The following is a 144,179-nucleotide window of genomic DNA, read 5'->3' as shown; positions in this document are numbered from 1 at the left end:
GAATGCAGTTAGTATTAATATGTTGGCTAGGTGGAGGGTCAGGGAGGGAGGGAGGGAGTAATTGAGAGGATTGTTTTATGAATTATATATTCTAACCAATGTACTGTATACTTGAAATTAATTAAAATAATTTTTTTAAAAAATAGACAATGTAAAGGAAAACAAGATTTTATTCATATTAACAATAAAATCATCAAATGCATAGGAGTAGATAAACCCAGCAAGAAATGTATAAGACCCATATGATAAAAACTATAAATGCTTACTAAAGGATATTTAAAAATACATAATTAAAATGGATATTAGAAACTTTTCAAAAGCCTTACCAGATTTCAAAATAGACTATAAAGCCACAATAGTTAAAACAGTGTGGTGGTGTTGCTGAAAAAAGAGACTCCAGAAATAAACCCATGTATGTACATAAGTATTTACCATGTGAAAAAGGCAGAGTACAGTAAGGATGGACTATTTAATAAATGGTATTCAAACAATGGGCTGTTTCAGTTGAAAAAAATACCATTAGAGTCCTATCTCACATTATAAATGAAATATATACTTTAGGTGTATTAAAAATGTAAATATTCATGTTATGCAAAATAAGCCAGGCAGAAAAAGTTGAAAATCACATGGTATCACTTATATGTGGGATATAAACCTAAAAGCAACAAATGAAGAGGACAGACTCATAGTCATGGATAATAGACTAGTGGTTACCAGAGGGAAGTGAGGAGGGGTGGGGAGAGGGGAGAGGTAGACAGGGTAAAGGGGGTCAAATATGTGGAGACAGAAAAAAATCTAACTATGGGAGGTGAACACACAGTGTAAACATATATACACGCCTTACTGTTAAAGTGTACAGCTGAAACTTATTGGATTTCATAAACAAATGCCACCATAAAAAATAATAAATAAATACACATGATTTTGGAAAAAAAAGAAACATTCAGAATACATTCTAAAGAAAACTGGAAAATGATAAAAGGGAAATATTAGCCACAAATATAACCAATAAAGAATTCATATCACTTATATAAAACTCCTACAAATCAATAAAAGACAAACAACCTCACCAAAAAATGGGCAAGGGCTACAAACAGGCAATTAAGAAATGAAAAGGGCTAATAAACATGATCAGTGAAATAAAAAGTATGATTTGATTTTTTATCTATCAAATTGGTGCAAGTTAAAGATTTTAAATGTCTAATGCTAGTGGAAGTGTGTGGAAAAGAGAATTCTTATCCACTGTGGGATTATAATTTGGTACGAATCTTTTAGAAGATAATTTGACAGGACCTGCCATTTTTTTTAATTTTAAAAAATTATTTTATTTTTTAAGCATTTAAAAAATATTTTTAAAAATTTCAGTTATAGTTGGCATACAATATTATATTAGTTTCAGGTGTAGAACATAGTGATTAGACATCTATATAATTCACAAAGTGATCATCCTGATATATTTAGTGCCCCTCTGACACAGTACATAGTTATTACAATATTATTGGCTATATTCTTTAACCCATACCTTCTATTTCTATGCCTATTTTGTAACTACCAATTTGTACCTCTTAATCCTGTCCCCTTTTTTTCACTGGTCCCCCAAGTCCCCTCCCATCTGGTAAAATGTCCTCTGTATCTATGCGTTTCTGTTTTTTGTTTGTTTTATTCTTTAGATTCCACACATACGTGCAATCACATGGCACTTGTCTTCCTCTATCTGACTTACTCCACTCAGCACACTACCCTCTAAGTCCACCATGATATATCTTTTTCCATCCCTTTACTTTCAGTCTGTGTGTGTCTTTCGACCTGAAGTGAGTTTCTTGTAAGGTAGCATTTGGAAGAGTCTTGTTTTCTTATCCACTTAGTCATCAGTCACCCTATCTTTTGATTGGAGCATTGCATTCTTTTTCATTTGAAGTACTTGTTGACAGATATGTAGTTATTGCCATTCTTCACTTAGACTTCTGATACATTTTTTTTTTCTTTTTGTTAAAGAAGTCCCTCCAACATTTCCTGTAATACTGGCTTGGTGGTGATGAACTCCCTTAGCTTTTTCTTGTCTGAGAAGTTCTTTATCTGTCCTTCAATTCTAAATGATAGCTTTACTGGGCAATCTTGGTTGTAGGTACTGGGTTTTCATCACGTTGAATATCTTGTGTCAAGCCTATGGACACTCCCTTGTATATAACTAATTGCTTTTCTCTTGCTGCTTTTAAGATTCTCTCTTTGTCTTTAACCTTTGGCATTTTCATGATGATGTGTCTTGATGTGAGCCTCTTTGGGTTCATCTTGTTTGGGACTCTCTGCGCTTCCTGGATTTGTAGGTCTATTTTCTTCACCAAGTTAGGGAAGCTTTCCATCATTTCTTCAAACAGGTTTTCTTTCAATACCTTGCTCTATCTCTTCCCCTTCTGGTACCCCCATGATACAAATGTTGTTACACCTTAAGTTGTTCTAGAGGCTTCTTAAACTTTCTTCGTTTTTTTGGCTTCTTTTTTCTTGCTGCTTTGCTGATTTTCTGTATGTCACTGATTTGATCATTTATTTCATCCACTCTGTTGATTCCCTCTAATATGCTCTTCATCTCAGATTTGTATTCTTCATTTCTGACTGGCTCCCTATTATTTTTTCCATCTCCATTTTTTTATCTCTTTGTTAAAGTCCTCACTGAGTTCATCTACCCTTCCCCTAAGTTCCTTGATCATTCTTATAACCAGTGGTTTGAACTCTGTATCTGGTATATGCCTTGTTTCCATTTTGGTGAATTCTTTTTTCTGGGGCTTTGTTCTTTCATGTGGGACATACTTCTTCCCATTTGTCTCCCCATTTTGGCTGCCTTCCTATACCTGTTTCTATGTATTAGGTAGAGCTCCTAAGTCTTCTGGTCTCAGTAGAGTGTGTTTATGTAGTATGTGTGCTCTGGGGCCCAGTGGCACAACCCTGGGAGGGGTCCAGCTGCAGGCCAAGTTTAGCCATAGCCTGTACATTCCCAAAGTCACCAGAGAAGAGTCACCAAGCAATCCACAGATGGCTGCCACCCATACTGGGCTTGCTTATAGGTGCCTTGAGTGGCCAAGTCAGAAATCAAGGCTGGCTGTCACTAGTGAAGGGCTTGGGGCTGCTCAACAAGAGATGCAGGGTGTGCCGAGGCCAGATACTGCTGCTTTGGGTTTTGTGAGCCTTTGAGAGAGTTTATGAAAGTTCGCAGCAGGAGCCAAGACAGCCCGTTTGTACGGAATAAATTTGTGGAAGTGGCTTGGGTGAGTAAACAAGTTGGTAGAAGCGGAGTTTCAGGGAATCCCCTGGGTGGAGCGACCTCTGTTATCCAGGTTAAGACCACCTATGTCTACAGGCTTGGAGAGGGGAGGGCTCAGCAAAGGAACAATGGCTTTTGCCAGAACCTCTGTCCTGGAGAAAGCCACCCTTCCAGCCCTTGCCCTGAAGCCCAACAACTCAGTTCCTCCCTGTGTCCCTGGCACCCCTCAGGCAGCCGCCCCAGCACTGGAGCTCAGAGCAAATAAGTCCATCAGTGAGTAAGCCTGGGCATGGGCCCTTTAAGAGGAATGTCTGCAACTCCTGCAGTCTTCTGTCTCCCTCAGCTACAACCTCCACTAGTTTTCACAGCCAGAGGTTGTGGAGACTTCTCTTCCTGGCACTGGAACCCTCAGCTAGGGAGCCCAGTGTGCAGCTGGGACCCCTCACTCTTCAGGTGGAGGAAGGGCCTCTGCAGCCAAGATAGCCCTCTTGATTCTAGATCACCACATGTGGTTGTGGAACTGGGCCATTTTGCCCCCCCTACCATTTTGAGGTAATCTGTTATTTGAGGTGACCTAGGTGTGGGGCTTCTGTTCAGGCAGACCTCAGGAGACTCTGTACTGGTTGCTCTGTAGTTTCATTGACATTTTGGTGTGGTCACTAAAGGAGGTGTGCACAGCCTCTACCTTCTACACCAACTTGTGAAGAGTCCCAGGACCTATCATTTTTAAATGGGCAAACCCTTTGACCCAGCTTGCACTTCTAGGAATCCACCTTACAGAAGTACTCTTACAAATGTGTACAAATAAATAGGCAAGGATGTTTGGATAAGGTATTACTTATAAAAGCCAAAAAATAATACTAAATGTATATCTACAAGGAATAATTAAATAAAGCATAGCATATCTATACTATGGTATACTCTTCAGTACATTAAGGAAACTGGGGTAGATCTGTATGTACTGATATGTAATGACCATGATATATTTTTGAGTGAAAAAAGTAAGGTGCAGAACAAAGTGGCTGGTATGATCTCATTTAAAAAAAAAAACTACATTTACACGCCCCCCCCCATAAACATTTATGTCTATAGATATACAGAAAAAAGATCTATAAGTATATATTCCAAGTCATTTTAATGCTGGTTCTGGGGTAGGGAACCTTTACTATTTTACATTTCTGGAATGTTTGAATAATTTATAATGAGCATGTATTACTTCAGTATTATTTTAAAAGTTTAAAACTAAAACAAGAGGAGCTCTATGCTAATTATGTCATAGTAACTTCGCTGATCTAATTGAAATCCAAACATGGAATCTTCAGAAATGTTCATCTTCTCAGAGTTGTACCTCCAAGGACTTGGCCTTTAAAAAGTAGATTTACAGAAACAATACATGCAAATTATGAATACTCAAACAGCACAGAAGGATATATACAGCAAAGTAAAATTCTCTCTCTTCTGGTTAGCAATTTATTAATCCCATTCACCATAGGGAACCAATATTAACAGTTCTAATGTAGTCACCCAAATATTAAAAAGGAGACACTACCCTGAACAAGCCCAATCCCATCTGATCTTGAAAGCTAAGCAAGGTCAGGCCTGGTTAGTACTTGGATAGGAGACCACCTAGGAAGATGAGGTGCTATAGGTGTAAGAAATAAAAATAGAAAATAAAATAAAATAAAATAAAAAGGAGACACTAAAAACAGTTTTATGGCTTTTTCGCTTTATCTTAGATACCCCAGGATAGTAAGATGTATTAGCAGCTTTGACTATTATGTAGGTCAGCTGTTCTTAATGACAAATCACATCATAAATATGCTATGCTTAAATGTCTACATCATAGCCATCACTATTGAAGGTCAAGTAACACAAAACATGTTGGAGAATCCAGCATGATTTAATTAGAATAAAATAAATTATTTCCTCTCAAAAATTTATAGTAAGCTAAGCTACGGCAAAAATCTAGCTCAAAAGTTTAGTTATTTTTATTTTCTTTACAAAGAATAATTTTTTTAAGGGAAGCTGAAAAAAATATTATACCAATTAGTTTTTCCCCTTTGGGTGGATACTCACCACATTCTGCTTTGTTGTTTCCTCTAAGGTCTGTATCACATACAATCTACTTCGACAGCGCATGCTATGTATATCTTCACAATGAATACTACCATATTTCTGCAAGAAATATGATTTCAGTAGATACTCATGCATAATAAATATTTACTTCTCTTACAAGTGATTTTCATGAGACTCAATTCTCAGAGGCCTTGGTTCTACTTCTAGCTATTTTCTTAACTTGTTCAGTGATTATGCAAAATTTTACCTTCCACATTTTAGTTTTTCTAGATAGTCACTGAAGAGAATGCCATTTACTATGTGTCTAGACTATGCACAAGAACATTGGTAAAATTATTAGACTCCAAGAAGAGAATAATTTCACTTTTTATACAGTGATATTTAAATGTGGTCATTATTTGTGAAAATAAGTGAATATAGTTTTTTTTTAATGGAAGCAGAGGAAGCTATATAACTTAGAAATAGTTCACAGCACTCGTTTTTAAAGTGAAGTCATATTTTAAATTACATCTGTATTTGTATTATTATCTGACTCTTAATATACTACTAAAGATATAACTATATATAGTGATCATTTTAAATGCTATGTAATTATATTTATGGTATTAAAAAACTTACCTCATTTGACTCTCTAATTAAATCTGTAATATCCACTCTAATATGACTGCTTTCTTCATCACTCACATTTGAACCCTGCTGAAGAGTTGAAGGCAATGGGCTATCCTTATTAGTGACACTGTCAAAGAACCTGCCCGAAAGTGATAGTAATACAAGAATTAGTGGAAGTAAAATATGAGAAAATGACAGCTAATTTCTCCCTAATTAGAGGTTAATTTCAACTGAGAGGACAAGGGATAGTATTACAAAGAAGTGGAATTCAAAGATGGCATTGAATTAGGAAAATACAGAAGTGGGGAATGAGATGGTGAAGAAATTATTTGAGCCAGAGAAGAGAGTGTGATAGAAGCAAATGCAAACACACTCAGAGAGTACTCAGCAAATACCAGATAGCCCAGTCAAGATGGAATACAGGGTATGTTAGAGGCATGTAAGGAGAAATAAGTTAAAAATAGGTACATTGAGGCCTTCACACAATGAATTCTAGATGTTAGAGTGAGATATTCATATTTTACTCTGTACATAATGGAATCTGATGCACCCTTTACAACACTCATTCATTTAACATATACATACATAGTGTGTATACACACAGATACACCACAGGTGCTCCAATACAAAGCAGCATTCAAGGAAAATAAAGCTCAGCCTACCTGATTGAAAATGCTTGGAAACCAGAACAATTTCCCCCACTGGATATTTAACATTATCAATTACCTTTATCCCTTCAAATTACTTTCATACAGCGACACTTTATAGCTCAAACTGGGGCTATGAAAGTTCCAGCATAATGAATCAACAATATTAGCGGCTTACTTCAAAGTGATTTACTTTGTTATATTCTATTTGAAAACAGAGGAGTGGACTTTAGACCTAGCTTTTTCATTCAACTAGTTTTGTGACCGTAAGTCAATTGTTTCAAGTTTCTAGGGCCTAGTTTCCTCATCTGGAGAATAAGGGGACTGAACAACATAACTCCAAGGGGCTTTCCAGGTTTAAATATTGTGGTTCTTATAGTACCTGTTTAAAGCTGTTACAGCTTCGGCGTCATCTTTACATGCCAGCAGTTTGTCTAAATTATAGTCAAGTATTGCCAATCCCAGTTGTAAAATGGCCTTTATTCCATCATAGAAAAAACAGTCTACTACATTCACTGCACTTTCAATAGGCAGCACACTAATAAAAAGTGTAAGGAACCAGGAAAGAGAAACTGAGGAAAAGAATGTCATATCGGTCATGTGTTCTGTCAGCAGGGGAAGGTGATCCCTGATAAGTTCTTCAAAGACGGCCTGATCCACCAAGGCACCTGGAGAACATAAAAAGAAGTTTAAAAATGGACACCTTTCAAAAGGACTTGTTTCTGATATTTCCCACTTCTATTAGCATACTGATATATCTAATTTCTCTTCCTTAAATTATAAACTTCTTCAGTGCTTTTTCTGTATTTCACATATCTCCTTATCTGCTAGAAGCACTTGAAAAACTCAATTCAAATTCGTTTGAACAATTATTTATTGAATTATTATATGCAGAAACCTGTAATAGGTGATATAAGAGATATACCAATTAATAATGAAATGGTCTCATCTTCAAAAACCATAATATCTAGTAGAACTTAAAATAAATACACAGATAACTACAATGAAAGACAATAGAATCAATGACCTAACCGTGATACCGAAGGCTTATGGGGGTACAAAGAGATCACCTATGGTTTTAAGGTAGGGGACTATAGTGTACGCATTTTATGACTAAAGAAAATATTACACAATTAAGAAACCAAGAACTTGATCCTTCTTTCAAACCTTGAAAATATCTATATAATTCATAGACATGTGAATTTATATAATCATTTAAGCTGATTAAAATAACTCGCTCAAGAAATTATTAAAAATTTTCCAGTAGCTCACAATGCTTCAGATTACCATTGTTTTAGCAATATGAAGATAGTAAACTTCTATTTTATTAAGAGACAGAGCAGGTACTTTATTTTTTAAAAAAGCAACATATTAAATAATCTTCACAATCACTGCCCAGTATAAAAAGTTCTCCTTTGAGTAAGTCCGTGAATGTGACATTTTGATATTGCGTGCATTTTGTATATTTTAAAACCTAACTGATAAGTTCTTCGATTTGATAGGTATATCAACAGGCACACGCATTATTTGGAAAAGAAATATGTGTTTGTACATGTTTGTGTGTTGTTGTTTTTACCAATAATTCGATGATTAAAATAATCAGGCAACATTCGTTCACACACAGCAACCAGAAGCCAAAAAGCTTCTTCCTCTTTTGCATACAGAAGCAACACTGAAGTCAAAATGTTCATTGCCTAAAATTCACAGAAAAATACAAAAACAAATATTGTAATTTATTTTTCCATTCACTTAAACTGCTTTTCAAAAAAAAGTTCCACATTGATAAGTTTCAATGGATAAATAGGATTGATATTTAATCCTTATGGGGCTCTACTCATTATAAATTAATCTGTGGCAGAAAGTGCTAGCTAGTCATCATAATCCATCTCCCCTTCTTCCATAATATCTGGACATATGTTTGCTCAGCCACACAACATTTTGCAGACTTCTGTGTGAATAAATATCCATGAGACAAAGACCCTCCGATAGCATGCAGCTGAAATGATGTGTGTGCCTTCTAGGGCTAGCTGATAAAATCTCCCACAGCTGTTTCTCCATGCTCTCTCTTCCTTCCTCTTAGTAATGGCAATGAAAGAGCACCTGTTTTGAAGCCATGTTTTGAAGATGGCAGAGCCTGCTGTCAGCCTAAGTCCCTGAATAAACTCATGAAGGACAGCTGCCTACTGGCTGATTCTCCTGTTTATTCCTTGAAGTAAACTTTCATGTTTTGAGCTACTACTTCTTTGAGATTATTACCGTTAGCAGTCTAGTGTACCTAATTAATATAATATGTTCCTGAAGAATTTTTTCCAATGATTCCACCACTGCCTACAAAATAAAATTCAAACTCTTGACCTATCCTCGTCTATTTTATTGATTTCTTTTCTCCAACTACTTTACTTCATTTACCATACACTTCTACCAAACAGAACATAGTACTCTATACATTTTACATTTACCTCTATCTGTGTTTGGTTACATTGATCCCTTTGCCTGGAATGTTCTTTCATTCCATCTCCACGCACAAAATTCACCAATTTCCAAGACCTACAAATGCTACCTCTTCCATGAAGCCTTCTCTGATTCCTCTAGATGAAAATAATTTATCCCTATTAAAAATCCTGATGGGATTTTATAACTGTCTAATAACCTGTCTCATGTGCCAATAAATATGTTTTAATACTTATTAGTCTAGACACTTTTAAAGGCAAGATCCTTATCTGATTCATCTTTATGCAGTCTTCAGCAACTAGCACAATGTCTTTTACAGAGCAGGAATTTATTAGATATAAAAGACTTGTTATATATAAAAGTGAATTAATGAAATATCAGTTCTAAGTATTTCTACCACTATTCTGCTTAGATTAGTAACATCCACTATCAATCACCACTCAATCTCTGTCCTTATTATCACAATTTTCAAATGAGTAGAGTTGGATTTGATGGGATTTTATTACTTGGAACATGTATACAGTTTGGCTCATAAATGAAGTCATACCTGGCAGTATCCAATTTTGGGATTCCTATATGCATACGCAGTGAGTACCCGCCTCAGAGCAGATATGCCAGTGTCACTCTGAAAGGCAGGGTGCTCAGGCAGGGAGCGACGCAAATCACGTTCAATTTCTTCAGTGGCCAAGTTATAGGTCCCTAGGGACTGTTCAACCACTTCAGCGTAATAGCCAGGATTAACAGCCATGTCATTAACAGCACCTGTAAAGATGGTTAACATACAAAAGAAATATAATAAAGCTACTATTTGTGTATATACATGAAGAACTGTGATATCTTTAAATTTAGCTTTATGCTCAAGTGGTATCTGAGAATAAACAAAATAAAAAGCCAACAGAGTAACATTTTCATCAACTGTTTTTTCTCCTTAACTTTCTTTTGACACTAGGGATAGAGACTCCCCACCCCCACCCCGACTTAGCTATATCTTGTCTAACAGCTAATCTGCCTGGACGGATGTGTGAATATATAGGTAATCACAAATAACCACTGTACCTCTTTGATTAGTCTGGACTCATGATGAATAAGACTTTGTCCTGGTCACCTTTGTAATTATTTTTATTTAGTTTGGTACATAATGCCTAGAAGTGGCATAATTAATGTCTGTTAAACAAAGTGAATAAATGTAATACCTGAAAAAAGCATCCAGAGCTCTCCTCTTAAAGTCTCTGGAATCCCTCTTATAACCAGATCTCGAGACCTTTTGGTCCGAAACATGCTAACACCACGCCCGCATTCTGAAAATAGGATATTCCATGACTGTTCCTTCATCTTTTCTTTCAGCTATAATGACAAAACAAAAATCAAAGCAACTAAACATAATAAGAAATTAACTTCTTTCAAATAACTAATAACTCTCTTTACCATGAAACAATACAAATGGAAATCAAGAACATAAAAACTCAAAATCAGTATTCGCAGAGGGGCCAAACACTGGACCACTGTCATCACAAAAAGCTTTTAAATCCATGTGAGTATAATAGTTTTAATTTACTATTTTAATTCTTAGCTAAACTCATATACAAACAAAAAAGCCTTACACTTTGGAGGTAAAGCTTTGAACAAACATTCTCCCATAAATCAACTCAATTAAGATTAGAAAGTTATGTAAATAAAACCCAATGTTCAACTTTCATCTTTTATCTTAACTCATGATAATATTCCTTTTGTGTAATGGAACTGAACAAGTCATACAGTAGTACCTGATGGAAAACTTTTTCAAGTCCAAAAAGAAGAATGTTCGATATGGTACCTTCTAGTCTGCTCTAAGATTTTTATTTTTGATCAACTGTTATAGTCCATAGATTTAAATATTTTGTTTCCCTACCATTTTAGAATTAAGAATCTCCAAATTCTGAGGGTGAAATACTGTCATTAAGGCTTCAGTGTTCAGAGTTTTACTGCATTCTTTCTGACATGTCAAATATCGTTCCTGAATGTTATCAGATGGGTCTGAGGAATCAGAACTAATAGGAATCTGAAAAAGAAAGAAAATAATTGTCCCAAATTAATGCTTAAAGGTTTCTGCAAGAAGAAATAAAGTGCTAATGTTTTTTTCTATCATTTATAAACCACAGTCTATATGCACAGTAAATATTAAATCAATGTCTCAGGGAGACATTGTTTTTCTATCAAAATTAGAGATGTAACCACCAAATGTCTGCAACAGGAAACTCAGGACCTCAGTGAACCCACTTTGCTCCAAAGGCAACAAAATACTGGAAAAATATTTTAAAAAGAAAAACAGTGCATTACATGAGAAATTAACCAAAGGCACAGAACTGAAAATCATCAATTCAAGCAAAACTAATGAACCTCCATAAGAACACTAGTGTCTGTGAAGTTTCACTTTGAGGCTATTCCCATCTGCCACTGTCCCAAGCCAGCATTATCACAGCCAAGAAACGTTTGGAGCTTCATTAAAAGCCCCATTCCCAGGACACAGTCAATATTTTGACCAAACAGCATTCTCATTCTCCATTCCCAGGATGTCATTATCATTTTATTGGATTCAGAGCTCAGCTCTGTGAAAAAAAGCCCCTTCCTCATGGCATTCGAGAAAATGGTAACAATCTGCTGGTAACATCACAGCTGTCTAAGGCTATTTCAGTATGGGGTACACTAGATAGAGCTTGACTAAAAATGTAAAAGAAAGACCTGTATAACCAGATGACCATAAGGAATTTTGAAGGTTCCAACATATTCTTGGGGATCTAAATATATGCATGGATGTGCAGGGCTATGAACCTACTCAGGAAAGAAATGGGAGAGGAGAAAGCCTCAGTCACTCAGCTCTGGCTGACTTGAGAAGTAAAAAATGAAAACTAAGACTGATTTATAAATTGCTAGAAGTTTGGGGTATATCTTCACACAAAGACCCCCTTGGCAAGGTGAAAACTTAATGGTTCAAAGCATTTAAGTAAATCTGACTCACAAACGGCTGACCACTAATTTCTACTGACTCAGTGGGTGATCAAGGGCTTAAAAATAAAAAGAAGTATAAACACAAAAGCAACCAACGAAAAATGTCCTTGAGGAGGCCTGGTTCTTTGATTTTACAAACTAAAACTGTAAAGCAGCTATTATAAATATATTCCAAGAATTAAATAAACTACACTTAAAAAAAGAGCAAGTTAAAAAGTAGGAAAAGATCTACTTAGAGACCTCATTAAGATATAAAATGACAATAATAATAAAAGATGCTCAACATGATATATCCGTAGGAGATTGCAAATTAAGATAGCATTGCACATCAATTAAAATGGATAAAATCTAAAACAATGTAAACAGCAAGTGCTACTGACGAAGTGGAACAAGAACTCTCATTCATTGCTAGTGGGAAGACAAAAACGGTATAGCCACTTTGGAAGATGGTTTGGCAGTTTCTCACAAAGCTAAATATAGTCTTACCACACGATTCAGGGATTGTGCTCCCAGGTATGTTACCAAATGAGTTAAAAAGTTATGTCCACACAAAAACATGCACACAAATGTGTATAGCAGCTTCATTCATAATTGCCCCAAACTGAAAGGAACCAAGGTATCCTTCAACAGGTAAATGGATAAACATTGAGGTATATCCAGAACATGGAATACTTTTCACGAATAAAAACAAATGAGCAACCAACAAAACTAAGAGGTTTTTTTTTTTTTTTAATTTGTGAACGTTTGGCTAGATTTACCAAGAAAAAAAAATGAGAGAGGATTCAAATAAATTAGAAATAAAAGAGAAGACACTAAAACTGACAACAGAGAAATACAAAGATTCTAAATAGGCTACTATGGTCTCATTTGTACTACAAAAATTTTTAAATTTGATGTAGTCTAATTTGCCTATTTTTTTCTTTTGTCATGTGTTTTTGGTGTCACAGCTAAGAAAAAAATCACCCAATCCAAGGTCATGAAGATTTTCTCTTATGTTTTCTCTAAGAGTTTTATAGTTTCCCCTCTTGTTTATGCCTTTGATCTATTCTAAGTTAATTTTTTTGTATGGTCCAACTTCTAGAGAAATTAGCAAGACTGATCAGATTTTACTTCTGTCCTCACATTGAACTAAGGGATAGTCTGAGTATATACGTGAAGAGAATGAAAGATTAGAAAGTTGGGACTCTTGATGGCCAAAAAGAAGGATCTGTGTTCACAACTGAGATGCACATATATTTTTAAAGTACATGTTTTCATTGTGCTTTTCTAATATCAAAAGAAAAGTTAGTCTTACTGCTTTATAAGGATCTTTGGAAACATGGCAGAGTGAGAGATGTCCCCAGATCTCTCCCCTTGAAACAACAATAAGCTGAACATCTAAAATTCAACAAAAAACACCCAAACTGCATACTAGCACATCTGTACGTTAGCACATAAGAGCTAACACAGCCAGAAAACCTAGGCCGGACAGTGGACCAGAAGAAATAAAGAGGCTATTTCTCGCAGCCGCCACAGCTTCCTATAGGAGAAGGGGGAGGGGAGAAGGTGTAGCGATTTCCCTGAACAGCCCTTCTTGGGAGAGCTGTAATCTCCATGCAGCTGGCTGGCTGCAGGGCCCAGTCATCAGGGCAAAAAGCAGAGAAGCAGGGTGGGACCAGAGAGGACCAACAGCGGAATTTATGCCAGCTGTGTAACCAAGGCTGAGCCACAGCGTACAACCCCCAACCCGGAGGGCCCCTCCCCCCATACCCTCCAAGACCAAACACCACGGACCTCCAGCGGAATCTGAGCAAATGCAACTGAAAATGCTGCTAACAAGAACAAGGACTCAAACTGAGGATGGCGATCGTGATTAAATATCCACAAGAAAATTTAAGAAGTGTTATTAAGACTTTATATAATGCAGGGGTACAAGAGGTTTAGACGCCACCTACTGGAAACCAAAAGTGCCTTCTTTGCAACAGGCTAAAGACAGACCTTTATATAATAAATCTTCTTTCTTGAAAAACAGCAGAATACAATTCATTAACACCCACCCAGGCAGAGCAACAGTCCATTAAACACCATGAACAAGCAAGGTGACAAGGCATCTCAGAAAGAAAGAGAAAAATCTCCAGAAAATAAGCTTACAGACATAGAAATATGCAACTTAAATGACAGAAAATTCAAGATGGTACTTCTGAAAAAACTCAAAACTCAAAATGAGTCATATCAACAATTTCAGGAACTGAAAAAACAACTAGAAGAGCAGAGCAAGGAGATTGAAACCCTCAAACAGAATCAAATGCAACTTCTGAAGATGAAGAACACACCGCAAGAGTTGAAAAATGAAAGAGCAAGCTTTAGAAACAGAGTCGACCGAATGGAGGAAAGGATCAGTGATATCAAAGATGGAAATATAGAAATAAATCAGAAGGAAGTAGAGAGAAAATGAAAAATGAAAAATGATGAAAGAGAAATACAAGAACTAGCTGATACCATCAGGAGAGGAAACATAAGAATAATGGGCATCATCGAAGGTCCCCCCCACCAGAGTTTATAAAGAATTTTCAGACAAACAGTTGACGAGAATTTCTCAAATCTAAAGAATGAGCTGGAGCTTAGAACGGAAGAAGTCAACGAAACACCCAATTATCCCAACCCCAAAAGGCTTTCGACAAGACACATGGTATTAAAATTATCAAAAATCAACGATGAAGACAGAATTCTCAGGGCAGCCAGGGAGAAAAGAACGGTAATTTACAGAGGTAAACCCATTAGATTATCCTCAAACTTCTCAGTGCAAACCTTACAAGCCAGAAAGGAATGGAATCAAATATTTAAACTATTAAGTGAAAGGAACTACCAGCCTAGAATAACGTAACCTAATAAGCTCTCCTTTAGATATGAAGGAGAAATTAAGACCTATCCAGACATACAACATTTGAGGGAATTCTCTACTTCAGAGCCTGCACTACAGGAAATACTGAAAGGGGTCAGTTCACCCAAAACAAAATGACAAAAAAAATACATAATTAGGAGTAAAGTGACTATTGGGCAAATGGAAGTAGAAGAGTGAAACTATTACTAAGAACAGTGCATTATAAACTTAATAAGAGAATTGCTATAGCAAGATAGCAATGGACTTTCGGCATATATAGGAACAAATTGAGATAGCTGAAAAGAGGGGATTCAAAGATCCAAATTCACAAAGGGGAACGGACATAAGGCACACGCACAAGAAAAAGGATACACACACACACACACATACACATACACACACACTATCCTTTACATATTTGTAACCACACGCCAAAGATTCAGAACCATTGCATATAACATAAAACAAGAAGGACCAGCAGGAAAACCCACAAAAGCCAAACAAAAGGAAGAAAACAGAAACACAAGGACAAGGAAGCAATGGAAACACTGAGCTACCAGAAAGCAAAAGATAAAATGGCTATGACAAGACCTCATATTACAATAATCACCCTAAATATAAATGGATTGAACTCACCAATAAAAAGGCACAGAGTTTCAGAATGGGCGAAAAACAAAACCTATACATAAGCTGCCTTCAGGAAATACATCTCAGCTCCAAAGACAAATATAGACTCAAAGTGAAAGGGTGGAAAGTATTTCAAGCAAATGGCATTCAGAAAAAAGTGGAGTAGCGGTACTAATATGGATGAAATAGACTTCAAAATAAAAAAGGGAAAGAAAGATACTGAGGGACACTTCATAATGATAAAGGGAACCATGCATCAAGAAGACATAAAACTTATAATATCTATGCTCCCAATCAGGGAGCCCCAAAATATGTAAAGCAATTACTAACAGAACTAAAGGGAGAAACAGACCAAAACATTATCGTAGTAAGAGACTTCAATACCCCACTCTTGGAAATGGACAGATTATCCAAAAAGAAAATCAATATGGAAATAATATCTTTAAATGACACATTAGACCAACTGGACATAATTGACATAGACAGAGCCTTCCATCTCAAAACAGCTTCTTATACATTCTTCTCTAGTACACATGGAACATTCTCAAGAAACAACCACATACTGTGACACAGAGATAGCACCAACAAATGTAAGAGGGTAGGAATTGTACCAACCATATTTCCTGATCATAATGCTTTGAAACTAGAGATCAACTATACAAAGAAAATAGAAAGAACCACAAATACATGGAGATTAAACAACATGCTACTGAAGAATAACTGGGTCAGAGAAGAAATAAAAAGAGAGATCAAGAGATACATAGAAATAAATGATAATGATAGTACAACATATCAAACTTTTGGGACACAGCAAAAGTGGTCATAAGAGGAAAGTTCATATCATTACAGGCCTATATCCAAAAAACAAGAATGAGCCCAAATAAACAACCTAATACTTCATCGTAAAAAACTAGAAAAGGAAAAATAGGTGAAGCCTAACATCAGCAGAAGGAAAGAAATAATCAAAATTAGAGCAGAAATAAATAAAATTGAAAACAAAACAAAAGAAAATATAAATACAACAAGGAGCTGGTTTTTTGAGAACATTAATAAAGTTGACAACTCCCTGGCTAAACTCACTAAAAAGAGAGAGAGAGAGAGAGAGAGAGAGAGAGAGAGAGAGAGAGAGAGAGGACACAAATAAACAAAATCAGGGATAAGAGAGGGAAAACTACTACTGACATTGCAGAAATACAAAAATTCATAAAAGAATACTATGAAAAAGTATATAACACCAATTTAATAACCTACAAGGAATGGACCAGTACTTAGAAAAATACAACCTTCCTAGACTGAATCAAGAAGAACTGCAAAATCTAAATAGACCGATCAGCAGTACGGCAATTGAAACAATCATCAAAAACCTACCAAAAAGTAAAAGTCTAGGACCAGATGGTTTCACCAGTGAATTCTATCAAACACTCAACAAAGACTTAATACCTATTGTCCTCAAACTCTTTCAAAAAACTGAAGAGCAGGCAAGACCTCCCAACTCATTTTAGAGGCAAATAGTACCAAAACTTGGTAAAGATAACTCAAAAAAAAGAAAACTACAGACTAATAGCTGTCATGAGCACAGATCAAAAATCCTAAATAAGACAGTGAACCGAACACAGCAACATATTCAAAAGATCATATGCCATGATCAAGTGGGCTTCATCCCAGAGGCACTGGGATGGTTCAACATATGCAAATCGATTAATGTGATACACCATGTAAAATAATTAAAAAATAAGAGCCATATGATCATATCAATAGATGCAGAAAAAGCCTCGACAAGATACAACATCCATTTATGTTCAAAACACTTCACAAAATTGGTATAGAAAGAAAGTACCTGAACATAATAAAAGCCATACATGACAAACCCTCAGCCAACATTATACTTAATGGTGAAAAAGTAAACCTTCCCTCTAAGATCAGGAACAAGGCAAGGCTGCCCACTATGGCCACTCTTATTCAATATAACACTGGAAGTCCTGGGGAGTGCAATCAGGCAAGAGAAAGATATAAAAGGCATCCAAATAGGAAACAAAGAAGTCAAAATGTCACTATTTGCGAATGACGTGATTCTCTATATAGAAAACCCTAAAGAACCCACACAAACACTACTAGAAACAATAAGCAAATACAGTAGTCTTTGGATACTAAATCAACGTTCAAAAATCCGTAACGTTCCTAATAATGAATCATCAGAAAAAGAAGTGAAAACATAATTCCTTTTGCAATTGTAACAAAAAGAATAAAATACCTGGGAATAAATTTAACAAAACAAGTAAAGGACTTATATAATGAAAACTATAAGATCCTATTAAAAAAATTGAGGAAGATACAAAGAAATTGAAAGATATTCTGTGTTCTTGGATTGGAAAAGTCAACATAGTTAAAATGACCACATTACCTAAAGCATTATACATATTTAATGCAATCCCCATCAAAATTTCATCGGCATTTTTTTAAAAATAGAACAAAAATTCATCAGATTTGTATGGAAGCACAAAAGACTCCGAATTGCCAGAGCCATTCTGAGATATAAAGAGCAAGGCTGGAGGTATCACTCTGCCCGATTTCAAATTATACCAGAGAGACAGTAATCAAATCAGCATGGTATTGGCAGCAAAACAAACACATGGACCAGTGGAACAGAATAGAGAGTCCAGAAGTAAACCCATATTTTTATGGGCAAATAATTTTCAACAAAGAAGCCCAAAACCTACAGTGGAGAAAAGAAAGCCTATTCAGTAACTGGTGCTGGGAAAACTGTACAGCCACCTGCAAAAGGATGAAACTAGACTGTTCTCTATCACCACACACCAAAAGTAACTCAACATGGATTAAGGACCTAATATAAGACCTGAAACAATAAAATGCATAGAAGAAAACATAGGAATGAAACTCAAGGACCTTGGACTTAAAGAGGATATTATAAATTTGAACTCAAAAGCAAGGGAAGTAAAAGCAAAAATAAATGAATGGGACTACATCAAACTTAAAAGCTTCTCACAGCAAAAGATATCGTCAACAAGGTAAAAAGAGAACCAGCTGAATGGGAAAATGTATTTGCAAGCAACACCTCTGATAAGGGCCTCATATCCGAAATATACAAAGAACTCATACAACTCAATAACAACAAAACAACAAACTATCCAATCAAAAAAATGATCAGAAGACCTGAACAGACACTTCTCCCTAGAGGACATTCAAATGGCCAACAAATATATGAAAAGATGCTCAACATCGCTAGCTATTAGGGAAATGCAAATTGAAACCATAATGAGATACCATCTCACACCTGTTAGGATAGCTATAATCAACAGGACAATAACAAATGTTGGAGAGGATGCAGAGAAAAAAGGAACCCTTATACACTGCTGGTGGGCCTGTAAACTGGTACAGCCACTATGGAAAACTGTATAGAGGTTCCTCAAAAAACGTAGAATTGATCTACCATATGATCCAGCAATCCCTCTACTGGGCATTTACCCCCCGAAGACTTGAAAACCCATATCCGAAAAGATATTTGCACACCGATGTTCATAGCAGCATTATTCACAGTGGCCAGGACATGGAAACAACCAAATGTCCTATGACAGATGATTGGTTAAAGAAGCTGTGGTACAGATATACAATGGAATATTAGCCATAAGAAGAGATGAAATACTGCCATTTGCGACAACATGGATGGTCCTCAAGATAATGATGCTAAGCGAAATAAACCAGACAAAGTTGAAAATTACATGATATCACTTATATGTGGGATATAAACCTAAAATCAACAAATGAGCAGGACAAACAGAGACTCATGGACTTGGACTAGTTGTTACCAGAGGATTATAGGCTAGTGGTTACTAGTGGGGTGCGGGAGGAGTGGGGAGGTAGACGGGATAAAGGGGGTCAAATATAGGGTTTAGGGGGAGGGTGAAGTGGGTAAAGGGGATCAAATATGTGGTAGCTGAAGGAAACTGGACTTCGGATGGTAAATACACAATAGAGCATACAGATGTCAAATGATAATGTACACCTGAAAATTATATTATCGTATTAACCAATGTTACCCTAATAAACTTAAGTAAAAATAAAAAACAAAATACTGCATTATCACTGACTTAGAGTAATATTTTTGGTCTCTATTCTGGAGAGAAAGGTAAAAGCCTCTATAGTCCAATTCAAATAAAAAAAAATATAGCTAATAAAGCCAATGTTGATTTTTCTTTGAATTTTTAGTTAAATATACTTATAATGTGATGTTTTGTCAATCTATTAAAACATGAGGTTCCTAGGCACTGAAAAAGACAATCAATTTGAAACCATTTACATTTCCATGAAAGGCACACTAAACGTCAAAATCAGACTCTTAACCACCTTTGCCAACAATATTTGCCTTCTCTACTATTTTACTAGTAAATAAACATGCTACTATTTTACTTTGGGCTAGATTATATAAATAAGCCTGACCCACTTAATATTAAATAAAGGATATTCAGACTGGTTTAAAATTGTTCTCTCTCTAGAGCAATAAGAGGAGAGTCCTTTCCCTAGACCTTGCTGACTTCTCAAATATAGTTTGAGTTGTTACAAGACATGTCATATGAAAGTATGAGGTGTGTACTTTTGATAAACGACAAATATAGTCAAGAAAGATCAAATGATAAGTTTTTTATAAAGGAAGAGTTTTTTTTGTAATTTTATTTTATTAGTTTCAAGTATGCAATACATTGATTAGACATTTATATAGTTTATAAAGCAATCTTCCTATTTGCTCCTTCTCTTGTTTTCCACCTACCCAATATTAATGCTAACTGCGTTCCCTATTCTGTGGTCCCCATCCCCATGACCATCTATCAACTGCTAATTTGTATTTCTTTAACCCTTCACACCATTCTCCCAGCCCCCCAAACCCCCTCCTTTCTGTTCATCACCAAATTGTCCTCTATATTTGTGATTCTCTTTTGATTAGTTTGTTCTTTTTGTTCCTTAGATTCTGCATATAAGTGAACAGATACTTCTTCAATGAGGAAATACAGATGGAAATAGACATATGAAAAGATGCTCAAGGTCACTCATCATCAGAGAAATGCAAATTAAAACGACGATGAGATATCACCTCACACCTGTCAGAATGGCTATCATCAATAAATCAAAAAACAGCAAGTGTTGGCGAGGATGCGGAGAAAAGGGAACCCTCATACATTGTTGGTGGGATTGCAAATTGGTATAGCTGCTATGGAAAACAGTCTGGAGGTTCCTTCAAAAATTAAAAATGGATATACCTTTTGACCTAGCAATTGCACTTATGGGTATTTATCCAAAGAATACCAAAACACTAATTTGTAAAGATCTATGCACACCAATATTCATGGCAACACAATTTACAATATCCAAGATATGGAAGCAACCTAAATACCCATCAACAGATGATTGGATAAAGAACTTATGGTTTATATATACAATGGAATATTACTCAGCCATTAAAAAAATGAAATCCTACCATTTGCAACAACATGGACGGACCTAAAGGTTATTATGCTGAGTGAAATAAGTCAGAGAAAGTGCCATATGATTTCACTTATATGTGGAATCTAAAGTATGAGTTCTTAAAAATGGATAGTCTTTAATTCTCACTTTCACTTTATGATAACTTATAGAATATATATATTTTTTGGTTTTAGCCTTTAAAAAAATAAACTTAAGTATTAATAGGAAAGGTACTATGAATTCTGTTTGAAACAATGAACCACATAAAATACAAGCCTTTTTTTTCAAAATGATCTGGTTGCTATATAATTACCTCTGTGCTAATATCATGATATTGAGTTGAAGTTGCCCCGCACTTGAGCCTGAGTTTTGCCACCAGTTGTTCAAAGTCTTTAACGTCACTGAAGCGAAAAGCTGTTTTTCCTTTGATGCTAATGATGACAGATTTGCTAGAATCATTTGTCTTATCTATAGCTAAGACCTGAGGGGCAAAAACATATAAATGAATCACATTTTCCCTTGTTGCTGACACCTTCAGGCAAAATGTGTTTAGCTTACTCTTTCGTAAATAAAAGTTTAGGTATGTGGTATAACTAATGAAGAAAGAGACTTTGGGTTCCAGTTGTATCACTGATACAATTAACCTCAGTGCAAGTTACTCCACTTCTCAAGGAAAAGGTCTGACTAACATGTAGCCTTTAAAATTGACAATACAAATGTAAAAATTCAGTGCTACTACGCTGACAATTTATTTCTCTTATACAAAAGCTATCAATTCTATTCTTTTTGACAGTGTATATTGTCTAAATTTTGGTATGCATGTCATAAATGTGATAGTCTAAGTTTTGTTATTCATGTCATAAATGTCTTGAGAGATCACATTCCATTTTGAGTCATACTAAACCCTCATCTTGTTTCGAGATTTTTTATTTTTTCTATTTTTACTTTCAACAAGAGCTATAAGGCTCTTATCTTAATATTCATATACTGAAAAATGGTACTCTTATTCTTAAGAATGATGCTGAACTTAAAAAAAAAAGACCATTTAAAAATTGATAAAAGGTTATTGAGTTTTCAATAATTTACAGAATTAAAGGACATTTTACTCTGTAACATTTTCAAACAAAAAAAAATTGATATGTAACCAAATTTACATTACCTCTCGAAATGGAATGATTACACTACATAGATTGCAATCCTGGCTAGCAAAGCAGATATAGTTTTCTGAAATGCACATTTTTCCAAGGGCATTGAAGCGGCTGAATGGTACCCATAAGGAACATTCATGTACTTCTTTCAAAGTTTCTTCTTTTGGCAGCCTAAAAAATGCATTAAACTGCTCACTGTGGGCTCGATCTTCCAGACCTCTGTATAAAAGAAAAAAAATGGGGTGGCTTAAATAATGCCTTCTAAAGTATATACATGCCTATGTTGATTAATCTAAATGCACTGTAAAGCAAAAGATTAAACACTACATGCTATGTTCTTCTACAAATTATGAAATGGAAGGAACACACTTATTCCTCACAAATTCATTTTGTTTATTCTCTTTTCCAATTTTGTTTTAATAGTGGGTTACAATGCACAAAAGTGAGAGATGACGTAGGTCTTCAAACCATCTGTTAAGGGGTGATTTGCTGGAAGATTATATTATTATATAGTCATAATATGTGAATATGGCTAAAACCAATCTTGGCAGGCAATAATTATATATCTGGTTATCAGAAAATCAAGAAAGTTAATCAGTTCAAACAAAATAAAATAATGAAAATTTATAGCATCGCAATTGTATAGGAATAATAGTGCATAAAATCATATTAAAACTAAGTGAAGCAAAATTTAAACCTTAAAAAAAAATCCAAAGTAGAGGCAAGATAAAATAACATTGATTGCATGAGCACAGGATAGGTGTCAATAAACACAGATGATCTGTTAAGTGACACATAAATATATAAATAAAAAATCAAATGTTTAAAATAGTACGATTTTTCTGGAGGCACCAAACACTTGAGCTAAGCAACAATGCCATCTGGGGTAGTAAGTAAATTATGCATGTTTGAATTCAAAGCCAACGAAGTTAAAACTAAATTCATCCTTCAGTATATACTATTTATGAGGCACATTATGTCTTTCAAAATAATTCTGATAAATGTGAACAAAAAATCACATTAATTTTTATCCCGCTTAAATTGTAATGTGGTAGGTTATTTTACTTCATTATTATTTAAAGGCTGAATTCTACGTCAATGAAAAGATGTCCATAGTATGTTATTTTAAGTGGGAAAAAAAGCAAATTGTAGAAGATGTTTAGTTTAGTTTAATTTATGTTTTTTGCAATTATTTTTTAATTCGTGCATTAAAAAGCCTGGAAGGAGATACACTGAATTTAACTATTGTTATTATGTTTTTATATTGTTTAAGTTATAGAAATAATATTTGTAAAAACGATAAGCTGAAGCAATAAAGAGATTTCATTTTAGGAAAAAGTTATCTGGAGACTAAGTCTAAATAAGCTATTATTCTTTTTAACTTACTAGAAAAATGGTTTTAGAAATATATGATTTTCAATAAGCTTTCTTAAAAATACAGACAAAAATTAATTTCCTATATCTAATTTAAATACAGACTTGGTAATGAATAATTCATTGCTAGATGACCTTTTAAGGGAGGATATTTTAAAAGAAATAAAATAACTAAAAGATTTGTTTATGGTTCTGATTCAATTGGATAAAGAAGTTATGATTCATATATTCAATGAAATATTATTCAGCCATTAAAAAATGAAATCCTACCATTTGCAATGACATGGATGGACCTAGAGGTTATTATGCTGAGTGAAATAAGTCAGACAGAGAAAGATAAATACCATATGATTTGACTTACATGCGGAGCCTAAGGAACAAAAAGAACAAACTAATCAAAAACAGACTCACATATATAGAGGACAATCTGGTGATTGTCAAAGGGGAGGGGCAATGGAGGGCTGGAAGAATGGGGTGAAGGGTTAAAGAAGTACAAATGAGCAGTTGATAGATGGTCATGGAGATGGGGAATAAGGCATAGGGAATGCAGTCAGCATTAATGTATTGGCTAGGTGGAGAGCCAGAGGAGAGAAAGAGCAATAAACTATATAGATATCTAACCAATGTACTGCATACTTGAAACTAATTTAAAAAAAACTACGAGAACAAATGCCCAATTATAACATAAACAGGATAGAGTTCTATTTATAAATCTTGTACACTGAGATCTAATATTGACTATAAAGTGTAAAAAATTCACCTTGTTGATCTATTTTCCAGAAAAGCAGAAAGCTTACAAAGGAATCCTTATGGATATAGAATTTGAGAATGGTTTAGGAATAGGCAAGAGAAATGATTGTACCCAGTTAGAACTATATAGTAATCACACAACCTTCCAGATCACTTGTTCTGGTCTATACATAGGACTATGACTTAGGTTCTTCTTACACTTTCCCATATAGTCTCTACCTTCATCTTTGTCAGAAGCTGCTTTCACTAGCTATTTCTGGATCCTCCCTTAGGCATGCTCATTGCAGTCAACTGTTTTGAGTGTTGAGCAGAATAAAAGGGCACTTGCTAGTCAGTTTCAGTAAACCAAGTATAGTGGCAAATAGCTATCAAATACTTCTGATGCAGGCACTAATAATGACTAACATTTATCTACGGCTTTATATTTTACAGTGTGCTTTCACACATTATATTGCTCATTCCTTACAAGTGATCACTAAGATAGAAGTGACAGATGAGAAAACAGAGGTCCTGAGAGATTATGACTTGTCCAAGGATTGTTCTACTCTCATTCTAAAGTCCATGGTTCCACTGACTCCACTAACTTACCTCTTACAAACAATAACAACAACAAAAACGATGCTCTTTATAAGCTATGTTTGAAAATAATACATTTAACAATTTCAGACCCGAAACTATCTTCACTACTCAGAGAAATTTATAGTTAGATTAACCAGGCACACATAAATCTCTACATTTGTAAAAGCGCTCTAGGGCAAACTCTACAGGGATCTCAGGAAATAATTTTCAAACCTAACTTCTACTGTTTCTTAGAATTAAATTTCATAGAGAGGATACTATTTTTAAAATGCATATGAATAAACTAAAACACACACATTAATAACTAATTCTAAAGAAAAAATATAATATAGAACAGTTAACTTTTAATTCTCATCAATGCTACTGTTCCTTGGTCAAACAATTCTTTAAAAAGTGAATATTAACTAAGCTTTGAATACCTTTTGGTGATTTGTAGAGGATCATCAAGGACTGGGTCATCATCAAATGTTTCCTTGTCAAAAAGTCTCTTTATAGCATAGTTTGCCAGCTGTTCCATAAGAAGGTATGTTTCGTCAATATGCAGAAACATTGAAAAGTAATGACTCTCCCCTTGGGAACACACATGAATACTCTCTGTCAGTATGACATTTGAAGTCTTTTCAAGGTTTGAGACTTCATCCCAGGAGATAATGAGTTTTACTGCAAATAAGAGTTACAAGCAGATATGGTTACATTTCTTAATATTGATTAATGTTTATCAATCGGGTCCTTCAAAAACAATAGCTAACTACCTGAAAAACTCTATGAACAACTAAAATACTTCAGTTCAAGTATTTTGAATTATAATTTTGAATCATAATCATGAACATACAATAATTGTAATTCCTGGAACAGTTATAAAAATTTTAAAAAATTCTGATTTGATATTTAAATCTGTTACTTAACATAATTACATAATCACTGATGTAAAAGCTATATGTGTGCTATAACAGTACTGTTTGATTCTTCTTTGTAACTGTGGGATATTAAGTACTATGGCTACTATATTTCTATTATGTTTAAAACAAGGATTAAAGAAGGTAGATAGTTTAGAACAAGGGGAAAATGGAATTATACTCTACACATTGCCATCATCGTTTAATAGTCATTTGCTTCCCACAATATGCAAGCCATTCTAACATACTTCTAATGATTCCTATGTTAAGTAACCAGCCTTGAAAGGATTATTTCTCCAGATGAAGTAAAATCTTAATGTATAATTTAATTACCCTTAATATCAATCCTATTACTAACGGCACCACAGAGTTGATAGGTCAGTCAGCAAGTTCAAAGTCATGGTAAGCAATAGAAACCACTTACTTTCTGATCCCAACAAAAAAGAATAGAAGCTCAGAAAGTTGGTGCTAAGATAGAGCCAACCCTGACAAGGAACCCGTCCTTTCCAATAACTGCATGAGTAATAGGTCACTAACTTCTCCTGCTTTGGTAAACCAAAACATTTTTCAAATTTCAAAAGGGCTTCACGAAATTTCTCAGGATCATCTTCTTTTGCAAAAGAATGTTTCCCCTCTTCAGCAATTAATCCCTAAGGAAGACAAAATATTTTCTGAAAATTAATCATTATCTACCAACAAAAAAAAATTCACATATTTAAACAGTTCATTCAATACAACTGTGTTTATCTACACAGGTACATGTATCATAGGTATATATGTGTGCATATTATTCACTTAGGGCAGAGGTAAGTATATGTTCTTTAATTTTGTCATTAGGCTTTTTCTAATGCCTCACAAAGAGCTACCATAAACACACATGCTAAATATTGTTTTGATTGAGTTACAGGTTTCTCAAACTCCAAACTCAAGAGATTAAAATGAAGATATACTTAAGAAATTCACAAGGGCACCAAAGACTAACCACTGACTTTACAATTTACTTTAGCACTGACACTGACATTCATATGTATGCTTTGGCCAATCCCAAAAGGTGCCAATAAAACAATGACCTTTCAAGTAGACTTTGATCCTCAAATAAGGGAGAAAAAAATGAGTGCTCCATCTACAAATTATATCCATGCCACTTACTCTTATTTTTCCTTGTACAAAATTAGTAATATCTTCATTTGAATCAAACACAGGTAAGGTCTTCATAATATTTTGTTCCAACCAATCCCAATGTTTCATTATTTCTTCTCTGTTGGCTCCTGATTAATAATGAAAGAGAATAAAAGACTCAAGAAAAACTCCACAATAAAACTGCTTAGTTTAAAAGGAAATACAATTATATATGCTCCTTTTCAAAAATGATGACCATAAAAAATAAAGGTATTATATTTATTCTCTACTTCATCCCTATTTGTGGGCATGAGCACTATTTTTCATTATAAATAAGAATATAATATTTAATAAAAGGGGAGAAAACTAAATACAATTCATGAGAAATACAAAATTCTGAAAACAAGATGCCAGTACCTGGTGCTTACAATAAACAGTACCTTTTAAGAAAATATATGGAGTACCAGAATATAAATACAACATAATTTAATCCTAGGTCTTCAAATAACAGTACTGTGGGACTAAAAATAATCTGTGTGAATGAAAACAGCATGCCTGTGACAAACCTATGCGCATTGTATAAACATGGATATCAACTGTGGACATTCATTCTACTTATGTCAGAAGGTATGAAGCCTTTGCTAAGAGTCACCCTTAAATTAAAAGGCCTAGTCTCTTAAAAGAAATATCACGAAAGACGTTAGAAACCCTATAGCAAGGTTAAATCCATGTTACCTGCTGAATCAGGATTAGGTAGTTTACTGAGGATCAGATTAAATAAATTAGCTCTAGGTTGCTTTGGCTTGCACATTTCAATATCTATCAATCTCCCCATATAATTCACATACCTTTAAGATCTCCCAAGAAATAGAAATAACACAAATCTCGATCAAAAGAAATATCTTGATTTCTTAGTATGTTTTATGACATATGGAGACACATCAAAACATTTACTGTAACTGCAAACTTGCCTATTTCCTACGAATTCAGTTAGAATAATATTCATGTTATTAAAGTCACAATACCAAGTATAATAACTTTCTTTAATAAACCACAAATGAAAGCCAGGGGAGGGGACACAGGGATTGGGTTTAGTGCCTGCAGACCACGGGGTGCCCATGGCAGAGTGCAGTTGGGGAGGGGCACACTGCCAGTGGGGCTCTGCCTACCTCCCTGGCTTGGCTCTCTATGCCACGGGTACCCTGAAAGCCCAGCCTGGGAATGCAGCATCAGCAGCAATGGTCGCCTGGAACACTGGCGGGAATGCTATCACAGTGGCGGGCTTTCCAATGGACACCGCAACCTCTGGGTGTCCGGGATGAAGCCTGGACCAGCCTTGCCAGGGGACACCAGGGCACAGCGCTTGCTGCTCCAACACCCAGCCGGGATGCCTGCTTTCACCCCTGAGAGAGCAAACTGGATGGCCTGTGCCCCCACATCCCAGCATCATCATCAAGGCTGGCACAAAACAGAAAAGAGAATGGAAAAAAACAGTCTCATTCAGTAGCATGCCAACAGAGATCAGCAGCACAAGTGATTGTATCAATTCAATGGACAAGAAAGGGTTCAGAACTAAAAATGTTTGCTCCAACTCTAGAATTTACCATAGGAATTTTTAAAATAAATTAATTTATTTTTAAGGTGATGTTGGTTAACAAAATCCAATACGTTTGAGCTGTATGCTTTAACAGTAAGGAATATATGTATATTTACACTGTGTGCTCACCTCCCATAGCATAGATGCTTTTTATCAGATGATGACATGTAGGACCTGACATGGGAACCATCTAGGAAGTATTCTGAGAAAACCAAGATTGATATTAAATCCATCAAGGAATTGAGAACAGGAAAAAATACATATTCCATGGCAATGGCATTTCCAACCAGATATCTGAAGATTGTGAGTTTTAGGTCATATATGGAATTATTAGTCACTTGATTTGGTTGCCAAATCTGCAGATGTTGGGAACATCTGGGTCATGAGACTGTGATACCTAATTTTTTTTTTTTTTACAGAAAGCATACACTTGATATGTTAGAAAGTAGCCAAGACAATATGAGGACTTCTTGGGTTTCGCAAATTTTTAGTGAAATTGATAGGTACATAACCTTGGACATGTAACTCCATGTAATACAATGCAGTGCATCAAAAACCTCAATCCTGGTTTAAAAACTAGCAAAATTAAATTTAAGTTCAAAGAATGGCACAAATCCAAGGACAAAGCTGATCCTGAAGTCACAAAGAATCTGTTGAGGTTTTTTTTTTTAGAGCTTTGTACTATACCTGAAATCTATTTCCTTTTAGTTCAGTTTTCAAGCAATAAAGAATTCCTTGATACCAAGGACCTTATAATGTTTCTTGAGGCAGAGCAGGATGTGGCACATGTAAATGAGGAAATAAGCCTTGAAATGATTCATAAATATGAGCCATCCAAAAAGGGCCTGGAAAAGGGCTGGCTCTCCACAGATGGGTTCACTAATTACCTATGTCATCTGACTGTTATGTATCAGATCTAGAATATAAGGTCTGTCATGAATATAAAGCAAACTTCATCTCATTAACTTTATAAACTCATTTCATAACATATACTTAATAGAGGATCAATTCGGAGGTACCGCTGATATCACAGGATACATTCTTTTTTTTAATATTCGAGTCATTAAAATAGATTTCTGGAGTGTTGAATCAGATGTATAGAATGGACCAGACAATGAACATGTCATTTACATGGGCCACACCATGACCTCTCAGATAGTTTCCACAATATCATCGATAATGCTAACAAGTATGCATTCTTTGCTTCTGAGTTTCCACTTATCTTGTGTTTAGAAAACTGAGGTTCTATTAAACAATGGAAGATAATAGTTCAACACATGAAGAAAATTTTAGGAGACAATCTCTATACAACATTACCCAATGCTGAAGAATCTTATCTACCATCCCCAGATGTCATAAAAGGGAAGATACTAATTAAAGCAAACAAGTGGTCCTCAAATTGCTCTGGAGTAGAAGGAGATGCTACTGATCAAGATGAAGGAGCAGAAATTTCTCAGAAGATGGGAAAAGAGAACATGGAGCAACTCAACAATGTACCTGTGAAGCAATTTCAGCTCCACAAAGAACTGTCTGAACTGGTAAGCATCTGTAAGTCAATTAAGTTCAAAGAATTCCAGGTGTCCTTTCGGGTTAAGAAGTACGGAGGAATTGCTGGAAAAACATGGCAAGTGTGAGACTTCCTCAAATCTCTCCCCTTGAAACAACAATAAGCTAAATATCTAAAACTCAACAAAAAACACCCAAACTACACACCAGTACATCTGAACGTGGAGTCTGTGCATAAGAGCCACCACAGGTCAGAACCCCGGGTTTCAGGTGGTGGACTGGAGGAAATAAAGAAGTTGCTTCTTACAGCCTCAGGAGCTCCCTGTAGAAGGAGGGCGAGGGGAAAAGATGCAGTGACTTCCCTGAACAGCCTTGGCTGGAAGTGCTGCAAGTTCCACACAGCCTGCGGCAGGGCCCAGTCATCAGGACAGAAAGCAGAGAAACGGGACGGGACAGCAGAGTAACAACAGTTGATTTATACCGGCCGAGGATGCAAAACTGAGGCTGAGGTGCAGCACTCAACTGCCAGCCCAGAGGACTCATGTGTCATACGATAGATGATTAGCTAAAGAAGCTGTGGTACTTATATACAATGGAATATTACTCAGCCATAAGAAGAGATGAAATACTGCCATTTGTGACAATGTAGACAGACCTCTAGATAATCATGCTAAACAAAATAAGCCAGACAGAAAAAAGTTGAACATCACATGATATCACTTACATGTGGGATATAAACCTAAAAGCAACAAATGAACAGGACAAATAGAGACTTAGGGACATGGACAATGGACTACTGGTTACCAGAGGGTAGGGGGTGGGGAAGGAAGGAAGTGGTAGACAAAGCATAGGGAGTCAAATATAGGGGGTTTGAGGGAGGGTGAAGTGGATAAAGGGGATCAAATATATGGTAGCTGAAGGTAACTGGACTCTGGGTGGCAAACACACAATAGAATATACATATGTCAAATGACAATCCACACCTGAAAATTACATAATCGTATTAACCATTTATACCCCAAGAAGCTTAACTAAAAATTAATAAAGAAAAAGGGAAATATATATATATATATAGTATGTGTATGTATGTGTATATATATATACACATACATACACATATATATATGTGTGTGTGTGTGTGTGTGTATGTGTATATATATATGTGTGTGTGTGTGTGTGTGTATATATATATATATATATATATAGTACTGGGAAGCCTGTTCATTTAATGAAGTGCTCCCCAACAAATATGCCAGTGCAAATCCAGGGAACTTTGTAAATTACAACAAATGTTTCTTGCTAGGGTTTTCCCAAGCTCAATAATCACCGAATCTAGTAAAATGAACCCTCGAGATTTTTGGGAATGTGGCTGTGGGATCACAGATCATAGCAATAAACTTTCAGATACCAGGCCTGATGATGGTTTAGGCAGAATGGCAACTATGGCTATGTCCCTCGGCTAGCTACCATGAGGGAAGAAGTCTCCTTCAGTGCCAGTATAGACTCTGTCCCAGAAATCTCACCTCAGCTTCTTCACATTAAAATCATCAGTCAGCAGAACTTTCCTAAACTTAAAGGATTAAGTGTTAAAGGAGACTTGGTGGATCCTTATGTCTATGTGGAAATTCATGGAATCTCTGACGACTTTGCAGAACAAAGGACAAAAACCATAAACCAGAATGGAGATGTTCCCATTTTTTATGAAAGCTTTGAATTTCAAATCAACCTACCAGAACTGGCGATGGTGCCCTTTATAGTACTAAATGATGACTACATTGGGCATGAATTTGTTGGTCAGTAGACTATACCCTTTGAATACAGACAGGCTACCACCTTGTCACCCTGCAGTCATTGACTGGAGAGGCCCTAGCATATGCCTCTTTGTCCATACGGCTATTACCACCCAAAGAGGAGAAGGGAAACCTCATAAGAGGCCTTTCTGTGAGAAAAGGGAAGAAATCCAGGGAATATGCATCTTTGAGAACATTGTGGATTAAAATTGTAGATGAGGTGTTCAAGAACGCCTCATGTGGGATGCCACAGATCTGAGAGATAACATGTAGAATGCAGTGGTATCATTCAAGGAGCTCAGTGGCCTCTCCTCTGTGGTCAATCTCATGCAGTGCATGTTGGCGGTGTCCACCTCCAAACCTATTAGGCTTTCCGGGTCCTAATAACACACCCCTGGTGGTCCTGAATCTTAGTGAGCAGTATCCCATGATGGAGTTGCAGGGAATTGTGCCCGACGTTCTAAAGAAGATTGTAACAACTTATGACATGATGATCAAAATCTTCAAGGCCTTGGTTTAAAATGCAGATGCTATGCATGAAAAGACTATATTGTCAGAAGGCAGCCATGGGATTCCATGAACACTTGCACAGCATAGGCACCAAGGAAGGTGTGAAAGGATGAACACTACAAAAAGCAGTGAAGAGAACTTTACCTGGAATATTGTCATCTTAAAGAGACAAACATATCTTCTGAAATATGCTAAGAATGAAGACTTTGGAAAACCTGAAACAAATCCATTATGCTACTGTTTCATGTGGACTAAATAAACCAGGCACAGAAAATGCCAATGTTCAGAAATCATGTCGGAGCCTGGAAGTCATACCTGAAAAAGCAAATGATGAAAAACTAAAGAATGAAGAACTTACTAAAAAATATTATGGAGTTTATAACTCTAAGACTAATTGTAGTCAAATGGAACATTTGCTTTGCACTCACTAATGAAAATAATATTTAGAATTTTAAAGCACAACTGCAACAGCCAATTACAGGTGTATTAAAACTGTGAATGTATGTAGCAATTCGGCGTGTAAAGGCAACTAAGCTCTTTAAGAAAAAAGTTATATTCCTGGCCAAAGTATGCTATATTTGGATACAGAGACATCATAACTCAGTTGCAGTGTGAACGACAGACTATTTACTCTAGTTCCACTGAGGAAATAAAATGCTTTCCTAATTCCAAACAAATGCTTAAGATGGAAATAGATCGCACTGGCAAATTAGTATTTACTGGAGAAAAATCTAGTCTACGCATTATACATATACGTGATTGCCAGAGTCTCTGGGTTATAGACAATTTTGGTGGCACGCCTACTGAGCCATAATTACTAAGGAGAAGGTAAGTGGACATTTTCCCTGAACCCCCCAGGGACTTTGGAGAGCCATTAAATATAATGAGAATGTGCAATTAGACTGAAGCATCTGGCTAAAGACACATGCAGTGTATATATAGGATGTAAAAGCAACGAATCTAGAAGCAACACATTGTAAATAGTTTTTCATTGTATAAAGTAATGTTCACATTTCAAATGTTTTATGATATTTGTAAACATTTTAAAAAGCCAAGGGAAAATTTTAAGGCCTTTATTTTAGTCCTTTATGTATAAGGAAGCTTCACTAGTAGGTAACTATTATATTTCTACATCAGGTCAATTTGGGGGAATAAGTTATATAATTATTTTTTAAAAAAAGTAGAAGGGACATTTTTCTCCTAAATTTCTACCAACTGGATTTAAAGTTGAGGTTATAGATGTCTCATGATGTCAGCAGGTATAATGTCTTCTTTTTGTTTAAATGATATTCAATTTAAGAGAGGCAGATGAAAACACTCACCAGCAACACTGAAAGAAATTCAGAAGGAGATGCAAAAAACAAGCCACACATCTTTAAAAATTAATTGTATGCTATAGCTGTATGTTCACAGATATGAATTACCCAAAAGTCATTTGATTTTTTAAAAAGTGTATCTACTTGAGAAGAAAGGGAAGACAAAAGGAGAAAAAGGCAGTTTTTCAACATTAAAAGGTCAAAAATCTTGGATTCTAATCTAGGCCAGCATTATAATGGCATCATAAAAAAGTAAACTGTGATTTTTTTTAAACTTTGAGTTGCTTTATTAGGAAGAATTATCCTAATTCCTTTTCTACCCACAATATAAATATGTGGAAGGATCTGAACCGCCCTAGCAGGAATGAATATGTAGCATTACCTGAAGATATTCCTTTATATTTCAAGTATTTCGATATGTTACCTTTTGTGAGAAAGTAGGTATGTAACCAAAAAAGATTCAATTTTTCAGGTTCATACTTTCTTAGGGGATGACTTTTAAGTTTGGGGCTTGAATCTTCTCATTTGGGTTACTACAGATGAAATAAATATTTCATAGGCAAGTTCTCATTGTCCCTACAGTTGGGTGAAGCAGGAGAAGTAAGTTAGAGAAAAGTCACAGAGCAGTAGCAATGAACAAAATTGCTCAGAATCAACACTGCTGGAACACATGTTTCAGGTTCCCCACATGAATCATATTTTTAAAAACTGACTAGTACACTTATTTGTTTGAATTATATGTTTTAAAAATCATACTCACCACATGCAATTGACAGGTAAACTTGAGAATCTGGTGTCTGGTGTAGAATGCGAAATGGAGCTACTTTAGCAGTTGAGTCTAAGACTGAGTCAAGAGTCCCAACCAGAAGCCCTGTTATAATAAAGAGATTGTTGAAAGAAAGATTCCACAAGAGATAATATCGATAGCACTTCATGTGACAAAAAACAATGGATTTACTTTTTAAAATTTCTAGCCCAAAGTTTCCTTATAGAGACTTTTCTTAAAAAATATATTCTGGATGAAGATATTACAGTGTTCTGATATGAGCAGTACTTAAAAAAACGATCTTTCAATAAAATAATAAGTCAGTTTCAATTGTCCAAATCTCACGATATACTTGTAGCACTTACATACCTCCTATACAAGGTTGTGTACATAGCAGATAAGAATGTAGATTCTGGTATCAGAGCCTACCTGGATTTCAATCCTGGATCTGTCACATATGTCAACTCGAACCAGCTATACCTAATCTTTTCTTCATCCTCATTTGCAAAATAAAGGTGTTAAAATAAAACCTACTACAAAGTGTTGTTGTAAAAAATGAATTAGTATACATAAAACACTTAGAATGATGCTTAGCACATAGTAAAACATTCGATGTTAGCTAATATTATTATACAAAAAAAACCCCTTAGGTACTGAAGCATAACAAAACCACGATTAATTAAAATGATTAGCTAAAGGGATTTTCTTTTTAACAATTTGTAATTTGAAATTAAGGCTTTTGATCTAATAGTTCCAATTTAATGATCTAATTATATTTCCTAATACTTCCTAGAAAAAAGTTTACTGTTTTTTTAACCAACTAATTTCTCCCTTAAGGTCTTTGCTAATTCACTTTTCACCTAGAAATGCTAACACATATATTCTAGCCCTGTCCAGCTAATCCAAATTCTACATTTTCTTCAAGATCCACTTCCTCAAGAAATCTTTACTGGCAACCCCAAGCAATAATGCCTTCCTTTTTCTCTGACTACTTGTAGGACTTAAAGTGTATATGACACGACCTATCATTTTGATTATTAGGCTAATTATTACAACTATTTGCTAAGTACTTCAGGTATATTAATCTTGACTCCTTACATAGATTATAAATTCTCCGAGAATAACCACCACATCTTCTACCACTGGGTCTGTATCCTTAACTTTCAACATAGTGCTGAGTGCAACAGGAGCAAAATTTGTTGATATCAACTCTATCAATGGGATGGCTGAAATATATAAATCTACCTTCCTTTTCTGGGAACTTTAACTGGTTGGCTGTTGGTTTTGCTTTATGAGGCATTTCTCTATGATTTAGCATTCAGATTTATGAGGAAAAATTAAGTTGCTTATAAAGCAGGCTTTTGGCTATTTTCCTACCTTTATCCACTTAAAAGGAGTTAAGATTGCAAGTAAGCTTTGAACGAGAATATAGGTAGGTTGGCAGATGTGAGGTAGGGAGTTATTATAAGCATAGAGGGAGGTAAATTAGAAGAGTAGGAGATAGAACAGAGATAAAGAGATATTCGGCTCAGCTAAAAGAATAGGGTGGGAGAGTGGATGTAGGAACTGGTAAAAAGTAAAAATAGGAGTCACAAAAGCAGCATAATATCAATTAGCTACCTGACAGAGGGTTTTGATAATGGGGGTAAAGTATCAAAAAATAAAAATAAAAAAAGATTTTGGCAATAGCAACATGTGATAATAAAGATAATAAAGAAAAGAAGTGATCTGATATGAAAAAAGTTACTATATGAATTAACTTTGTTTCAGAAAAAGAAATAAGAAAATTCAGACAAATATTATGAAAGGGGAGGGACCAGGAAGAGAGAATGGGAATAAAGAAGAGAGACAAAGGAAGTGATTATATGAGAGGAGAGATGAAGGGAATTACTGGAGGGTTTGGAGATAAAAGGAAAAATTATTCTATCATTTTCAAAGAAAAAAATAATTCTTTCATTTTCAACGTGAAGAAGTAACTGCAAAGTTGGAGATTTGGCTAAGAGATCAAGGATTAAGAAAGAAAAGTCAGAGTTGGTCAAATATAAAGAAAGAATAGTGGGAGTTAAACATGCAGATAACCTCCTCAGAGTAATGTGACTGAAATTATTCAGGAAATGGAAAAAAGGAGAATGTTGTCAGTTTGAAGAAAGTCAAAATACTCAAAGGAAAGATAAAAGAGTGGTAGTAAAAGACAACCAAAGAAGTAACTTTCTTTAGGTTGAAAATGGGATCAACTGTATGACTGTCTGTGTATATAAATACACATATAATAACCTGACAAAATTATCAAAATAAAGGAATTATAACTTCAAATAAAATCACTTATCAAACTCAGCACTGTTCTAGCTGCTAGATTCGCTCTCCTAGAATTCAAATTCGAAAAAAATTCCAAAATGTATTTTCAAATTTGCGAGAAAAATCATTTATTTCACCTTTACCACATTTTAAATTAAACTAGGTCAAATCCAATTTCCTTATTTATATATAGTAGAAACAAAAGTAGTATTAGAAGAACAAGAGAAAGAACACAGAGGTAAAAAAAAAGTTTGACTCTGAAATATAGCAGTGGGAGTGTGGACATGTCAGGAGGGAGAGAGGAAAGGAGAAGCTACAGAGAATCATTCTTGAGTAACATAACAATTAGTTCTCTGATAGAAAGTTTTGAGACTGGGGACAAAGTGCTCAAATCACCAGCAGGAAGGGTAATTTCTTTTTGTAGCAGAAGTGTTTGCAAGATAAGTGCTTCACACTATGTAGACAGGTAACTGTTCAGTTTTTTCAGTGTATTAAATCAGGCAATTAGTATAAAACTATGCAACAAATAATTTCGAAGCCAATTCTAAAATACATTTCTAGTCACTTGGAGAACTCTTCCAGCTCATTAAGCTATCTATAATCATAAAATCCCTACAAGTCATTCAAGAATTAATATGTGCCAATATCTGGGTTCTAAATTTATAAGAAAACAAGCTGATAACCTTGGGTCGCTTTTCCATATACACAGGTTTATCACCTGACAGCCTGAGTATCCAAGGTCATGAATCACATGGGAATTTCTATAGCTATAGTAAATTGAGAATAGAATAGACACTGTCTCTCAGCTACATGACAAAACATGAGATTTTAAAGTATAAAGAAATATCAAGAAATTTAAATCATCCTTTGAATGTCTATAATTGAGCCAAATACCAGCGTTCTAGACCCTGGTAAAAATCTAGGGTTTTTGTAGCACCCTGCCAATACAAGGTAATCAAAACTCTTAAGGAAATTCACCACTATAATTGACATGAAATTCTTTTTATTAAATGGCATAGCAAGATGACAAAAAGTAAGGTTCTATGATTTTTTTAAAAAAATAGGCAATTTGAATTATTGTTCTTAAACCAAAATTCTTTTTGGCTGGATAGAAATATAGCACCACCGACTTTAGAGATGAAAAATATCCTAGCAGGTCATAGAGCCCAACCTCTAGCATATTCATCCAGCCTATAGTATCCCTGAAAGAAAGCCTAGCTTTGTCCTTTATGACTCCAAAGTTTACTTCTCCCAAGGCGGTCTATTGCATTGGTGGACATCCTATTAATTAAAAGTTCTTTCTAAAATATGAAAGGATATATATATACACACACACATGCACACGCATGCACACACACACACAAATGTTATAGTCAGGGCTGGCTTTATGGGCTTGTGACCTCTCTATAGGGTCTCATGCTCAGAAGGGCCCTGTACTTGATTAAATGCTCTGCTGTCACTGTCTTGAAATTCTTAATTTTTAAACAAAGAGCCTTGCTTGTTAATTTTACACTGGGACCCACAAATTAGGTAGACAATTCTGGTTATAGTGGTTATCTCTGGGCAATAGAATAATGGGTAATCATTATTTTCTTCTTTATACTTACACATATTTTCTGAAATTCTTACAATAAATACTTTTTAACCTTTAAGATAGAAAAATAAAGCTATTTCTTACCCATTCAAAAAAAGGAAGGTTTTTCTTAGGATAAATAAAATGCTATGTCTTTGCAATTTGCAGGCTATACAAAACATAATATACTCTATTAGACATGATGGATCTTCAATATTATTATAGTTATCTTGTTTCTCCTTGCTTATTCTTCTCTTAGCTTAAAATATGCCTAGTTCTTTCAAATGTGTGTTGAAATTGTCTGGGCCTCTTATTAGTTCTTCTACCATTCATTCTCTTAACATATCTATTTGTCAAAGTCTCATAAAATATGTTATTCAAACTTGAATACCAGAAATGGTCTGAACAAGTGCAGGTTTTTTATATTGTGGCCCTCATGGTTCTATTAATGCAGTCTAAAATCGTACTAGCTTTTTAAGCTACTACATATTATCATATTAAGCTTGTGGTCAACTAACCTACTTTGATCTTGTTAACAAATATAAGCACCAACCTCAGTATTCTCTCCTACACAGATGATATTTTAAAAAACCTAAAAGCAGTGTACATTTACCCATGTTAAATTTGATCTCATTGATTTCAATTGAATATTCTAACTTGTCCAGATCTTTCTGAATCTTGACCTTATCTTCTACAATAGTGATTATCAACCCAAACTCAAAATTTGAATCATTTGGAGTTTTTGCAACTACTCAAGCTCAAGTTTTCAAACTACTAAAGGCCAGATTCTAATTTAATTCATCTGAAGTCAGGCCTGGGTACCCTATTTTCCTTTAAATTTGTATTATAAAATTTTTTGAACATATAAAAGAACAGAATATATTGAAAATTCTATATGCCCATCACCTAACTTCAATAATTATCAATATTTTGTCAGCCTTCTGTCATTTACCTCTCCTAGAATACTTCAAAGTAAATTCTAGATATCATATAATTTTACCCATAAGTACTCTAGTATCATTTAGTTTGTTTTTGAAGGTTCTCAGTTGAATCTAATATGCAGCCAGTGCTCAGAAAACTGATCTATGGTATTAATTGTCCCTTTCAATTTTCAGACTCGCAAATTTGGTTAATATTTCTTTATTTCTTTCTTGCTTTCTTTTTTTTTTTGCATTTTGTCAATGATAATGATATTCCAGCCGGACTAAGGCCTGAGTGTTGTTGGAGGAGATAATAGTACACTTTTAGTTTGACAAGTGGCTCTTTCTGTTTGTAAACTAGATTGAGGGCACTGTGCAAGGCAACACTACTTTAGCTGCAGGAGAGTCATTTAAATGAACATCCTAATTATAAAGATTTATTTTCATTCTAAGTAAAATGTTTGATTATAAATTCTGGCCATAGAAATGATTGCTGGAACTTTATAGTGGACTCTGTATCTTGTCATAAATTGCCATGTTTACAAAGTTAAACAAGTACACCATTAGTGGATTTTTTATAATTGCAACTTCATTATTAAATGTTAATGAACAAACTAATTAGTAAACTGCCGCCACACTTGGCAGGAAATACATTCAAATAGGTGAAAGTAGTGTTCTCAGTAGAGGTTATGAGTTTTTCAAAATCTATTGCTTTTGCTACCAGATCTAAGTCCTTAAAACAGGACTGTGAATGCTGATTTTTGAATATTCAAATAGCCACATTTGGCAAAGCTGCCAACTCATACCAAGAGCTTTGGAAAACAGTTAATAATAATTCTTCTTTTTTCTGTTTCTCTCTCCTCACATTCTTTTAAGACATTTACTTGAAAACTGGAAATATATAAGCACTCATTTCCTTCCCTAATTAAAATATTTGCTCATTAAAGGATTAAAAAAAATCTTTTTAGGGAAGTAACTGATGCCACAAACAGCAGATTACAATGGCATGTGGAGGAAAAAAAATACATGATTTATCAATCAAACCCGAATACATTTCTAAAGATTAAAACATAGGGAACTATGAGAATTATTACCATCTCTATTTACAGCACCTTCTTACACTTTAAGACTTATGCATCAGAATACAAAAGGAGTAGCCCACAGAAAATTAAAGAAAATACAACACCTGAATTCTTACGTGCGAAGCAACAAGCAAGTGTGGCAGCAAGTGAATAAATTCATACACAGTATTGTACTTTAAAAACATTTAGAAGAACTACAGCTACCAATTATTTTGGTTAGTTTAAAACAAGAGGACAACTAATATAATGATAAAAATCAAATATAATTATTCCTTGTTTTAAAACTTTACTTCTTTATACTGGAGTGAGGGAGGAAAAAAAAAGACCACCTAAGCTAGAGCTAAAGGAGCAGTGGAAACAAAAAAAATAACAAAGGTTTAATTCTCAGGGCCCCTTCATTCTCTCTCAGGTTTTCATCTTCCATAGATGAGGTCATTGCTCTTCAATCTTTTCTAGTTGCTAAGGGTGCTACCTGTTGAGTCTTATATTTTCAACCACAAGTAAATGAATCTGGAATACCTGTTAAGCCCCCGACAACTGTCTTTTTTTTTTGCTTTTACACTATCATATTATTTCTCCCACATAAAATGTCCTCTCCACCCCATCCCAGATACTGTTAGTGTGCATAGATGGCTGATCTAATAAAAAACAATCCAAACTGGCTTTTGGCAAATTTTGCCAGATGTCACACTGGAATTCTGCCAGCAGAATTCCACCTATTGTTATTAATCACTGCTTCTAGGAAATCTTTGTATCATTTAACAGGACATCTGATAAGCATACTTTAACACCAGAGCTGGAAATTTGCTTTGGGGGTTTCAAATACCCCTTTATTCATGACTATTTGGAAGTCACTGAAACCAGGCTGATACTATTATCCCTGTAATTATATATCTGTTTGGCTGTTTATTATCTGTCTGTCCTACTAGAAGACAAACTCTGTAAGTATGGGACTATCTCTGTTTTATTCTCCACAGCATACCCAACATCCAGCACAGTAACCAGCTACCACACCATTTCCCTGCTTCCCTTCACAGCAAAATACCTAGAAAGAATTATGTATATTTATTCTGACCCCAAATATCTGCTTGGCTCATATACTCTAGACTCTCTGATCTCTGCTAATATGTTACCTTAAAGAGGCCTTCCCACTCAAAATGTATTAAGACTTAAATGCAAAACCCAAAACCATAAAACTCCTAGAAGAAAACATAGGCAGTAAATTCTCTGATATTACTAACAGTAATTTCTTTTTGGGTATAATTCCCCAGGCAAGGGAAACAAAAGAAAAAATAAACAAATGGGACTACATCAAACTAAAAAGTTTTTGTACAGCAAAGGAAACCATCAACAAAACAAAAAGACAACCGACTGTTTAGGAGAAGATATTCACTAATGATACATCTGATAAGGGGTTAATATCCAAAATATATAAAGAACTTATACAACTCAACAACACAAAACAAACAATCCATTAAAAAATGGGAAGAACTAAACAGATACTTCTCCAAAGAGAAAATACAGATGGCCAATAGACATATGAAAAGATGCTCAAGGTGGCTAATCATCAGAGAAATGCAAATTAAAACCTCAATGAGATATCACCTCACATGTCTCAGAATGGCTATCATCAAAACTCAAACCACAAATGTTAGCAAGGATGCGGAGAAAAGGGAACCCTTATACATTGTTGTTGGGAATGCAAATTGGTACAGTCACTATGGAAAACAGAATGTAGGTTTCTCAAAAAATTAAAAATGGATATACCTTTTGACCCAGCCATTGCACTTCTGAGTATTTACCCAAAGAAAACCAACACACTAATTCATAAAGATCTATGCACCCCAGTATTCATGGCAGCATAATTTACAATAGCCAAGATATGGAAGCAACCAAAATACCCATCAACAGATGACTGGATAAAGACGTTATGGTTCATATATAAAATGGAATATTACTCAGCCATTAAAAAAATGAAATTCTACCATTTGCAATGGCATGGATGAACCTAGAAGTTATTATGCTGAGTGAAATAAGTCAGACAGAGAAAGATAAATACCATGTGATTTCGTTTATATATGGAATCTAAGGAACAAAAAGGACAAACTAATCAAAAACAGACTCACAAATATAGTGGACAATTTGGTGATGAACAGAGGGGAGGGGGGTTGGAGGGCTGGGATAATTGGGTTAAGGGTTAAAGAAGTACAAATTAGTAGTTGATAGCTGGGCACAAGAATGGGGAGCACGACACAGGGAATGCAGTTAGCATTAATATGATGGCTAAAGTGGAGGCCAGCGGAGGGAGGGAGCAATTAGGGGGAAACTAATTTAAATAAATAAATTTAAAAAAAGAAATAGAAGCCATTATGCTTCTCCTAATGTGAACATTCAAAAAAAGAAATTGTATCTAAAATACCAACCTCCTCCTCTCTCTAACATTATACCTTCCTTCATTTTTCTTCATGTCACCACCAGCCATATATTCTTTGTTTGTCTCCCTCAACTAAAATATTAGCCCCACAAGAACAGGGATATAATTTTGTTCAGCTATTATCTCCAGCATCAAAAACAGTGCTTGGTTTTTAGAAAGCACTTGAAATTATCTGTTGAATGAATATATTTTGTACCATCACATTTCCTTTTGTACTTATATAGCAGCAGCAAAAGGTAAAAAATGGGAAATTTTCTAACATAAAGGTAATATAAAATCCATGTCATAGCTGTATAACATGGAAAACATTATAGTGCCCTTCATGATTAATTTTTAGCACACATTACATTGATAGTCATTCTACAACTCTCTACCACAAGCATGGACTTTCACCAGCTGAATCATTCATTATTTCCTCTTCAAGTGTTGTTTTGAAAAATATAACTAAGATAACTAAAGTTGTATGTACTCTTCAATACCACTCAGTAAGATGACAAGTGATACTTATGTAGAAGCTTTGTTTGAGAACTTCTCGGTTTTGGGCAATCGCAGATCAAAAAGAAATGCTGCCATGATATTTTATTCTAATTCTTGTACATTACTCTATTATAAACCAAAAATACACAATCACTATCATATGAAAATTCTTGAATGATTAAATATCAGCGGTTTGCTTTTGCAATGATATCATTGCATATTGGGCATACTCAATGTTACTACTCCAAATTAATTTCTATATATTTGCATGGGAAAAGTAATTACTAGGGAAAATAATACAACTATAGATCTTCGTTTGGCCTTCAGGTGCAGAAAATGGCACTTAACATATTACTACTTCTTTAATAGATAGATGAATATCAAATGTTTATATAGTTGCTCACAGGTTTCAAAACTTATTTGATGCACATAACAATACCATGAGGTAGGGAAGATGAGTTTTATTCTCATTTTACAGATAAGGAAAGTCTTTATAAAACAATTAAAACTAATAAAAATATTAAAGAACCAGGGAAGATGAAGGAAGCAGGGTTAACAGGATTAAGTAAAATCACTGGACTCAATGTATTCATGTATTTGCAGATGCTGGCTTATTAAAAAGAAAATCCCATAGGATAACCCCTGGTAATGGCAAATCACACTATGGTCCTGACTGGCAGATCTTTCTAAATCCTATACACTGGAATACTTCATAGAATGTAGTCCCATAATTCCACTCATGTAGTAGCTCCCATTTGCCAAGCAGAGCAAATTGATTTGTGCTTAATAAGCCATATATGCATAAATTATTTTAATCACATAAAACCTGATGCTAAATTTAGATGCCATGAGAAGTAATTACCCTTAATCAGGCAAGGGGAAAAAGGAATAATGTAAGGTAACTGCAAAAATGCAGAATGGTGAATTATGTCTCTAAACAAAAGAAAATCGCTTTATCTGTACAATAATCTTATGTATAACAAAAATTTCCACAAGATATTCCATCCTGCTGCGAATCAGGACAACTGAGGAAGATAAAGTTAGGCAATCGGTAATCAATCTACCACATATCTCCCAGAAGTGTTTCAGAATTTAGAAAAGGACTTCAGAATTCTAACTTCCAAACCAGTCTTCCACTATAAGTATACTAGGGTTCTCTATTACTCCATTTCCATGATTAGGAAAAAAAAGAGAGTCACCTAGTCCACTTCAAAAGTCATTACATAGCTGGTGGTTATTGCCAATTATCACATGGCAAAGAAATGAAAACTTAAAGTTAGAACTATTAGCATTTCTAGATATCTTTACCTTCATTCAACAAAATATATAAAAGAATCTTTTAAAAGAGTAGCACATAACACTGGATTTTAGCAAACAAAATAGACAGAAGCAAGCTTATGCTGGCACACAGTCAGACTCCTGTGAGAGCTAATCCAAATGTGGATTTATGGTAAAGCACAGCAAAGCTCTTGGCGTCAAAATTTTAAGTAAGAATATAGTATTTGAGCAGCCACGAAAATCAGCAAACACTTTAGCTATAGATTAAAAAAAACTTTGAAAACATTTGTACTCCTTTCTTATCCATTGTTTAATTTACATGAAATACAGTGACAGCTCTCACATGGTAAGTTCAAGCATCTTGACAACACCACAGGTAAAACAATCATGCAGAAATATAAATTGACCACACAAATGGAGCTATGGCTATTCTCAACGTACACGTGTGGTAGAAATCTTGGTTTACTTCTTCAGGCAAATCTCTGATTCTAGAGAAAAGGAGAAGAGTAAATGGGAGTTGGTGGGATAGAGATAAGAAACTGGTGCAATTGATTCATGCTTTAAAAAAGCATATCAAATAAAAACCAAACATAGAAAACAAGGAGTGATTATTTAAAGGAAATGTACAACAAGTTAAAAACCATTTAATGCATTACAGTGATTTGGTTCTCAAGAATCTGATTTGCCTATTATTTTTCAGGAAATACACTTGTACAAAGAGAAATTAACTTCTTAATGTGGACAAATATGGGTAAACGTGGACAAATGCACCAAAAAGTTTGGTCAAGTAAAATTATGGAGAACCAGACTATTATGCTATCATAGGCCGGCTATAAAATCTATTTTAAATATATTCCGACCTGTTCTCAATGGACTCAAGAGGCTAAATTACATTATTGGGTAATTATAAACATTGATTCTCAAATTTTAATCTGGAAAATATATGCATTTATTAAATGGAAAGATTCCTCTGCCATATTTTCAAGAAGTACTTTTTAGAAGCTGGATAAGATAAATACATCTTTCAAGATTAAAAAAAAATAACGTCCTGTAGAATCTCAGAATTCTCTCCATGCTGGGTGTGGCTTGAAAAAAAGAAAATAACAGCACAAGTTTACAAAAACATCTTAAATACATTGGTTTGGCACCTATTGTCTGTCACTTTATTTTCTCGACTCTGTGAGGTAGACACCATTTTACAGGAAAAGCAATGTCATCTACATGAATTTTTACTCAACCCTTCATGTATTTGGTTCTAGTTATAATTTACCTGGTTTACTAGTTACTGGTGATAATTCTAATTTGCCTGATTTACTGGTTAATTTCCCCTAAACTCACCCTCTCCCTCTTATGAGCATTTCAAGGCAGGGAACTGAATCTTAATTGTCTTTGTACCCTAACATTCCAAGCGGCACACAGTAGGCCCTTAAGGTTGAATAAATGAAATAATTTGTCAAGTGCATTCAACGAGTGATGAGAATGGGACTAAAATGCATGGATTCGGATTCTTTCCTCTTCCTGCTACATCACATTGCCTAAATTAAGCCTGGTGCAGCATTCCAACGCCTCCATACCAAACTAGAAATTGCCACGAAAGAGAGCTGTGCCCAAAAGTTTGAATGCCCCTGCCTGAGACGAGTGGACTCAAAATAATTAATTATTTGATGGCTTTAAATACTTGACCAAGAAACAGTTCTTGATCTGTAATCAAAGAATTTGAGGCAGGACGGATTAAGCGGGGAGAGTTAAACTTCTGTTTAATTGGTTTGCTTACAATCATCGCTTTGAAAGAAAGGGCAGCACCAAACACTCAAGACTGAAATGAATTACGACAGTGACTTTGAGAGGGAATCCCAAGGATTGAAAACGTGGAGACAAAGTAAAATATGCTAAATTGGGTCAGCGTCCTCCCCCACGCAACGCCCCCCTCATTTGAAGCCTATCCCTCAGAATGTGATTGGGGCTCCTCCCTTTCTCACCACCTTCCCCGCTTACCCCGCCCACCCCCAAACACACACATTCTTCGGGGTGGTTATTATCAATACAGGGTTTTGTGAAAAAAGTTAAGTCTACGACTGCGAATTGGAACCTGTCACCAGCCTAAACGCTACCAATCGAAGTCTAACATTCGTCACCAGCCTCCGCCCCCATGAGAAGCGACAGGGCTGGTACTTTGCCTTAAAAAGAACATCTCTCCCTTTCCCTGTCCCACCCAAAGAGCAACTGCTGGTCCAGTGAGGCATTCTTAGGACTTGGGCAGTGCAATGCAAAGGTAGCAGTGGGAGAACCCCTGTCCCTCCACCCAGAGTTTGGGATCGGGTAGCGGGTGGCGAGTAACTGTCCTCACCACCTTTTAAGCATCAGTGACCACGGCCGCGAGGCGGATGGAGGCGGCCACAGCTTACCTGTGAGACCCCCTCCGCCTTCCTCCCCGTAGCCCCGACGCCGTTGCAGCACGAAGTAGTCGTTGGACCTTTCCATCAGCCACAGCTTCAGCGCATTTTTCAGAAGCACTTCCTCAGGCTTCAGCCACATCGCCAAGAACTTTGTGCTGCCCGTGAGCAGCTCCCCAGATGTTCTCCTCACCTCACCCTCCACCCGTCTTTTCCTCTCTACTTCTCCCACTAAATCTTCAGGCAGCAGCGGCTCAGGTTCAGGTTTTCCACACTTCCCCCAACTCTCCCTTCTCTCCCACGTAGGCAGCAAGATTGCCAATTCCCTCCCACCGCGCTACCGCCCGACTGGAAAATAGTCCCGCTTCTTCACCTCCTGGGAATTGTAGTTTCCTACCTGCTTCCATGTACTGAAGCTAGTGGAGGACGGGACTACATTTCCCACAATCCACTGGAGTGAGAACTGGATGGGGGTGCTTTCAAAGTGGGTCCCGCAACCAGTTAAGTTTATTTTGCCTATCTAAAGTTTAAAGCGATTTTGTTCAAATAAGCGAGCTCTAGGTATAAAAGTGTTGCTTCTTCTCATCCTTTTACAGCTGAGGGTCTTAAACTGTAGCAAACAAAGTTTCTGGAATTTTGGAGTGACGAATGGCCCGTTCTGAGACACGGCAATAGCACCAAATAACATTTAATGAGTTCTTTGTACTAAGATTTCGTGTATATTATCTCACGCAATCCTTACAGAAGTCTTATGAAGTAGATCCTATCCGCTATTTTGCACATGAACAAAAGCACAGACGGGTGAGTTGACTAAGCCAAGGTCAGAAGTGGAGTCTGATACGATTTCTTGTCTAATTCAAAACCTTCCTTAGATTAAGCTCTTTCTGGCCTTACAGGAAGAATATAAAATCTCCAGAAGGCACATAAATTTTTTCCCTATCTTTTCCCCCACCGCTGCACCAATCTGTTCAACTACTGTAATCAGCCACAGAATGTTTTGTCTGACTTTCCTTTTTAGTATCTAAACAGTTTATGAACATTTTTTTTTCTTAATCTCTTATAAGAAAAAAGAATCCCTTTAAGGGTAGCCTTCACCTCTTTGTACCTTAGCAGTGATACACAGCTGCTTAAACAGTAAGGTGAATGAGGTCAGCGATTTGCATGACACTGCAGTAAGGAATTATTTGAGAGATGTTTTTATTGATTGTGATAACTAAACCCATCAAAATTAAAGAGTGCACAAAAAGCTGAAACAGGTTTATAATGGAGGAATTGGGAGTCAATGTCCTCTGCCTCCAGTGCCTTTAGAATAGGCTTCCAGAGATTTCTATTCCCAGTAGGCAGGGATAACAGCCCTATCTCAACTTTGAAGAAGTTACAGAAGACAGACCTTCATCCCTCAACATCTCTTTAAGAATAAGGGATTAAAATCTCTGATGGGGGGCAATAATGTAGGGAGGAGGCAAAAGGATTAAAATGTTAATAAAGCCACAATCAGAGACTGCAATATGCTGATCAGCCTGCAGCCAGGCCAGGACACCTGCAGAACAAAGGACGATTTCTGCTGGGATTGCTAACAGTCCATTTCCCACACCAGTTTAGGGGAAACAGGAACTAAGAGTCATTTCCTATGGCTAAAACCGTGGGGAAACCTGTGGATTAAAGGCTAGAAACTGCCAGCAGGTCTTTCACTCTACATATTCTTACCTTTTCACAGCTACATACCCTTCCCTTTCCTCACCGTATGTCCATATCAAAAGAAATGGGTTAACAACGTCTTTTAAACTATAACTCACAGGTTCTAAAGAATGATATATAAGCTAATTCCCCACTCAGCCCCCTACTCACTGCCTTTCCACCTCCCTCTCAGTACCTTTACTCTGTCTCTCTCACTGTCCCTCTCACTCTCTGCCTCTGAGAGACCACAGTTTGTCTGTGGAGTATTACCTCTTTTTTAGTAAACTTTCCTTTTGACTTTAACTTTGGCATGTGTGTTGACTTCTTTCTACATTCCCTGCCAAAGGACCCTCTTCTCTTTGCACAGGGCTTGGTCTCTCCACCACTCAGGGAAATTTCCCTGTCCTGAATCAATTGTGATAACTAAACACATCAAAATTTAAGAGCGCACCAAAAGTGAAAACAAGGAAGGAATTAGTAGTCAATGTACAGTAAAAAAGGGTCTCTTGGCAAGCCATTTTGAAAATGAAGCCTCAAGGCCATTTAGCTAAAAAAAAAAAAAAGGTGGGGCACACCCAAATGCCAAGTCCTGGAGCCAAAGAATTCTGCCTTGGAGCAGCGTTTCTGACTTAAATCTCTCAAGATGTGGGCCATCTCAAGGCAGGAGACATGTGTTAAAGGCAGAGAATTTTCCTGGGGGTGAAGAAAAGGTCAATTTGTGATTTTAAAAGGTAGTAAGTAGCCCCAAGGAGGCTTTCTGGAGAGGATAGGAAGAGACAATCTTCCCAGAGCCCAAACTGCAAAGTATACCTGGGAAAAATCTTCCCAATTTAGATATGTATTAAGGAAGGTAATTTTTTTTTTGCTGGTGAAAGATCAGTAAATGTAGCAAATGTAGAGAGATGTAAGGTGTCATTTCTTTTTCACCTTTCTTTCTCTTTTTTATTTCCTTCCTCATCAAACCACATTCTTTTCCAATGTCCTTAAAGGTTAGAGCTGTGGCAAGGCTCTGCAGAACTGGATGGTTCCCCTGCCTCTTTACTGGCAGCTCCACCTACATGCCCACATGCTCCCTGTTGTAGAATCAGATCCACTTTTGGCTTAGCAGGGTCATTTAGAGACCTTCCTCTTTTAGTAAACATTCCACCGATTATGTAAAGAAATGTTTTTTGAAATTAAATTACTCTTATAATATAAATTTTGGCTTGATCATAAACTATATTTTAAATCTTTGCCAATAAAATTATTTTTCTGAAAGTGCCTTAAAAACAGAGCATTGCCACTCTATTCAATATTCCATTATGTTATGTTAATGTAAATTATTTTTAGAGAAGGACTGGAATTACAAACTGCTTTGAATATCATTGCTGGTACTGTACTGGAGATATGTATATATATACATACATACATATATATGGAGGGAGGGAAGAGGGATAATCAATTCTCATTAATAAGCTTATACATCCTAACTTTACAGATGAAGAACATGAGGCTCAAAGAAGTTAAGTAACTTGCCTAAAATCACATAGCTAAATAAATAGCAGATCTGGGATTTGAACCTAGGTTTGTTTGACTACCAACTATGACACTACACTACTTAGGCATATGGTTTGTTAATACCTCGAATACAACATATTCAAATATTTATTTCCTCAGTATCCCCTCTGCCCAAGGTTGTTTCTCCTACTATGTTCTCATAGTGCACTGTTTACCAAGATGCTCAAGCTAAGAACCTTGGAATAATCTTAAACTTCCTACTCTTACCACCTCTACTGCCATACACACCTCTCTAATTCTTTTTCAAAAGTCCATCCCATTCTCCTATTATCACTTCAGATTAGCCACACTTAATTTTCCTGCTATACTATTATATTAGCTTCCCAACTCATCAGTCTGCTTCCATTCTTTTTTTCTGATTTATCTAATTCACATATGTATGGACACAATGTTATACCATGCAGAGATGAATACGAATGCATTTATTCAGAGGTCAGTCTTTCAGCTGACGCAGGCCTCTAAATCATAATAACCTAACACCTATGTTAAAAGGTAATAGAAAACCCCAAATAGCAATTCCAAATTCTGTGCCATTGAAAAGCTGAAGATGTCTCTCAAGATTTTACTGGCTTCTTATTTGAAATGAATTTCACAAGCTTAGCTGATGATTTACCGTCTACAGGTTTAGAAGCAGAAAGATTCAAAACAGGAGGAGCACTGCTAGAGGAGAGCCATTTAAGGCTTTGCTACTCAAAACATGGACCCTAGACCAGCAATACCTGCATCACCCAGGAGCTTGGTAGAAATTCAGAATCTCAGACCCCATACTAGGCCTGCTGAATCAGAGTGTGCATTTTAACAAGATATCAGGTAATATGTGTGCACATTAAAATTTTAGATGCACTAATTTAAAGCAAATTAGGTATTGGAAAATCAAACTGTACAGCAAATTGGAGGTGGTTAATCATGTTTCCATTAAGACCTACACAGGCATCTTTTAAAAATAAGTTCTGTTAATGAATTTCAGGTGTCTGAATTACTTTTTTAAAAAGTTTATATCAGAATATATCCATTAAAATTTTTAAGGCAGTTGTTGAGAACTGAAATGTCAGTTGGAGGAGAAATTGCCACTATCTCTGCTAAACCCTATTTAAATATACTACTCTCTAAACATTAGAATGTAGGTATGTTCACAAGTGTCTCACATTCATGATATCATATGTTTCTGTAGACAAAAAGTTAAGAACTAGTGGGTACTTTTTTTCAAATTTTCCACTGAATTGGCTCTAAGGTAGAGGACGATGAACATTTATCTCTGGAGGGCAAAAGGCCCACCATAATCATGAATTTAAGTCTCATGTAGTATGTAAACCTAAATTTCACATTATGTTTGGAAATATCTTAAATCTCCACTCCAAACAGAAGAGGTGATGAGTAAGGTAAATAACTCAAAATTTGTTAAAGTCTAAGGTAATAAAATTCTTCCAGATCTTACAGAACTTAAAATATTTAGTAAATGAACGAAAAGTAGATATAGAGGGGTTGGGGAGGAATGTTCTTAGCATTACAATTGTGTCTTTAAACATATTTTTACTGATTTACCTGGGAACCATGTATGTTCCTACTTATAAGATATTACAACCTGACTTCTGCTTAACTTACAAATGAACTCTCAGAAAACTCCTCTTTCTTAAGTTAGAGACTCCCTATATATACAAATACACCTACTGCCACTTAAGGGAATCAGCTTGTATTTGATTATTGTGTGAGAATAATAGAGTCTGTTGTTCAAACTATTTTATTATCAAAAATAGCTGGAAGAAATTTCACAAGTCACATGGAATTCCTCTCCTTTGCATATGATATACCCAAGAGAATCGAAAACATATACAAAGACTCACGTGTGAATGTGAAAAGCACCATTATCCATAAAGGCCAAAAAGTGGAAACGGCCTAAGTGTTCATTAAGTGATGAATAGATATCCAAGCGTAGAATATCCATACAATGGGATATATTACTGAGCAATGAAAAGGAACAAAGTACTGATGCACACTTCAACATGGATGAATCTTCAAAATATTATGCTAAGTGAAAGAGGTCAGTCAGAAAAGACCACATATTGTATAATTCTGTTTATATAAAATGCCCAGTATTGGCAAATCTACAGAGCCAGAAAGCAGATTAGTGGTTGCCTAGGGCTGGGAATAAAAGCAAAAATTGACTGCAAGTGGATTATGAGAGAACTTTTTTGGGTGATAAAATGTTCTAAAACTGGATTGTAGTGAAGTTGCACAACATTTGCTAAACATCACAGAACTGTACATTTACTTTTTAAAAAATTATTGGGGTGATATTGGTTAATAAAATCATGACCAAAAAAAACTGTACATTTGCAATGGGTAGATTTTGGGTATGTAAATTATACTTCAATAGTGTTAAAATTCAAAAATTATAAAGTCCCCCCCCCAAAAGAACCCCCATAAAAGTTGAAATAAGTAACCCTCTAAGAATATAGGTCAAGTTTACTGTATGGCATCATACACACATATACCTGGCACATTGCCACATAAGACATATGTGTACCTCGGTTTGATAATCATAGTTCTGAGGTGTTCCAAGTATCCGTTTACTCTTAACATGTTTGACAAAAGAAAAAGATGCACTTAACTTATTAACAGCTTCTCAATAATCATACTGCCAAAGAGAAGGCAGAAAGAAAAGAAAACTTTAATAAAATGACCTTAAGTCTTGAGTAGTATAAAGATAGACTGGCATCAAGGTCTTTTTCTAACCTTATATTATCAGTGGTCAACCTTATTATTTACCTTGCTGAACTTTTAAAATAATTCATGGTAGATGTAGTTATATTACAATGGTAACAGTTTCTATGTAATGAAATATGTAAATGTACACCATACTAAAGTTTTAGTTTTTATTGATCAGATATATCAATTACCATTTATAGCCAACCGTTTTTTCCTCCCAAATCTAAGCATATATGAAAAGTTAGTATATGATTACTAAACATCAGACACAAACTTTTATTGGAATATTTTATTTACATTTTATACTTAAAGAGAATCAATACAAATCAGGGCATATTTACAGCATTTCAAATCAGTATACAAGAATGTAATGGTTTCATCCAGTCTACATTTAGCAAACAAAAATACATGTCTCTTCTGCTTTGGCCTAACTTCTGCTAGAATTTGCACTGGAAACAAAAGTCAAACCAAAAGTGAGCCACATAGAATACAAATAAAGTGCATTTTTAAATAGCTCTATTTAACTTTGGTGAATGAAGCTTCAAACTTTATATTAAGGCACCTGGAATTCTCTCCCTCCCTATTCTTTTTCAAACACATAAAAGAATGCATTCACAAAATTTATAGCTACATGGACAGAATTTTAGTTTACCTAATGTCATTTTAGCCCATTTAGGTAAAATGTAAACTCAATTTTCAAAGTCAACATTATTTAGAAAATATTTTCTACAGAATAATTTCTGTAAACTAATTCATACACAAAAATCAATTACCAATTTTTGTATAACTTATCATTTTCAAGTAGTATGATAATTTATATACTCTGCTTTTGAAAATCTCATAAAGTTTGAGAAATAGTTATAAAGTTTTTTTGTAAGGAAACTTTTTGTGTGTAATCTTGTGTCAAATTGGTGTCACTAATATATCAATTAATCCAGTCCAGTCCATATTCTCTGACAAACTATGCTTGACACTTACATGAAGTACATTTAGCCTAATTTTAAAACAAGAAGTAATTAAAATGAGTATTTTGCTTTAATCTTATTTTATCAACTTAATGTAGCTTAAATAGACATTTCATGGAGTAGTAACCTAAGTTTGCATTGCTTTTTACAATACAATTCCAGATCAATATAAGCACCTGGAGAAAAACCCTGACACATATAGCCCAAGCTAAAGTAGTAGTATTTTTAATTAAGATATTATCATAAAATAGTGATTACGGCTACTTCACATTTTAAAAGCAGTATGTTTTTATAAGAAAATTGTTATAAATGAAAAACATGACTACTTGAAGACAGTTTTAAATGTTTAAAAATCTTGCTATCACTATTAAGGGGAAACTTGCCTATGAAAAACATTGTAATGAGTTCGTGGAAAAAAGTTAATAGGTTAAATATTTTAAGCCATTTAACTATAGCATAATATTAGTCATCTCAGAAGCACTTTATCATTCTAACTTTATTAAGCTCATCCAGTTCATTAATAGTAAACTAGGCCCTGATTGGTAGTCTGTTATTACTAAATGTTCAAGTTTTCTATTAACATAGATTTTATTATTTAATTTCTCGAACAGTAGTCTCTTGATTAGGAGTTTCATCTTCTTCAAAGGTTGGGTTGTCAACATGAGGAACAACATCCACTGCTACGGAACTTGCTTCATGGTTTACCAGCTGCAGATTTTCATCTTTAGAAAGAAATAGCAATTTTAGGGTGATTTTATCCTTCTCTTCTTTCAGATAATATTTGACACTCATGTCTAAGGAGCATTTCTTGTTTAATTCCATCATACTCTAATTATTACATTCATTCCCTGATCCTTGAATAATTATATGGTTTATGCTATGTCTTACATAAAGCACATATTGCATTATATTGATTTACAATTAGTTTTCTTCACTAACATGTGTACTTAATTCTACCTAGATTACAGTCTCCTTAAAACCAAAGTTATGTCTCTCCTTCTCTATCCTCAATACAAATTCTTAAACCTAGCTTTGTATTTCAATCAATTAAAAAATTATTTATGCTTTTTCAAATGCATAGACAGACAAAACAAACAAACAAACAAACAAACATAAAACAACCAGGAATTTGGGGAGAGTGCCTACAATGGAATAAAAATGGTAACAAATGAACATAATTATATTATAGATGACATATATATAACCATCCTTAAGAGAGTGGCAAAGAAAAGAACTAACTTAAGTAACTTTGGAAAACAATATTTTGGCTATATCCCATAAGGCTAAGAAAAAAAGAACTGTACACTAGTTACTGAAATTGTTTTTCACAGGGCTGTGAGTTAGCAATGTTTAAATTATTTTATGTATGTTTTAGGATTGAACAAATAAGTAAATATATTGTAGAAAATGAGAGCCAGGTTTTTCACTGTAAGAGAAAGAAATTACAAATAAAGAAAGGGGAAGGCTAGAATAAACTCTGTGGTATTAGATTGGAATTGGATGTATCAGTACAAACTCACTGTTTTTCAGATGATAAATAGACAGACAGACAGACAGACACCTCAATAGCAATGAGCACACCTAGTGCCCAGATCTTAGATTTGAAATACTGTTCTACAATAAAAGCTCCTTTGAAGAAATGTTTGATTCTAGGGCTAGGGCAAGGAGAGTACAAGATTAACCTATATTCTAGCCTAAGGATAAGCAACTACAGCCTGCAAGCAAAACCCATAGCCAAGGGTGCCTTCTATATTTTTAAAAAGTTGTAAGACAAACAAACAAATGAAATGCAATAGAGACTTATGACCTTCAGAGCCTAAACTATTTACTATCCAGCCCTTTACAGAAAATGTTTGCCAATCCCTGGCCTAGAACATCTTGTGGTGCCAGAAAGTAAGGAAGGGTTCAAAAAAAAAAAAAAAGAAAAAAGAAAAAAGAAAGAAAAAAACGATGGGACCTATTGAAAGAAAATGGAAACTGACTTGAGAGAATTCTCAATAATCAAAACTAGGACAATCTAAGCAATTACTAAATCATGAGAGTTATATTATAGAATAAAATAATGATCTATAAGTCCATATTATCATAAATAAATAATTGAATAAATAAATGGGGAAAAAGGATAGTTCTTCCTTAAAATAAAAGCTTAGTTAATATAGAAAGAAGGATGGGAATAAAAAAATAATCATTGGCACACACTTCATAATAATTATTGCAACAAAGAAGCACCAATAATTGCTAAAATTGGTGGTAAAGGTATGATGAGAACCAGGATATTAGCATAGTCTCTTAGTGTCTCTCTATAAGGTATTAATAATTATAACAGTAAAAGTAGTAACTTTAAAAGGAGAATCTTAGCAGATACCATCTTAACCAAATGAGCAAAGCTAAAATCATCAATAATAAGACATGGACATCATGTGTCTCATTGCATGATATGAGGTAGAGAAGGGCACATCATTTCCATAGTATTTTTTTTGCCTAAAATAGAAAAGGACAATGAATTTAATTATTGGGAAACAGCAGACAAGCCAAATAGAAGGGCATTCTACAAAATAACTGACCAGTAGTCTTCAAAAGTGTCAAGGTCATGAAAGACAAAGACTAAAGAATAGTCAAAGATTGGAAACTAAGAAGATATTACAATTAAATACATTGTGGACCTCTCAACAAATTGGGTACAGAAGGAACACAACCAAACATAATAAGGGCCACATATGACTTATCCACAGCTAATATCTTGCTCAGTGATGAAAAGCTGCAAGCGTTTCCTCTAAAATCTAAAACAAGGCAAGGGTACTCACTCTCACCATTCCTATGCAACATACTATTAGAAGTCATAGCCAGAGGAATTAGTCAAGAAAAACAAATAAAAGCCCTCAAAATCAAAAAAAAAAGAAGTAAAAGTGTCTCTGTATTCAGATGACATGACCTTGTATAGAGAAAATGCTAAAGACTCCACCAAAAGACTATTAGAACTAATAAATGAATTCAGTTAAGTTGCAGGATACAAAATCAGCATACAAAAATCAGTTTCATTTCTATACACTAACAATGAAATACCTAAAAGAGATATAAAATTCCATTTACAATAGTATCAAAAATAACAAAATACTTATAATTTTAAAAGTAGATGACAAACCTGTACAATAAAAACTGATGAACATTATTGGAGACACAAATAAATGGAAAGATCCCATGTTCATGGAACGAAACAATTATTATTAAAATGTCCATACTACCCGATGCCGTCTATAGATTTAACACAATCCCTACCAAAATTCCAATGTCATTTTTCAGAAAAGTAGAAAAAAAACACCAATCCTAAAATTCATATGGAACAATAAAAGACCCCAGATAGCCAAAGCAATCTCAAGAAAAAGAATGAGGTGGAAGGTATCATACTTCCTAATTTCAAACTATACTATAAAGCAATAGTAATCAAAATAGTATGGTACTGACATAAAAAGACACATAAATCCATGGAACAGAATCAAGAGATCAGACATAAACCCATGCATATGCAGTGAACTATTTGACAAGGGAACCAAGGACACTCGATGGGGAAAAGATAGTCTTTTCAATAAATGATATTGAGTAAACTGGATATTCACATGCAATAGAATGAAACTGGATCCCTACTTTACAGCACTCACAAAAATGAACTCGAAATGGATTAAGGACTTGAACATAAAAACTGAAACCATTAAATTCCTAGAAGAAAACAGGGAAAAAGCTCATTGACAATGGTCTTGGCAACATTTTGGGGGGAGAGGGATATGACACCAAAAGCACCAGCAACAAAACCAAAAATCAACAAGTGGTACTATATCAAACTAGAAAGCTTCTGCACAGCAAAAGAAACAATCAACAGAATGAAGAGGCAACTTACAGAATGGGAGAAAATATTTGCAAACCATTTATTAGATAAGGGGTTGATATCCAAAAAATATAAGGAACTCATACAACTCAATAGCAACAAAACAAGACAAAATGAAAAAAAAAACACCTAATTTTTAAAAGGGCAGAGGAAATGGATATTTTTCCAAAGAATATGTACAAATGGCTAACAGTTACATGAAAAGATGCTTAACATCACTAATCATCAGAAAAATGAAAACCAAAACCAAAATAAGATATCACCTCACACTTGTTAGAATAGCTATTATCAAAAAGAGGTGAGTGTTGGCAAGGATATAGTATAAAGAAAAACTAAGGGACTGTTGATAGGAATGTAAACTGAGATTGCCACTATGGAAAACAGTATGGAGATTCTTCAAAATATTAAAAAATAGAACTACCATACAATCCAGGAATCCCACTTCTGGGTATATATCTGAAGGAAGTTAAATCACTATTTTGAAGAGCTATCTGTATCTCCATGATCACTGCAGCATTATTCTCAATAGCCAAGACATGGAAACAACCTAAATGTTCACTGACAGAGGAATGGGTAAAGAAAATGTGATTACATATACACAGAGTATTATTCAGTCATGAGAAATAAGAATATCTTGTCATTTGCAACAACATGGATGGACCCTGAAGACACTCTGCTAAGTGAAATAGGTTGGAGAAAGATAAATACAATACAATCTCACTTATGTGTCAAATCTAAAATAAAAGATATAGCCAAACTCATAGAAACAGAGAGTAAGATGTTGGTTGCCAGGGGATAAGAAGTAGGGGAAATGGGGAAATGTTGGTCAAAAGGTACAAACTCCCAGTTATAAGATGAATAAGTGCTGGAGATCTGATGTACAGCATGGAGACTATAGTTAACATTGTATTATATACTTGAAATTTGCTAAGAGAGTGGATATTAAATATTTATAATTATATGAGATGGTTTTATTAACATTAATGTGGTAATAATTTTGCAATATATATATCAAATTATCATGTTGTACACCTTAAACTTACACAATGTTATATGTCAAGTATGTGTATCTCAATAAAGCTGGGGGGAAAAAAGAAAAAGGTGCAGAAAAAGGACATTAGTGGATCGATTGGTGAAATTTGAGTAACATCTGTAGTTTAGTTAATATTTTATCAATTTCCTGTTTTTTTATAATTTATTTATTTTTATGGTGACATTGGTTAAGAAAATCCAATAAGTTTCAGCTGTACACTTTAACAATAGGGCATATATATGTTTATACTGTGTGTTCATCTCCCAAAGTTAGATTTCTCTCTGTCGCCACAATTTCCTGGTTTTGATCATTGTATAGAGTTATATAAGATGTTAATATTTGGAAAAGTTGGGTGACAGGCATTGTTTGTATTATTTTTGAAACTTTTTTCAGTCGGCCTGAATTTTTTTGAAATTAAATAAAATTAATAAAATTTTAAAAACCTGTTCTTGGTCCCTACACCTCACAGATTCTGATTTAACCATTCTGAAGTAGAACCCAGGCATCAGTAATGTTTAAAGTTTTATTGGGTGATTCTAATGTGCAGCCAGAGTTAAGAAATAAGGCCCTTATTCAGTGGTTCTCAAAGTGTGGCCCCTGAACCAGCAGCATCAGTATCTCCTGGGAACTTATTAGAAATGCGGATTCCCAGGTTCCAGCCCAGACAGAAACTGGTGGTAGCCCCACTGTTTTAACAAGCCCCCCCAGGTGACTCGATGTATGATTAAGTTTGAAAAAAACAGTGCTCTAATACAATTTATCAGTGATAGGACACACTGATATGAACTAATCAACTATATTTACAAAGTTATTTAAATCAACTATCGCCATAATAATCAATGTTTAATGGCCAAGATGCCCAAACTAGTAATACATAATCACAGATAAATCTATTCTAGGTGGTCATTCATTCAACGCTGATTTGAATGTCTATTATGTGGCAGGCTGTATTAGTTGCTGGATACACAATAGTGAGTAATAAGATACTACTCTTACCCAAAGAAACTTTTAAAAGTTTTAATACAATTCAGTGCAACAAGTACAATGACAGAAGTTCTAGGGAAGCAGACAGTAGGGCCACACATGCAAGTCAAGAGAGGCTTCACAAAGTGGGTCAAGTTTTAAAGAAAGAATAGGAGTTAGACAGGGCTTCCCTATTTTCTTGGGGGGAAGAAGAGTGGAAGGAATGGGCAGAGAGAAGACAGTGGCTCAAATAATGACCATGGAATTATAAGTTGGAAATTAGAGGGTAGATTAGAGATAAAGGATATTGAATCAATAGGAAAGGGGAGAGGGAAGAATCAAAAATCTCCCTAGTTTCTGGTTTGAGGTACTTGTGCGCATATTAGTACTATTCATCCAGATAAAGAATACAGGAGGAGGAACATAGGTCATCATTTCATTTCCTTCTCAAATTCTCTGCCAAAACTGTTCAACTTACCACTCTTTCCCACAAAGAAGAACAAAAATAGTAGGTTGGAACTTTTTCTTAATAAGCCTAGCAATAAACTGAATTATCTTGTACACTCTCCTTTATCTTCACCGAATTCTATTACCACACAGTTATGGGAACAAAATCTCATCTGGGGCAAACAGACAATAACTCTCTATTATAGGTAGAATAATTCAGAGATGACTTAGATTCTTATGATGACTTTATACCCTACAATATGTCTGAAGATTAGATTACTTGCAATATGAGGGTTGCAGTTGCATTATAGTATTCCTCATGACATCTTAAGAAATGGTATTACATGGCACTGATAAGCCTACAGAGGACAAAGGTTTATGTCATAGGAAGCTGATATTTGACATTTTGCAAGTCATCTTGACATTTAGTTTTTCTTCTACTTGTATGTCAGAATTAGGTTATCTCAAAATGAGGACTGAGAAAAAAATGTTCAAACCATCAAACGCCATGAAAAAGATGAAAATTAAAGAAAGGAAACATAATTTGTTATAGGAGTTTTCTCTTTCTAAGAACAAAAGTAAACAGAATTCGCTAAAATTTCTTCATTGACATAATATTACTAAGCTGTATAACTGATTCACATGAATTCTGAAAATAATATATAGTAGTCCTCCCTTAACTGCAGGGTATACGCTCCAAGACCCCCAGTGGATGCCTGAAATTGCGGATACTACTGAACCCTACATACATTCTGTTTTTTTCCTATACATACATATCCATGATAAAGTTTCATTAATAAATTAGGCATAGTAGAGATTAACAACAACTAAGAATAAGACTTCATAAAAATATACTGTAATAAAAGTCAGGTAAATGTGATCTCTCAAAATATCTACTGTACTGTACTCACCCTTCTTGTAATGATGTGAGATATGATCAGATGAAGTGAGGTGAACTATATAGGCATTGTGACATAGCATTAGGCTACTATAAGGGTTACTTAACATAAGCACTCTGTAATACCATGACAATCATCTGATAACCGAGGTGGCTACTAAGTGACCAATGGGTGGGGAACATGTGCAGCATGAGATTTCATCATGCTACTCAGAACAGCACACAGTTTAAAACTTATGAATTGTTTATTTCTGGAATTTTCCATTTAATATTTTCACATGGTGGCAACTGAAACCACGGAAAGTGAAACCGAGGATAAGGGGGCACTACTATATTCAATTTTAGTTTGCAAGTTTTGTTCATTTCATGGTAAATAATCAACAGATGGCAGCACACACCATTCTTAAAGTTTTGATCTGTGCAAAAGATGGGTTCCTAAGTTGTGTATAAGTCTAGCTTTCGTAAATCAAATTCTATCTTATCATTTCAGAACTCCTTTATCTTAATTTCTGATTGATCTGCAAAATACAATGGCTTCTAAAGTTTAAAGTTACTCCTTAGACTCTGTAAGTTAATAAGCCAGAAATTAAATGCATCAGAGAGAAACTTTCCAATAAATCGTTTCCTTCTGTGAATAATCCCCACTCCTGATGCTTGTCATCTATTTCAGGTGCATTTGAATACATGTATATTAAGTTAAGGTAAGGGTACATCCTGTATTGCATTGCTCTTCATAGAAAAAAATCTGAAATATGTTAATGCGTGAATGGAACAAATGCTAAAAAGCAGAAGCATGATCCACGATGGATCATTTGTGGGACACTTGAACCTCAGCATGGTGCTTACTTGCTGACTGCATGTGTTCCTCCAAAGGTGGTTCATCTGCTCCCTGAACTGAAGCATATCCAGAAGATGCAGTCTCACTGCGATTATCCTCTTCATGAGGTGAGGCACTATTGGATGTTTCATTGGATACAGGGATTTGTATAGACACTGATCCATCTTCAACATTCACCTTTGGAATGCATTTGAACAAATTAAAAGATTCTCAGGGTACATGCTTTTCCTTGACATGGGATTACATAGTTTCTTCATAGGTGACTTATTACAGTAATGCTTTTAACCTTTTAAACCTATAATCACAAAAATCTCTTGTTGGTCCAACCAGAGCAATTAAAGAAACTAGGTCCATGAGTTGGACAAAAGATGTTACAAGCAGACTGTCATTATATCTGACATGTTCATCTGGATGATGCCAGCACTTCATAATATAATGCCTGGTACAAGGTAGGTAATCAAAAAAAATCTCATGCTGTTCCCTAAGGGAATTGAAAACCACTGTCTTCTACATTTCTCCTCAAATCAGGAAGATTTTGTTGAGCTTAACTTTCTGTTGCACGCATTGTGAAAGATAGTTTTTTTCATTTACCAAATATAATTTTTTACTTTTTACTTTTTGATTAGAGTTGACATTCGATATTATTTTATATTAGTTTCAGGTGTAAAATATAGTGGTTGTTTATTATACTTTCTGAAATTATACATGTTATTTAACTACAAATTTGGTTGCTATGCCATAGTAAGAGAGTAATAACCAACCAGGATGGTGTATCAGAAGCCGGTTGGTAGGTTATATGGTCATTACTTCAAATTATGACCCCAAAAAAGTATATTTGAGGAAAGAGAGGAAGCAGGAAAATGGAAGTGGTCCAACATGGCACCTCACTGTCACTATGATGTAAATACGTCCACTTTGTGGTATAAACTGCAAGTCTAACACATTGCATAGCTAAAAAATAAAGTTTTTATTTTCCCAAAGGCCCAGGTACATAAATAACACACTGCTTGAGCTCCTTTCATATAAATAATTTTGCAATATTTACCTCAATTCCTAAAGCTTTGAGAATGTCACATTTGCACATGGGGCAAGTCCTATGTTCTAACAGCCATGGGTCAACACATGTCTTATGGAAAATATGGCTAATGAAGGAAAAAAACACACAATTTAGTTATCAACTGTGAAGTAACAACAACACTTTGCCTAATACACTAACAGGTTACCCTATAATTTCACTTAGTCTTTTAACGGATGCTTTTTTCCTTTTATATATACTATTACAGCATAAATACTAAGAAGGAGACACAGAAGCAAAATTTAGAAATTTCATAATATGGTATTTTTAAATATAAAAGTCTTATTTACTCTACCTTCAAAAGAAATAGTCTCAGTACCAATTACTTGAAAAATGGCTAAGATGCTACCTGACCTAAGACTTTTTTCAGTATTTCAGATCTTAATTATCTCATCATTTCCTAACTGTAAAATGCCAGAGTTACTCATTTGCAATAGCATAGTATAATATAGTATTAAGTAAAACATAGTGCTCGATACATTCCAAGAGTACCACTATTTCATAGCTAAAAGAAAGAATGAATGTTAAGAACAAATTTCAGGAGAAACATAATAAAAAAAGAGAAAAGAATGAAGACTTCCAAATCGGTGAAAATAAGTTGATTTTTTTTCTTAATAAGATTGTTAGAAAAAATTGAAATTAAACAACCCGGTATGTATATAATATATAAATTATATATATGTAAAACTGGGGTGCTGATTAGGTTCTCAGTTTTATATGGAACTAGTTTCCAAATCGTACCACATTATGGAAACTTTATAATTAGCCTCATACCAATTTTAATGATATTAAAAAATAAAGTATCTTCCTCTATTTAAATGCAAATAAAAAATACTTTATTTACATCAATTTAGAAACATTCAAAATAGTTTCCCCATTACAATAATTTTTGTAAATCAGCTATTTTATTGATGATATAAAAGAAAATCAAACTTACTTGCAGGTTAAGATGCGCACCAAATCATTTGGTTTATACAGTTCAATACACACAGCACAACTATCTCCATCTGGGCCAATTTCCTATGAGCAAATAGTTATTGTTACTCTGATGGATAAGAAAAAATACATTAAACTACAGAGCAAGGTCAGAATATGCATGTATTTAAATTACATAAATTCCTATAGAAGGAAGACCATCATATAACTAAATGACCATGTTTCAATAAGCAATTTAAAATTATTTAGACTTAATTGGAACCTGAAAAAAAGTCAAACTTATAAAAACAGAGTAGAAAAGTGGTTGCCAGGTGCTGTGGGTGGAGGAAATAGGAATAAGTTGGTAAAAGGGCATAAACTTTCAGCTATAAGATGAATAAGGTCTAAGGATCTACTGTAAAACATGGTGACTAAAGTTGATAACACTGTATTATGTAAACTGAAATTTAAATTAAATTAGACTTAAAAAAAGGTAAAACAATAAAGTCAACCAAAAGGGGCACAGCACAAAGAGAAACATGGAATATTGATTTAAACTGTTTTTTCTGGTTTTTAAAATGTACAAAATGCCATTTGTATGCTACATTCTATAGCTATATTTTCCCATTTAAAGAAAATTAAGATATAATTCACATACAGTAAAATTCACTCTTTTCAGTATACAGTTTTGCAAGTTTAGACAAACATTCAGTCACTTAATATCCACCACAATCAAGATACAGTTCTATTACTCGCTCTAATAAATTCCTCTGCACCACTTTATAGTTAAGCCCTACTTTCACTACCACTCTCTAGCAACTACTGTTCTTTTCTCAATTCCTACAGTTTTGGCTTTTCCAGAATATCATATAAATGGAACGGTGCATTACCTACCCTTTGAGTCTGGCTTAACATAATGCATTTGAGATTCATTCATGTTGTGAGTTCTCAATCTCCTTTATATTGCTAAACAGAATTCCATGATATAAATGTACCACAGTTGTTTATCCATTCATCAATTGAAGGACATTTGTGTTCTTGCTAGTTTTTCGTAATTATGAATAAAACTGAACAATTGTATACAAGTTTTTATGTGAACATTTGTGTTTTTTTTTCCCCTCTAGGGTAACTATCTAGTAGTGAGATTGCTGGGTCCTTTGGAAAGTGTATGTTTGACTTCATAAAGAACTGCTAACCTGTCTTCCAGACTTGCTGTATATTGTATTCTTACCAGTAAATGCATAAGAATTCCAGGTGTTCCACATCTTGGCCAGCTCTTGATATGTCAGTTGTATCAGCTTTAGGCATTCTAAGGAATGTGCTGTGGTATCTCACTGTGGTTTTTATTTGCATTTCCCCCAATGACTAATGGTGTTGAGCATCATTTTATGTGTTTTGCCATCTATATATATTCTTTGGTGAAATGTCTGTTTTTCCCATTTTTCACTAGGTTACTTTACAACTGTTGAGTTTTAAGGGTTTGTTGAGTTTTAAGGGTTCTCTATGTGTTCTGGATACAGCTCTCTATCAGATATGGGGTTTGAAAATATATTCTCTCAATAAGTCACTTGTCTTTCCATTCTCTTAACAGTGTCTTTCAAAGAGCAAAAATTCTTAATTTTAACAAAGTTAAATGCCTCATTTTTTTCTTTAATGGATATATTTTCTATGTCATATCTAAGTAACTTTTGCCTAACTCAAGTCATGGAGATATTTTTCTCCAAATTTTTCTACTAAAATCTTTATAATTCTAGGTTTTATATTTAGGCTTGTGATGAATTTTAATTTTTGTTTTTTACAAATTGTATAAAGTATGAACTGTGGTTCATTTCTTTTGCATGTAGCTCTCCAATTATTGCACATTAACTGTCAACAATTGGCTATACTTTCTTCACTGAATTGCCTTTATATTTTTTAAAATTTATATTTTTTATTTTTATTTAGTTTCAAGTGTACATTACATTGTTTATACATCTATATAGTTCATAAAACGATCCCCCCATTGCACCCACCCTCCCCTGACCCTCCACCTAGCCAATGTATTAATGCTAACTGCATTTTCTATGCCATGCTCCTCATTCTCGTGACCATCTATCAGCTACTAATTTGTACTTCTTTAGCCCTTTACCCTATTCTTCCAGCCCCTCAAACCAATCCCAAATTGTCCACTATATTTGTGAGTCTGTTTTTGATTAGTTTGTTCTTTTTATTCCTTAGATTCTGCATATAAGTGAAATCATATAGTGTTTATCTTTCTCTGCCTGACTTAAATATCTTCTAGGTCCATCAAAGCAATATCTCTTTCCATCCCCCCCTTCCTTTTCATATGTAGGGATCTTGTTTTCTTATCCTTTCAGCCATACTATCTTTTGGTTGGAGCACTTAATTCTTTTCTATTTAAGGTATTTATTGATAGGAATGTAGTTGCTACCATTCTTTGTTTTTGATACATGTTTTTTTCTTCTTAAAGAAGTCCCTCCAACATTTCCTGCAATACTGGCTTGGTGGTGATAAATTCCTTTATTTTATTTTTGTCTGAGAAGCTCTTTATCTGTCCTTCGACTCTAAATGATAGCTTTGCTGGATAAATATTCTTGCTTGTAGATCCTGGGTCTTCATCCTGTCGAATATTTTTTTGCCAAGCCCTTATGTCCTGCATAGTTTCTTTTGAGAAATCAGCTGCCGGTCTTATGGGTTTTCTCTTATAAATAACTATCTCTTTTTCTCTTGCTGCTTTTAATATTCTTTTTTTTTGTATTTAATCTTTGGCATTTTAATTATGATGTGTCTTGGCGTGGGCCTCTTTGGATCCCTGATTTTTGGAATCCTCTGAGCTTCCTGGGGTTTTATGTCCATTTTCTTCACCAGGTTAGGGAAGTTTTCCATCATTATTTCTTCAAACATTCAACATCTTTTCTTCAGTTACACCAATCAGACAAATATTTGGAGCCTTAATAGCGTCCCATATCCCCCTTAAATTATTTTTATAGTCTTGGCATCTTTTTTCTTGCCATTCTGATTGAGTATCCTGATTAGCTGTCCTGTCCTCTAAATAGGGCATGTGATTCTCTTCTTTATTCACTTTGTTTATTCCATTTAATATACTTCTCATCTCAGATAATGTGTTTTTCATTTCACACTGGTTCCCTTTTATAATTTCTACCTCCATTTTTATGTTTTTTTTTTAATCTCTTTGTTGAAGCTCTCACTGAAGCTCTTACTTCCCAAAAGTTCATTGAACATCTTTATAACCAGTGTTTTGAATTCTGCACCTGTTAGATTACTCGACTCCATTATATCTGGATCTCTGTTCTCTTCCCTCATTTGGTTTCTGCTTCTTTGTCTTTCCATTTTGGCTGCCTTTCCATGTCTGTTTATATTTACTAAGCAAAGCTCCTAAGTCTCCCAGTCTTATTAGTGTGGATTTGTGAAATAGATGTCCAGTGGCACAGTCCTGAGAGGAGTTCGGCTACAGGCCAAACTTAGCCCAAGCCTGTGCCCCTCCAGGGCCACCTATTAAGATTCAGCAAGCACTCCATTGATGCTGTTTTTATAGATGCCTCAAACAGCCACACCAAAAACCAAGGCCAGCTGCCTCCAGTGTGAGTCTAGGCCCTGCTCAGCAAGGAGCACCTGACTCACTGAGGATACACCTGGATGTGGCTTGGGTGGAGCCACAAGTTGAGGGAGGTGGAGTTTCAGGGAATCCTCTGGGCAGAGTGACCTGTTATCCTGTTTGATGATGTCAGGGCTATCGCGGTGCTGTGTCCCTGTGCTGGGAGTGGGGAGGGCTCAACAGGTAACAATGGATACTACTAGTACTTCTGTACCCAGTGAGTCTCACTTGGCCCTCACTCCAACAATGTCTCCTTGTAAGTCCCTGGTGTAGGGCCCCTGCACGCAGCCAAACTGGCACTGGTGATCAGAGAGAGCAGGTACATCACTGCACAAATCTGCCTGTGGAGGTGGCCCCTTTAAGAGCCATCTGCTGCTATCGCTGCCCAGCCTCTGTCTTATTTGGCTGCTTGAGACCAGGCAGGCAGCCCCGCGTCCTCAACCCATCCTCCCTTCTGTCGTTGCAAGGTGCTTTCTTGGATTTCTCCCTAGTTGTATGGCTTATTCATCTAGATCCCAGGCAATTTTTCCTTACTGTTGCTCCTTGTTTCTGTCACAACTTTGATTTGGTTGCCAGAGAGATGAACAGAGCCTCTATCATCTACGCCATTTTTTTCTCTCTCTGCCTTTCTTTTTTTGATAAAATCAATTGACCATATATGTATGGGTCTATTTCTGGACTCTCCTGTTTCATTGATCTAAAGGTCTATCCTTGCTCCAATACCACAATATCTTGACTACTATAGCTTTAAAATAATCCTGCAAGTCAAGTAATGTGAGTCATACAAATTTGTCTTCATCAAAAGTATTTTGGTTATTCTAGTTCTTTTGTTTTTCCTTATAAACTTAGAATCAACTTGTCAATGTTTACAAAAGATCCAACTAGAATTTTTATTTACATTGAATTGAATCTATAGATTAATTAGGAAGGAATTGATATTTTGACAATAGTGAGTCTTCTGATTCATGCACACAGTATACCTCTCCACTTATTTAGGTCTTCTTTTTTTCCTTTGGTGTTTCACAGTTTTCAGCATATAGGTCTTGAATATATGTTGTAAGATTTATACCTAAGTATTTAATGGTTTTGGTGCTTTTATAAATGAGATTTTTTATTTCAATAAGTTCCATGGATGTTTTTGATACATGTTTTACACATGGATGGTAGTTTTCAACTATCCTAAATCTGGACATGGATGTTCAAATAAAGCAATACTGAAGCACTGCATTAATTTCCTGTTGTTGCTGTAATAAATAACCATTACTTAGAGGTTTAAAATAACACAAATTTATCCTCTTATTGTCCTGTAAATCAGAATTCTAAAACTCAAAGTGTCGGCAGTGCTGTGCTCCTTCTCAAGGTTTCGGGAGAGAATCCCTTTCCTTACCTTTTCCAGCTTCTAGATGCTGTCTGTTTTCTTTGGCTCATGGCCCTTTTCTTGTATTATTCCAACCTCTGGCTTCCATTATCACATCTCCCTCTTCCTCCATCTAATAAGGATACTGTGATTATATTTAGGACGTATTTGGATAATTCTGAATAATCTCCCCATCTCGAGATCCTGAATTTAACCACATCTGCAAAGTCCTCTTTGCCACATAAAGCAACATTCTCAGGTTCCAGCGATTTGAACGTAGGTATCTTTGGGGACCATCATTCAGCCTACCTCCAGCATTGAATAGATTTTAAAAAGCCAATGAGATTGATAAAATTACAATGAAAAAACTACTTTGGATCATTCACCTTTAACAATGGCTTGCTAAGCATTGTTCTAAAACAAAAAGCATTTTTAAGTCATAAATGCACCTTGTCTCCTTGTTTCAGTGTGCGTAGCTGAAGCCTTCCAATAGCTTTTTTAGCATCTGCCTTTAATTGTCTCTGTAATAAAAAAGAATAGGTATTAGAAAAACTATTTTTTTAAAAATACAATGAAAAAGGTAGAGAAGATTAATCAATATTTATTAGGTTAAATGAATTTAAAAAGATAAAATCTAATTAACCATAAAAATGTCCTATTTATCTGATATCAGGCAGGATTTTTCAAATTAATGAAACTTTTCACTTATTATGTTTCCCCACCTTCTTAAACAGCATCTTTTGGCTCTAGTGGTAAAGCGACATGTCCCTATTACGAATAGATTCGGATGCTATGAATTTTCAAAGAACTTTTCCTATTTTCAAGCTCAGAGAACCTTAAAGTACACCTTTCCATTTTTTTTTATAATTGTTTCTTGTTTGGTAGAAAGTGTACAAGATTTAGATTCAAATGGATGTCGATTCAAAATCTGACTTTGTCACTTACTAAATTAATAATCCTGGAAAAATCATTTAATTCTTTGAGCTTGTTTACTTATCTATAAAATGAGGATAGCACCAACCCTTATAGTGTTATTTGGTATTAGGGGAAAAAAATTATTGTTTGTAACCATTATTGTCTTATAAGGAGAGTAGATTCTGCAAGTGGTAGGCCTTTTTCTTCCCCCATTGACCATATACATAAAATGAGTCTGGACATGCAAAGGCAAGCCCCAGGCTTGCTTAGAGAATAAAGACTAAAATATTATAATTTTATCAGAAGTGAAGTTGAGGTATAGGGTGAAATCTAAGAGGTGAGGGAAAGATAAGAAAGAGAGTAATCAATGAGAAATCATCCTTCTATGTGAGGTGAACTGGCCAAAGGGGTTAAAAAAACATAGTATGAGATATTAGTACTAATTTAAAATTGTATGATGCTGCAAAATGTCCTCCTGTCCTTTCATTAAAATCTACCATATACTCAAATACATCAAGTGAATATGTAAATTGAAGAGGCTAGGTTTCACACCTGCATGGATAACATGTGGAACAGAGAGATAGCATGTACAATGTAGCAAGATAATAAGCAATCTTCCTATTTTGAACTGTAAAATGAAAAAAAAAACTTGGTAGAAATTCATCAGACCTAGAGGTCACTGTGAAAATGTAAACAGCTTCTTCACCCCACTATATGTAGCTCCATCCCCAGCAGGGAGACCCATACCTGACATCTAGGTTACGTGAAAATTAGAGATAATAAGTATCCAGCATGATGTCTGGCATATAGCAGATATTTGATAAAATGTTTATTAAATGAAAATATAAAGTACTATCCATCAATTAGCCTAACAGGTTCTTGGAATATCTTTAGCAAATATATTTTGGAAGTGAATAATCCATCAATATAGGTATACGAGGAAACTCCTTAATGCCTAAACCTACCTTCTATACAAGATATCATTTTATGAAAAGTATTTGGCTTAATGCCAAGGAGAAAACTAGTTAAACCATTTCGTTGCTGTCACAGGAACAGCAGAAACTTCTCAGGTTGTTACTGATCAGCAAATATAGCTTAATAAAAACAGTTAATAGGAAGGCCTAGTCCTCAGAACAAAAGAGGTGGTAACTGAAGCCCTTTCCCTCCCACTTTGAGACTTGAGTTAACTGACAAGAGGAATTCTATGATGGTACTTTATTTGGGGCACAAATATTTTCCATTTTATTTTGTTATTTGCATTATAAGTAAATAATAGAAGGACAGTGAAAGGAAGTACACTTGGGATCTTTAGAACTGTAAAAATTCTTAGAGTTCACCTAGCCTGATATCTAATTTGACAGATAAGAAAATTGATGCTCAAAATCTCAGAGTTGGTTAGTATCAGTCCTACTGAAGCTCAGAGTTAAATGTTTCTTCCCCTGACATCTTTTCTTGATGTGACTTGGAGCAAAAAGCTAGTACTACTACTTCCTTATTATTTATTTAGTGATTTTATAATTTAAAAATATTTTTTATACTATTACCTCATTTAATCCTCACAATAACTTCCTGAAGAAGATAATATCCCCATTTTAAAGATGAGCAAGTAGAGGCTTGGAAAACTAAAAAAAAAAAAAAAACTTGTCCAAAGGGCATGCAGTCTGTAAATGATCCATCTTTTACTGGAACTCTGCTCTTCATTTTCCAAGATTCTACTACAATACACCCATCCATAATTTAGCTACCTTTTGAAGTTCTTCTGACTCCTGGATTATGTGGTCTGTCAAATGGTAAACATCTAAGATTAATGGAAATTAATTTGAAGGGTGGGGTAGAAGGCAAGTTTTAAATGTAATGTTCAAGTCTATGCTGATGAGAACAGTAGAACTCACATGCAGACCAATGCTAAAAAAAAGTAGGGGTACAAAACCCAAGATACCAGAAAATCCTAAACAGGGGACTTGATTATGAAGGATATCTAAAAGATCTGCATCAGAGTAGAAACCAATGTTTACCAAAGCAGCCTGGAATTAAAAAAAAAAAATCTTTAAAAGGAAATTTGGATATTTCCAGTAACTTATTGAGCTTTTATAAAGAAAAGTCACTTTCTTTATATATGGATGTGAGTCATGTGATTTTGGATAAGAAGCACAAACTATATTTTTAGAACTTGAATTTCGCTTGCAAAACTGCCATTAGTACTCAAAATATTTCATGGTCACACTGATAGCAAGAGTTTCCAAGATACATTCACTCCTCTGAAAACTAAAATGTAAGAACAATATTAAGACCAAGTAGTTTATATTACATACATGTTTATATAATATTTAAGTCAAACTACTGAGTGCTCAAATATGCTTCAACATTTAAAGACAATACGCACCAATGCAAATTGTAATTTATATATTATTCCTTTAAAAAAAAGAACATCAAGAATATATCTACTTTGCTACACAAATTACATTGGGCACTTAGTTAATACCGCTCCACCATATCAGAATTCTCACCTATCCTATTTTGTTCTTGTATTATTCATGTCTTTCTCTCCTAACTAGACTGTGAGTAGCTGGAGGACAGGGCCTTATCATTTTTTAAAAAATTTCCCATAGTGCCTACTAGTTGCTCAAATAGCTTCTGAATTTAGAAGATTAAAACAGATTTTCACGATTTTCTTATCCAAGTCACAGCATTACTCATTAAAAGCCTCTACTCCACTAGATTTGGGAAAAGGTTTAAAGCGGGGATCCCCAATCCCTGGGCCATAGACCAGTACTGGTCCATGGCCTGTTAGAAACTGGACCACACAACAGGAGGTGAGTGGCAGATAAGCAAGTGAAGCTTCATCTATATTTGCAGCCACTCCCCTAGTGCTAGTGTCACTGCTTCAGCTCCACCTTGGATCATCAGGCAATAGATTATTATAGGAGCACCAGTCCCTGATGCCAAAGGGGTTAGGGAACACTGGTTTAGAAAACATGTATTAGGCCCCTACCATTTGTCAGGTTCAACTCTAAACTTTTTTATACGTGTCATCTTGTTTAGTCATTAACAATCTTATGAAATAGGTATTTTAATATCCAAGTTTTATAGACAAGAAAAGGTTCAGAAGCTTGACTAAAGTCCATACAACTGGTTAGTTGCAGAGCTGTGATTCAATTCAAGCCCAGGTTCTATACGGCTTTAAAGAGCATGATCTCTCTGCTATAGCACACTGTTTCCACCTTGAAATAGCTAAGAAGCCTTTTTGAAAGGGCTTCTCTTTCCTTAAAGATAAAGAAATAAGAAAAAAGAAATCTCAAAGTCAGGTTTCATCCAATCTTCAAATCCTTTCTAAATTGGCTATTGAGATCTGGGGAACTCTTTTCAACAAGTATGTTATACCAACAGACTCTCCCCTCCCTTCTCTCCGATCCTAAGAGGTACCTGGTTTAATAATATTTGGCAGTAGAGTTGAAGACTAATTTAAAGAAGCTTGGTTGTTGGCTTTTTAAAACAGAAGCTTAATGTCATTACTCAAAAATGATTGCTCTAGTCACTGAAGAATCACAGCTATATATTTTTGATTTTGAGTGGGACTTTATTTGGGCTGAAAATTATATTCTGCCTAGTTCATTTGTGTATTTATATCCAATTAATTAAAATAAATGTTTCAGTCTGGTGATTTGTCAGCCTAGATTTTGGTCCTAAGGCATTTAGCTTTTAGCTTAACTGAAACCCACATGAATAACATTAGGCATATAGTCAAATCTAATTACTTGATAGGGGGCAGGGTGTGCAAAAGCAAGAAAGGAGGATAGATATAAGAAAACTAGATTTTCCTGCACTTAAGTTACTACTTCTTTATTTATTTCTTACTTTTTTCCAGCACCTGGTGTTCCTAAGTGCTCTCCCTTCCAAGTACTAACCAGGCCTGACCCTTCTTAGCTTCCGAGATCAGATAAAATCAGGCATTTTCAGGGTAGCATGGCCATAGACAAGTTACTAGTTTTTTTAAATAAAAATTTTCATAAAAATTTGGCTCAAAATTTATAAAATAGAATACTTAAAATCAAGAATGATAGTAAGAGGATTCTTTTCCTCAGATATATTACTGTGAACAAAATCAACATGAGTCATATAGCTGTTTAGGCATACAAGAACTAAAATAAATCTATTTTTTTCCAATAAAAATCTATGCATATTTGAATGACTGTATCCCTAAAGGAAAGAGGAGATCTAGGCTATAATAGCTTCCATCAGACTATGGAACTACAGAGATGGGGATAAGTTGGAATACAGACCACTTGCATGAAGGCGATCACTGTCAACTGTGAGGAAATGCATTGTAAAGAAAAGCAGTGAGGAAAGGGGGATTTCAACCCAGTAGATAGGTTATGGCTTAGATCATAGCATATTTCAAAGAAAGACAATCAAAACCTTTAGAATTAGTGATATAAATATAAAATTAGAGTAAGTGGATATATAAAAATCTTGAGACCCATGATAAGACCTTCCTTTTTTTCAGTGAGAAAGTCCGAGCAAGACTATAAAACTAGGTCCTACTCAGAAAAGAATTTGTTTAATCTGCCCTTGTTACATAAGAACCAAATTAATGGTTTTGTAAAGGGTGCTAATTAATTCACAGATATAGGCAGGAACAGATACATGCATATAAACACAGCCACCACTAATGTGTATAGTATATTGATAGTGTATGCAGACACCAGATAAATCTTCCAGTTAATTTCATGTACTAGTAGAGAAAACAATGTAGCCATTAAGAAATATTTCAGATGTTTGTAGTCATGTATTAAGTTCAAGGGCATAATTTTAAGATATTAATGTAGCTTAATTCTTCCTCTGAGACCACACAGAAGTGCTATCTCTTTGGCACTGAACTACAAGGACACATGTGGCATATCTCTGCTCAGGGAGCCAATGTTAGTCTCAGAGTCTGAGGCTCAAATGGAGGGGTTGGGGGCTGGCCACTAGGTAATACTACTAGCAACTGGACATCCTGCCCGAAACTCAGGACTCTAACAATGAAACAAGGTGTATATGATAAATCTTCATTGTTGTGCCAAGCAACCTTGACAAGATAGTAGTACAACATGGTTCATTGCTCCAGGTGTCTATAACAAAATCATCAATCACCAATATAACAAACACTTTGAGAAAACATTTCCAGGGTTGACCAAAGGCCAATCATGGGTCCCTTGGAGACTTGGAAGGAGTAAACAACTTGACCTACTGTGTTGACTCTCCTCACAATCCATCCCCTTCTTCCTGGTCAAAGTCTTAAACAACATAGCAGTCATAGTTATTTAGGTTTCTACAGTTAGTCATAACATTTATATATAAGGTACAGTAAGAACATAAGCATATTTAATACTTTAGAAGCCAATTAAGGGTAAAAATAGACTCAAAGAAACAATTCTTCCAGTCTATAAGACCACTTCAAATATATTTATAGTGATGTACCAATTTAATGTTTACTCTTTTGATCTATTGCCACTTGAACTTTGTGATAAACTGTACAGAGCCATTTAATATAAAAATAAACTAAATCTAGTTCTTCCTCAGGCCAGTCACTATCCATTGTTATCACACCCTGGGGAGGTTTTAATTTCCCAATAATCTGATTATATGATTATTTATAAAAAGTAGTTGATTCTTTAATAACAGTATTGTAATACCAACAATACTAGTATTAAACCATACCACACTATGGCTATGATACAGTTTGGTTACAAAATAAATCAGGAAGTATCACAGAGTATTTATTAAACATTTCTAGAAGAACTGTTCTTTGCCTACATATTACTAGATATTATTATACGCCTACATACCAGATATGTAGGCATATATATATACTGGTGCTAATATACTATTAACACCAGTAATGACGATTCTGTCATTTCTGTGTTTCATTTTAGCTAAAGAGAAAGCCAATTATTTGTCTCAACTCATATTATTACATAGTCACAGGATCCCACTGACTGTTGCATAAGGCCATTTCCCTCCCCTGGGGAACACATGAGTACCATTTCGTTTTATTCCTATACCTACCGGCTAGTTTTAGTCCACTCTTTTGCCAAGATCAGTCAGATATCAAAAAAGTAAGTTACAATTTCGCCCAGAAATTTTCTGTATATTTGGGGATCTACATGTGTCTCAAAGATGCTCTAAGTTTCCATAGCTAAAAATGGACGGCCATTACCCCATGGCTACTTGGGCCTCCATTTGAAGTAAAATAGTTAACAGATCCTGTTGTGTCAGAGTATATGCTCTTTCCCAGTCTTGAGAGCTAGCATTCTCTAGCATTACGCATTGGATCTGCATAACTGTATTGTCAAGGTTTTATCATCTTTCTAAGTGGATTCTCATTCCTTTCCCTCCTCTTATAAGATGATTCCTTCCAATCTATTTTAGAGAGTAAATTATTTTCTCTGAAAACCACTCTTCATTATAAGTAAATTCAGTTTATTTCATTATATTTGGGCCTGCTTATATTTTACCTAGAACCCTCTTTTGTTTCACTGGCCAATGTCTAATCCAACACATGCCCTATTGTCATTGAGTATTAATTGCTTGAGTATGGTTAGGATACATGCACTGTACCTCTAAATGCTTGCTGTTCCATGACAGAATCAAATGTACAGTTGTTACTCCTAAATTCAATGTAGTCTGAGCATGACATAAGGTTTTCCATAACCTTCCTTGTCTCAGGTTAGGGTTGTTTCCAGTGGGGACACAAATCCACCAGATAATTCATAGTATATTATTTTTATACCCAATCCACTGATACTTTTCATCTTGTTTAAAAGTTTTCCATCCAAAAAACAGGGATGATATTTGTTCTTAGACATCATACTATTACACGTCAGGCATGCAGCCACTATGTGCTGCCCATTATATTTGAGCATTTTGGTCATCAAAATTTATAGTTATACATTTATCAGCATGCCTGACATTATATAGTATGCATCATAATGGTTCAGAAGGAAGAAATTCCTGAATTTACCAATGAATTCCTAATATTCTAATTAAGGTAAGTTTCCATAACTCAGTTTCATTACCATTTCTACTCATAAGATGGAGATAATGCAGTTAACTATTTAGTGATAATTATAGCCATCATATGCATCAAACTCTTTTAAAATAAATAGGGAGGAAAATTAAATAACATGTAAATGAGGGACAAAATGGCAGAAATGATAGAAGTTTCACTCATCCCCTCTTGTGACCACATCAAAATTGAGATGGAAACATAGCAAACAGCAAGCAGAGTCGCCTGGGGGTTTAGGTGAGAGAACAGAACAGAAATACAGGAATAATGGAGTCAAGTAATCTAACAGAAGCAGAGATCAAAACACTGGTCATAAAGATGCTCAATGAAATTAAGGAAAGTGTAGATGAACTCAGTGAGAACTTTAACAAAGAGATAAAAACCATACAAATGGAAATGGAAATTATAAAAGGGAACCAGTCAAAATGAAGAATACATTATCTGATATGAACAGTATATTAGAGGGAATCAACAGAGTGAATAAAAAAGAGGATGGAACTGCCGATATAGAGGATGGAGAAGCCAAGGACACGTAACCAGAATGGCAACAATAAAGGAACCAAGAATATAATAATAATTTAAGGAGCCTATGAGACAAAATTAATGATAACAACATATTTGACATATGGGTGCCTGAAGAAGAGAGAGAGCAAGAGGCTGAAAACTTATTTGAAGAAATAATGATGGAAAACTTCCTTAACCTGGTAAAGGAAATAGACATATAACCCCAGGAAGCTCAGAGAGTCCCCCAAATAGATGAACCCAAAGAGGCCCACACCAAGACACATCATAATTAAAATGTCAAAGGTTAAAAGAGAGAATCTTAAAAGCAGCAAGAGAAAAGTTACCTACAAGGGAGTTTCCATAAGACTGGAAATTGATTTCTCAAAAGAAACTGCAGGACAGAAGGGCTTGGCACAAAATATTCAGTATTGAAAACCCAGGATCTACAACCAAGAACACTTTATCCAGCAAAACTATTATTTAGAGCTGAAGGACAGATAAAGAGCTTCCCAGACAAAAATAAGCTAAAGAAATTCATCAATACTAAGCCAGTATTATAGGAATTGCTGGAGGGACTGTTTTAAAAAGAAAAAATAAAACATGTATCAAAACAGGGAATAAAGAATGGTAATAACTACATTCCTATCAACAAGTACCTCAAATGGAAAAGAATTAAGTGCTCCAACCAAAAGATAGAGTAGCTGATAGGATAAGAAAACAAGACTCCTACACATGCTGCCTATAAGAGAAGCACTTCATATTAAAAGGCACAAGTGCAGACTAAAAGGAAGGGGATGGAAAAAGATATTGCTTTTGTGGACATAGAGGGTCCATCAATTGCACTGAATAAAGTACATCAGATAGAGCAAGACAAATACCTCGTGATTTCATATACACGTGGAATCTAAAGAACAAAATCAACAATAACAACAACAAAAACGGAAACAAACTCATAGATATGGCGATTGTTTTGAGGCCTACTAGATGAGGGGGGGACCGGGGGAGATGGTTAAAAAGGGAAAAGGGATTAAGAAGTACAAATGGATAGTTACAAAATAGTCATGGAGTTATAAAGTATAGCATAAGGAAAATAGTCAACAATGTTGTAAAAATATGTAAGGGGGAAGAGAGGTACCAGATTTAGTGCGGTGACCACTTTGTGAGTTATACATATCTCTAATCACTATGCTATACAACTGAAACTAATATATTATTGTATACTAACTATAATTGAAAAAAAATCATTGAATTGTGCAATGGAAATATGAGCAACTAATTGTCTATTATACATCAATCAATAAAGCTGGGGGGGGGAGAAGAATAAGAGTATAGATTTGATTCAGAATGGAACAAAATGATTTTTAAGTAAACGTGAATTAAAAAATCATGTTAATGACATTCTAGCACTTTCAAATATTTACAAGCAAAAGGGATTATCAGTCATATATTTAATCCTTTAGCCTCCAAGGGATAAGCAGATATAGACTATTAAGTAGTGAAACAGGCTCTCTCAAAAGCCTTCTCTGAAAGGCTTTTGATGGTATTCTGATATTTTAATGGCATTCTTTACCATTTGTGTAATTTGTATTCAATTTTTATAAAAATATATTATGAACTATGAAAATCATTTAAACGACCAATGAGACCAAAGTTAAATATCCAATTAAACTTGTGGAATACCAGGCAGTTCTTTATAAACTGTATTACTTGCTGACAGGGTTTAATGCCACATTAATAGATACAGTGCTTAGAATACAGAAATGCATACTGCACCAAGAACATACGAAAACCAAACACTCTTGTCATTGTTATCTATAACCTATGAATAGTTACTCATATATGATACCAATTGCTTTCCAACCTCAACGATAAAAACAGCACAACATACAAATGTCAAATATTAACACTGTATGAAACTATCGAATGGCCTGGCACAGGAATTTGAAACATCCTTTTGACTACAGCTAGTAACAGGCTGAACCTGCCACCAATGTGATAAGCTGCTTCTTTGAGGACAGACATCAATTAATTTTAAACACTGAGATAATCATAACTCATTACCATGCACCGGTTTCTGATCTTTATGAAGTTTTTATAAGATTTCAATTTCTCATCTGTTCCTAAATTCAATGAACTTTCTTGCTATATAGAAATCCTCGCTATTCCCCCATTCCCAAATAAATTGTGTTTATCTTTACTTACTGGAGAAAGAGAATATGAAGTGGCCAGAATTTCACTGCCTTTGGAAGAATTTCTTGGTACACATAAAAATGTATTCTTTCTCCTAATGGATGATCAGTTGAAAGCATTAAATCCCTACTGAGCATTCTAGAGAAGTGGCATACCACTATGTTGCTATGGTGAAAATAGTTGAGATGGGGAGGAGGTAAGAAATGATGGTGTCTTGGACCAGGGTAGAAGCAATGGCATTGGTGAGAAGTAATCAGATTCTGGATATATAATGAAGGCAAAAACAACAGGATTTGCTTATGGAGGTTATATGGGAAGTGAGAGAAAAAGAAATAAAAGAGTAACTCTGAGGTTTCTGGCCTGGAATTGAGAGAAGTTCTTTTGAAAATGGAAGCAATAATAGCATGTTTGAGGGTCCACAGTAACAGAAGCCAAGGCAGAGGAAATAGGATAGAGACAGAGATGCAGATAGATGGATGGGTAGGTGTGGTAGGAGCTTGTGGAAATACTCTTTTGATTACTTCAATTCTCATGGAATAAGATCCAAAATACAATTTGAGAGTAAATTGGAGGAAGTGTTAGAGATTTCAGGAGAAAAAAAACATGTATGTGGACATGTAAGCAGGAGCGGAAATGGCTAAGAAAACATAGTATGATTATTGGGCAAAATTAAGGGCTCACTTTGAGTTTACAGTCACAAATTTAAAGTGAGATTCAGTCTGTATATATGTCAATGTTTTTTCTGTTACTTCAGTGATGCAAAGTGTAGCTATAAAGTAGGTAGGAAGTAGGATTTAACCACGGTTGGATTTCGACAGCAAGCACAACAAAAAGTGAGAAGCACCAAGGAAACTGAGGATGTATGCATGGGAGTGACCATGGAAGTTAAGCTGGGTAAGGAGAGATGTGAGGATCTCAGGGGGATTAGGAGTAGTTTAAAAGTTGTAGGTTCAATGCCACACAACTATAGGTACTTCCATGCTCAATGATGCTTTTATATTTTTACTCTATTATTTCTATACTTTGTACTCGTTTATAAATGAGTTGTTAAAATATGGTAGAAATTACAAATATGTGACTCTGTTTGGAGCCTAGCACTATATTGTGCAGAATTAGATCTTTAAACCTGCCTTCTCATGACATTCAGCCTAGTCTCTCTTCCCAGCCCTGGGCCCACATACAAATACATATATGCACAGGCACATGCACACATGTAAAATAACAGTGGTTACTTGTGTGTGGTAACTAGAGTTTCTTTTGTTTGTTATATGGGGTTTTGGGTGAAGGTTTTTCCCTTGTACTTCCTAATTTCTAAATTTTCTATATTGAGTATGAAATTCTTTTATAATTTAGAAAAAGTATTTAAAAGAACATATGTATTTATACTCACATATGATTAAATGCTGGCTGTGCTCCATAATAAAATTTTAGAAGACTTAATCAGGTAGGATTTAGGCCATAAACAATTTACAGAAAATAAAATATTTGAGAGGATAGAAGCCCACATACTTTTAAAACTACTAGGATCATTGTATAGCAAGTAAAATATATTAAAATGCCTGACATCGAAACTATAATTAATACAGCAAAATATTTTTAAATTGAAAGAAAATACCTTTACATACCTGCTTTCTATTTTGAGCTCTTGCATTCCGTAATCTTCGAGCAGAATAAAAGATAAAATAGCCCACGGTTGCTGCCGTAATAATAAAAAAGGACACAGAAACGAGGAAAATTGAATAGTGATTGACCCAAGGGCCATGTTTTTTCCCTACTTCTATGACCATTGTTACTTGTATGCCTCTTTGAATTGATTGTAGAATTTTTGTGCCTTTCAGATTGCCAATCATGATTGCAACAATGTCTCCTGCACCTGTAAAAGAAAAGGAATTTAGTTTTCCTTTGGTAAAGCATTCTTAGTATAAAAATCTAAGTGCGATAAGTGAATTTAAATAATTCCCAATAAAACAAAGGAAGGATATTCATTTATTCGATTAACATTTATTGGGTACCTAATATGCATATGTAAGTTATAGAGGATATAAACATGCTAAGACTTGGCTACTAATCTCAAGGAACTCATAGTTTAGTAAGGAACCTGTGATATATAACAAATACCTTTGCTATCCTTAGGTTAACCACCTATAATTCAACAGTTGAGTCTGGGGCACAGTTTGCCTCGTAAATGAAGGCTTTCTGTAAGACAATCTCCTCAAAGAATAGGGCATACATCCTAGAGAATCTGACATTTGGGACAGACAGAAATATTTAACTATGTATTTCCCAATTTAGAAAGTAACAGACTATCTCAGGAGCTTACTACTAAAATGTATAAGGATTCACATATCAGAATTAGTAATTTGAGACAAATGTTTATAAGCCCAAATGTACTATATTATATTATATATTATATTATACATATATATATTATATAATATATCCATGTGCCACTTTTCTATATCCTCAAAAGCAATATAAAATTTGTCCAAGGTACTCTAAGGTTTGTATGGATTTAATCAGATTATTAATGAATATAAAGTAAAATTGATAGAAATGTATGTTACTATTCAACATCAACTAAAATCAAGCCTGAAATTACACTAAATTCATTACTTAGTCTAATAAACTAAGTCTTAGTCTTGTTGAACCTGAGAATGAAGGTACTTACTAAGAAGGGCTCCTGGTGCTGGTTGGGCTCAAGTTTAAAAATAGAGCCTGAGCCTAGCAGTGATTGCTGAACAGGGGCTTCATAAAAGACAGGCTTCAGGGAGAAGCCTGAACTCAACTGCCTACCACCTATACTGAACTGCTTGCCTGCACTGTGTTCCTGCCATCTGAGCCAACCCTTATAAAAGAGTTCCCTGGGATCATATTTCAACCAATAGGACTGAGACTTTGCCTGTCCAATCATAGCTGTGAAGTCATATCCTCGTTAGCATCTTCACTGACCAATCAGAGTGACTGCTTTTTGGACCAATCAAACTGAGGATTTAAAGTCCTCATTTGCATGAGAATGGGCCAATCAGGGACCAGGGATGGGGACTTCTCTCAGTAGAAGTAAGCTCTTCTGTGGCTCAGGGACTGCTCTTTCCTTTTCCAGTGGAGAATGCATTTCCCTGGCTAGAACTGCACCACCCAAGCTGTCTTGCAGGAACAGAAAGAAGCTGTCCTGTCTTGGAGGGCTGGAGTAGAGCAGAGCTGTCTCGTGGCCCAGAGTGGAGCTATTTTTCTGGATAGGGGCTGAACTTCCTGCCCAAGGCTTCCTCACAGCCATGCTGTTCCACAATTCATCTGTAGCACTATTGAGCTGTTTCACAGCTGTGCTTTTCAACAGCTTAGCTGCATTACAACTGAGCTGATAGAGATTTGCTGTAGCACAGTTAAGCTGTTTGCACTCAATAAAGTCTCAACTTTGGGATTTCTGTTGGTGTTCAATTGAAATCAAGACCATTGGTTGACAGTCTAAAGGTCTAATCTCTGTAACACTTCCCTCTCTACCTCCACAACTAATCTTTGTCCTCCCTACCACCCAATTGTATAAATCTTGTGAAAATAAAGGACAAATATTATCTTTCCCAGTGTTGTGAGAATGTCAGGTGACTCATGCCATTTCAGTGATGATCAAGGTTTATATTCCTTCTAGTTTATATGATGTGAGACCAATAATCTTAAATAAGAGACTAGAGTTCTTTGAATGTTGAGATTACCAACCAGAGAAACCTCCCACTGTTATTAGGTTAAGGTACTATCTTGGTTAATGATCAAACTCCAATCTGGAATAAACAAAACCACACATACACATAGACACAGCCCTAAAAGGCCCTTCAGACTAGAATTTAAACAGAAAAATACAATATTAAAATAGTATTCACATTTTCAATAATCAAATTAAGAGTATAAACCTTAAATGGCAATGTACATAGCAGAATTATTACCCAAGTAATCCCTTAAATTTACAGTCCCAAGTGGCCAAAGTCTTTAAAAGATCAAGATCCTCTCCTCATTGAAGGTGCTAATTCAAAAAATATCTTCATAAGTTATTACAGATCTTTAAAGTTCCAAAATACACTATTTTTTACACATGATAGTCATTCAGTTAAACCCTTTTATAATTTAACTGACTCATTTGCAATCACACAGTTTGGTAGACATTGATGACTCACTCTCATTTATGTGGGGAAAAATCTCAAAAGCAATCTGATGACTGCCAGAGGGGAGGGGTTGGGGGGCAGGGAGAATGGGGTGAAGAGTTAAAGAAGTACAAATTAGCAGTTGATAGATGGTCATTGGGATGGGGAGCACAGGACAGGGAATACAGTTAGCATTAATGTAATGATTAGGTGGAGAGCCAGAGAAGAGAAAGAGCAATTAGGGGGATCATTTTATAAACTATATAAATGTCTAATCAATGTACTGTTTACTTGAAACTATAAGTTTTTAAAAATATCGTTATTTCCTCAAAACATTTTTACAGTTGATCTTTAAAAACGATATTAATGTACTAATACATAGACTCTTGTACAAGTTGTCAACCTTTCCACTTTTCTATCCAAAATTTCACTATACCAACTATCTCCTTTGGAAAGTACCAGGCTTAAGAAACCAAATATAGGTTGCCCAGCTCAGTTGATTAAAACATAGTGTTAATAAGGTCAAGGCTATCATTCAAGTAATCTTCTTGTGGATCAGCTATACAGAAGACAGTATCTCTAATCTCATTCATTCAGATTTGTTTTATCTACACACATGCCAGGCCTTGAAATTATAAAAAGAAATAAAATATAGTCCCTTCCCTCTAGGCACTTGCAAATGTCAGCCATTCACCACTAGGAAGAATAGGAACTAAGCCGGTGAAACGAATTGTGCATATACAATATCATAGCTAGTACTAGAAAAAAATAATTTCCAAATCACATTCTGAACTGATACTGGGTTTGTAAGATATCCTCCTATATAGAAAAAGAAAACATTTTCATCAGTGTCCAATAATTTGTAAAATAACAAATTGTACTTGTTTTGATATTTATGAATTTGGTAGTGCTCTTTAGTTAAAAATTGGTAATCAGAAATAGACTAGAGTTTGAGTCAGGGAAGAAGCATAATGTAGCAAAAATAACACTGAAGTGGAAATCAGAACAATGGGTTGTACTAAATTTCTAAAGTCAAGTATGTCCAAGAAATATATATGACTATATTTCTTTTTCTATCCTTATGAAATTTCCAAATAAACTATTATTCCATTCTGCTTTTCCAAAAAAAAAAACACATAGCATTCCTCCCCAATAAAGAAAAAGAAATTCTGCTAAGAGTGTTTGATGAGGAAAATTGATAATTGGACAATAAAGCTTTATGGCCTAAACCCAGATCACAGAACAGCTGTCATTTCAGGACTTGAAACTCCCTAAATCTGCACTTTTATTTCGAAGGTGTTTTTAAGCCCATTTACACTCTTTCCCTTCCTGGATTGTTAGGCAAAATTATTAAGACAAACTATATAAAATATTAGATAATGCCCGACTTTCTGACTTGTAGAGATAAAACATGACTATCTGACTTTTAGAGATAAGTCAAGAATTTATTCATAAATTTTAATGCATTATATCTTATAAATACATTTTCAGAATTGAATAGCAGAAAAAGTAGTCATTTAAAAAATTCTAGTATACTAATACCACTTCATATTTCACAATTTTTTGTGGGAGGTATTTCAATGACTTTAAATTTTTAATTTTTTTTTAATTTAAAAATTATTTTAATTGAAGAAATGATTTAATTCCCCCCGCCCCCACATCTACCACTCCCCCCTACCTTTTGGTAACCACTAATCCATTGTCAATGTCCCTGAGTCTCTGTCCTGTTCACTTGTTGCTTTTAGGTTTATATCCCACATATCATGTGATTTTCTACTTTTTCTGTCTGGATTATTTCACTTACCATGATTATTTCAAGGTCCTTCCATGTTGTTGCAAATAGCAGTATTTCATCTCTTCTTATGGCTGAGTAATATTCCATTGTATAAATGTACCGCAGCTTCTTTAGACAATCATCTGTCATATGACACTTTGGCTGCTTCCATATCCTGACATCATGAATAACGCTGCTATGAATATCAGTGTGCAAATGTTTTTTCAGATATGGGTTTTCAAGTCTTTGGGGTAAATACCCAGTAGAGGTATTGTCAGATCATATGGTAGGTCAATTCTTAGTTTTTTTAGGAACCTCCATACTGTTTTCCATAGTGGCTGTACCAATTTGGAATGTCACTGGCAGTGTATGAGGGTTCCTATTTCCCTATATCCTCTCCAGAATCTGTTATTACTTGTCCTGTGATTATAGCTATTCTAACAGGTGTAAGATAGTATCTCATTGTGGTTTTAATTTGCATTTCCCTAATAGCTAGTGATGTTAAGCATCTTTTCATATATTTGCTGGCCATTCATATATCCTCTAGGGAGAAGTGTCTGTTCAGGTCCTCTGTCCATTTTTTGATTGTATAGTTTTTTTGTTGTTGAGTTGTATGAGTTCTTTGTATGTTTTGGAATTTAGACCCTTATCAGAGGTGTTGCTTGCAAATATCTTTTCCCATTCAGATGGTTGTCTCTTTACCCTGTGGATCATTTCCTTTCTTATACAGAAGATTTTTAGTTTGATGTAGTCCTGTTCATTTATTTTACCTTTTACTTCCCTTGCCTTTGAGGTCAAGTTCATAAAATCTTCTTTAAGTCCAAGGTCCTTGAGTTTAGTTCGTATGCTTTCTTCTATGCATTGTATTGTTTCAGGTCTTATATTTGCTTATTGTTTCTAGTAGTTTCTTGTGGAGCCTTTAGGGTTTTCTATATAGAGAATCATGTCATCTGCAAATAGTGATAGTTTGACTCTTTTGTTTCCTATTTCAATGCCTTTTATATCTTTCTCTTGTCTGATTGCACTTGCTAGGACCTCCAATGTTATATTGAATAACAGTGGTGATAGTGGACAGCCTTACCTAGTTCCTAATTTTAGAGAGAAGGTTTTTAGTTTTTCATCATTAAGTATAATGTTGGCTGAGGGCCTGTCATATGAGGCCTTTATTATATTTAAGCATTTTCCTTCTATACCGACTTTTTTAAGTGTTTTGATCATAAATGGATGTTGTATCTTGTTGAAGGCTTTTTCTGCATCTATTGATATGATCATATGATTCTTCTTTTTTAATTGTTTTATGTGGTGTATTACATTAATCAGTTTGCATAGGTTGAACCATCACTGTGCCTCTGGGATGAAACCCACTTGATCATGGTGTACAATCTTTTTAATATGTTGCTATATTCGGTTCACTACTATCTTATTTAGGATTCTTGCATCTGTGTTCATGAGAGATATAATGCCCTGTTCTTAGTGATGGCTGCACTCTTCTGCTTCTATCAGCCTGTTGTTAGTCACCTTACTCCTAATTATGTTTTTTTTTCTTGTCATTTTGTTTTAGGTGTCATTTTGTTTCCGTATTTCCTGTAGTGCAGGCCTCGTAGTAGAGAATTCCCTCAATTTTTGTACATCTGGAAAGGTCTTAAATTCTCCTTCATATCTAAAGGAAAACATGAATGGATACCTTATTCTTGGCTGGTAGTTCCTTTCATTTAATAGTTTGAATATTCGATTCCACTCCTTTCTGGCTTGTAATGTTTGTGCTGAGAAGTCTGACGATAATCTAATTGGTTTTCCTTTATTAGTTATCATCTTCTTTTTCCTGGCTGCCATGAGAATTCTATCTTTGTCGTTGATTTTTGATAATTTTAATACGTGTCTTGGTGAAGGCCTTTTTGGGTTGAGATAATTGGGTGTTCTGTTGACTTCTTGAATTCCAAGTCCAGCTCATTCCTTCGATTTTGGAAATTCTTGTCCACCATTTGTCTTAAAATACTTTCTAATCCCTGTTCCTTTATCCTCCCCTTCGAGAATTCCCACTATTCTTACGTTTCCTTTCCTGATGGTATCAGCTAGTTCTTGTATTTCTCTTTCATTATTTTTCATTCTTGGTTTTCTCTCTTCTTCCTTTTGATTTACTTCTAGATTTCTGTCTTTGATATCACTGATCTTTTCCTCCATTTGGTTGACTCTGTTTCCCAAGCTTGCTATTTTATTTTTTCAATTCTTGCACTATGGGTTTTTATTTCCAGATCTATAATGTTCTTTTTAAGGGTTTCAATCTCCTTGCTAAAGAACTCATTCTGCTCACCTAGTTGTTTTTTTCATTTCTTGAAATTGTTGATATAATTCATTTCAGAGTTCATTGGTTTTTTTTCAGAAGTATCATCCTGAATTCTCTGGCATTTAAGTCACATATTTCTATGTCTGTAAGCTTCCTTTATGGAGATTTTTTTTTCTTTATTTATGAGATGCCTTGTCACCTTGGTCGTTCATGATGTTTAATGTACTATTTCTCCACTCGGGCATTAATGGAAGTGTATTCTGATTCCTTTTCCAGAATGAAGATTTATTATATAATGGTCCTTAGACTGTTGCAAAGAAGGTTTTTCTTTTACTTTCCAGTAGGTGGTGTCTAAGTCTCTTGGATCTTGGTTTATATAAAGTCTTAATAATGTCTTTTTTTCTTTCTACCTGTCTAATCATGCTCACTACCCTCAGCCTCAGTTCCTATCGGTCAGTGATATAGATAATCTCAGTAGCATTTGCTCAGATTCCCCTGTGGCTCCTCCGTGTTCTGTCTCAGAGGGTATGGGGGGAGGGGCCCTGTCGGTTGGGGTTTGGAGGCTGTGGCTCAGCCTCAATTTTGCAACTATTGCTGGTAAAAATCAAGTGTTGTGTCTCTGCTGTCTTGCTTTTCTGCTTTCCACCCTGATGACTGGGCCCTGTTGTCAGCTGCACAAAGCTCACAGCACTCCCAGGCAGGGCTATTCAGGGAACTTTCTGTAGCCTCTTCCCTCCCCCTCCTTTTACAGTGAGCTCCTGCGGCTGTGAGAGGCAGCTTCTTCATTTCTCCCAGTCCACCACCAGACACCCGGGGTTCTGACCTGTAGTAGCTCTTATGTGCAGATCCCACACTCAGATGTGCTGGTGTGCAGTTTGTGTATTTTTTGTTGAGTTTTAGATGTTCCAGCTTATTGTTGTTTCAAGGGGAGAGATCTGGGGACATCTCTCACTCTGCCATATTTCTTTTTTTTTTAAGCCTACATCACCTGGTCTTCCTAGGTGGTCTCCCATCCAAGCACTAACCAGGCCTGACCCTGTTTAGCTTCCGAGATCAGATGAGATCGTGTGTGTTCAGGGTGGCATGGCCATACTCATATTTGACAATTTAATGGTCAAGAATAGCTAATCTGGACTCTAGTTGCTTAAACAGAAGTTCCTGTATCCATTATAACTTAAACCACATTCATCTTGATACCAGCGGTCACTCAGTTCTACAAGGTTTCCTTGAACCTCCTATTTAAAAATCAGTAATTACACAATGTGGCTCAAGGTTTTCACAATTTCATGCTGCTATCTCATGTATTTAGAGAGAAGGAACAGATTAGGTATAGGTAACAATTAAATAGCAGAAGAAATACAAACTCCAATTTCAAGTGTTCAGCAATGAATAAAGGTTTTGGCATGTTCCTATCTTGGGAACAAAGGCAATAAAATAGGTTATAACAACTCTTACTATTGTTACTGAATATCATTCAATTAAAAAGTTAATATAAATAAAGGGTGTCTATTCTTGGCCCTACTGGCAAAAAATGCTTTTTAGTTATTATTCAGAACATATAAGAATTTGATATAAGGTACTGTTGAATGGTCATCCCATGTTTTTAAAAGAGTTAATGATATGATTTTGGTCTAATCTTATTTATTTGTGAACACAGACATATTCATTGAACAAATATTTATCAAGTGCAAACTGTGTAATATGTTCTGTGCTTCGGGACTTCCCCCTTCCATATTTAGATATTAACATGTAAAATGTAAATTCTAAAACATTTTATAATATATTAAATATTCTAAGCATAATGATGGTATACTTATAGCATGTTGGCATTCCAACGCAAAATATGAGGTAAAGAAAGTTATTCAGTAACTCTTTTAACCAGTATTCCATTTTTAATATTAGAAAAGAGTATTCACAATGAATGACTTACAAGTAGCAAGGGTAATTGAAGGCCAAAGTAGCTCTTCTAAAACTTAGCTCACATTCAATACTACCCAACATCCTGATAAATCAATGGGGTCAGCACTTCTGAATTCACTCATATCTAGAATGAGTAAGATCTAGGTGTGAAGAATTTCAACATATTTCTTTAATAAACATTTCCTCCATTAGAAAATCTAGAAACAATTCAAGTGGACTTCCGAATATTTATTTTGTCCACAGTAGCTTTCAAATGCTCAGTTTTCCACTCTATAGCCCAAACTCTTTGGGCAACTGGGGAAGTTCAATATATTTCAGAGAGGGATATCAAAGCTCATCAGACCAAGCAGTCCTAACTGACATTTTTTAAACCAGTGAAAGAAATCACCTAAACTTTTAAGCCAGATTAGCCTCTCTTTCTTCAAATTCCTGTTTTCTGACAATTTTTTGCCCCCTTTTGATTATTCTCAGCCACAGATGAACCAAACTTGTTTCTTAAATTGACTACTTCACAGCAGCTTCCTTGAAAAAAAAAGTTAAATTATACCTCAACAAATAAATATACAAATGATTTCTAGAAAATATTGGAAATATATGTCTGTCATTCACTAGGAACCAGACAAATCAGTACTACCCTTCTGGTTTATATGTCATCATGCTCTTAACTAGCCTTTAGTTAAAGTCTAGTCTGTTCAGGATAGGAAATAGGAATTGATATGAGTTAGCTGTATGATTAGAGCAATGGTTCTTAACATTCTCTACGGCAACAAATCATCTCTTTGGAGGAGGGTTGGTGGCAGTGAAGATGACTAAAATCATCTTTTATTATAATTCTTTTAAGTTGATAAATGAAACAAAGACACAAAGTCATGTGTAGCACACATGTTGCCTTTCTTTCTTCCCTGCATCCCCAGATACTTCTGCTGTAGGTTTTGAAGGCAATTCAGCTGTCCCTCGTATAATTGGAGGACTGGTTCTAGGATCCCTTGTGGATACCAAAATCTGCAAATTCTTGTGCATTGGTGGTATATTGGTGAGGATAGCTGCCTTCCAAAATCTTCAGATACTCTAGTCTCTTATATAAAATGTCATAGTATTTGCTATATAACCTATACACAACATCCTATATACTTTAAATCATCTCTAAATTACTCATAATACCTCATACAATATAAATGCTATGTAAATAGTTGTTATACTGTATTGTTTATGAAATAATTATAAGAAAAAAGTCCGTACATGTTCAGTACAGATACAACCATTGTAGAGCTAACTATATAGTACACATCAGCAATAACATAACATTTTTTCCTGAATATTTTCGATACATGGTTGGTTAAATCCATGAATAAGGAACTCACGGATATGGAAGGCTGACTGTAATACATTAGGGAATAGGTCACAGATTTGATATGGCACTTAAAAATCTATGGTAGATGGAGTCTTCAGGAAACAACATATTAAAGACTCTGGGGAATTAGAAGCAACACTATTCAAAAGGTTACATACCAATGCATAATGTCTAGATGCTATGTCATACTCACAGGTAAACAAGTCTTAGAATTATTGTTAAAAACTCCTTAGTCCTGCCTGGACTACTTTAACTTCCAGTAGTGATATGTTTAACATATTGTTAAAAACCTAAGGTCTAGATCAGCATTTCTCCAAGTTTTTGGCCTCAGGATTCTTTATACTCTTTAGAGTGACTGAGTATGCCAAAAAAAATTGTTTATGTAGATTATTTCTATTAATATTTATAATATTAGAAATTAACACTGAGGAATTTTTATACTATTTATTTATTCATTTAAAATAAGTCATAAATACATTATAGTGTAATTAACATATTTTAATTAAAAATAACTATTTTCTTGAAAAATGTAACATGAGTGGCACTGTCAATTATATAAACCTCTTTGATGTCAGACTTGATAGACAACAGCTGGATCTTCATATCTGCTTCTGCATTACATCTATTGTGATCCCTTCTTCTGATTGAAATGTATGAAGGAAATCTTTACTTACACAGATAAGTAGTTAGAAAAATGAGGAGTGTTTTAATAGAATTTTCAAATAATTGTAGATATTCTTTTACACTACACCACAAGTCAACAAGTTGTAGTTTCTTAAACGTTAGTCACAAGGTAGAATTTGAAACCATACCAATAAATTCTGTGCTTCATTAAATGAAAATACATTGATCTATCTTATATATTGAATGGATTATTTATGCATGGCTTAATAATAATGTATTGGTTATTTTCAAAGTACTGGTTCACTAATTTATGCAGATCTCACAAACAGTGACTCATTTTAAGATAATACAAAAATTAAAAAAAAATTGATATTGTATCATCATCAATCTCATCAGAAAAGTCTAAGTATTAGTGTATTAGACAGTAGTCAAGCTCACATGGTGGATAAGTTTTCTGAAGTTCTAATTTTTGCTTGAACACTTAAATTTTATCATTAGCAACAAATTCGTTTTTCCTTGAAATGGCAGCCTCACTTAGTTCATTTCTAAGAAAAGGTCTTCCAAATACCCAAGTCTTAATAACCACTGTTCGGCAGTTCTTTCAAATTAAAAGGAGTAGTTTGAAGAAGGTGGCTGATTCAGCTCACAACTTAGTCATGCTCGTCCTTTTCCTTCAGCCAACCATCATACTTTGCTCTGCTACAGAACTGTTATGCCTACTTTCCATTTCATCATACAGAATATACAAAAATAAAGTTGTATATGACAGAGTAGGATAAATAATAGGTTTATAAAATTAATTATTCTTACTGATTCATCAAGGACATTCTTAAGTAAAACTGACATTTTCTTTTTACTGTAAATGCATGGTGGTACAGTATATAATGCAGTTTGGTACCTCTGTCTTAATTTGTGCTCAGGTGCCAGCAGTTTTTTTTTTTCTGACCACTGCTTTTACACCCTCTGTGTAAATGTCAACACTGTGAATATGGCAAATAATGTCTATGTATTATGAAAATAGTTTTGACCTCATGGATCCCTGAAAGAGTCTTAGAGACCAGTGGTCCCAGATAATATTTTGTAAACTGTTGGGCTAGATCAGTGATCTCCAAACTTTAATATGCTGGAGAACAACCTGGGAAACCTGTTAAACCACTGAACTCCTGGGTCTCTATTCCCTGATTCAGTATGTCTGGGGTCTGGCTGGGAATCTGCAGTTTAACAAGTTCCCTAGATTCTTTGATTTATGTTATCCATGGCCCATACTTTTAGAAATATTAGGCTGTAGTTTGATTATAGTTTTAATGTAGGAAGGAGGCAAGAGAATTAAAATGTAAATAAAGCCACAATCAGAGACTGCAATATGCTGATCAGCCCTGCAGCCAGGTCAGGAGGACATCTTCGGAACAAAGGAAGATTTCTGCTGGGATTGCCTAAAGCCATTCCCCGTATCAGTGAAGGGGAAACAGAAACCAACAGAGTCACTCCCTATGGGAACCTGTGGATTAGGCTGGGAACTAACAGCAGGCCTTTCACTCTACATATTCTTACCTTTTCACACTATATACTCTTCCCCTTCCCCTTCCTCACTGTCTATATCAAAGGAAATAGGTTAACAAAGTCTTTTAAACTATAACTCGCAGGGACTAAAGAATGACATATAAGCTGAATTCCCTGAACACTCAGGGTCCCTCTCAGTGCCTTTATTCTGTCCCCCTACTCACTGTCTTTCCATGGCTCTCTTGGTCCCTCTCACAATCCCTTCTACTCTCTGCCTCTGAGAGACCACACTCTGTGGAGTGTTATCCCTTTTCTAGTAAACTTTCCTTTTGACTCTAACTTTGGCGTGTGTTTAATTCTTTCTCCACTCTCCACCAAAGGACCCTCTTCTTGCGATGCATGGCTTAGTCTCCTCCCAGCACCTGGGGAAATTTACCCTGTCCTGCATCAGTCTGACTGATGTTATGGTCAAAGAGCTCTAACACAGTAGTTCAATCACTCTGGTCAGATCGATGCCAATCCTTTACCCTGCATAGAAAATCTCTGCCAACAGAATTATTTTGTTTCTATCAGTAAGGACTTCTCATAGAGAAGTTTGAAAAATGGCCACATCAGAAACAGGCCCATTCCTTTCCTGTTATAACACATCTCCACTGTCACCATTGTCTCTCATCTAAATCACTATAACTACCTAACTGCTTTCCAAGTCACCAGTCTTAGCCCTCCAATTCATTCTCCTCACAGCGACGAGATAAATTTTTCTAAAAAGGAAATATTCCTTTACTAAAAGCCCTTAAAGAGCTCCATTTCACTTACAGAATAAAGTTCAACCACCTTTTATAAGGTCCAGGCCCATCTGAGTTAGACATTCAGCTTTTATACTGTCTAGTGCAGACTTCCCTTGAGGTTATCTGATTTACTTGAGTTTCACTAAACTATAACTCCTTCAGGTTAGGGACTGGATCTTTCATCACTGTACCTACAACATCTAGTGGAATTCCTGGCACATATAACATGTCGAATAAATGTTTGATGAATGAAATTTTAAGTATGCTATATTTAGTGATAATTTGAATTTTGAATCAATCTGAAAACAAATTCATCCTCAAAGATGATTGTGGTGAACAGAGTCTAAAGTGCACTTCCTCCCTACATTCAAAGAGAGCATATCTTGACAGGACATGTCTGCCTACAGCAATGACATATCATATATACCCTGATAAAAAAGTTAAACATGAATCCTACTCTATAGACCTTGGGTTTAGTGTGATGCATAATGCCACAGTGCTGATCCTATTTAAATTACCATACTGTCAGAGAAGCACTAAGGGTGGCAATAATCCCTCTCCAAGTTTCACACATTCAGGAACTAGGACAGATGTCATTTTAGCCCTAAGCTTCAAGTTAAGACCGGCACATTTTAGTTCAATAGAAGACTGGTAGTTTAGGCACTTAGGAGGAAGTTCAGAGGACATAAAAGAGGAGCCTTAAAGCAGTTAGAACAGGTTGAGTGTCTATACAACCTTAAATTTCTGCTGATACTGAGGAAAAGAAAATAATAAGATATGCTATTGCAAGGTCATACAGAAATTATAGTATGTATGTTATTTAATTAATCAAGTATCCTGTAATTGTATTAAATTATTATGCTAAGTATTCTATTATAGTTTTTATTTGGGGGTAGTAATGTTTGTACAAACCAAATTCAAAATTTGTTGTTGCTATTTATTAATATTTTCTGGAGGAATGCTAATCAATTAATTCCATAGCATCGATGTAGTCAATCCTTTGGGATAATAAATTGAATGATATCCATAGCTGTTCAGAATCTGAAAAGAATATTTAATGGTGCAAGGTGAAGCAACCAATGACTAATGATATATACACAGCAGCTTAAAAACAGAAAGATATTTTCTGGGTAGTATAACAGGATGACACAAGAGATTTAGGGGTTCCAGGGAAAAACATATACATGAACATTAGAAATTGTATAAAAATAAAAAATTAAAATTAATAAGACATATTATGGTGCTCCTTTGTCCTTGTATAAATTGGTTCTGTTTTTCTGCAATGTGAGACCCTGGGAAGAATTCCACCGAATAAATTGTTGCTGTATCCAGAGGAAAAATATGAGCACAAAACCAAGCCATGGCCTAGACTTACAATGAAATTGGGACATGGCCTCCACCACTTGCCACTTTACCCTCCACCTTTCAGACCAGGTAAAACTAGTACAAGAATGTATGGAAGGGAAAGACATATACTCTGTACTTTAAATATTGCCAAACTCTAGAGAGGGCCATTTTTGTGTAGATCTAAAAGCCCTACCTAAACTGATGTTTGAGTACCAGAGTAAAATATTAGCCAAAAAATTCAATAAAGTCTGAAAATATGAGCTCCATGGAAGAAAAGGACCACGTCATTGTTTATCTTTAGCTACTCCGTGCTCACTCTTCTCCTACTACTGCAACATCTAGCACAGTGCTGGTCATAAAGGGGTGTTCAGACTTTTGTTGAAATTGGAATCTCTTTTTGTGTACATTCTCTTCAGGTATAGTTTCTAATAGGGAAAGAAGGCTGAAAATTCCATTAATCATTAAAATTAGAAAGAACATTATATTGAGAGATAGGATACTCATTTTGACCTGGCTATAAGAACCTTAGGGTACAAAAGTTACAAAAATCCAATTAGTATTCTATTAGGTATCCAAATCAGAGAAGACGACAGTTTGGTATGCCTCTGCAGAAATTTTAATATCATTTATTATAGAAAATTCATAAATTAGAATATTCTATTAACTGAAAATATTAAATTTCTTCCTGTGTGAAATATTGATTGCAAAAGCTAACCTCTGTACTACGGCCCATAGACTGATTATAAAAACAAACACAAACCTGTCTCACTTGTGTTTTTATCCTTTCACAATAAGTTGTTTCTGAAAGCCAGTAAAAATAAACCTAGCCTGTAGCACTACACTTTGAAGTCACATTAACCTGATATAAAAAGGTATCATATTTATACAAAGAAATATAACTAAAATGGTTGTCATCATAGTTGAAAACATTCTTATCAGAGTAAGATAACTGGTTTAATCACTCCTTGACATTGATCAAACTTTGATACGGATAAGTATGAGGTCAGTGTAATAAAATGAGACAGAGAAGTTATTAAGTACATGGCAATTGGTGCTTTCCAAATTAGATTTCATATGTTAAGTATTTTGAGAGAAAAGGGGGTCTTAAGCTAAATACGTTTAGAAAATAATGCATTGAACAAAGTTAAACAGTACCTCTTTAAGATATCAGAGGCGCTGAAAAGTCTTGCAGTAACCTACATTGCCAATCTCCAAGACAGGGTTATAGATGAGGGTGAGGAGGTAGTTAAACTATATCCTTTAATTAACCAGGCTGTGTACTAAGTGCTTTTTATATTATCTGATTTATCCCTCACAATAACTCTATGAGGTAGGCACAATTATCATGTCCTATTCTACAGATTAAAAAAAAAAACAAGTTATAAAGAGGTTAATTTAGCTAAGGTCACACGACAGGTTGGGATTCAAGTTAAAACCATCTGATTTATGAGTCCTCTCTCTTTACCACTGTGCCACCAAAAGGTCCATAAGTAATTTCTATTGTTAGAGCTGAACATTTTGATTTTAAGGTCTTGCTGATGCTTAAAACAGAAATACAGTGTAGAAAGAGGACAAGATAGTTTCCGTTTCTTATTATGTGATTTCTCCCTGAATTTCTCAGAAACTGCCCAGTAATTTGGATGGCTCCATTTTTTTCTGCTTCTGCATATAAAATAATTATGTATTTCAAAATGTAGTAGTGAACAGCTATAGTAATGAAAGGAGAAATATCATGTTTAGTAATAAAATTGTTAGCAAAATGTTCAAGAGAACTAATATTTACTTAATGCCCACTATGTGTCAAATACTATTTACAACATTGTAGAAAATGGGAATTATTATTCCCTCTTTTATGAACAATATAAATGAAGTTCAGGTTAACCACTTGCCCACGACCACTTGTCCAAGCAGTCTGACTCAAGGTCACTCATCCATCCATTGTAATATGCTGTCTCCCAATTTCAAATGGAACACATTCATCTTTGGTACAATAGATTGAAATAAAGATACTGCATTCATGTAGCTTCCCTTACCATCAAAGGATAATCTGTTAGCTTTTAATTAAGGTAAATTAATATCCTTGTCTTGTTTGCCAGTTCTATCGAAAGGCATCAGCCAGACTGAAGCAACACAAAGGATGGAGACTAAGGCAAGGGTGATGACTACTGCTTTTGCATCAGCCAGTTTCAGTCTCTTATACATTCTGTCTTCTTACCAAAATGAAATGATGGTGGTGGAAAACAAGAATTTGAAACACCCTACAACTTAAAGTATTTTGAAACTGTATTAAATATAGGTTGTTTGTTGATCTAAATGAAAATCTCACTTAATGTAACCATATTTTTCTAGCCTTCACCTAAATGACTGCTGAAACCCTCAAATGAGAAAAGATGCACCAACTTGGAAATATATTAATGGCTAACTAAGCCACAAGTCAAAGTTACGTTCTTAAAACTTTTAGGGATATTACAAGTGCTATTAAAATAAGATGACTTCTTCTCAGATCATCATAGGTTAAGGAAAACAAAATGCAGAGTCTTTAAGGTGAAACACATGGAAAAGGTGAGATAGAGCTTTGATCAACATTACAAGGAAACTGAATAAATAAAGAAGACTCTCTAAACCAGCATGATTGAGTAGATTATACAGCTGACCATGTATATCATTAATAAAATGTAAAATAAGAACACCATGATTTTCCTCTGCCTTTATTCTAAAATTTTGTTCCGTTTTCTAGAATGACAAAAACTATTTTCATCAGATGAATCCAGTGTGTCATGGGTGAAAACTACCAATATATTGGATTCTTCATATGAAGGTGTGAAATTTAGCACTAATCTTAAAAGTATGGAAAAGAACAGAAATTGAAGGAGGCTACAGAGGGAAAGAAACAAAAATACTAAGAAAAATGAGATGTATGTGTGTAAAATGTATGTATGGGGAGAAAATAAAAAGTACAAATAGTGATACAAAGGGTAAAGAGAAGAGAAATATTAAAATAAGAAAAGTCTGTTCCTCAGTGTTCAAGCCTCATTTACATGTTAAGAAACCAGTGTTAACAAGAAAAGGCCACTCTAACAATCATATGGGTTACCTACAGTCCAAAAGGTCAAAGCAATTCTTTAAATTCTCATAATTGTCTATAAATCATTCCTATTATCAAAGACGCTTTGTTCCTATTGTTGCTCCAGTCACATTATGAATGCTTTCTTTAGTTACTTATGAACTATAAGATTATTTTGATTTTTAAATAATTGCTTTTTCCGATTATAAGTATAAAGGATATTCATTATAAAAAATTCAGAAGATATAGAAAAACTGTAATGAAGAGAAAAATAACCATCCATAATTCCACCAACCAGAAATAACCAATGTTAATATTTTGGCATATTTTCTTTTTAAAAGCTAAGACTTTCTAGTTGTAGGCAGCATTTAACTAAGCTACTTCAACATATTATCTGAAATGATAATGACTAGTATCTTGAGACAAACATACACACACATCAACAAGTGAGTTCTAGTACCATTGTCTTTCAAAAAAAGTAAAAATAGAGTTCTGAAAATCACTGATTTATATCTAACTTGAGCATTCAAGCATTAAAACCAAGTAAATCTAAACTAGTTTCTGAACCTAACAGCCTCCATCAAGTCAGGCATGAATTGCCAAACTTTCTTTTTGAAAGAAATCAATATTGTAACAAGTCTGTGGGTAAATTCAAGCAGTAACTATATGCTACAATATATAGAAAGACATATATACAGACAAAAGAGAAAAAGAGCAGGAAATGGAATAACAACCAGCCCTTGTGCTCTGCTTTGCCCCATAGGGCTCCAAAGTTGGTGTTAACATAAATATGTGGCAACTCTGAATTGGCTTAGTAAATAACTGCATAACAAAGTGCATGCACTCTATGCTTGGAAATAACTCCCTATGGTATGCAGCTGAGGATCACTAGGTTAACTAGCTCTGATGCAGTGAAGAAGACTGTTTCTATGGGTGACTAGGCTTTTACCACATGCTGCAAGATGCCTTTCCCTCAAGAGGCAAAGTTGACAATTGTGCTGCCTCAAAAATTCATCTTGGAGTACAAGGTAGTAGTCTTCCGGGGTCTGGTACTGTTCTGTTTCTTGATTTAGGTGCTGGTTACACAGGTGTGTTCACTTTGTGAAAATTTGCTGAGCTCTACACTAACGATTTCTGTACTTGTTTGGCATGAATTTATGCTTCAATTAAATGTACATATACAAAAAGTTATTCATTCTGGGGTACCCTATCATGTAAACTTTGGGAAAAACACCAACAGTAGTTCACAGTTAAGTGGCCATCATGAAAAAGAAAAGCCATTTTAGTCAATGAGGTGCTATCTAACCAAGCAACAAAAAAACTGGGTGTGAACAAAGACATCACCTGCAGGAATTTTATAGAAGAGGAACTAAAGCACAAATAGTGATCAAACCTTTCAAAAGACTAAGGCCACAATAGGCATATGGATTAGAACAGATCACATATGTGGCTAGTAAGTCTATTTTTATGTAAAGCTCTGTGCAGTATATTTTTGTTTTAAATGTTCTAATTCACACACCTTCCTGTCATTTCTGTGTTTCCTTTCTGCTTGGTAATAGAGGTTCAAATCCATCCCCCAAAGACTACCACTTTCACCTTATAAGAGAACTCATTTTCTACTTTTAATTACATGGGAAATGCTTACAATAACAAGTAGGACGCAAAACTATATATACAGTATATAATTATTTAAATAATAATATGCAGAATAAAAGAAGAAAATGACAACACCCCAAAATGCTAAAATGATTATATCTATGCATTGTGTTTTCCTTTAAATTGTATGTATTTTCTTAATGCTACATTAATACTCACAAAAAAAAATCATCACGATAAAAATAGGATACAAAACTATACCTATACATGGAAAAACAGATAAGAAATATTAATGGTGTGAACTCTGTGGAAGTATGCAGTTTTTTAGTTTTATACTTTTCTCTATTTTCTAAGTTTACTGTAAGAAGCATGATTAATTTTATAATCAGAAAATAACTTAGAAAAAGTTGTTAGTACTTCACTCTATTTCCTCTAGTTAAACATGGGAACAGAGATTAAATAGTGTTCTGTGTGAGATAACACATCTTCCAGGGACTGGGGGTGGGGAGAAGTTCTTTATGTGGTTAGAAAAACAATTTTCTCATCAAACTATATTTTTTAAAAAAGATTTTTATGTTATAGAATTCCATATTCACCAACATATTCGATGGAAGCATTTTAATTGGAGACATAAATTGAATGCAAATGTAAATCAAGTTTTAAAACATTAAAAATAGTACAGGAAAAGTTCCATGTAAAAACACTATTTGTTACCTACATCATTTTTCCATTAAAAACCAATAAACTGGCCCATGACAGTGATCAGTATAAAAATTGAGAAGCTTGCAATCTTGAAATATTTATACACTCTTATTCCTCCTACTTTACCTTAATTATTTTATGTATTCAGGCAAGGAGCTCAGTATCTAGCATACAGTAGACCCCTGATAAATGTGCAATGAATTGAATTTCCATCCCCTTCAATTAGATACTTTTCTAGTAGATCTTATGACCTTCTGGCATTTTGGGGTATTTAAGGCAACTTGGCAAGCATTTCAGAGCACATGTAGTACAAAGGTCATATGGACAATATGAAAACTAATAAAACATTGAAATTATTAAGATCCAGTAGGAGGGTAAAATATATAAACGAATAACTACCAGGAAAATGCAGAAAGAACTATGAGATGAAGTGTTAAGAGAACAAAGAGAAGAGATTATTTTGTTTTTGGTGTGGGCTGTAGTGGGAAGAGGAAATGAAGGAATTGAGAACTACTTCAAAGATAAGGAGGCCTTTCTGTTGAGCTTTGAAGGACCGTTAAAGTTTGACCAGCAGAGGGAAGAAAAGGGTATGCAGGCTATACAGGCAAAAGCAGAAGTACAAGCAAAGGAATGACAGGAAAAGACAGAGAACAGTTTAGGGATCAACATGAGATAAGAAGTATATAAAACTACAAAAGTAGTTTGGAACTAGATTGAGAGTCTTGTATGCCATGCTGGGAAATGTAATCTAAAATTTATAAGTAATGGGCTTTTGAGCAATGGTAAGCATTTGTTCTCATGAGAAGAAATAGGAACTGAAAGCAGGGTAATAAGAGTTAAAAGGGAAAGGAGACATATGTGAGAAGATTTAAAGTGACAGAATCAACTGGATGTGGCAGATTCTGGATGTGGCAGTTAATTATTGGAGGGATATGTTGGGGGCCTTGGTTTAAATGCAAGGAGGAAAGGTGTTATGATGAATGAATAAAATAGAAATGAAACAAAAGAGAAGCAAAAGAAGCAAGAGACTGCTTGGGAGAGGGTTTCAAAGGAGTGATCAACAGTGTCAAATACATTACTGTAGAGATGTCAAAAAGATGTGCCTGGAAATAGATTTAGGAATGGTAAATCATCACCACTTATTCTCTTTGCATACTTTTTTGAACCTCTCACTCTACTAAAAAAAAAAAGTTCTTTTCAAAGTCAACATCCTAGGGAAAAAAACAGAATAAAAACTAAATGTCAGGTGGTTGAGTTGGGATTGGGGGGTGACAAATCTGTGTGAAATACTATCCTGAAGTTCTTTGTGAATGGAAAATGTAAAGATTGGTAGGAGATTGGAGAAGCAGTTATTTGAGGAAAAAAATGACAAACACAAGTGGGTCAAAAGATCATTTTCTTGTAAGGAATTCACTCTACACACCCTATTCCTAAAGAGTTAAATTTAGGATTTCAGGTAATGTGGGCTTTGAAGTACTCTAGGCCATGGGTCCCCAACCCCTGGGCCACATCGGGCCACACACCACCTTAGCTCCACCTCAGATCATCAGGCATTAGATTCTCATAGGGGCACCAGTCAGTGGTGCCAAAAGAGTTGGAGATTGCTGTTCTAGGCTATTCATTTTCAAATTATGTATGACAAACACAAGACTCAATTTTCATTTTCTAAAATACGTTTAACTATCTTAACTAGAAGAAAAAAATATATAGTAGCTTTTTATATGCCAGATACCTTAAATATTTTATCTCATTTAATCCCAACAACCTTATAAGGCAAGTTTACTATTATACCCATTGTATATAGGAGAAAACTGAGACTTAGAGAAGTAAAATAACTCACCTAAGATCTTAAAATTAGTAAGTGACAGAGCCCAACTTCTTAATAAGCTCTACCGACTTTTGACAATGTACAGAAGCAACTGTTTTCTCTGTCAAACTGTAGCCCATTGGAGACCACCCAATTATTAACTTAAACTGCTTGGTTCATTCATTTTCTTACATCCTTTGGGAACAATGCCTCTGTCATCCCTTTGACTATGTTTCAAGTTCTTGTAAATGTGTCATGGGTCATGAAGGTTGTAGCTCTACAAAAGACTTTCAAAAAATTCATGCCTGTACATGTTGACTCAAGGAAAATTGTACAAGCAAAGACCTGCACCACTTGAACCCATGGGCTGTGCTCAATTAGACAGCATGCAAAGCTCAGTCCCATCTGTGTGGTTAAAGTAGAACAGTTAGTTGCGCAATAACAAAAACGTGTACCTAGTCTTACTATGACAATTCTGCTTTTAGATGTGCTTACTTTACATTTTGGCTTCTTTGTGTCTGATTTTCATAGTTAAGGCATATGAACAGTGATTAAACTTTGAAACCAAATGTTCTCTTAGTTTTCGTCCAGGTTTCTGGATCAATTTCACTGAAAAATATACAGAAATCGCAAGACAAGCTGTTAAGAAACATCTATCATTTGCAATTATTTATCTGTGTGAATAAGGCTTTTCTGGGTACTTTGCAACCAAAATAATACAGAAATAAACTGCATGGAGTGATGCAAGGCTACAACTACCTTTTGTGAATGTCAGTATACATAAAAACATCCTCATTCCCCTAATTGATTACTCTTATATAGTGGAGTTTCTCTCTGATAAACAAAAGTTAGAGGAACTGTTCTAAACTAGAACTAAATCAGTTAATTCTGTTGACTTGGAACAAATGGGTTTTCATGGTCACAGGACTCTAATAGGTGAGAGTGTGGATGCTCAGCACAAACTTGAACAAAGGACAAACAAATCAGGCACAGGCCCCTGTGAGAGTGGGTGAAGAGAGATTTTGTAAACAAAGAAGATAGCACCGGCTTTTTCACATTTGGCGGCCCTTGTGTAATTCATAGCAATATATATTGGGTTCATCAATACTTAAACATCAGTCCTACCTCTGCTGCTAAGACCCAAGATAAATCATTTTTGACTAAAGATTATAATGAACCCTAGGATTTTTCTGAGGAATGAGCAAATAATACAGAACTTTTCAAACAAATATTGAACACACATAAATGAAATGCAAAGTGATTTTCCCGTGTTGAAAAGTAGTTTCTCTAGCAGTTCAAGGAGAAATGTGATTCCATACCTCAAGTAACTAGCTAGCTTTCTTATCTAGTTGGTCTAATGGTAAAATTTGCTATTGTCACCATCTCAGATAATATTTTTTTCAAAGTATCAAAATAGCTTTCTGAAAGTAGTTTAAATAATCAATACTTAGGGCTTTATTTCCACAGTATCCTGAAGTAAAACAGCCATAATTAGATTCCCAGTGTATTCATGTCTTCAAACTGACAGTTGCACAATCACATATTTCTTTTTTTTTTTTTGCATCTTGTTATCAGCCTATTACCATAACTTACCTTAGTTGAGTGTTTATTATCTGCTAAGTATTTTACTTATGTTATCCTTAATAATCACAGCAATGTAAATATTGTCTCCATCTTACAGAAGGGGAAACAAAGATGCAGTAAAGTTAAATTATCTGACCAAGGACACAAAGCTTTGTGTGGTAAATCTAGAATTTGATTCCCATTCTTGATCAAAATGCCTGTGCTTTTCCTAGCACACAATACTGTCCACCAATAAAATATAAGTAAGATGCTTATAGTGTGCCTGGCACATAGTAGGAGCTCAACAAAAATAATTTTATTGTCTCTTAAAACTATCAAATAAATATTAAGCTTATATCCTTAACAGAAATAGGATCAAAGCAATCTAAATAGAAACTCTTTAACGAGTACTCTTCAATTCCAAATCATTCATGCAAATGAATCTCATCTGTAGGAGAAAGTCAAATCCTTACATTTAGGTAGCCAATTGAAATGTAAGGACTTTAAAAAATATATCAAGTCTTTATTCTTCATTTTTATTAACCTTAAAAATGTAATTTCATTTTAATCGATAAATTACCAACCAAGAGAGATAGTTACTCCTTTAATCAATATAAAATCTAAGAAGCACAGCATTTTAAACTGAAAGGGCTATTAGAGTTCATCTAGTTCACTTTTGTCTCTGTACACTCTGCCAACTGGCCTCCACCTCCTACCTCTATACTATCATTTGACTAGTGACTAACTAGTACAAGGACACAAAGCTGGTAGAGGCAAAGAAGAGAGTAAAATCTCCTGAGTTCCAGTTCAGTGTTCCTTCCATTATTCCACCCAGCCCTAATTCTATGCAAGTACTCTCTAGGCAGGACTAGACACACTATTTTAAGGGAAAAAAAAAACACCTCTAACTAACTACTTAAATAGAATCATCTCTCCAGTGACTCCTAAAAGGCTAATCCTATCAGCTAACCTTTACTGAGGATGATGTGTTAAACTCTTTACAGGAATTATTTCATTTCATCCTCAAGGCAAACCTATTGCAGAAGTTCTTAATTCGTCCCCCACTTGATTGATGAAGGAACCCAGACTCAAAGACTTCAAATAAGTGGCCCAAGGTCACAGGACTAGTAAGCAATGGAGCCAGAATTTACCCAAGGCCTGACTTGAGGCCCAGCTCTCAACAATGATACACTGCTATTATGTCTCTTCCTTTTTCTCCTAAAACTTTTTGTTTGTCCTTTGGGGTTTAGGATCACTATACATATAACATGTCTACCTAATCACATTAGGGGTAAGGTTTCTGGAAGGGTAAGTGCAGAGGGAAAAATTTTAACCCACATCATCCCCACAAATTTAAGACCCACCTGGACTACTTTCTCCAAAATGCAGGCCTTTGCTATCCTCATGCATAAATCTCTTCTTTTTTCATTAACAATCACCTCTTTTGTCACTCAATAATCCTAAATCATATTTTTCAAAGGCAAAGGAAAGCACTGATAGCAACAATCACTTGGGACTTGAGACCCTTGGCATAAAAGAGCCCAAAAGGGCAAAGCAAAGTTTCCACCAAAACAGCAATGAAGTTAACGGGGCACAGTAACACAATCTTGTACCTGATACTAGGAAACATGGAGAGAAAAACAGAGCTGACGGGGAAATATGCTACAGGACTGAGGTTGTTAAACAGGAAAAGAGTGAAGAAGGGATTTCCTGGCACTCTTCTCCCGTCATTTCAAAGCCAATGCCCACCACCAATTAATTCAATTCAAGGCACCCTTGTGACACACCAGGAAAAGGCGAAGCAAAGAGCTCCAACAGTCCTTCTCAAATTGCTAGCCTCCGCACTCCGTTTGTCTTCCCCTTTTTCACCAGAGGCAAATTCTAAAGGAATTTTCCGCCCAACCCCCCATGCAAAGTGAACCTTAGGGAGGAGAGGACCCTGCTTCACTTGATGGGGAAAAGACACTCATTTCCTTACGAAGCAAGGGGATAAGAGGAGGAGAGAGCACTGAGGAAAATAAAAGAAACTGGCCTTGGCAGGGGCTTGACGGGGCGCAATTTAGAAGCTGCACTCACCCGGGTGAGACATGGGGATGACCTCATTGCGGGTACCCGGGAAGTTAAAGATGACTGCTCCAGACGCCCCTCTCTCGTAGGCCAGATGGATCTTGTCTGCGAAGGTGCAGCCCCCTCCGCGCTGGATGAGAGCCAACCAAGAGACTTGTGCGGTGTTTCCCCAGTCCCCCGAGACCGTGGGCACCGTGAAATTCGTGTGAGGGTTACAGGCATTGAGCGCCCCCGGCCCGTCGGGCGGTACCAGGATCCCAGCCACAGGCTCAAGCGGGGAATCCTGGCCGTACACGCCCTCCTCGCTCAGCTCCCACACGGTGCGGTTCACTCCCGTGTGCGGAACACGCCAGGACACATTTAAGTATGCGGTCCACACGGCTTCGGCTCCCCGGGAGCCGGGGGCATGTGGACTCAGAGCCAGCAGGAAGCTCCACGCCAACAATCGGGGAAAGGCGCAGCCACCACAGCAGAAGACCCGGGCCACAGGCGGTGGCCCCATGGCGCGCGCACTCTGCGGTACCCTAAGGCCCGTGGCACGCACCCTCCTGGCTTGTGGCAGGACCCTGGCCTTGACCAGGTGTGCGCCAGGTGGGGAGAGGGCGGGGAGCAACCTGCGCTCGGCGAGCTAGGTCCGAGCCCACAGGCACGTAGCCTCGGTGGAGATGTCGCTGCAGATGCAGCTCTTCACTGCTCTACTTCTCTTCGCTGCTGCTGCGGCCGCGTCGGGCTCTGGGGCTTTAGCATGAAGCTCCGCCCAAACGACTGGGGGTAGAGGTGGCTGGGAGAGAGGAAAGGACACTGCAGGATCCGCCTTTTAAAAGGGTAACAGGATAACCAGGGATTAGAGTTGGATCTGAGGCTGTGCGGCCAGGTGTGTCACGTGGTTTTAGGAAAAATGGACAGGTGAGGAAATATAGAATCCGAACATAGAAAAGCTCTCTGGTGGTATTCGAGTCCGTTTTGAGTTGCAAGAATACATTTTTCATTCTGGCACTTGCCTAAAAGGCATTTCAGGCTTAAGGTGCCAAAATGTGAAAATATTTATAAAGAGCACAGATCCGAGGGGTCTGAGTTGTAGTCAAGAGAATTTGCGTAAATGGACGGTGCTGGGGGCAGGTCGTTTACTGGGTGGGGGGAGGAGCAAGAAAAGCATGTTACTTTTTTTTTTAACCTTTCTACTTTCCTGCTCCAAACAAGCGTTATACCTGTGTATTTCCTTCTTACTCTTACTCCATGCTAAATATACTGCAACAGAGGGTCCTTCTAAAAGTAATCTTAGTCCTCAATAAAGAATTACTGTTTTCACACACCTCAAAACTAGGCCTCTTCATTTTCCCCAAACCAGGCTTATCCAAATGGTTACCTCTGCACCATTCATGACCTTAACTGCATAGTCTTTTTCCATTTCCCACTATCTAAAAGGAGCCTAATAACTTTGGCAATTCACTCATGGCATTATTGGGTTACAATTTCTCCTTACTTTAAATATGCAGTTTTTATACACCCTGTCAGTTATTGCATTTAGTAGATGCTCAGTAAATATGCACTGGATTAAACTGAACTAATACACCTGGTGTCTGACAGTTATGGATAACTGGCAACATTGGTTAATAAAATCCAATAAGTTTCAGCTGTATACTTTAACAGTCTGGTCATTTTAACTATGTTGATTCTTCGAACCCAAGAATATGGAATATCTTTCCACTTCTTTGTATCTTCTTCGATTTCTTTTAATAGAGTCTTACAGTTTTCATTATATAGGTTATGAATAACTTTTGATCTTGGGGAAATTACTTCTCTGTACCTCAGTTGCCTTATCATCTATGAAATGGGAATAGTAGTACCTACCCCTTAGTGTTATTCAGATGATTAAATGAGTTCATAGATGTAATGCACTTAAAACAGTCCTAAGCAGAATGTAAAAAATATATCTGTTAAATAGTTTTATTAAACAGGTTCAGGGATCTAATACTTTTTAAATAATCAATTTGTTACTTCGAGGTAATAATCAGAGAAAATGACATTCAGAATGTTCAGCTTTAGCCACTTTTTCAGTTCAAGGAAATAGAATTTATTTTATCCAACTAAACATTTGTTAAAATACTGATCAATTACTCTCCTTAGACCCTGGCCCAACATTTACTTAATATTATTCCTAAAGGTTAAGCATGGGACAATTCTGCACTTGATACTTTTACAGCTTAAGAGAAACCTAGTGGAAAATGAACACCATAACCAAATAGCACCTAGAATTCACATAAATGGGCAATTCTGTGAAACATGAACCCTAGGTATTGAAAGGGACTTTAGAGGTCAGGAGAGTATATGGGTCCAATAGCATGGTACTTCCAACTCCTGATGATGTTAATCTCTAAGATAAAATTTACCTAAGGGAAAGTAAAAGGGTAGGATCAGCCACTTCTATGAAATAGTACAATTCCAGAAATTGAATTTGTTAGTGAAAAGCTCTCAAAATTCGCTATTACCTACATGACAACTATATTGTACTTTGAGAAACAGTGTGTTCAAAAGAAAAAAAAATATTTTATAAGGTCCCTACAGAATGAAGTTCAGAGTGATATTTGTTAACATTCATTCTTAAACAAATATTTATTTCACATCTACTATATGTCAGTCATGGGCTAAGCATTGGGGTAAAAAATCAGATAAGACTCTGTTCTCAAAAAGCTCATAAATAGACTTTGATGAAACAAACGAGAAAACTGATGATTGCAGTAGAGTGCTATATGTATATAGTGTAAGTGCTCTGATAGATGTATGCATAGGGAAGCAGTGGGTAATAGAGAAAAGGAACCTAATCCAGACTGGGAAGTAAGGGAAAGCTTTCTAGAGGAGGTTACACCAGTTCTGAGTTTGAGAGCCTTTCTAGGCAGAGAAGAATACAAGGAAAGACATTGAGGCATGAAACTGGGTAACAATAAGTACAGGCTCTGTAAAGTTCTATAAACATAAAGTGATTAGATGGAGCCCAGAACACATGAGATAAACTTATAAAGATGCACAGGTGTTGGTTTTTGAGAGTCTCTTGGGTAAAGCTGGAGAGTTCGGACTTCATCCAAAACCAAAAAGTAATATAATGACGGTTTAAGCAGGGAGTGATATATAATCAGATTTTAATTTTAGAGATCATTATGTCTTTCTTGTGGATAATAGATTGGAAGGGGCAAGAAGAGAAGCATGGAGCCCAGATAGAAGGTGGTTGACAGTGCTCCAGATGGGAGATGAAGGTGGTCTGGACTAGACAGATAGTGGAGACAGATTGGGAATGCATTTTGAAGGTAGAATCAACAGGTCTTATTTGAAGGATGAAAGAAAAAGAGTTAGGGATTGCTCTGAGGTCTTTGGCTTGAAGACTGGGTGACAACCAGGAGGATGGTTTAAACTATATAGAGCAGGTAGGAAGGAGAGATGAGTTCAGTTTAGATATGTTGATTTTGAGTACCTATGATGTAATTAGGAGGAACTCTCTGGTAGGCAGTTGGATTTTCTGAATCCTGGACACCTACTAAGTGCAAGACACTGGAGAGGCATGGGTATACAGAGACAGTTCTTGACTTTAATGAGTTCATAGTTTAGTGGGAAAGTTGGAGAGGTAAACAAGATAAAACAATAAATGTTATGACTGATAAAAGCATAGAATGCTATGGCAACATGGATGGGGCTGAGTCTCTCCCCCCCCCCAATGTGTCCACAGGCTGAGTCTTTAAGAACAAATAGAGTTAAACAAAAAGAATAAGAATATTCAGGCATAGTCAATAGTATATTACATTCCCTGATGAGAACAACAGGGAATATCCAGGGAACTAACATGCAGTAGTTAGGTATAGCTGGAATGTAAGTTGTAAAGTGGGAGCCAAGGGAAGTAATGCTGGTCAAGTAGGTTGTGCCAGAATATGGAGAGTTTAGAAAACAATGTTAAAGAGCATGGACTCAATACACATGTGCACACATGTGTATACACATGCACACACACTAAGTAAATACAGTAAAACAATAATTATTGAATCTAGATGGTGGGTATATAAGTAATTGTATCATTTTTTAACTTTTTTCTATTTTAAACTTTTTGTAATGATAAGTTTAAAATTTTGAATTTATATTAAAGTTTATGGAACAAATTAATATGATCAGACTTAGACCTAAATAGATCCTATTGATTGTATGAGGGCAAGACAAAATGCAAAAACTAGAGTGGAAGCTAATATCCCAGCACTATTCTGGAAGTCTAGCCCAATTGTGGAGATAGAGCCTATCAAACTATCACAGCTTGATGATATGACCCATTAAAATTATCCTATGAACTCCCCCTTGCTACAAGTTCATCCTCACCAAGCAACCTTCTTATTATCATTTAGCTACTCATGTAAATATACCTACAGGGAGATAATGCACTGATCAGCAAACACTAGTATCTGTAACAGTTATACTCTCATTATAAATTAATCCATTGGCATTCTGGCTTATATATTGGTCTCTTGTGAATTTGGTTACGTGTGAGTCCATCCCCAGGAGCCCAGTCTCTGATTATACCACCAATCAAATTTCAAAGTTTACAAAGCTAAGAATCAGTATGCAGATCACAACTGTATCAAAGTTCTTCCACTCTATAGAAATTTGTCTAGGTAACTCTCTAGCTTTCCCTAACCATATCCTTCTGTCTTGCTGTGATTTCTTTTCAAACTGCAACAGAGCCTGGCTATCAGGAATGAGGTCTCTTGATGGGGAGCATCATCAGAGAGCTTGTGAGAAACAAAGGATATCAGGTCCCACCTCAGACCTGCTGAATCAGAATCTGCATTTTAAGAAAACTACCAGGTAATTTGTCCTCACATGTAAGTTTGAGAAGCCTTGATGTAGACTAGAGTATTCCTGACAGGTAGGGTAGCCAGCACCAAACCTCTGCTTGGACATTCCCATGTTAGAGCTTACTACCTCATAAAGTATCACATCCTGAGTAGTACTACACATTTCTTATTGGAAAGTTCATGTAAGTATGGTTTGACTTTGCTTCAGTCCTTCCACTTCCTCCAACCTAATTCTTGTAACCCCAGGTCCCCAGAGTTTCCATGCTACTCCCTGGCTGCATTGACACCATGCCAGGGCCTTTGCTTTGAGTAGTTTCCCTGTATCAGACCTCACCTTTTCCTGGCCCTCAAACCAGATTTATTAGTCCTAGACGTATTCCTTCGGGGGCCTTCTGTCCCTAAGACTAATAACAGCTACTTTTTATTGAGCATTTACTATGTGCTTTACATGCATTATCTTATTAATCTCACAACCATCTGTAATTATCCCAATTTTCAGAAGAGGAAACTGGCTCAGAGAGAATTAGCACCTTGCCTAAAATCCTATAGGTAGTACCTGAATCAGGATTCCAATGTAGTTCTGACTATAAGTATTAATAGCTAATAATGACTCAATATCTTCTCTCTGGAGAGTGACATTTGCATTTTAACATTGTCTTACACCAAATGTTTCTTGTATGCATTTCAGGCACTATGACCAGTGAGAGAGATGTATTTGGGGAAGGAGTCTTTTTGAATTCTTCAAATCCTACCACAAAGACTAGCCCTGACAAATATTTGTATTGGCAATACTGAACAGAAGCTGTCCTGAGCAGTGCAGTATCTAGTGATGACTGAGAAACAGAACAGCATCCTGTAGGAGCAACAACAGGGCACCATTGTGGCTGATTAAGTTTCTAGACACACTGAGTTTCTGCAGAGGTGCAGAGATGGATGATAGTGTTCAGTTCTTGTCTGTAAGAACTGAGATATCACATCTGGCTTACCACCAAATAAATGGCAAAAGCACCACCTGAGACAACTAGTGTCCTGGCATCTAAGTGATGCTGTGGCTACACAGCTTGATAATATAGGTATAGAGAATGTGTGGAGAAGAGATGGCAATAAATTTCCACTCTAGGCAAATGCTCTGTGGATAGTAAGAAGAAAATGATGGGGTTGTAGAGAGAGGGAGCAGCCAAAGAACACAAAGCAAAAAGCCAAAATGTGATGCTGCAGCATACTTTCAAATAATATAACACCACTTGTAAATGCAGGTAAACCTCAATGAGCTCAAGTGGGTATACAACCACTAGAAAACAGGATTTTGTAAACAAAGCTTTATGAACTCAAAGAAAAGAGGATTTTTAGAGGGGGGATTTACAACAAATGTGATATATCTTTAACTATGAACAGTCTACTCACATCCGTAACATTAATAGCTCACATTGAGAGCTTACTATTTACTGGCCAGTTGCTTTATACCTGTGACATAAGTATTATATGCTATATCTTACAGGAGAAGAAACTGAGGCTCAGGTTACATAACTTGCTACAGTCACCCAAGGTAACCAAATGACAGAATTGAAATTTGAACCCACATCTTAGGTCGAAACTACACTCTTCCCATTATAGCACTTTCCATTCTATACAACACTACCTTAAAAATTAGAGGTAGGAAGAAAACATATTTATTGATAACACTACTATGTGCCAGACTCTTCACTTGCATTAATTATATCGTTTGATTCTTATGACAGGTAATAAAATTCTATTATACAGTAATTCCCATTTTTTAGATGAGGAAAATGAGATTCAGAAAGGTGAAGTATCTTGCCAAAAATCACATAGCTAGTAAGTGGCAGAGGTGAAATTCACATAAGAGTACGTTTGACTCCAAATTCACTCTGCTGTACTACCTTCCCACATACATAGTAAGGATATAATGACAAGGTGGAAAGAATGGGCGTTTTTCAGCCACATTTTAGCACATTAAGAACCCCCTCACCAGAGGGCCTTAATTTCCTGCTGAGCAGCCCCAGAAATCCTAGATAACAGAGATTAGGAGAGCACTTAGTAAAGTTCTTCATCATCATTTGTAAACGTCTACATCTTTGGTTGCTCATGTGAGTGTGTGGAAAGAAGTGCCTGAACTTGTGTTAAATGCAGAAGGGTGTTTTATGTCCATTAATGAAAACTGGCACAGAAAGGACTTGCATTGATGGAGAACAATTCAGTAAAATTGAGCTAGATTGTGTTGACTTGATTGCTACTGGGGGATCAAATTAGCTATTTTGAGTTTGGGGAGATAACTGGCAGGATTTCAGGTTGCTTAAGAAGGATAAGAGTGGGGAAGGGCCCAAGACATAGGGCAGAAATGGCTTCAGGGAAAAGGTGAGTAGAAGCGCTGGATGGAATGATTGGCATGAGTGGTTTTTACCTTCCACTGCTGTATCAGGTCAATCTACTTAGGAAACTCATCTAGTCTTCTGCTGTCTCCTCTCCCTCCTTTTCAGGTTTCTAGTATGATGAAGATTTCAAAAAAATTGAACCTGTGACTACAAGAGATTTATGTATATGTTATTAAAAATTACTTGAGGAAAATGGGAGAGAAAAATATTTTTAATGACTTTGCTTCTAATCTATTCATACTATTCAGTAGACTAGACCCACGGAGCTCCCCCATTCTAGTTTATGTTGTTTTTAACTTTCTGTTGACTGGTTATGTGACACCGAGGAAGTTTCTTTCTTTCCTCAACTACAAATAGGGATAATAATACTAATTATATAGATATATTTGAACCACTTAATGTTCCCTCAGATTAAAGCCTAACAAATCAAATAATACGTGTAAAATAAATGTCTATGATATTGTCACTGCCTAGTACAAGTGACAGAGACCTGTAGAAGAGAGTGGGCCTGGCAGGCATGGATAGGATCCATTTACCAAATTAGGGAGGAGTTAAGTTCTTTAAAATGTACATTAGCAGTATTTTTTTAACCTACAGACAGAATGGGATCCAGTAGCAATCAAGTCAACACAATCTAGCTCAAGTTTTCTGAATTGTTCTCCATCAATGCAAGTCCTTTCTGTGCCAGTTTTCATTAGTGTACATTACGGGAACCGAATTTGATAATTCCTAATACTAAAGCTGGGGCTTCTGTAAAGCAATTTAAGAATAAGCATATGTATATGGTAGTGCATAACCACAATCACCTACTGAGGCCAAAGATTCGCCCTTTAAAAGCTAAAGTCTGCCTGAGTGTAGGCAAAGGTAGCCTTTGTATTCCAAGGGGCAAAGTTACAAATTCACAGCTGCCAACTATATGCATTAGGATTAGCTGTAGCTGGTCAGGGCTCAAAATTGATCAATAACTTGGAGTAAATAAGTATCTGGCAATAAGTGACACGGTGCTAGCACATAGTTGAGACAAACTGAAATTGCTGGCTTACCACTCGTGATTCACACCATAATTAAGTTCTGTCACGACAAAATTGGGAAAGTGTTATGGCTATGTTGGTCACAGGGAACAGGAAAGGGACAAGCAGGCCTTCAACAAAAGGGTTTTATGGCTACAAAAATTACTTTGGTTTGACTTCACCACAAATCATGCAGTATAAAGTATAGGAACTTTAACAAGGGAAAACACTAACAGGAACACCAAAACGAAAAAAAAAATTACTCAAATCCATTCAACCACAGCACACTCTGGAATCTATAAAATCACTTCTCCCTTACCTGATAATCTTCTAATTAGAAAGTAGAAGTATATATTTTTTTCTCTAAGTTGTCTCTGTGTAACTTTGGGTGCAGATAGTATTAGTATCCTTTATGTTCTTCACAGAAAAGTAGCTCAGAAGCACAAGTCAGTAACTGCTTAATATTCTGGAAGTTGTCAACTCTAGAGCCACATAAAACTTTTACCAGAGGCAATAAAGTGGCTCAACAATGTTTGATTTTCATGGGAAAAAAGAAAGCAGAAATTGAAATCCTGCACTCTTGTTTGTTTGAAGAAGAGGCTTATCAAGTTCACCTTCAATGATTCCACCTGTTCATTACAGGTCTTAGGTGGTGATGTTTGAAGTATTTAGAGACCTGATGAGAGCATATATTTGGGCCTTACATGGTGTGTAGGACAGAGCGCCCTGCTGGTTTTAGCACCTTCTATTTTGATAGATTCAAGGCAGGATGAAAACTTTTCAGCACACACATTCCAGGAAGTAGCCTTTCTTATATCAGTGTTTTTAATTATGCCCCATATAAAGCATTTTCAGCAGAGGTTTCAAGTCCCAAGACAGAATGGTAATAGTTAATTCCTTAGAAGTAGTATACTAGAAAGTGAATTTATAGTACCTGCTAGCTTTCTTTTTAACAGAAACTTATCCCTGTCACTGCAAATTGTTGGGTAGCAGCTAACAAGCAAAGAACAAGCAGACTTCCTGGGGAAAAAAATGTGCTAGACGAATCCCACCTGATCAGGGCAGTCAATATATAAATTTAAGAATAAAATATTTTTACTAATCTTGACCCTCTGGGCTGTCTGGCATACAAAATTGTAAGTGAAAGCATCATTGGACATATAGGAGTAATATTCTTCTTTGGGGTTTCGGTGATTTAAAAGAATATTCACCCATTCACTAATTTATTCATTAGAATAAGAAACATTGTTTTAGAGCTTCTTATGTCTACAGAGTCTTGTGATGGTTGCTGGGGAAGATAAAAAGATGAATGCAACAAGGTCCCTCCATTAAGTATCTGAGACTACTGGGGGCAAGTTGTATGAAGACACATTTTTGGTCCCTCTCTTTGCTTTTGCCTACATGCATTTAGATTATCAGCAGTGCATGCTTTAATTGAAGGCATAGTCTAATCTCAATTTCTACTAATGGAGAAAAGAAGTGAGATTAATTTTCTTTTATACTATTGTAAATAATCTAATTGATTTCTCTGCTTTAAGTCTCTCCCCGACTCCAAATCATTCCTCATATCACTGCCATATAATACTTTCTAAAACATTGCTATGGTAATGTCACTTCTCATTGCATGTTGAATTAAACAGAAATTTCTAAACTTGGAAGGCTAGGCCCTCAGCAATCTAGGTCCATCTGAACACTGCCCCCTTTATGCCACCACTGTGTCTGACATATATCTGTATTATATATAGCATCTTCCATACTATGCTGCATTTATTTACTTACAAACCAATTTCCTCCATCAGAGACTAAATTACTTGAGAGGAGGGACCATATATTTCCTTTCTTTGTGGCCGAGCTCTTAACCTGGCACATTAGAGTACATTTGAAGAGCGAGTAGAGATGGAGGGCAAGAACCAGAGGACAGGCCAGCTAGTTTGCTGGCTAGGTGTTATGAAACTTTTTTTCAGTGTTTTTAAGGTATAATTTACATAGAGAGTAAAATTCACCCTTTTTAGTCTACAATTCTCTAAGTTTTGATAAACATATAGTCATGTAACCACTACCACAATTAAATTATAGAATAGTTTTTTCATCCCCTAAATTCCCTCATGCTGTGCCCTTATAGGCAAACCCTTTCCCCCACTCTTAACCCCTGACAACCTCTCATCTGTTTTCTGTCCCTATAATTTTGCCTTTTCAAGAATGTCATATAAATGGAATCATTCAGTATGTAGCTGTTTGTGTCTGACTTCTTTTAACTAGCACAATGCATTTGAGATTCATCCATGTTATTGTGTTGGCACGACTTTTAAACAAAAGAGTGGTCAGAGAGATGGGTACTGTGAGGGGGTGCAAAGTCCTGTGTAAATATAGAGGCAGGAATGTTTGCTTCTGACTCAAGGAATTAGGGGAGATTTCATGGTGAAATTAACATCTGAGCAGGGCCTTCAGAGATAGGCAGGATTTTTCTAGGTACACATGGTGAAGGAAGATATATTTCAGTAAAGGATATAGCAGGAACAAAAGCTCAAAGTCAGGAAAGAGCAGAGGTAATTTGGAGAACACTATTTCAGTTTGGCTAGAGCACAAGAGGAGGAGAAGTGGGTGGTAGGACAGCAAAGGTAGGTTAGATCTTTGCTGTCCTCAAATAACATATTTAGGAGTTTGGTCTTGATTTGTTAGGCAGTGGATAGCTATTGCAGGCTTTTGATTCAGGCTCTTTTTGGAGAGTAATAGTTCTGCCTGCAGGTAATTCTGCTGCCCTGTTTGGGCTGAAGGAGACTGCTCTATGTCCGAGTGGGTATACAAAAGTGACTCTTAAAACAAGGCAACAAATGATATCTATATATATCAAACGCATACCAAGGGTATATAGTATCTGTACTACCAGTATACATATGCTAGAAAATGTATTTGTGACAGGATGAATCCGATGTCTACCAAAGGCTCTCCTATCTTTCCATCCATTTGTATTCTCTCAATTATCTCTGTTGTCAAAGTTTCCTGGATCCTATTTTCCTAGTTTTCCATAGAAACATCTATACTGGGGTAAGTAAGAATTAATGTTAGGGCTTCTGTCTTAGCATATAAGCAATAAAAAATTCTAGTTGAACAGCATTTCTTTCTTTCGTAAGACCAAACTATCTAGTGATATTAATCAAATTCCTATGTAGAAAGAACTCATTCCTATTTTGGATGCTTACAGACATTTCACCACAGAGGATATACAGATGGCAAATAAGCACATGAAAAGATATTAAACATCATTAACCATTAAGGAAATGCAAATTAAAACCACCGTGTGATATCACTGCATACCTACCAGAATGGCTAACAAATAAAATCATAAAATAAAAATTAGAAAAATAACACCAAATTATAGCAAGAATGTGGAGAAACTGGATTGCATATACGCATACAGTATTGGTGCAAATGTAAAATGGTACAGCCAATGTAGTAAACAGTCTGGCAGTTTCTTACAAAACTAAACATACAACTACCATATGACTCAGCAAATTCCAGACATGAGCATTTATCTCAGATAAATGAAAACTTACATTCACTAACAGCTACATATAAATGTTCATAGCAGCTTTGTTCATATTTGCCAAAAACTGGAGATAACGAGATAGGTGAATGGTTGAACAAACTGTGATACATCCATACCATAGGATACTAATTAAAAATAAGAATGAACTATGAATATATGCACCAGTCTGGATGAATTGCCATAGAATTATGCTGACTGAAAAAAAAAGCCATTTACATAACATTTTTGAGATGGAAACATTATAGTGATGGAGAACCAATTAATGGTTGCCCAGAGCTAAGGAAAGGGTATGGGATGGAGGTGTATGTCACTAAAAAGGGGCAGTGTGAGGGAGCCCTGTGGTGATGGAACTGTTCTGAATCTTGCCTTTGGTGGTAGTCATATGAACCTACGCATGTGATAAAATTGATAGAACATGCAAATGAGTGCATGTAAAACTAATAAAATCCAAATAATGTGGGTGGATTGTATCAATGTCAGTCTCCTGGTAGTGATATTGTACTATACTTATATAAGGTGATTCTATTGGGGGAAACTGGGTGAATGGTATACAGAATTGCTATTTCTTTCTTACAATTAAGTATAAAATTATCTCAAAACAAAGAGTGTTTTAAAAAGAGGAATATGCGTTGACTGTAGAAATGTATCATACATTACTTGAATTTAACTTTAGGAGACCTTTTTTTTTGCTGAGAAATTTAGATGTTTTCTTATGACATAAAATTAAAAAAAATAATTCACAGTGTTTCTAGTTTTAATAATGTTGTCAGGAAACATGGAGCCCAAACAGGGGCAGCTAACTTCTGTTCCTTCTATGGTGGTTCTTAACCTCATTTGGGGTCATAATTTCTTCTGAAAATTTGATAAACTCTATGTACAGAATAAATAAACATACACAATTTTGTGTACGATTTCAAAGAGTTTTAAGGACCTCATGAAATTTATCCAGTGACCCCATGTTACTGTCAATCTACTGCTGTGCTGTTCAATAGGATAGCCAATAGCCATATTTTTGCTATTTAAAATTGAATAAAATTAAAAATTCTGTTCTTCAGGCACATTAGCCACATTTCAAGTGCTCAGTAGTCACAGGTGGCTTGTTGTTATGTATTGGACAGCACAGAGATAGAACTTTGTATCAATGAAGAATATTCTCTTGGACAGCATTGCTCTAGAACATTTAAAATAAGATTTACCTTATTTTTGCCATTATAGAGATTGTATTAAATAAAATTTTCCTTCATGTTCCAATGGTTTCTTAATCACCTATGGTATGAGCGACTCAGATTTCTCCTGAAGCAGATCTGACTAGGGAAGGAAGATTTTTACATATTTTAAGACATATTAAAACATACAAGGATACTTATCCAGGCAACTATTGTCTGGGAGTTTAATTCTACTTTATGGTTTTGATTTATAATCACTAGACCCTATGTAGCAATGAAGGATATTCCAAGAATACCAAGATGTCATGAATGCGATTTAAAGGTTTTGGAGCTAAAAAAAGTTTTTCATTCTAACAAAAGAAAAAAAAAAGAAAATTGTGATCTTGAAATATCCTGTGGCTTGGTGATATATTTTACCCATGTCTTTGTTATTATCAGCCTTTCTTAACATGTTTTTTAAATTGCAATAGTCCTGGAATTTTAGTATTCTAATCAAAGTTAGTGGTGCCATACTGAAAGGAGCCAAAAGAAATGGCTAAACTTGCAGCACTACCATTTAGATGTCCATTGTATGCATGCATGCATGTATGTATGTATGTATACATGTATTTATATGATTTTTTATATTTTATTTATTTCACCTTCCTCATTTCTTTTTTTAATTACTAAAGTATATTTGGCATACAATATTATATCAGTTTCAAGTGTACAACATAGTGATTGGACATTTATATACTTTACAATGTGATCACCACAATAAATCTAATAACCATCTGTCACCATGCAAAGTCATTATGATGTTATTGATTGTATTCCCTGTGCTGTATACTACATCCCTGTGGTTTATTTATTTTATAACTGAACTAAAAAGCTTTTGCACAGGGAAGGAAACCGTCAACAAAATTAAAAGACAACTTACTGAATGGGAGAAGATATCTGCAAATGATATATTTGATAACAGGTTGCTATCTAAAATATATAAGGAACTTATACAACTCAACATCAAAAACAAACAATTCCATTAAAAAATGGGCAGAGAATCTGAATAGACATTTTTCCAAAGAAGACATACAGATGGCCAACAGACATGAAAAGATGCTCAACATCATTAGTCACCAGGGAAATGCAAATCAAAACCACAATGAGAAACTACCTTACATCAGTCAGAATAGTTATTATCAAAAAATCAACAAATAACAAGTGTTGGTGAGAATGTAGAGAAAAGAGAACCTTTGTGCACTGTTGGTGTGATTGTAAATTGGCGGAGCCACTATGGAAAACAGTCTAGAGGTTCCTCAAAAAATTAAAAATATAACTATGAGACCCAGAAATTCTACTTATGAGTATTTATCTAAAGAAAATAAAAAACACTAATTTGAAAAGATATATGCACACTTATGTTCATTGCAGCATTATTTACAATAGTCAAGATATGGAAGCAACCTAGGTGTCCATCGATAGATGAATGGTTAGAGAAGATTGGGCATATATATACAATTAAATATTACATAGTCATAAAATGAATGAAATCTTGCTATTTGTGACAACATGGATGGACTTAGAGGGTATTATGCTAAATGAAATTGTCAAAGACAAACACCATATGATTTCACTTATATGTAGAATCTGAAAAAAATAGAACTAGTAAATGAACAAAACAAACAGAAACAGAATAATAGATACAGAGAACAAATTGATGATTCCCAGAGGGCCGTATGTGTGGTGGGGGTGGGGGTGATTGGGGATGGGTGAAAAAGATTTACTTTATTTTAAAAAATCAATTCTGCATACTTATAACTTCAAGACTATTTCAGCTGCACAACTACCTTGTGTGACCCATCTGGGTGCCTTCAAGGAGACCCCAGCCTAAGAACTCCCTCTTTAGATATATTCTATTTTATTCACAAATATTTTATTTTGTATTGGGTTTAACCAAGGGACTACTTTAAACCCCTTTGAATTAAGTAGGATATAGATCCTAAATTTTTATCATTTCAGTTTTAATATACAATGGAAAAAGACAGGACTGACACTTGCAAATAGGAAGAGTTGTTTCAAATATATTAGGTATTTTTAGAGAACAGATACAGAAGAATAAATATTAGGAGATAGTCAAAAGTCAGGCTTATCTATGCAATGCCAAAACAATTGGTTAAAAGTGGAATATTCAGTTGCTTCGTTGACCTAGTATCTTTGATTTATTTTAGAGTCATGTAAACACATATGATACTAACTGTGCCAACATGTTATTAAAATAGGGGGAAGAGCAAGATTTAAATGCTATGATGAGAAAATAAATAGCTGAGCTGAGTAACATTTTAGATGTATAGCCAGAAAAAGGTTGGAGAACATGTAAGGGAAATTGTGTTATGCAATAAATAGCTTTCTGGTTCATTGTACTTTGTCAAGTATTTAGGAATAGAAGGCATTCATGTTTAAAGTAGTAGTCATTTACTGAAGCTCTGATGATCCTTCTCTTATTAAGAGAATTATATTCTTAAAATGTAAACAATATTCTGCATTCTGGCTTTCTCCTTCAAATATTCAAATCAACATTTTTTCTTTTATAAATTGAATTTAATTTTCCTTCTAAAGCTAGATACACACCAGAACTATTATTATTGAAGATGTAGTTTTCTCAGGGTCATTGTTTATTAGTCTCCTAAAAAAGAATTGAGTCAGATCTCAATTATAGATACCAATAGATGGAAAGCAGTGATGTAGATAATATGAATGAGGAGATAATCAAAAAGACAGTTGAAGTTTGCTTTGAAATGCATTTTTCAGCATGTTGTCATCTTATGTTTTACACAAGCATTCCCTTTAGACCAATAATTGGTGACTCTGAAGTAGTTTGAGTAAATGAAGAAAGTTAGCCTGAGATTTAAACACTGCCAGTGAACTGGCTGCATGCAGATAATAAAATGAATGACATGACAGTATATTTATGTTCTGTATATTGCCTTACTCCCATAAACATGTAATTACTAAAGACTCACTGGTCTTATTCATTCTTGGAATTTATTCACATCTTCAAAGTGGTTTTTTTTACAGCTTTATTGATATATAATAGACAATTACTTGTTCCTATTTACAGTGTACAATTCAATGAGTTTTTTCAATTATAGTTGGTTTGCAATAATATATTAGTTTCAGTTGCACAGCATAGTGATTAGAGATCTATATAATCCATAAAGTGATCACCTCAATAACTCTAGTATACTTCTGCCCCCTTACATATTTATTACAATATTATTGACTATATTCCTTAGGCTACACTTTATATTTGCATGACTATTGCGTAACTACCCATTTGTACTTCTTAATGCCTTTGACCTTTTACATTGACCCCCAACCACTCTCCCATCTAGTAACCCTCAAAATATTCTCTATATCTATGAGTTTGTTCCCATTTTTATTTTTTCTTTTGTTATTTAGATTCCATATGTACGTGAAATCATATGGAATTTGCATTTCTCTATCTGACTTAATCCATTCAGCACGATACACTCTAGGTCCATCATGTAATATCTTTTTCCATCCTCTTCCTTTTAGTCTGTGGGTGTCTTTTAATCTGAAGTGAGTCTCTTATAGGTGGCATATGTAGGGGGCTTGTTTTCTTATCTGTTTGACTACCCTCTCTATTGATTGGAACATTTAATTCTTTTTCATTTGAAGTACCTGTTGATAGATATGTATAGTTATTGTCATTCTTTATTCTTATTTTTGCTACATGTTTTTTCTTTTTGTTAGAGAAGTTCTTCCAACATTTCATGTAATGTGGGCTTAGTGGTAATGAATTCCTTTTTCTTGTCTGGAAAGCTCTTTATCTGTCCTTCGACTCCAAATGATAGATTTGCTGGATAAAATAATCTTGGTCGTAGATTCTGGGATTTCATCACTTTTAATATTCTATGCCAAGCCCTTCTGTCCTGCAAAGTTTCTTTTGAGAAAACAGTGGCCAGTCTTATGTGAGCTTCCTTGTGGGTAACTAATGGCTTTTCTCTTGCTGCTTTTAAGATTCTGTCTTTGAATTTAACCTTTGGCATTTTAATTATAATGTGTCTTGGTGTGGGCTTCTTTGAATTCCTGGTTTTTGGGACTCTCTGAGCTTCCTGGGGTTTTATGTCTATTTCTTTCACCAGGTTAGGGAAGTTTTCCATCATTATTTCTTCAAATAGGTTTTCAACTTCTTGGTCTCTCTCTTCTCCTTCTGGTACCCTTAGGATGTGAATATTGTTACATTTGATGTTGTCCCATAGGCTCCTTAAATTATTTTCATATTTTTGGATTCTTTTTTCTTGGTGCTGTTCTGATTGATGTCCTCTGCTACCCTATCCTCTATATCAGTGATTCGAACATCCGTTTCATCCACTTTGTTGATTCCCTCTAAAATACTCTTTATCTCAGATATTATATTCTTCATTTATGACTGATTCCTTTTTATAATTTCCATCTCCATTTTTATAGTTTTTATCTCTTTGTTAGAGTTCTTACTGAGTTCATCTACTCCTCCACTAAGTTCCTTGAGCATCCTTATAACCAGTGTTTTGAACTCTGCATCTGGTAGATGATTGCTTGATTCCATTTTTCTTGGAGCTCTGTACTGTTCTTTCATGTAGGACATGCTTCTCTGTCTCCTCATTTTGACTGCTTTTCTGTGTCTGTTTTTATGTACTAAGCAAACCTCCTAAGTCTCCCAGTCTTATTGGCATGGCTTTGTGTAGTAGGTGTCCAGTGGCACAGTCCTGAGAGGGGTTCAACTGCAGGCCAAATTTAGCCCCAGCCTGTGCCCCTCCCAGACCACCTGTTAAGATTCAGTAAGCAATCTCCAGTTGGCCAATACCCATGTTGTGCTTATAGTTAGTTGCCTCAAGAGGCTAGGCCAGAAAATGAAGCCAGGTACCACCAGTACAGGGCTTGGAGCTGCTAAGCAAGGGGCATAGGGCACAATGAGGACACCACTAGATATGGCTTGGGTAGGGCTGCAAGTTGAGGGAGGCAGAGTTTCAGGGAATCCTCTGGGAAGAGTGACCTCTGTTATCCAGTCTGATGATGCCTCAGCTATGATGGTCCACACACTGGCAGGAAGGAGGCCTCAACAGAGGAACAGTGGATGCCGCCAGCACTTCAGCCTGGGGGAAAGCCTCACTTCCAGCACTCACCTTAAAGTCTGACAACTCACTGTTCCCCCTTATGTCACTGGCACCCTTCGAGCAGCCAACCTAGTGCTGGAGCTCAGAACAAGTGAGTCCATCACTGCAAAAGTTCAGTCACAGTCCCTTTAAGAGGAAAGTCTGCACCTGCCGCCTGTAGTTCCACAGCCTATGTCTCTCTCAGTCACATGGGACTGGATAGCCTCGCATCTCCACCCACTCCTACCATTACAGGATGATTTCTTATTTCTCTCTCTAGTTATAGTGCCTCTGTTCATCCAGACCACAGGCGACTCTGCTTGTTGTTTGCTCTGCGGTTTTGTCAGGACTCTGGCATGGTTGCAAAAGGTGATGTACAAAGCCTCTACCTTCTACACCATCTTGTCCGGTGGTTAAGATGCCTGATTTTAAAGTAATCAATCAGATTTATTTTTGTTTTATTCAAATCTATCTGGCTGACCTTGACCGAGTATCTTGGTGTTCTCTTAATTAAAAGAGTTGTCATCGGTGTCAGAAGACATTGGAAATTTTACTTCAGATGCCAATGTAGCACACTATTATTTAAATGTGCTTGAGGCAAATACAAAAATGTTTGAACTAGTTATGAAAATTCTCTACATGCCCTCTGGTGGGCCTTTCTTTCATAAGGTTGGAACAGGAAAATGCTGTGTCATCTAGTTGTACAGTGGGTTGGAGAAAAGGAATTCCACTGTAACTATCTGGTGATAAATAAACCCTAAATACAAATTCACAAATCTTTCTGGCACAGATAAGTCTGGCTCATTTAGCTAGTTTCAAAGCTAAAAGGAAGATTTAAAATGCTAAAATGAAAACTTTGTTAGGTGCTTCATTATGTGTTTTATGAAATAAAGTCATCTTATTTTATAACTGTTGGGTAATCTCTCCATGAATGTGTAAACCAACTAAATAATTCTGCCGCAAGATGTCTGTGAAGAAGTGGATTTTAATTCAAGATTTTTACAGGGTTTTCAAAAATGAATTTTTAGATCCTCCCCTTTCTCGGGGGTGGGGGTCACATGAAGCCTAATCCTATAAGTCAGCACATATTCCTAGAATTTTGCTTATGGAGAAGAATGGAAAATTATATCAGTGTTTTCTTTAGCAAAAATTATTTATATATTTTTCTTGGATCAAAATATATTTTAACATCTTGTGTGGTAAAGTAATAAATATCCAGCGCTTATCTTCCCAACAACTTCCTTTATAGTCAAATGGGGTTGTACACAGTTAAATTGTAAAAATTGCACACATAGCCACATTTTAGTTGACCACACATTCTTGCTTATAGCTTCAGATGAAGCAAATTATGATATTAGAAAGAATCTAGAGAGATCTTTGCTTCTACTCTCCCTGGCACCAACTGGAACTGAAAAACTAGAACTGTCCAGAACATAGCTGACTATTTTCTTTATGAATTTCTCCCTAAAGCACCAAGATCAGCTTTTCATACTCCTGAGAATAAAAAAGATTTTCATTCATCAAACTAAAATTCTTCTGGACTCATTTAAGTCAATGTCCTTGGTTAAATAATTGTTCTCTGAGTTTTCTAAAACATCATCCTCAACTGCTTACACCATTAACAAAATGAATAATAACAGGTGCAAAAGTAATGCCTGGAGCATTAGAAATTTGCCTTTTGGTATGTATTGATCTTTACTGTTCTCTTTTTGTTACAGATGTTAGTCGTATGTCAAAGACAAGGGTGAACCTGATTCCAGGACAGGAAGACAAACATATTAATGGATTTGGATTATCTATTTTTTCATATTTCAGTAGAAGATGGTACTTTACTCTTTAGCCTCTGAATACAATCTATGTAGTAATTAAATTTATCTGAAAGTAAATTTAGGATAATGGGGTTTTTGTTAGTTTTCTTTTGCCATTTTGTTTGGCTGATGGCAAAGAAGTCTTGAATTACCCTCCTACTCTTAGTATTTTCTTTCTCTAAATTGAAAATAGGTATGTGATTTGAGAAGACATTTTAAAAAATATATGCTATCTCCAAGATCTCACTGTAACAAAATGGAAGTATTCCCCTAAGAAGTTATAGCATAAAAAATATCCCAAATTAATGTCAATAATACCCCACAAAACATCACAACTTCATGTTTTTAAAATGTAATTACAGGTTAAGGCCACAGGTCAGTTAAATGGAAGCCTAAAGTATCAGATTTCTAAGGTATTACTGCTTGAACAGGACATATTTTGTCAGTATTACTGCTTTACTAACATTTTAAGTACTCATAGAGGGAGGATTAATGGACCGTGGATATCTGCTTTTTTTTCTTTCAGAGAAGTATCAATAAGCTATCCAAAAGTTTAAACAATTTTCACAAATGAATGATGTGGATATTTATTTATTCATTTATTTATAAATTAAGTTTATTGGGGTGACATTAGCTAATAAAATTATATAGGTTTCAAGTATAGAATCCAATAATATGTCATATGTATATTGTGAAGTTAGATTTCCTTCCACCACCAAATATTTGATCCCCTTTACCCCTATGTACCTCCTTTTCCCACCCTTCCCTCTGGTAACCACTGTTCACTAATCTACTGTCCGTGTCCATGAATCTCTGTTTGTCATGTTTGTTTGTTGCTTTCAATTTTATATCCCACATATGAGTGAAATCATATGGTTCTCAATTTTTTCTGTCTGACTTATTTCACTTAGTGTGATTACCTCAAGATCCATCCATGTTGTCACAAATTAGATAAAGATGTTGTACATGTATACGATGGAATATTACTCAGCTACAAGAAAAAATGAAATACTGACATTTGTGGATATTCTTTTAGATTTACCTTTTTTTTTCATTGCCAGAAGTATAGTCCAAACATATAGAATAAAGAAACTAGAACTCTATTTTCATTATGAAGTTGTTTTGCTAATAAAGTAAAACTTAACTAAATCAGATTTGCCTGAGGTTGGCAAGTTGCAGAGTGTAGTAACATTTCATTATTTTGGAGAAAGGGTAAGACTTATTCTATGATGAAAGAAAATTCAAGGTATATATAAGTTCTGCACTGGGATCAGTTTACCTTGTACAAGAAAACCAATTTTCTTAGTGCATTAGTAAATAATAATTTACATAAAATCAATTGATTAAAATAATTTACATTGTCCTTTGAAGTGGATTTCTATATTTCATTAGCTTTGATTACATTACTGTATATGTCTAACAAAGTACCTTTTAAAATGCCTTCCTTAATTCTGAGATTTCCTGTCAGAGAAGACTTCCTCTTAAAATTGTAATACAAAACGCAGGTTTATTATTTTCAGATAATGCAATAACACAAATGAATTGCTACTAAAATCATGCCAAAGAGAAGCACTGCTGGATATCTTTTAATGGATAGGCAAAGATCGTTTGAAGGAAAATAGTTACTTTTATGTAGTGCTTAAAGAGAATTTCTGTCCTCTGAAGGCGGTTAATCATCTCCCCACTCCTCTAAGTGCCAACTCCACATTTTTAACTAAGATTAAACACTGGTGAGTATACTTTACTCAAATTCACATATTGTGATGCAGATCACTACATCTACAATAGCAAATATAAATAAGAGAAAGAGTAATGTTAATTTCATAATATTGTACAGGAAAACAATATATGAACTAGAATTCGGTTCCTTCGCTCCCTGCCCCTGGGTGGGTGTACACATTTCTGGGTAGGTGTGTGAATCACAGGTGGCAATCGAGGCAGTTCCTATTACCAGAGCTTTATATAGAAGCAGTCTGACAAAGAAATCATGTCCTGGACTGCCAGCTGAAGGTGAGACACCAAATAGCTTTAGGGAGAGGTAACAGAGATAAAAAGAACACTGTTAATATCCAGTTAGGCTGTCATTAAGCTGAGGAACCCCAATATTTCTGGTGTTACCACACTCCATTGGCTATTGTGAAATAGAATTGTGAAATCAGTAATCTTGGGGAGAGAATATATTTCCTCTTTTCAGCCACATTAATTCATTTTTTCATTAATGAGGACCTAGTGTTAGTCACTGTGCTAAGTTCTGTGTATAATGCAATGAATGTAACAAGGTTCCTGGATCTCCAGCAGTCTAGTATTGCTTCCAGGTCAAACCTCATCCTATCTGCTAGTTTGCACTCAAGTCACTATCAACAAATTAATTTCTGCTATGGTATCGCTTGTTAAGTTTAAGAGATTACCTTTTTCAGGACCATGTGCCTTTTAAACAGAGACTTAAAGACCCTATAACCTTTAAAACTCAAAGGGATGCTTCTTTAATGATGTATGAAATTTCAGATAATATATCATAGAGAGGAGGATACCGTTGGGCAGGAGGATTCCTCAGACCCAATAAGTCACATCGCACAAGTGACTGGCTCCCAAATCCTTCTCTAAGACACAAAAAGTAAAGTCATTCTTAAGCAGCAAAGGAAAAAGCCTCTCTTGATTAACAGAAAAAAATACATACATATATAGTAAGAAACGTTGAAATTAAAATTCTACCATTAGTAAAATGCCAAAAAGTCAATACCACTAATTGAAAATTAAGTGAATGATATAAAGTAAATAGAAGACAATTTCATGTAGTGAGGAGTCTAATGTCCTATATTGTTCAAGACGGCACAAATAGGAACAATGTGTGAAAGTTAAAGAAAGGCACATTTTGGTGTAGCTTGAAAAATAATTTTCTAAAAACTTAACCTGTCCAGCAATGAACTGAACTGCCTTGTGAGATGGTGAGTTCTTTGTCACTGAAAGAGCACAAGTAGTAAATGGATGGCCACCAGACAGGATTTTAGTTGAAGGGATTTGTGAAGTACATGGAAGATTTTTTTTTAATGTGTAGTCTATGAATTTATTAGTCAATGATAATTAGGAATCCAGGAAAGATAAAAATTGATACATAAGAATACATAAAAATTAGGCAAGAAGCAAATTAACGTGACCTAAACTACGTTTATAAGTGTTGAATAGGTTCCAAGTAAATGAGAGGTCAGGATAAACTTTTTAGTCAGAAAAGGCTCTGATAGGAAATAAATTTTGCTCAAGATTTTAAAGTGAGAAAAAGATGTGGGTAGGTGCAGAAGAGGGAGATTAAACCAGGAGAGGGGATGACCTCATCAGCGTCATCTTACTACCACCATTTTTTTAAAAATTAAATTTATTGGGGTGATATTGGTTAATAGAATATAGGTTTCAAATGTAAAATTTAATAATCCATCCTATTTAGTTGCATTGTATGTTCACCACCCAGAGTCAAATCTCCTTCTGTCACCATGTATTTGAACTCTTTTAACCATGCTTCTACCTTTATTTTCGGGTGTCTACTATAGAACAGGCACCATGCTAAGTGCTTTCCTTAGATGTGTTATTTCATTTAACCCTTAAAACTTCCCTATAAAGTAGTACTATAGTATTCGCATTTTACAAATGAGATGCCTGAGATGACAAGACTGTAATTTAGAAAGGTTAAATAAATTGTCCAAGATCGTACAGCTAGAAAACAAGTAGTAGGTCTGGTATTCAAATCCAGGTCTGTCTCCCTACAGAGCCCATAACCTCAATCACTACTACATTCCACTGCTTCTCATTGAAACAACTGTACATTATTTTGATTTTAGTAAAAATGAGTTGTATGCTCGAAGTCTCAGACAACCATGAAATGTAAAACTTGGAAAAGACTGGACAAATAGTTGGCCCTCAGTAAATATTTATTGAATGAATAAGTAAAATCTTGCTTTTGAAATGAAAAAAAAACCACCCACACATTTTTACATTTATTTTATTCCCGTATTAGAAAACATAATTGTCAGCCAGAGCTTGCTCTTCCTAAAAGCTTACCTCCTAGCCACAGCACAGCTTCCCTTGGCCCAGGCTATAGATATGTAAACAAGAATGAATAGCGCCTCAGGGCTTTACACCCTAGGGATTAACCTTGCCTCTTGTATCCCAGGTGGGTGAGGTATCATGTGGTAATATGCAACAATTTAGAGCCTTAGTGTTTCTCTTTAGCACTTTGTTAAGCTTCCCTTGTTGAGCCAAAGGGCTGTAGTTTTCAGGAAAGAAATGATGAGTTCTTTGTGAAATGTTCAGAGAAACTACACATCTTCCTTTAGCCAAAATGCAACTTAACCCTCTCTACATCTGAGTTCTGTTCCAAGAATTCTCCACAACACCCTTTGGTAAATATGTCCTTTTGGGCATATCCTGTTTTTTAATTTTTTTTTAATTTATATTTTTATAAGACTAATTTTCTAAGGGAATTTGCCTATATGGTTGGGATGGTACTAAATTTCTTGGAATTAACCACTGTGGCCTCCAACTACAACTAATTTTATTGTACCTAAGTTACTGAGAGTATTTAGATGCTGGTTGTATCCTATATGAGGCTAATAAAAGTAATCAATGGAAAATTTATTTAAACAAATTTGGTTCACATAGACATTTTTAGAGCTAAAATAATATCAAACATCCTATTTGATTTGATTCTACACCCCTCTGCCTCCTCCTCTGCTGAACTGATTGCTTTGTGGAAAAGAACTCAATTTACATTTTTATTGAAAAGCTAAAAATATATACAAGTGAATGGAAATTGGATTTAATTGAATTCTGGAATGCAAGGCATCCAGGCATTTAATGACTGAAATTTTGACGTCCTAAGCCCTTGACTAGGTTTCTACCAGTTTTTACTAAAATCAAAATCTCCTCAATGCAGAGATAGGTAATTAGTATTACTCATAACAGATGGATCATTTCCCAGAACACTTGTTAAAACAGGCCAAAAGAATTTTATTATGTGCTCTTTTTTTTTATAATTTCATATTTTTATACAACATCGTCCAGGTACACAGTTTCCACCTGATTTAAGAATTTAAAGCAGTTCCCTTAGGAATCTTAGGTTTGGTCAGTTTTACATTCAGGTCATTCAGCACCAATTACCCTCCACTGTGTTCCCCCTTACTGCCCAAAGATTACATGCCCCTCCTTCACCCTTGTAATCTACAATCACAGGTCTAGGACCTTTCTGATCTAAATTCTTTCATATTTTCATGTCTACCCATTCAGCTATGCCCTGTTCAGCTCGCTCAAGAGTGCCTGCTCTTTTGTGAATAATTCCCTCGTTTTGTATACACTGCTGGCCTTCTATGTCCTCCACTTGTGTGAGATAACTCTAGTTCAGAATTTAGTTTGAAACCTTGGATTAATGCTCCCTGGTCTCACATTAATGTCATCCTTAGTTATTGCCCTAAATGGAAGCTAATTTGGTTAATATTCACTCCTATGCTCTTTTCTACTGTTTACTTTATTCTTTCACTGTTTCCCTCCCAAAAGTTTCCACTGTATCTTCTAGCTCTCTGGTTCATGACACATGCTTAACTGGTAAAATTCCCTTGTTTTCTTTTCACTGAGGGTTATACTAAAGCTTTTGATATTTTCTTATGATCCCTGACTCATCTTACCTTGAGTCATCATTCCTTCTTAAGTTATTTTCAATAGAGGCAGTTCATCCTTCTGTACCCACATATTTCAGGTCTATAAGGGGGTCTCCTCATTCCTGCATGGTTGTTTCCAGACTGCCATTCACCCTTTCCTCATGAATAAAACTCCTGCTTCTTGGTGACTCATGGCAGCCAAGAGACTCATGGCACTTGGTTTTACCATCCTCTATTTTGGGCTTCTGTGTTTGGTCATGGACCAACTTCGCAGTCATTATCCCTCATATATGAAGACTTTGTCATTTGGATCACAGTCATCCTCTCTATCATAAGTCCTTCTATCATCTAACACTCTGGCCTCATTGTGATGCAACTTCAGGAATCTTTGCCTCCATTCCACATTCATTCATTCATTCATTCATTCATTTAATGGTGACATTGGTTCACAAAATCCAGTAAGTTTCAAGTATACAAGTCTACAGTAAAGCATATATATATATATATATATATATATATATATATATATATATATATATTGCATTGTGGGTTCATGTCCCATAGTTCCATTCCACTTTAGGCACCTCACTGCCATGGCCATACACTGGACATCATCAGTCTGATCTGTTCGACTTCTGAAATCTTCACAGAAATACTCTACTTTCTGATTGCCTACCCTGTAACTCTTCCTTTTATACTCCCACTGCTGATCTTTGACTTCTCTTGCTATCATCTTCTGTAATATTAATATCCATGTCAATAACCCTACTAACACCCTGAAATTTCTTAATCCCTTCAGCTCCAATAATAACCTTAACACTTCCATGATAGTGCTTTTCATATTCTGTCTTCTACTAGTTGTATAAATATCCATTCTCCCTATTACATTTTTCTCCTTGATGACAATGATCATGTTTTTGTACCATTTTTGTACAGTGCATAGTACATACTCATTAGAGAGGTAGTATCAGGTACTGATTAAAAGCATGAACTCTGGAGTCAGGATATTAGGGTTGAAATGCTAGTTTTGCAATCTACTAGATGTATCACCATGGGGGACATTAACCGACCTTTCTATGCCTCAGTTCCCTTATATATAAAACGGGGATACTAATTCTATGTACCTCATGGAGTTATTGAAATGATTATACTTAGAAGAATGCTTGGCACATAGCTAATAAAATACTTACTATTAACAATTGCAATCATTTATGGCAAGGCAAATAGATTTTAATAGAAATTAGGTGCAATACTGAAAGAAAAAAGAGCTCTAATTATTAGAAATAATAATACCGAGAGTCATTGAAAAGAGAAGTTAAAAGCAAGTGATTAAGCAAATTTCATTCTCTTCTATTTGTACTTTCCACTGAGGAGATGTCAATGTATTGATTATCGCAGACACTAATTTGTTTGTACACATGGTATCACTATCATTGCATAGTGAAGTCATTAGAAGGTCACACTGAAAATATGATATTAAAATTTTGGATAAAATATGACATGCATCTGAAAATCTAAAAAGCTATTACAAACATTATTATATTGTTAAATACTTATGTGATCATGACAGGTTCAGAGCATAGCTGGAATAGGTTGTTCTTACATGACGTGATGAGCGATACTCTGAAATAACATTTCCCCAAATTACTGTTTCATAGTTCTCTCAAAGGTCCTGATAACATGAGTTAGAAATCAGGTTTGTTCACTTAAGTCATGTTGTTTCCAGGTGCAACAAGTAAAGTTCCTCCTGCAATACTTTATTAAAGTAGCTCCTACATAGCTAACAATTCCAAAAATGAGCAGGACACAGGACTTGCAAGTTTAGATGCAAATTGATACGATTTATTTACTACTTAGGGAAAATAGGCTTGCATGAATAGGGGTATTTGGGGTAAGAGGACTTAGAAACCCAGGCTTGCGGAAGAGGAAGGAAGAGAGTACTTAAGAGAAACTAGCCTGTTTTTCATGATCCTACTCACGCATTTCTGTCTGTATTTACACATACACGCATACACATGAGCACACATATTCTTTCCTAATAATTACCAGTAATTTTGGGGGAAATCAATCTCCTGATAGCAAATCATAATATAATAAATAAAACATTGAAATTTTAGGAGGAAGCAGACAAGTGTTAAGCACAGAATATGTTAAGGAACAAAAAGCACACATTTAGACTCTCACAAAACATTCCTCTATTTTAAAATGGAGAAAAGGAAGATGAAATGTACTTTAAAAGCTCAGTATAATTTTACTCATTTTGTTTCCTGGAAATCAGCATCCATAGGTACTATATCATTGACTTCCTTATAAAAATAAAAATTCTTAGGCAATTTTGTATGTATGTGTCTGAATGGGGAAAGAGAGACAGAAAGAGAACACTTGGAAACTTACATGAGAGTATGAGAGAGAAGTATCAAAAGTCTGTTATTGTTAGCCAGGTGATATTAAAGCTTGTGATGTTTGTAAAGTTTAATGCATTCTAAGCTTAACGGACATGTTTTCCAGACCTGACATGTTATGTACTTGTTAGTACATCTCATGATCATATCAGTTTTTAAAATAATTGTGCCATTTTTTAACTTGTGCTATAATGTGATTGTCTAATATTTTGCTTATAAATCTATCTTTTTGCCCATGTTTTTCTATTTTACATCTGCCTCTATATTTGTTACTCTTTATTCTTCACTATGGCACTTCATCTTGTTTTAATAAACAATTTTTCTAATTTTTCAAGATGTTTTGAAATTTTGTTCATGTCTTACAACTTGGCATTCAACTTGGAGTTGTAGTTACAAGCAACAAAAATATTTTTAATCCTTTTATCCAGGGCACCAATAAAAAATATTTGAAAAAAAACTTCCCTTTTACCTATTGTTTCTGTATATCACTTTATTATTTTTCCTAAGCTGACAGTAAATTGTTGGATTTCCCATTGGGGTCATATGCTACAACAGTGAATATATAGTCATGTACCATACAGCAACATATCTGTGAAAGACAGATTGCATATATGTCAGTGGTCCCAGCTTACGAGCAACAGGCAATACCATATAGCCTAGGAGTATAACAGGCTTTATTAGCTAGGTTTGTGTAAGTACACTGTATGATGTTCACACAACGATGACCTCACCTAACGACACATTTCTCAGAAGTATCCTGTCATTAAGATGCACATGACTGTATCTATATTTATATGTTGATCTACATACACACAGATATATCTATCTATCTATAGTTATTTATTTATTTATTTATTCATTCATTCATTCTAGCTTGCCAGTAATAATGAGATTCAAAAGCCTTACTGAAGTCCTGAAACTTGATAAAAAGCACCTCCCAGTGACCTCTATCAAACAACACAATGACATAACAGTGAGAGCATTTTTTTAGTAAAGTTAGGAACAAGTCAAGAATGTATACTATTACTACTGTTGGAGCCCTAGACAATGGAGTAAAACCACTGGAAAGAATTAAGAGATACAATTAACATAAAAGATGAGGCAAAACTTTATAGAGAAAATGATCATTTATCTTAAAAATTCAAGAGAATCAATGGACAGACTATTAAAATTAGTAGGGGTTCAACGAGATATTCAGGTGTAAGATCAACATCAATAACGATGCAAGATTAACATCAATATCTTCCTTAGTTATTAGTAATAACTATGTTCATTGAAGTATTGTCTATAAAAGAACAGAGTGGAAAACAAACAAAATGTTCATTAATAGGGGAGTGGTTAAGTAAATTATGTGTGTGTACACACTATGAAAAATGTGGTATTTAAAAGAATAAATTAGATCTAAATGCAAATTTATTGACATGAAAATAACTCCAATTCCTACTGTCAAGTGACAAAAGCAAACTACAGAATAATTTTGTTAATTTTATAAATAAAATGCAAGTTTACATATATATGAAAATGAATAGAAGAAGCTTGACGTGTTAGCTAACAAAATGAACAGCAATTCATTTATCTCTTGGGAGAAGACCCAGAGTCAGTGTGGTAGTTGGAGGAACTTTAATTATATCTTTAGTGTTTTTGTTTTAGGAGAAAGTATTGCTTGTATAGATAAAATAAAAACAATTTAAAAATACAATGGTTTGCTGAATTCCCCTAATCAACTTCATTTAAACCTGTACATCTTTGATATATAAATGGGAATTGTTTTCCAGTTTCTTAAACTTTAATTTCAACAACTAGTGAAAACCATGCACTATGCTCAATACAATAGATACAATGGCAAGCATGACATAGTCTCTATCCTTCTGAAACTTACAATCAAGTGGGAGAGACATATAATAAGCAAATAACAAATATTGGCAAATGAGAAATTTAAACAAAAATGAGAAGTGGGTTTTGATGAAAAAAAATGTGGTGGAGGCAGACTTCTTAGAGAAGATATTTAAACTGGGATTTAGAGGATTTGTTGAGTGTGATAGTGATGGTAGTATTGGGGAGAAAAGCTAGCAAAAAGGGTCTCAGAGAAAAACTTCAGGTGTTAGAGAACATATCTGAAGTTCAGAGGATTATGAAGGAGAGGGAGAGTGGCACTGTTAGGTTGGAAAGGTAGGCAGAGGACAGATTATGCAAGTCCTTTTAGGCATAGTAAAGTTTAGATTTTATTTAAAGAATAAAAGAAAGTCAGGGGGCTTTGAATAGAGGAACAAATGTGATCTAGCCTATATTCTTAGTATATTGCACTGGCTGCCATGTAGGGAAATATGGGGTAGTCAGCAAGAGTTGAAGCAGGAGCACAAGTTGAAGGCCATTTGCAGTAGTCAGTGTGAGAGATGATAGTACCCTGCACTAGACTGGTCATAGTGCTCATGGTTATCTTTTTGGAGGAAGAATTACATGAAAATATGAAGGAGAAATGATTTACGTAGAGGGAACAGCAGGTGCAAAAGATGATCATATTTCTCTATTGATTTGGAATTAAAAGACTAGAGTGACTGAGGCATAATAATATGGAGGAGAGGGGTGTGGAATAAGGTTTGATCATTTAGGCTCTTTAGGACATGGCATAAAGCCTGGATTTTATTCTAATTGGGACTGAATTACATTTTCCCTGGATCAGTCTGGCTGCTATGTGAAAGACAAGACAATGTAGAGGGGCAAGAGTAGCAGGGAGACCCATTGGGAGGCTATTGTAATCCAGATGAGAGATGACTTTGGCCTGGGTTTGGATGCAGGTAAGCACAGGTGGGAAAATGAATGAACTTAATAAATGCTTGGAAGTGGAACCAGCAGTACTTTATGTTTAATGAGATGTAGAAATGAAGAAGAGGGAGGTTTCAAATGCCTTCAGGATTAAGGGTGGGGAAGAATTTAGTGGAATTGAGAGATTAAAAGGAACCCAATGGCTAGAGCTCAGTGAGTGTGGGGGAGGTGAGAAAAGTTAAGGTCAGAGTGGCAGACAGAAGCCATGTGATTCATGGATGGGTAAGGATATGTAAAGGAGTTTGCATTTATTCTCAGTGCCATGGGAAGCCACTAAAGGATTTTAAACAGTCTGATATATCTTTTATAAAAAGCGGTTTTGGCTTCAATGTGGGGAATGGACTTGGAAGGGGACAAGAGAAGCAGGGAGATCAGTTAGGAAGTTACTGCAGAAGTCTGAGGATGAAGTTTTGGAGATGGATACAACTAGATAGATGAGACTCATTTGAAGTGGAACCGACTAGTTTTCTTGAATTAAGCTTGTCTTTGTATGTATATCTGAGTCTAAGCCTTATTGAAGTTTTTATTATCTTCTCACTTCGTTTATATGCTGTTTTTATTTCTCCTCTAATTTCTAGAAATATTTTTTCCCCTAAAACATGTGAGTTTCCTGCTGTGATTAAGCCCTTCATTTCTATGCACTTAATTTCTCCAGAATTGGTGAGTTCTGGGGATTCTGAAATGCTGCAAACCACACCCTGTAATCCACTTTGCTGGACACAGTCAAAATGATAAAAACATAAGAACCATTTTCTCTCTCCCAAATTATTGACTTTGCTGAAATAAGCTACAGTCAAATCTGAGCATTTCTATTTAATAGTATATTTAACTTCCAAAGCCTGTTTGCTCAACAAACACTAAACTTGTTCTGAATTTTCTGTTTTAAACTGAGGAGTCCTGATTTTTCTTGCATATCTGGGACAGAACTGAATGGATGTTTGTGAAGCATTTGGAAAGGGTGGTTAAGAAGTTATATGATTACTTAAGGATACTATAAGCATAGTATTCTATTTCTAATGCCATCGAAATACCAAATCAAAACATACTGCACATTGAGAAACTTTGAATTAAAGGTTTAGCTCCACGTACTTGGCTATACAGCATTCCTCTTCAGTGGGAGCTCTTCTCAGACTGAAGTTTTCCCCTTCAGAGAAATAATCCTGCTAGTAGGGAGGCTGTAAATAGGCTGGGCCTAGGAATAAGGGCATTCTGTCCCCATAACATGAAACCATGTGAGACAAGGGGTGCAGAAGCATTCCTTAGACTTGTTTGAGACCTTGAAGGCAGCCCATAGTGGATGGGGAAGCACAGAAATACGAATTGTGGGGAGAGAACATATTCATACAACAGTAAGAATGTGGGCATAGATGTGGGCATAGTGCATTGTCAATGAGAAGGAGGCAAGTAGCCCCTGACATCTAGAACCTGGCCTGACACTATCAGTTGGGCCTTGGTGTTTCCTTGTTGAACATAAACAATCTCTCTCGCAGAACATCAACATGAGAGGTCAGTCTGTGATGATGGATCAAAACAAAAACAAGACCACTCCATCATCATGTCTGAACAGTCACAATATGAACAGTGTTCAAGCCATAAAAATGATCAGACATCTGCCACCCTGGCTGCTTCCGTAAGAATTACAGTTCTAGCTTTGGGTTACTCTTCCTCACTTACGAATATGATTTATTTAGAAATCCAATCACTGAATTACCCCCATTTCCTGTTAGCATCCAAGTCTAGAACAAACGCAGCTAGAGTGACCAACTCAGCCTGGTTTTCCCATGAATTTCCTGCTTTTAGCACTTAAAGTCCTGCATTCCAGAAAATCCCTGTTGTAGGCAACTGGGATGGCTGTTCAATGGCCTGCTTCCTTGAACCCTCCCCAAAAACATCTAAAGCAAGTCCAAATCCTGTAAGTCCTTTCTAACACCCTCTTATTGAGATACCCTATAGTTTCCCATGGTATGCATTCTCCTCTCATTGCAACAAGTAATAAACCCAACATTTTCAACTATAGGTCTGCTCCTAGTGGTCTCTGGTTGGAGGTCATTGACATCAGTAAGAAGTAAAGAGACACTATATTGTGGAAATGCTAGTAAGGCCTAGAATGGAAAAATGGGACTCAAGAAATGAAGAGATAGGGGAAATTGGGAAAGAACGAAAAGGTTCCATATCCCTGAGGGGCTGAGTGTGTGGTTTTCTGAAAAGGTGGCTTTTAGGGGTGATAAAGGATGAGGTGATGGACGACGAAGCCATAAGCTTTTGTAAGAGGAGGAGGAACTGTTGGCCACATGCTCTGTGCTTAAACAGAATGAAATACCAATGAAAAAGAGAAAAAACAAAAAAAATATGGCTTATGTTATAAAATAATGACTCAATCTTTTTTTTTTTAGATGAGGCAACCCTTGGTTGACCTCACAGATTGTAAGGAACTTGTCAGCTTACAATCCCTTATCCTTTACAAATTTTATCTATCTATCTATCTATCTATCTATCTATCTATCTATCTATCTATCAATCATCTATCTATCTATTTACACCTACGGCACCTGGTCTTCCTAGGTGGTCTCCCATTCAAGTACTAACCAGGCCCGAACCTGCTTAGCTTCTGAGATCACATAGGATCAGGCCTGAATGACTCAATCTTTAATAAGCTAGAGATTGATCATAGAGTTTTCATATCCACACTTGTTTTCCTGTCTTTATCAACTGAATTATATAATAGTTTGTATATAAGGGACGTTTCTGAGAAGAACTGCAATGACACTCTAGTTTACAAGTCTTATTAGTGCAAAACATTAAATTTATACTTTTAGTTCTCTGGGGTTGATATCGTTCAGTATAAAAGATCAGTATTCATTAACTAAGTGTCCTAGAATAGAGCCTGACACATAGTAAATGACAATAAATGTTAACTATGGCAATTACTATCATTATGCTTTATTTCAATGTATTTATTTTAAAACAGGGGCAATGCTGCAATTTTTAAAAGATGTTTTTGACAACATATCCTTGATTATATTGGAGGTATATATTGAATAATAAATGTAACTTCCTTGTTATTTAAACTTGGCTCAGAGCCATATATTCAAACGACTGTGTGCATGTCTTTTGGAGAGATTTATTGTAAGTGACCTTTGTTAAATCTTTTAAATTCAGTAGGTATTGGGTCCCTACTGCATGTTGCAAATCAAGTTTTGAAAACAGGACTACTATTTAGCTTCATACTGTTTATACTTTAAAAATAGCTGGGTAGTGAATGAGCAGAGTATGATCATCCATGCAAAAGGAAACCTAGAGTACTCAGAATCTAGAAGTTGAAACATAAAGGAAGTAGTTTCCTTAGAACAGCTTTAATTTTAGATTTCCATCAGAAATCTGCCTCATTTATTTCTACAGAAATAAAAGTCACTTGTAAAAATATAGGAAAATAAAGGGAATGCTTATGAAATGCCCTTAACTGAAAAATAATCTGAATGTGTGAGTTCTGGCAATGTCCAGGATCTGTTACAAAGGTAGCAAGTAGAGTTTTGTACATTTACAACAATTTTGTATTACTGAAAATCATCTTACTTGTTTATTTGGTACCCAGAAAAACAAGCAGCATGGTTTTCAAATATTAGTGCTAAATTGCCACATTATATGTATATGACTTGAATGTTCCAATCCCTCTATTACTCTTAACACAAATTTTATTTACTCTCTTTTACAATTCTGACATCTGTTTAACTTACAATAATTTTCTCAGAGGCCAAATTTGGTGGTGATAACACCAGTTTTCCTGATATTGTGTTCTGTCAACTCTCGCCTTGTTTGAAATTATTACCATTTATTTTTGGCCAAGTCTGGGGCCCAAAATGCCCATATCCACCTATAGTATAGAAAACCTGGATCAGTAGTCTACTTCTTTAGTGACTTAAACACCTTTGTTTAGAATGTGGCATTTTTTTTTTTACAAAATAAAGCAAAAACAGTAATTCTCAGAAGTAAATACCTTTATAAAGTTAATAATTGATGATTATATTTTCTTAAGAAGTCATAAGTAAACATTTCTGAGAAATCTTTACTTTTGATGTGAATTGCTATGTTATCCTATGTCTGTCATATCCTTTTCAATGTAAAATATTTCTGACCGAGTAGTTTTATATGTATTAGTCCCACAAACAGATTCAAATCTCATCTGCATATGGCAGAAAGATGAATTCTTATTTCTGTAAACATTTTGCATACTTATAATCTGCTACTGTTTAATCATAAGAATAAATCAGTTTTGCAACTACCACATATTTGAATACATTCAACACCCTTTTGTATTAGAAAATGAATTAAAAGTACAAATTAACAATGAAATAAAAATATTTTTCTTTAATGTTTGCAGGTTTAGGCATATATTATTAAAATGCAATCATATAATACACTGAGAAATCTAATATAGATAAGAAAATTGTGAAAGAAAACAGGAACTACTTCATGAATTGCTTTTGTTCTTGCAGAAAATTAATCATAAATATTAAGTAATAGTGAAATAATTCCAAGTAGTGCCAGGAAAGAAAATTTAAAGTTAAATTGTTTTACACTCTCGTTGCCAGATCTTAAGAGTAATCCTAGATGGAAATAACATTTTAAAATAAACAGAGACAGAAACCCTTTTTAGGAATCTATTACTACTTACCAAAATTTGCCATCTGTGTTGTCTTGTTGCCACTCTCAGGAATGTTGTAAATCACAACAGCATCAGCATTTCTTCTGGCTGCTGTTTGGATTTTTTCTGAAAATGTACAATTACCTCTTTCTATGAGTGCAATCCAGGGTTTCTCAGTATTAGTAAACTCAGTGTTGTAGTCGCAAGCTTGGTAGTTATTGTTCTTAGGGATGCCCACCACTCCCATAGCATTAGCCACTGGTGAGGCTAATCCATAAACACCACATTCACACTTCTCCGTTGTGGTGTAGTTGCTGGTTTCATTGTAATAAGTCACAGTCACATAGGCGTTCATTGAAAAAGACGTTGAGATTTTAAATAAAACTGTAAAAATTACAAGCAGCCAAAAACAACTGGACTTTTTCTCCTGGTTCATTGCTCGTTCATCTGAGCATAAAATTTAAGGTGTTTGCTGATATTTCCAACTATCAGTCACCATTTGTCCACTTAGATCCCCGCTAAGCAGAAGTTTGAAATTTCAGTTGCAAGTAGGTAACTGATCTCACCTCAAGCAACATAAGCTCTGAATACATCAGCTCTATTTCACTTTAGTTTTGCCTTCCCCTCCTCCAACTGTACACACATGCAACCTTTAACCTGGACTACCTTAATAATAAATAACACCATCAACTTTATTCTACATATCAGCTTATCAGGGCTGGATGACTTCCTTCATTGACATTTTTTTCTTCTTGCTGTTGCAAGCTAATGCACCTTCATAAACATGAAGTGGATTGGAGCAAGGAATTGGACTCTTGGGAATCCCACGTGACAAGCCTGAAAGTCACCTCTCTCAGAATATCTAAAACACCAAACTGGTTTTCCAAGTCCTGCTGAAATGTGCTATCAACCAGTTCAGTCAGGAGCAGGTTAAGATCCACAATTTCAATTGCTGTGGCATTAGTGGAATTTATTTTACAGCCTTTTTTTCTCTCTTATTTCTTTGTGGAATTTTTCTTAACAGGCTCCCCAAGGAATACCTTCTGCCACCTGTTTATTCATTGAAAAGTAAACATATTTCAGTAGTTAGAGATCTTTTCCTGTCAAGTACAGTGCCTTTCCCATGGTAGGCACTCAAATATTTGTTGATTGACTGATATCTATAAGTTGCTGCATTCCATTAAGTTTTATGTCCTATGTGTTATACTATAACAAGATTGTACCATATTTAATTTTTAATATTTAGAATTTTAAATTCTAGTTCTTTACAATGTATAGACCGGTTTATGTTTTTTCAATGCTTCCTTTATTGTAAGTTCTATTTTTAATCAGGAGTACACTGGACACCAGCACCGCTCAGACATTGCTATGGAGTCAACTGGTCTGGGCAAGTTGCCGTGATAGGGAGATTGCAATGTGTGCCCAGGGCTGGTAAAGGAATAGATAAATGGACAACAATACAAACAGAGATATCAGGAGTCTGATTAGGCCAAGAGTCAGAAAACTAGATGAACAGACATCAGGATGTCAAGAAATCAGAAAGGCACCAGGTCAAAAGAAGGGCAGACACATGGTAGTCAGAAGTCTAAGGAAACTTGTCTGGAATCAGGAAGGCTACTAGAGTCAAGGAACAGGACAACATAAAATAGGAAAATAGGAGACACTGTTTAAGTTGATGATCAATGAGACTATTTCTTCACCCTACTTCTTGTCTGGAGTGGACCCTGCAGGTGGAAAGCAACAGTTAACATCACTCAGCAGAGGGGAAGAGTTTAGAGAATCTACATTTGAACCTAATGAATAAACTCCAACAGAAGCACAATACCAATACAAGCCTTTCTATCAAAGCGCCAATCACACATCTGTACATCCCCTCCCCTATAGCACCTGGTATTAGTAACACTTTACACGTAGTAATCACTTAATAATTATTTGTGGACTCAAACTGAAAAGTTTAAAGGTCTCGTATATTATCTTATGGTCTATTTAATAGTCAACACAAGTAGTTTATTATTTTGCTATTAGCACTACCATTTTGATGTTAAAATTCATAATAAAGCCTGTACTCACTGGACAAAAACAAATCATCAAACTGAAAACAGAAATGTTATTATTGTGAAAACCATTAGTTTGCTGATAGCTAACAGATATCTGTGATAAATTCAACATCAGCATTCAATATGCAAATAATTAGCAAGGTCCTAGACATTTTAAAACATTTTCCTACCAGTTATTAAATTGTTTCTAAAGGAAAATCTTTTCCTAAAATAGTTTAAAAACTGATTAGTGAGGAGTTAGCTAAACCCATTAGAAATCAAATTTTGTTAAATAATATTAACACAAATAATATTAACGGTTTCAAATATTTACATTATTTTTTTTGCACAAAATAAATCATTACATGCCTTAAAAATGACAACTTTCCCATAACACTTTGTGGCAGTGCCTGTGTAGAGAACTTTATTAAACTTATAAGTGCTTTTATGTTTACTTTTATGGCTTTCAGAGAGAGTCATAATTTACAAATATACTTTTAGGTTGTTTTTAAAAAACTGCAGCTACATAAAATTAGTCCTGGAACAATAAACATACATCAATGTAATTTTCCTGTTAACTCTTAAGGCAGTTTGCTGGAGGGTGAGTGGTCTAGTGCTTATTCAGTGTTGTTAAGAGTTTTGTCTGGGGAGCGCCTATGTTAGACTCGCTTGGAAGTTTATTAAAAATGAAGATTTATGGGTTCCACCTCCAGTCATCCTAAATCAGCATGAGGAAAATATCTAGGAATTCACATTGTTAAATAAGCTCTCCAGGTCATTCTTAATATATTTTATAATTTAAGAACTTTAGATCATACAAATTGTACAGGATGACTAGTACTAGACCTATTTTTAAGTT

At 35.3% G+C, this 144,179-nt stretch overlaps 2 protein-coding genes and 1 pseudogene across 10 annotated transcripts in view; all 3 read right to left on the bottom strand.

The window, feature by feature from the left end:
• TBC1D8B (TBC1 domain family member 8B) overlaps positions 1 to 47,097 on the bottom strand; it is an 82,399-nt gene extending 35,302 nt beyond the window's left edge. For 7 of the 8 annotated variants that reach the window (XM_016148487.2, XM_016148496.2, XM_016148500.2 and 4 more), the window contains exons 1-14: positions 46,802 to 47,097; positions 34,332 to 34,442; positions 26,883 to 27,001; positions 26,158 to 26,383; positions 25,257 to 25,497; positions 22,146 to 22,353; positions 21,300 to 21,467; positions 10,928 to 11,077; positions 10,233 to 10,383; positions 9,587 to 9,801; positions 8,165 to 8,282; positions 6,971 to 7,256; positions 5,951 to 6,080; positions 5,333 to 5,431 (exon numbers count right to left, since the gene is read on the bottom strand). In XM_016148487.2, coding sequence (XP_016003973.1) covers positions 5,333 to 5,431; positions 5,951 to 6,080; positions 6,971 to 7,256; positions 8,165 to 8,282; positions 9,587 to 9,801; positions 10,233 to 10,383; positions 10,928 to 11,077; positions 21,300 to 21,467; positions 22,146 to 22,353; positions 25,257 to 25,497; positions 26,158 to 26,383; positions 26,883 to 27,001; positions 34,332 to 34,442; positions 46,802 to 46,931 — 2,352 coding nt within the window. In that variant the 5' untranslated portion in view covers positions 46,932 to 47,097. The remainder of the gene's footprint in view (positions 1 to 5,332; positions 5,432 to 5,950; positions 6,081 to 6,970; positions 7,257 to 8,164; positions 8,283 to 9,586; positions 9,802 to 10,232; positions 10,384 to 10,927; positions 11,078 to 21,299; positions 21,468 to 22,145; positions 22,354 to 25,256; positions 25,498 to 26,157; positions 26,384 to 26,882; positions 27,002 to 34,331; positions 34,443 to 46,801) is intronic. The other variant, XM_016148528.2, reaches the window with a different exon arrangement.
• A 5,702-nt stretch (positions 47,098 to 52,799) lies between these two features.
• On the bottom strand, positions 52,800 to 142,434 carry RNF128 (ring finger protein 128). 2 transcript variants are annotated; one of them, XM_016148459.2, is made up of 7 exons: positions 105,900 to 106,640; positions 80,999 to 81,246; positions 69,166 to 69,237; positions 63,766 to 63,848; positions 62,799 to 62,895; positions 61,762 to 61,930; positions 52,800 to 54,416 (listed from the first exon to the last, which is right to left on the bottom strand). In XM_016148459.2, the coding sequence occupies exons 1-7, from the start codon at positions 106,390 to 106,392 to the stop codon at positions 54,286 to 54,288; spliced, it is 1,293 nt and encodes a 430-aa protein (XP_016003945.1). In that variant the 5' UTR covers positions 106,393 to 106,640; the 3' UTR covers positions 52,800 to 54,285. The 2 variants fall into 2 exon arrangements, with proteins under 2 accessions (XP_016003945.1, XP_016003952.1); XM_016148466.2 differs by lacking the exon at positions 105,900 to 106,640 and adding an exon at positions 141,315 to 142,434 and having other exon boundaries at positions 53,004 to 54,416.
• Positions 88,538 to 88,656, bottom strand: LOC118608315 (annotated as a pseudogene).
• Positions 142,435 to 144,179: the final 1,745 nt, after the last annotated feature.

The sequence above is a fragment of the Rousettus aegyptiacus genome, unplaced genomic scaffold (assembly GCF_014176215.1).
Source record: "Rousettus aegyptiacus isolate mRouAeg1 unplaced genomic scaffold, mRouAeg1.p scaffold_m13_p_9, whole genome shotgun sequence".
Classification (NCBI taxonomy): domain Eukaryota; kingdom Metazoa; phylum Chordata; class Mammalia; order Chiroptera; family Pteropodidae; genus Rousettus; species Rousettus aegyptiacus.
This window is presented reverse-complemented; position numbering and strand designations above follow the sequence as displayed.

Coding starts and splice junctions, on each gene's coding strand:
- RNF128 (XM_016148459.2), bottom strand. CDS start 106,392: ATGGGGCCACCGCCTGTGGCCCGGGTCTTCTGCTGTGGTGGCTGCGCC. Junction 81,247..105,899: donor CATCCCCATGTCTCACCCGG/GTGAGTGCAGCT, acceptor TTTCTTTTACAG/GTGCAGGAGACATTGTTGCA. Junction 69,238..80,998: donor GAGCTCAAAATAGAAAGCAG/GTATGTAAAGGT, acceptor TTTTTATTACAG/AGACAATTAAAGGCAGATGC.